At 37.9% G+C, this 121896-nt stretch overlaps 6 protein-coding genes and 1 long non-coding RNA gene across 8 annotated transcripts; 2 read left to right on the forward strand and 5 right to left on the reverse strand.

Moving 5' to 3' along the window:
* Positions 1-17948: 17948 nt before the first annotated feature.
* Positions 17949-19574, forward strand: LOC117338794. 2 transcript variants are annotated; one of them, XM_033900142.1, is made up of 3 exons: positions 17949-18071; positions 18537-18702; positions 18994-19574. In XM_033900142.1, exons 1-3 carry the CDS (start codon positions 18003-18005, stop codon positions 19380-19382), a joined length of 624 nt encoding a protein of 207 aa, XP_033756033.1. In that variant the 5' UTR covers positions 17949-18002; the 3' UTR covers positions 19383-19574. The 2 variants fall into 2 exon arrangements, with proteins under 2 accessions (XP_033756033.1, XP_033756032.1); XM_033900141.1 differs by lacking the exon at positions 17949-18071 and having other exon boundaries at positions 18165-18702.
* A 258-nt stretch (positions 19575-19832) lies between these two features.
* LOC117338795 lies at positions 19833-21503 on the forward strand. The gene is made up of 2 exons (XM_033900143.1): positions 19833-20154; positions 20515-21503. The coding sequence occupies exons 1-2, from the start codon at positions 19866-19868 to the stop codon at positions 20799-20801; spliced, it is 576 nt and encodes a 191-aa protein (XP_033756034.1). The 5' UTR covers positions 19833-19865; the 3' UTR covers positions 20802-21503.
* Positions 21504-33642: 12139 nt separating this feature from the next.
* On the reverse strand, positions 33643-34599 carry LOC117338969. The gene has a single exon (XM_033900333.1). The coding sequence runs from the start codon at positions 34597-34599 to the stop codon at positions 33643-33645; it is 957 nt and encodes a 318-aa protein (XP_033756224.1).
* A 6051-nt stretch (positions 34600-40650) lies between these two features.
* Positions 40651-44673, reverse strand: LOC117338970 (uncharacterized protein K02A2.6-like). The gene has a single exon (XM_033900335.1). The coding sequence runs from the start codon at positions 44671-44673 to the stop codon at positions 40651-40653; it is 4023 nt and encodes a 1340-aa protein (XP_033756226.1).
* Positions 44674-48368: 3695 nt separating this feature from the next.
* LOC117339279 lies at positions 48369-79894 on the reverse strand. Its single transcript, XM_033900787.1, has 9 exons — positions 79727-79894; positions 70341-70399; positions 67770-68055; positions 67464-67553; positions 63193-63231; positions 55482-55508; positions 54985-55102; positions 51224-51378; positions 48369-50519 (listed from the first exon to the last, which is right to left on the reverse strand). Exons 2-9 carry the CDS (start codon positions 70356-70358, stop codon positions 50461-50463), a joined length of 792 nt encoding a protein of 263 aa, XP_033756678.1. The 5' UTR covers positions 70359-70399; positions 79727-79894; the 3' UTR covers positions 48369-50460.
* A 26921-nt stretch (positions 79895-106815) lies between these two features.
* On the reverse strand, positions 106816-108305 carry LOC117339823. The gene is made up of 2 exons (XR_004535326.1): positions 107600-108305; positions 106816-106935 (listed from the first exon to the last, which is right to left on the reverse strand). It is a non-coding gene; the product is annotated as an uncharacterized LOC117339823 (long non-coding RNA).
* Positions 108306-111458: 3153 nt separating this feature from the next.
* LOC117338971 lies at positions 111459-114653 on the reverse strand. The gene is made up of 2 exons (XM_033900336.1): positions 114423-114653; positions 111459-112651 (listed from the first exon to the last, which is right to left on the reverse strand). The coding sequence occupies exons 1-2, from the start codon at positions 114436-114438 to the stop codon at positions 111459-111461; spliced, it is 1209 nt and encodes a 402-aa protein (XP_033756227.1). The 5' UTR covers positions 114439-114653.
* Positions 114654-121896: the final 7243 nt, after the last annotated feature.

Below are 121896 nucleotides of genomic sequence, written 5' to 3' on the forward strand. Positions count from 1 at the left end.
TTGGTGGTTCCGTAGGATTATACCTTTGCTGTTTTTTTGCTGGAGAGTGGTTCTGTATTCTTACCCTTTTCCGTATTTAAGTGGATGCCAGTTTACCCAAAGTTGATCTGTACAGTTTATAATCCGTAGTGATGTTTGAATGGGAATGATATCCGTCTTCTAAGTAATAGTCATATTTCCTGAACCTGACCTGAAGTTGGCCCAGTAATATTTAAATATATGTGTACTAAGGTATTGAATTATTTTGACACAATTCACTATATGTATGTACTCAAAAAATTTCTTTTACGTAATAACCCCATGGAGATCTTACAAATCACGAATCTTTGGTTTGGTTTATTTTGTTTAACGTCCTATTAACATCTAAGGTCATTTAAGGACGGCCTCCCATGCGTGCGACATGTATGCGTGTGGTGAGTATGTTCGTGTTAAGTCTCCTTGTGATAGGCCGGAACTTTTGCCGATTTAAAGTGCTATCTCACCGAAGCATACTGCCGAAGACATCCAGCAGCACACCCCACCCGGTCACATTATACTGACAACGGGCCAACCAGTCGTCCCACTCCAAATATGCTGAGCGCTAAGCAGGAGTAGCAACTACCATTTTTAAAGACTCTGGTATGTTTCGGCTAGGGTACAGAACCCAAAACCTTCCTCACAGCGGCGAACGCTCAACTAAAGGCCAAAAGTGAGGCATTGTCAAGGGAGACATTAGGAAGAAGAAAGTTGTTAAGAAAGAAGAGAAAAGATAAGATCCCAAATTTAGTCGCCTCTTACGATCATGCAATGGGGGCAGCAGGTACAATTCTTACGCCCTACCTGCAGGGCAGAATCACGAATCATTTGGCGCATTAATGGATGGACAGAGAATCACAAAGGCCTCTACCTTACAGTAAGCTTAAAACAACAGGCTAAATGGGTTCTTGGTGATATGCAATTAGCATAGCGATATGATTATTTAATTCTTGTTAAAGCATTGGAAGAAAGGTTTGCTCTATCGATCCAAAATAAAGCAGTGTACCGAAAGCCTTCCTGAGCTGGGACAAGCCATCCGGCGACTAATGAATACAGCTGGTACCTTCTGATGTAAGGGACAGTCTGGCACCAATTATTGTATATTCCGACATGCGGATACGTATCAAACAGCCGAGACCAGTTAAATTGACTGATTTAATCCGTTTAGTAGTTGAATAAAAAGGATGGATACAAACGAGCAGAAATGCATGGGTAAGATGGGCATGCTCATTTCCGTATAGCATTTGCTGAGAGGGAAGATCAAGTCTTTGCTATTAAAAACAATCTGCATAGTATGTTTGAGAGACTTAAAGGGAAGTTAGAATCCTAGCAAAAGGAGAAAAGCGCATTAAAAGGGAAGGCTCAGAAGAATGAAAAGACCAGACATTAGAAAAAGTGTTGTTATAAGTATAAGGAAAAAGATCATATTTGACCAATTTTCAAGAATAAGAATAGCAGGACAGGTGAACATACTTACTCATTCAAACCCTTAGCCAAGCCATTACGAACACGAAGGCAAAGGAGACCAACAGCTGAGATAGGACTTTCATCTGTTGTATGCGCTACAGGTCTTAATATCAAAGTAAGCACCAAGGAGTGGACATGAAGCTACTTGTTGACACTAGATCTTTCATAACTTTGATATCCTGAGCGGAATGTATGATCGGGTTCCTTCTTTCGCATCGGTTGAACAGGATATAATTGCTGCAAATGGGCCGAAATTGGACGTTATTGGAAATGGGGTGATTCCTACTTATTTTAGTTGGAAGGTTGTCAAGAAACGCTCTTTTAAGCAGTAGTAGCAGAAGTAAGTACAGATGGGATCCTAGGACTGGACTTTATGGCACCAAAGAAAAGAGTTCTGGACATCGGACATGGATGTCTCAATACAGATGATCATTGATTCGAAATGAGATATGAAGGATCCCTATATACTATCTTGTCTGAGGAAATAACTTTATCCCTAAAGATTGAAATGGTTATGCAATTTTATACAAACTCTACGGGGAAACATTCAGTGTTTGATCAATTGATAGAGGTATTGATCACGTATCTCATCAAAATGACACAAGCCTCCATGTATGTTTATAAGTTTACATCACCGAGGCAGTACATCGGTAACGCTCGATTCGATTGGTCGAACATTTCACGCGTAAAGGGTTGCGATTTCGAATCTCCGTTAGAGGGCCAGAACTGACGATTATATCTGCCAAGGGTTCATGGAGTGTAACGTATTAAGAAACCTTGGCTAGCGGAGATGGGACATGCCCGGATAATGAGGAAACACGGGTACATGTTACCAAGGATTCTATTAAACCAATTTACGCCGATCGCGTGATAAGGAGGCTAAAATATTTGATGTACTGATACTTTATGTTTCAACAAACTCATAGATACCTTGCTATACTTCACGATCAGGTTCCCAATTACAGCAATAGACCGCATAGAACACCGAGTTGCTTCTCTCCATCTAGCGGGAGCAGATCAAACAAAGTCCGATACCCTCAATACCTAGAACGTGATAAAAAAAGGATCGACAAAATGAGAAGGTCCTCGAATAAATTGAAGACAGGCGATATAGTCAGAATCTCACACGTCAAATGAACCAATGAATTATTCATTGTAGATCGAATATATTTGCGACAAGACATACCGATTTATATATTGAAAGATTTTACAAATGACGAGATATCGGGAAAATGATGTGCAATTTGTGTATGCCGATGTCGAGACAAAATATCGCGTCGATATGTCGACATATACATAAATTATCTTACTGCAAATAACTATACACACACATATATATATAAAGAAATAGCAATACTTACATCAACCACATTAGGTTCACAGAATTCCGAGACACACTTGTACAGCCACCTCGACGCAGACACACGCAGGTAAAAACTAATTCAGTCCAAAACACATGCTCGGATTTCGGATTCCGGATTAATACTAAAATTCCACCAACATATTTACGCATTTATTTTCTTCACTTGATTATCATTATTTTGTTTTTGTAGTACTCTTTTATTGAAAGAGTTGTTGATTGATTTATTTATTATAACTTTATTTGTATATTTACTTGTCCAAACAATTATGTGGAGAGAGAGAGAGACAGAGAGACAAAGAGACAGACAGAGGGAGACAGAGAGAGAGAGAATTACCGAAATGATTACTTTATGAATTATATTTAAAGACATAATATACAAGTAGAATGAATGTGAAAAAAAGGAGAATGAATGACGTGTGCAAGCCCTCCTGTGAGAGGACATATTTGTAATATCAAAATGTTTTGCCTGAATAAAAAGATTTTACTCAAAAAAAAAAGAAAAGAAAAAAAGAACTATATGTGAAAGGTTGGGCTTGCCGTCAAAGTTCTATTCCTGGATACCAGAACAAGACACGATGTAAATAAAAAGGGGTATTCAATCGATCGTCACAAAACTATGGGTACGCGAATGGTACGGAGGTCGACGGACAGAACTCAGTTAAACCCGTATAACGATGCAGGGAGGTTAACATACACCTTTTGAAACCCTTGATATAAGACACACTCTGGACGGTCTCTCTAACAGAACAAACTTTTCATTGTGGAGAGAAGAGGCCTTCTTTGTCAACCTATGTGACGAAAGCATGGAGTGAGGTATAGAGTTACCCATACCGAGATAGAATTGCATTGAAAATGCAGACAACATAATGTCTCCTTACCCTCACGAGATACCCGTTAGGCTTAGTCAGTTTTCAAGACGTTCACATCTATATAAAGGAATCTTGAAACGAACCAGTCTCATTTAACGAAGGAATTTTTGAGGAAACGCCATTTTTATCAATCAAAATTATAAGACTTGAAAGACGGAAAGGTACAGGCAGGTCAATATAGAGGACGTCACAGGGATGGTGGTATAGGTGGCATGTACACTAATAAACCGTACATGATTACGATCAATTACCAACGCACAACGGAACCAAGATTAGAACATGGAGCACCCCCATGCATGCTGTGCTGGTAAAAGCCTAAAAGCCAAAGATGACGTAAACAAACTGCCAACATAACATACCACCTGCCTATATATAAGACAGAACAGGAAAGACAAAGGAACAACATCCTCTGGCAAGAAAAAAAGAAAGAAGCGAAGTTCTGATCATGCATTTCCTTAGAGCCAACGTTAACCAAATTGGATTACCAGCCGCTCTGTCTAACTTTACCGCCCCACCCAATCAAGTCGCCATAGAAAAGGTATACTTTCGACCATTACCTTCTTTCAATACTCCCGACGCACCGATAGAAATATACGTACTCGGATCCCATGACAGGTATATATACTTACACAAGTGTAAGTTCTATGTCAAATGCCGAGTGAAAAAGTGCCGACAACTCTGTTTTAGCCGAGAACGAGAAGCCGGGTATCATCAATTTATCATAAGAGTATGTGGTCACAGATTTATGCTTACATGAATGGAAAATTGGTATCCCTCAACACTAATAACTACCCTTGGAAGGTTGATCTGAAAACCATACTGTCTAGCGGAAATCGCGCCACAAAATCAATGCTCACGTCGCAAATTATCATATTAGACGATTACGACATGGACAATGCTTAACCGATCGTGATGGGATCGAAAGGAAGGTTAAATAAGACATTTACTAACAGCGAGAAAAGTAAGATATTCGATATGAAAGAACCTTTGTAAGAAGAAATCTTGTGTTTCAAGTACCTTCTAATTTGTATCAATTTAAAGTTTAAGATATTTAGGAGTAAAGCTCCATTTGTTTTGATGAGTGACGTTTGTCGCTCATACAAGTTGGAGTTATTGGACGTAGCTTGGGAGACACGAATGCCCTAATTTTTCATATTTTTTACTAATTTAAAATGTTTCACCTTTTTTTTTACCAAATAAGCACTAATTGAGCAAAGCACAGACTATTGTTTCAGAAACAAATCTATCTAACTATGAAATTCAAGCACTTTTTTTGCCATCCAGCCGCATTTTGTGGATCGTACATGTACCTAAAACTTTTGTGATAGGGACCGATATTGTTTTCATTGGCTTAATGTTGTAACAGACACTTATTATAGTATCTCCCCAATGTCTAAAAAAGATGAATACGCACTAATTTTTTCTTTGCTGTTTAAAATTCGGTGATGTGTCAATTTTTTCTGCAATTTTCACTAGTTTAGCTGGCCGATACTAGAAATATAAGACAGTGTCTAAACTTGGAGAAAATGGCTAGTTTTGTTGAAACAGGCACTAACTTTGAGAGATTTGCCTCGGGCTCTTTTATCGCACAGCAACACCAGCACTGCTAGCTGTATACTTCATTACCTGGACAGCACTAATCCCTGACCACCAGGCTCAGTGGCTAGCCCTGGCCTGGGTCCGTGAATTTGTCTTATATAATTACCCAATTGATGGATACAATAGGGAAATATTTTAACATTGTTATAGTTTATTTGTGAAAATTAAAACATATACGTCTAAAGTTAAGTGATTTGAAAAAGACTACCCAAAAAGCTGATAAACATTTCATCAATTAAAGGATTTATTTTGAAAAATGGAGAACAAACTATTATATCAAAACATAAACATATAATCATAGACGTATATATCACAATGTTTTATGTGTTTTTGTGACTAAATGTTATTTTTATCTTTGATAACACAAGAGTTTAGCAGATAACAGCAATTAGCCAGCGACAATGGTACAAGTATATTGATATAATACAATGATGCATCCCACGACAGAAGTGGATATTTTACACTTTTCAAGCATTGTGACACTGTATTTTATTGCAACAGAAACCTGCCCTGCAGGTAGGGCGTAAGACTTGTACCTGCTGCCCCCATCGCTTGATCGTAAGAGGCGACTAAATTTGAGATCTTATCTTTTCTCTTCTTAACTTTCTTCTTCCTAATGTCTCCCCTGACAATGCCTCACTTTTGGCCTTTTGTCGAGCGTTCGCCGCTGTGAGGAAGGCTTTGGGTTCTGTCCCCTAGCCGAGACGTACCAGAGTCTTTAAAAATGGTAGTTGCTGCTCCTGCTTAGCGCTCAGCATACAAGGAGTGGGACGACTGGTTCGCCCGTTGTCAGTATAATGTGACCGGGTGGGGCGTCCTGCTGGGTGTCTTCGGCAGTATGCTTCAGTGAGGTAGCACTATAAATCGGCAAAAGTTCCGGCTTATTACAAGGAGACATAACACGAACATACCGCAGCCTCCCAAAACACATACGCACTCACCACACGCATGCATGTCGCACGCACGGGAGGCCGTCCTTAAGGACCTTCCAAACACCGTTCCGAATGTAGCGTAGATTCGGAGCTCCTCGGACAATGGAGTTACCGTTCCTGATCACAAAAACGCATTTGTGACCGTGATTGAAAATTTGACAGCTCGCCTCGAGAGCAGACGAACCGCCAGGCCAAGAGAAAGCGATAAAAACACAATTTACATTTGTAAAAGGTTCAATAGTTTTAAAATTATATAAGAAAGGAGTATAACCGTCTGCAGCTGACATATATTAAGTCCACTCGTCCGTTACTGTCATTAAAGAAGAGGTGGAATGCGGGACCGAGTCGGAACTGGAAGTAAAACTTGAAGTTGACCGGTAGGCCCTAAGAGTTCTGTGATTTTGTAAACTTCCTTTAGAGTCATTTTACCTAGGATGTACTTTCCGAATGCAGACTTGGTAGTATTCTGCAAACAAAATGCACACACTGGAAGAGGACGAACAACGCACGGAGATTTTGACATAAATTCAGAAGCTGCAATTGGTAAGTTTTTAACACTTCAACATTGTAAAAGCTACAACACCCACTGCATGGTTTTCGTCAGCTGAAAGGCCACATGCAGGCCGTAATAGCGGACGTAATACCTGTTAAATACCTGCATTGGTTATTCGACAAGATTTCGTCTGTGTTTGTGTACTTGCAGTAAGTCCCATCGGGGTGTAGCCCGAGTTTTTCCTACACAAGACATGGTGACAGGGCCGGAGAAAATTAGGGCCAATCGGGGTGTAGTTTACAAGTGTCATACATTGCAACCATTCCTTCCTAAATGTGCGTTTCCCGAGACTTAAAATTTAGTAAACATTTCATTGAAAACATAATATGTAAATAGACTCTCTATTCCGATGGGGATGTTTGATAATCGCCAGGTGTGCCTACTGTTATGTGCGTATGTAGCTTTGCGTGGGCATCTTCAAAGAGGTTCGAGTAATTCAGTGGGGATTTCCCTTCAGTATTAATTTGATCAGGACAGTAAAATTACCACTGTTGTAATCCTTTTTTTATTTTTTTATTATAAAATCTGAGAAAGAAACAGTTTTATTTTTATAAATGTGACAAGCATTTTCAAATGTTTTTATAAGCTTTAATGTTAAAGACTACTCAATCATTAAATAGTTTTGGAAAATTACATCATTTGTTTAAATTACAAAATTACTTTGTAAATTAATCAGTAACTAGTAAATTATTTAAATCAAAAGCTAGTTGGTATTGTGTTAAGTTGCATTATACTACAAAAGTCTACTACATGTATTGTGCAGTGCATTCTGAATTTAGGTACTTTTTATGCAGAATGCATACATTGTACATTACTAACATAAAAAGTATGTATTTCATCCCATCCCAGTAGGAGGATACCCTCATGAATCTGTTAAGTAGCTGCTCCTAAGTATTATATGACTGGTATTGCTATAATTATGGTAAACTGGTTTATGTGTGATATTTATCTTCCTCAAGTCAATGGTTATATTAAATATTTCATATTAATTTTGCTGATGAAATTTCAAATACATTTGTGAAGACTAAAATCACATGGTTGCTGTCAAAGTCAAAAATACCACTGATACACTGAACAATTATGGGAACTTCAGGAAACAAAACACTGCATGAATTTCATTTTAAATAGTATGAAGTAATCACATCAACAAATTGAGTCCTGTGACAAAGAACAGGAAGAATGTTATTGCAGATATAAAAGATTAATTTCATTTGTATGTTCTTTTCACAGGAATGATTCACTGTGGATTGGGCCAGACACGGGGCAGTCAGTTTTTCATGGAATGCAATCTACAACCATTGTAGGCTGGAACATTAACTTATCAAAGAAAAAAACAAGCTGGTACAAATATCTCGTGAATTATTATATTTATGAAGTAGATCTAAATGCAAGGCTGTGAGCTCCAGCTCACTTAAAAAAAAAAATTATCAAATGATTGAGAGAAAAGAATGGAAGAGTAGAGAGAAAAATAAGTCTCTCATAGAACCAATTCATTATTCAATGTTGATCATTAACACTTGTCCAACTCAGGGATCTCTTACTGATATAGATTACACATATTCTCAAGAATAGAATGGATATTTACTGATGAGATGTGTATTGATATCACCTTGGCCTGAATGAAAATTTGACTGTCTCAAGATTGAAGTCCTTATTTTGAAAATATTACCTAGGTACTTTTTTTTCAAAAATTATATATTGAACTACAATAATTTTTATTGGCGAGTTGTTTATTTTTACCATACTGTAATAAGAATAAAAACAGATCTACAATTTGAATTGCTATCTGTTCATAATAAACTGTAGATTCTCATATTTTTTTTATTGAAAGAGATCTAAAGACATATTAATGGAAGTTGTTGCTCCCCTGGGACCAGAGGGGTGATCGAGGCACAATAAGGCACAATAGTTAAATTCTATAAAATCTCCTTAAAAAAGTCCTTAATTACAAAAGGCACAATAAATTTTAATCAAATCTGGTGAGAATAAAATAGAGTAGATCAATGGTTAAAAGGATTGGGCGGTTCCCCAGGGGCTGGAGGCCTAGTGATGTGCCCCAATTGGTTATAAACAAGGAGGTAAACCCTTCAAATCACTGGTGGTTCTATGAATGACAGGATGGATTTCTTCAAATAACTGAAATAAGGTCTGAAACATTATTTAGTGAAGGAAATTCAACGTATATATTATACTATATATATGTATCAATGTATACTACAAAAAGTGTGGGTGGGGGTCGGAAATAAAAAAGAAAATCTTCCAAATAAGTACTTTTGAATTAAAAGATCTTGCTCAAGAAAGCAAGATATTCTACATGAATTTAGGAAATGGCTCTCATGGGGCCTGTTGGCTGGGGTCAAATAGTGAAATTATATGTAGTCAGTATAGTAGCAAATTCTTTATGAACTGTCAAGACTAAGCTTCTTTGTTTAAAGACATTGAGGCAATTGGATCTAATAGAGGAAGTCAAAATTGGTTATTGAATGCTTTTCAAATGAATATACCTTGATTACAATTTATCTATGAAACAAGAATGTTCACTGTTACTTAAAGTTTGTCTGCAATTATATTATTATCAAAAGAAAAGAGATTTTTTACTATTTTTCTATTACCTGGTAACCCATTTCTAAGAATCCTGTCCTGAATATGAAGTGCCAGTGTTTGAAAACAATTTTTTTTTTATGATCCAGGTAAATGGAAAATTCAATGTACTCTCACTACTATGATAATTATAAGATGGAAGGATCCCTGTGATGCTTTATAAAATTTGGGAATGTTATGGCTTGATGTTCACTCTGCCTGGAGGCATGGAATGTTTTGTGTTTTGCATAGCAAAACTTTGTATGAGTTTATGCAATAAAATTAATTGATATGAGTGAATTTGTTTCTTTTGTGATTGTGGACTTAGTTAGACTAGACAAAAGGATACTATTTTGTTTAATTTAGGCCTTCTGAGTATAAATTCAAATATAGTGGTATTTTCATTTAATAGTAATTTGCTAGAGTAAAAACAGAAAACTCTTAACTGTTAATGGATAACCACCAACGTATTCAATATGCACACTTGCATCGCCCATTAGTTGGAGTACATATATATACTAGTATAGATATATAGGTTTAAAAAAATGTATTTTATATTAAAAATAACAATAGCAAAAATTGCGTAAATAGTATAATTTACCAATATTTGATTTAAATGCCCATTAATTTACTACAAGATTACTAGATCTAAAAGCGTTATAATTCGGTCCACCTAATGAGTGTCCTGTGGGGAATGAGTGTCCTGTGAGAGTTTTTTCACGCCCCGCAATTCTTTAAGCGATATTTTCAAATATTTAAAAAAAAAAATTAGAACACTAGCTTCATAGAAATTGAGATGATGTACTGATTTATCACACTGCCGACTACCAATACCAACAATTCTCGTGAAAGATTATTTCCTATGATGGCATATCATATTACAGTAAAGTATTGTCTTATGCATCCAGGACCCATTCTATACGTTTTCAGATTCAAGTAGTATATACAGACCCGTGTACGTTCGCTGTTCCGTCTTAAACGCAAACGCTACGGAAGTGCTACGGAAATGCTACGGTAATGCTACGGAAGTGCCCTGCAGGTAGGGCGTAAGAATTGTACCTGCTGCCCCCATTGCATGGGCAACAGGCGACTAAACTTGGGATCTTATCTTTTCTCTTCTTTCTTACTAACTTTCTTCTTCCTAATGTCTCCCTTGACACTGCCTCACTTTTGGCCTTTAGTTGAGCGTTCGCCCCTGTGAGGAAGGCTTTGGGTTCTGTCCCCTAGCCGGGACATACCAGAGTCTTTAAAAATGGTAGTTGCTGTTCCTGCTTAGCGCTCAGCATATTAGGAGTGGGACGACTGGTTCGCCCCTTGTCAGTATAATGTGACCGGGTGGGGTGTGCTGCTGGGTGTCTTCGGCAGTATGCTTCAGTGAGTTAGCACTTTAAATCGGCAAAAGTTCCGGCCTATCACAAGGAGACTTAACACGAACATACCGCAGCCTCCCAAAACACACATACGCACTCGCCACACTCATGCATGTCGCACGCACGGGAGGCCGTCCTTAAATGACCTTATATGTTAATAGGACGTTAAACAAAATAAACCAAACCAAACTACGGAAATGGTACGGTAATGCTACGGAAATGGTACGGAAATGGTACGGTAATGCTACGGAAATGGTACGGTTGACGCTCACAACTAATCGACCGTTTCTGAATAAATTGTCTGGTTCTTATAAAAAGCGGATCCTAGACGAAGCGAACACGTAGAAACGACAGTGAAATGGTGTCTGATGGAGTGAATGTTGTATCGGGAAGTGGAAGAACGTTTTATCAAACTGTACTACTATAGAAAACCTCAGTATGCGAAAATTTGTACAATTTTTAGAAACCGGAAATATTAGGGTCATATAAGGATCTTTCAAATTTAGGAAAATTTATTATTCTCGGCAACAAAAAACGATAGCATTTAATTTCAAAATAAAATCACTCTCTACACTAGCGCTGCGGTCGCGTATGTGTTGTCTCTGTGTGTCCGAACTTTATTGTTCTGTTTTTATGTATTTATCTATATTTTCACTGCATTTATTCACTGCATTTGTACTGATAAACCGTAAGTTTTAAGTAATAAACTAATTGAATTGAAAAACTTATATCAAAGTGTTAATTTAGGTACAGGTAAACAGATCAAGAAATCTGAACACAGATTGACCAGGCTATGAATAGACCCCCTATAGTGCTAATTGTAAAAAGGAGAAACTGACCAGGTGTGATGATGACTTACACACCTGAGCCCGATGACTCCTAATCAATTGTATATCCATGGCCATCAGGTGAAGTTGATGGTGGTGGGGAGGGGGGATTAGTACCCATGGCAACAAGTTACGGGGACAATTAAGTCAAGTACATGTACATGTCTGGCAAGTCTATATATAACAATCACTGGTATATATTACTGGTGTGTAAGCATTGACGATTTGTTTAAAAGTCTGATGTCTGTCGGATCAGAGGATGCTCTGGCTGGGGAGGGATAAAAACTAAAAACAATACATCAATAATTATATACTTAAGAATATACAATGTACATGTGCAATCAGATACGTGTATATCATACGTCTGCGATGGAGCAGACTCGTGATAATGGATAACACTATGAAAATCTGTATTAATGGACTTGTTTTGTGATCTAACCTTCAGTTGAGTGACAATCAGTTAACCTTTGCACCCTAGGAGAAGTGAGGAGTGCACGAGATTTAATGTACTGAAGTAAACGTATAATTAGTGCACAACTGGTTTTTTTAAAACTTATTATCACAAAGGACATAACCCGGTAATACATTGTTTCAATATATAAAGACTTCAATAGTGTAGAGTGAAGAATCTACTTTTGAAATTAATTTTGATGCTGTTTGCGATCATTTTAATCATTTACATGCTTCTATTACAACACATCAGTTTGTCTCCGAGGCCTAATAATGGCTGACTCAGGTGTACATGTACTTCATGTTAATATTTTGTCAGACAAAATATTAATATTTTAATTTTTTATTGAATGTTAATTTACTGAAGTTTCTTTTACATTGTTATTCTAAACTTAAAATTGTCTTTTACAGTACACGTCATCTATATGATATTATACATTGTATGTTCTGTCGACAGATCTTGAGACATGTACATGTCCAGACTACATGTACATTACATTGAAGCCAAACATCTAGGAAAGGCCTGTTGCCAATGGCCAACTGGGCGCAATATGCAACCCCACAGCCTTGAGGACATGCATCCTATCACACCTTACCTGTAAGATGCTGACCAGTCTAGCTCTTTTGTGTCTGGCACATGGTATACCTGGCCAGGTGACCTGTCCCCAATTAACCCCCCGGGGTCCAATTATGGCACATTCACACTTAGCTAACGTACAGAAAATTACCTGTATTACCTGGCCAACATGTCAAATTTTACACCTGAGTGAGTTTAAACTATAGCAGTAGCCTATTCTTACTTTCATGAAAGAAAATATGAAAATGTCAAGTTGAATATGACTTATAAAATAATGATTCAAATTAATTTATGTAGGCTACTTATCACAACAAATCTTAGATATTCACGGTAAAAACCGAAATTTATTAAGTCTACATATATCATGAAACCATCATCTCAAGAGTTTAAACTACAAATGTATGCTTTTAATAACAGAAGTATTAACACGTGTCTTTAATGACTGTTATTTAAATCTGTGTATATGTGTGAGGGTGTGTGTTATTTTTTTTTTAAAATAACACTTTTAGAAAAGACACCAAAGGAAATATTTTTTGTGCATACCAATAATTATAAAATTCTATCAAACTAGCAGCGGATGTGTTTCTTAATGAAGTAAAGCAACGTTGCCACGAAGAAAAGTTTTTGCTATTCCAACTTTGACGAGGTCTCCAAGAAAGCTGGGTCCACGTCCCGAGACTGGGTACACTGGTGCTCTGCCCACATCGATTGTTTCGGGGGTATGATCGGTGAGAGCTGGGTATTAGTGTAGCAGAAGGCTTTCACAGCAGCTCCAATTTGAGCCAACCTGTTTGCCGTGGGTTGCATCTCGTAATCCGGGGAAAGATGATCCTGGTGGTTGAAACACACCACTTTGGCTTTGGACTCCAGTGAGACGAGAGATAGTACGGGCCCTGTAATATCAATCGGCTGGTCACGCCGAGCCCGGGATATTTAATATCTAGAGGGCGGTGGCTTAGGGTCAATCGCGAGAGAATAACAATTTTCGCACAGATAAAATCGTATTCTTTCTCGAGTATATTACTCTGTGTAACCCTGACACTTCGGCGCTGGAGAGCCGCGCCTCAAGCAGTGTCCCCTTGTTGGGCTCCGAGGAGGGTGGGGTCACGAGTAATGAATCACATAACTACTTAACATGTCTAAAATAAACCCCAAACCCCAAAATGAGAAACTAAACAACACAAACATCACAACTTCCGATACAACTTTCCCTCAGTATCTCCTTATATCAGCGAAGGAGACTGGGGAAAAAATATCCTCGCTATCGCCCATCATCATCCAGAAAACTATCAAAGGATGCCTTGGTACTGCCAAGTCCGTCAAGCCCTTGAGATCGGGAGACCTCCTTGTTGAGGTTTTCCGCAAGCAGCAGGCGGATAATCTCCTGAAATTGTCGGAATTCTCTGGGATCAGTGTCCATGTTAGGGCCCATCAGTCTCTTAACTTCAGCAAGGGGGTAATCAGATGCCCTGCCTTGCAGAACGACACTGACGCAGAGATTCTGCAACATTTCAAATCGGAGAATATCCCGATCTCGGAGGTAAGGCGGATCAAAATAAAACGCCAAACAGTAAGCACAAATACGTTCATCCTCACGTTCGCGGTGCCAAACCTTCCTCCATCGGTAATGGTAGGTTACATGAGATGTAACGTCTCGCCCTACATACCGAATCCTCTACGATGCCGTAACTGCCAGAGATACGGCCATCATGAGGACAGATGCGGGCGAAGGGAGGTTTGTGAACACTGCGGACGAGAGGGCCATAATGACGCTGATAGTTGCGATATCACCGGCAAACGATGTGTTAATTGCAAGGGCAACCATGCAGCCTCATCTCGAGACTGTCTTTCCTGGAAGGAGAGGGAAGTTCTGCGGGTAAAGTATACTCGCAACATTTCCTTCCCTGAGGCCAGGAGAGCGGTCGAGAGTAATGACCCTGCTGCGTTGTCCTATGCATCAATAACAAAATCCAAAACACAACAGCATCAAATTACAGTCAGCGATGCGAAAGTACAAGCTTACTTTGATAAGCCAGCTTTCGGTGCGGAGGTACCACCTTTGATGGACGAAAGGAATGACAAGATTCTTTTCGGTTTGGCATCCCGTTTCAAGTCAGGAAGGGTAGCGTCTAAGACCACCTCAACATCAGTTAGACCTTCCCAGCCTGACGAAACGGCAGTTATGAAGACCAATATGCCAGCACCTCCAGCACATACACCCGCACGCCATATAACACAAACATCGAAGCCGAGGGTCACCCACCACAGACGGACTGTATCACAGCCGTCAGACCTTAATAAGATTGCTGGTAACACCAATAAACGACCAGCAACCACACCACCTCAAGACCAACGAAAACCGAAGGTAAAGCTACACAGATTACCTTCCTTAAACAACACAAAGCCTAGCAAAGGCTCAAATGACCCTATCCATGGTCATAACAGGTACGACGTTCTTGCGGACGACAGTGAGTTTGGTGACAGCAGCAATGCTGTCACCAGACAACCTACACCAAGTAGTCCTGTCAGTCCAAAGAGCGTCCATCACGAACCTGGATAGTGGTCAGCAATACGAACAATTTTATCATACAATGGAACATACGCGGACTAAGGGCAAAGGACTAAATGCACTAACAGCTGGTTTATGCTCCATAGTTTGTCAGAATTTTGTTTCAGAGAAAAGTTTGATTTGTAGAATCTATTCAATAAAGATTGATCTGAAATACATGTTTGTAGTGTCTTTTGTTTGATTTCTTCCACGAAATATTTTTAAAGCATAGTTGTAAATGCAATTAATTATTGCCGATATATGGCCAATCCAGTAGAAAGGGACAACGTCATTTTGCTTTTATATTGCATGTATACACGCTTCAGATGGAAATTATTGCAGCTTTGCAGCACTAACCAAAAATCAAACATACCAATACGAAATTTCAGCTCATTTCCTGTCTAAAGCTGTTTTTTACAAACATTTGTACTGAAATAAGTCTGCAAATAATACTGGTAATGATCAGAGCAGTACTTAAAAGTAAACAAACGCTGGCGGAATTTTTTAACGGCACCAATATGAGTATTGGTTGGTGGTCACATTCACACATGAAAACGAAGTAGAGCGCATGTATGTCCCATCAAAATAAAATTACATAAATAAACATGAATCTTAAGGAAAATATTAACATATATCTTAAGATGGGACATGCATGCGCTCATGTTTAAAAAAAATAAAAGATTAACCAGATTATATCCGTAATAACGCCGTTTTTTAGTTACAACGTCAACGTCATCTTGATGCTACTTATACGTGGATTGGAAATTGTCAAGACAACACTCAAGAACCTATGGATGATAAGATAATTTGAAAAAAAGGTAAGTGAAATTAATCAATTTTGAAAATATTGATTATAAATGTGATCATGATAAATCTTGGGGGGAAATCTTGCTGAAAAACCCGACGGTTACATAAGACTAAGCTTACTGTCCGCGGACAGAACTAACGTTAACGTGCCTAGTTTGGCCTTTATTATATGCCGATAAGTTATAAAATCGGGATTATTGTCCATCATGTTATGAAGAAAATAAACTCTTGTTATCATTTTGAAAACGGGGCAGATGTCTACAATCGATGTTCATTGTTCAAAACAACAAAAACCAACACTGACTGACTTGTTCCGCGGTCGACACAATGACAATGCCGACAAAACATGCTATTTCGATCGCGACATTTCAAGAGATTATTATGGCCCGAGACAGTTCGACCCAACTAGGCTATATAAGTGTGCGGTGATCAAATCGTGTCATGAATGTTTTTTTTATAAAATAATATATAGAATAACAACAGAAATTCTGTCGTGCTCTCCCCGAGGAAATCAAATTCCCTTTTGAACTGTGTCAATGGTCGCGATCGTCTGCCACTCGACCCGCCCCGCCCGTGTTCATGTCACTATCGTCAACAAAATGGCATCCTGCATTATAAATGTTTGTATATTTATGGTCGTCTTTGCTTTTTTTGTTACGTTGCGTTTATGTGAAAAGAAAACCAATTAAAAATAACACCGTAAAAAGTTTTAAATCCCGTTTCTTCAGTGAAAAGAAGTTGACCATGCGTTAAAAATAGAACGTATTACGTCACTCGACGGAATGTAATACACATTAAGTTTTTGTTTATATACATGTTTTGCATTGCAATGAAAATGAAAGCCCCTGTGGCGTAACAGGTAGAAGTCTTGACTTATTAATGGAAGGTCACGTGTTCGAATATCGGAAAATGTTATTTTTATTTATTTTTTTAACTAGATTTTTAATTCTTAGACCATCCAGATCTGGGTATTTTGAGACTGATATATACAAATTATAATATCAATGAACATCTTAAATTCTGTATTTTTTCACTGAATTAACAGTAAGTGAGATTTTAAAATAAATTGTTTATTCCAATTTGCTTTAGATATACAATGTATTATATCTCTCAGCACCTGTAAGCTTCTTTCTTCTCCGTTTTCTTTTTAATTTCAAATGACTATTTCTGTATCCAAGAATTTCAAATATGTGATAGTAGCTTAGATAAAAATAAATTAAGAATGGTATCAATAATAAAGCGAAGCAATAACTATATACAATGTACATGCATCAACGTTGTAGGGAATATCATTTAAGAATTTGATAATCGATATTGGCTTGTACATGTTTTTAATTTTTGTTAAACAGAAGGAAATGAAGGCATATGATTGCATTGTTTGTCGGAAGAGGGTCAACCCAAGGGATAGGCGACCAGTTCCAAAGGCGTCCAAGAAAATAGTATCAAAACTGATATGTCGTCAGGTTACATCAGACGACCAAATATGTTCCAAGTGCCGCTTGAAGGCTTTACGTTCCAAAAAGCAGGCTACCACTTCCTCTGGAGACGATCAAGATAAACAGACCGTAACTGTAAAGGAAACCCTGAAGAGTCCACAGAATATTCAACTCAATATAAAGTCAACACCACGTAACAATAAAAGATGTGTAATCTGTAAAAAGTCAAAAAATCTCACCCGTGTAGGGTCAACTGCCATTTCTCAAGCCTTTATTGATAAAGGCGTCTACATAAACTCCCAAAGTCGTTGCTGCAGGGAACACATGCAAAGGTCGTATTTCACCACAGATGCTCTAACAAAACTCTCAGCAACCAAGAAAAGTGAGTTTTTTTCAAGAACGGATATAACAGCGCTGATGAATGGTATCCGAGATAACGTGAAGGCAAAGGGACATATAGATTTCGACAACCCAGCGGCTCTGTCTACGGAGGAATACTCCAACATCACTGGCTTGTCCAAAGACCAGTTTCATGACTTTGCAGGACAACTGACATCATCCGTAAGGAACAATTCAAACCGCTCCTCCAGAACCTGCTTGGCTATTTTCATGGCAAAGATGAAAACTGGATTACCCAATGCCATCCTAGGGACAATTTTCAACTTGAATACTGCACAGGTATATTATCTATATTTTTCTATAATTTAACGAAAGCTATACCTAGACATTTTATTTCACACTATGATGTCACTATCCCAGCGATATTTTCTTTATGTCTTGAACAGTCAATTGTAGCTACTGCATTGGCCGAGTGGTTAAGGTGTCCCGACACTTTATCACTATAAGATCTCCACCTATGGGTTGTGAGTTCTAAACCCGCATTGGACATTTACCAGGTACTGATAGTAGGTCCTCTATACTGACGGTAGGTCGTCAGGTTTTTTCTATGTATTCCGGTCTTCCTCCACCTCCAAAAACCAGCACGCCCATAAATGACCATGGTTGTTAAAATGAAATGAACCAATTCTTGTCTCTTATATCTAATGCGATGTGAATAATATGACAAACTATTATATAATCTATGAAAACTACAATTTTGGAAGACCTAGTTGTTATTCTAGTGCACATTGGTGGGTTTTTCAGGTTCAGAGAATTATTCCTCGCGTACGACAATGCTTGATGGAAACACTTGTGCCGACACACCTTGGATTTGGCCATTTAGCCCACAACGACTTTATTGAAAAACACACGACGCCAATTGCCAAGGAGCTGTTTACGACAGGAAAAGAAGCCGTCCTTGTACTCGATGGTATGTTTTTCCACGAAACTGTTAGCTTAACACTATAATATATCTGGTACTGAAATTCAAGGATAAATGTTAAATATTAACAACCATAGTATGCGGTCAGTTCACACAGTAGAACTATACATATGTGTAATTGTAAATGTAAGTTCTTCATTTACCATTGAATATGTGTCTGAAAAAAAACCTATTATTCATTTGTAATATGATACATCTGTTTGAAATGAATGATGCGTTAAAATGTAACCGTAAAATTAGTACCATGTCCATATACGTATATTATTTATGTTGTTTTAGGGACATACCTATACATACAAAAGAGTATGGACTACAAATTCCAGAGGATGTCCTACTCACTACATAAGAACAGGCCATTGGTAAAGCCTATGATGGTGGTAGGAACAGATGGATACATCCTGAGTGTACTGGGTCCATACCTGGCTGACTACGGCAACAACGACGCCAGCATCACCAAGCATGTACTGAACCACAACCTTGAAGAGATTCGGACATGGTTGAAGAAAGATGACGTCTTCATTGTTGACCGTGGGTTCAGAGACGCTGTGGAATACTTGGAAAAGATCGGATTGAAGGTAGAAATGCCCGCTTATCTGGCCAAAGGGAAAAAACAACACACTACGGAAGAGTCCAACTTGTCCCGGTTGGTGACAAAGGTAAATTGTTGAAGAATTTGCGATGAATGGCAACTGATAAAGTATTCAGGTTTTAAACACATTTTTTACTGGATACTAACATTTTTAGATAACATTTGTCAACAATACGTGTGTGAAAATGTTGAAATAGCCTTTATCAGTGATTACATAATATGTACCATGTACTTCGTTAATTGTCTGTATACTTAGTCAGTTGTTTGATCTCGCGTTCACCTGATGCCGTGCTGTTTAACATAATTCAAGTTAATCATGCTGCGTTCATCATGACAATTAAACATTGTGCAAAGCATTTAATTGTTAAAAGTACTAGAAAGTAAATAGAACATCTTTATTTCCTTATTTTAGGTACGTTGGGTTGTGGAAAGTGTCAATGGGCGACTGAAGCAATTCCGCCTCTTTGACAAAGTGTTGCCAAATACACTTGTCCCTCATGTTGGAGACCTTGTCAAGATCGTGTGTGCCATTTGCAACCGGTACAAAAAGCCCCTTGCCAGCATGGATCCAGAAACGCAGGCCGTTGCCGTGCAGATGCTCGAGAGAGCAGGAAAGATTAACAGCGTCCAGGTACTGATAGAAGAGAATAGCTTGTTGAACAAGAGGTCGATTTATAAACCGTTGGACGGAACTTCCTCTACAGACCTGGATGACTTTCCTCACCTATCATTAGATGACCTTAGGAATATAACCATGGGTGTTTACCAGGTGAAACAGGCTCCAGCATACACCAAGGAGCACACTGATGATGATGGGGGATATGAACTGATGGCATGCCGTGACTTTCCCGGTAGGTAGTGATTAGACTATCTCTATTACTTATATAAACACTCATGTTTACATCATTACTATATAAAAGCAGCAATATTTGCATGAATGTGAAATATAATTGTGCACGTCGTTGAAAGCCGAACATTCTTGACAATGTAATGCATTGATTACTTTTGAAATCCTTTAATATTTTGCTCCAAGTTTGTCTTCCGATGATCAATGCCCGCGACTGTGACATAGTAAGCATAGTCTTTGACATGCAATATTAAAACAGGGTAACATCTTTGATAATATAAATATTGTGGCCATGGTGGGTTATAATTACTTCAGTCACAAGGAACACGGCAGATATAATTTCAATTTCTTGTTTATTCTGCAGATTTGCTGAGAGTAAAGATACAGTCCAGACACTCCAAAAACGCGATCCACACCCTCTGGATTCAGTACACTTCAGACACTGGGAATATTCGGGGCTGGTACTGTACGTGTAAAGTAGGCGCCAGAGTTGTTGGGTGTTGTGCACATGTTGCCAGTGTCCTTTGGTTTCTTGGCTGGAAACGACATTTGCCAGAGGATCAATTGGGAAAACCTGGACTAGCTTCATCTTGTTTAAATGCTTCGTCTTCGTCAGGAACATTCTCTAGTAACGATCCGTTGGAGGAGTGAAGATTGCACTGTGAATGACTATGATTTATATATTTTCTGAACATACAATGAACTATATTTCTTCTTTATGTTTCCTCATTTTGTTTTTATTATTTGCCAATGAACGATTCACAATCTGACACAATTTAATGCCTAAATGTTTATTTATTAACAGTCTGTTGTCTTTCCTGACTTCAAGGTTTGTTTTAATTCTTATGCAATACTCCATTACAAATGCATTATTTGCACATCATATACATGTAACTGGTTTCTTTTTCAATGTACTGATTTAATCCAACATAGTTCATAAAAATGAGTTGCAAACTCAATTCTTTGCACTTTATACTGATTCCATAATTAATTTTCACGCAAAAATATTAATTTAGCTTGTGGTTGCTAGGGATTTAAAACTGTTGCTATGGAAGAAATGCATGTTTTTGTTGTAAATAACAGTTTTTTCCTGATTACTTACAATACATGTATTACTTTAAGTGTTTATCAGAATTTCATCGTACATTACAAGGCTATGTCAGACAAAATTTTCTCAAAATATAGCAAATATGCATACTATGACTACATGGTTGTTAGGGACCGTTGCTAGGCAACGAAAAAGGCGATCGCCTCAAATCATGCATTTCTGCAAATACTAACACTAGGTCTATGTTGTGTGTGATAATCAATTATATCGGATGTGGAGCCAAAAATAGCCTATAGTGCACTTAGTCCTTTAGAAGAGTTTCAAAATTTATCTAAAGAATTTAGACCTGCCTTATTCTGCCTGCAGGAGGTCATGCTAAAAAACCCAATTACTTTCAGAAATTTCTCGCTCTACAATAGCATCGCAACGGTAGGAAACAGAGGTGGCGCAGCTGTAGCTATCCATAAAAGTATTCCTCACAGAATTATCACGTTAAACACAAATTTACAGGCTGTTGCTGTCTGTGCAACTTTACACAGACAAGTAACTGTCTGTTCAATTTATCTTCCTCCGAGTATTGCTTTCACTTGTGAGCAACTTAATAACCTCGTCTCGCAACTCCCAGCACCATACATAATTCTCGGAGATTTTAATGGGCATAACAGTCTGTGGGGCTCCCCGAACACAGATGAGAGAGGAAGACGTATTGAGGAATGTATAGATAAAAACAACCTGTGTCTTTTTAACAATAATACCCCAACATATCTACATCCTGCTACAGGCTCTCGTACCCACATAGACCTATCATTATGCCATCCATCCATTTTACTCGATTATGACTGGAGGGTAAATGATGATCTATGTGGGAGTGACCACTTCCCTATTTTTCTTCGGAATATTGGGACCCCTCTTGATAAACCACTTCCTCGATGGAATGTGCACAGGGCGGATTGGGGCCAATTTAAACACCTGTGCAACGAGGAGCTTACTGTAGAAAAATTCACTAACCTCGATGACCCAATTAAACCTTCACTGAAACGATAACTTCTATTGCCACAAAAACGATACCAAAGTCCGTCCCAAAACCTACAAAGTTCCTTTTATCTGAAGAATCTTTTATCAATAGATCCGGCCGAAAGGCAGCTCTAAGACGATTCCTGACTTCCCCTACAACTGAAAATTACAATAATTTTAAAATTTGGAGGGCGAAGGCTCGGCGATCTATTATGTCCGACAAAAAGAATAGCTGGAAGGAATACATTTCTAAAATATCTTCAAACACATCATCAAAAAAGATATGGGATCAGATACGAAAAATAAGTGGAAAACGAAAAACGGCTCCAGCATCCCATCTTATCAACAATAGCCAAATTTTCTCTTCTACATCTGAAATTGCTAATGCATTTGCTAAAAATATAGCCCATAACTCATCCGCCAAAAATCACTCCAAAAAATTCCAAACTTTCAAAAAAGACAAAGAAAAGAAACGTCTTAACTTCAAATCATCCAACACAGAGAGTTACAACAAGCCTTTTGATCTCCAGGAGTTGCTTGAATCGCTAAAAAGATCGACCGATTCAGCAGCTGGGCCAGATGAAATTCCGTATCAATTCCTGAAACATTTACCAGAATCATCATCACGATGTCTCTTATATATTTTTAATCAAGTATTCGCTTCCGGTAAGATCCCCGAGTCTTGGAAGGAATCTACAGTTATTCCAATTCCAAAACCTGGTAAGGACACCAATGAACCAAATAATTATCGCCCTATCTCTCTAACAAGCTGCATCTGTAAAACACTTGAACGGATGATAAACAATAGACTAGTTTGGTTCCTTGAATCCAATAATATTTTGAGTCCACTCCAAAGCGGATTCAGAAACCGCAGAGGAACAGTAGACCACCTGGTCGGATTAGAAACCTTTATTCGAGAAGCTTTCGCAAAGAAGGAACATCTTGTTGCTGTGTTCTTTGATCTGGAGAAAGCATACGATACTACATGGCAATATGGTATTATGAAAGACTTGCATGAAATTGGTGTACGTGGGAATCTCCCTAAATTCATTTCAAACTACATATCTGACAGACATTTTAAGGTTCGCGTTGGCTCAACGTATTCTGAAACAGCTAAACAGGAAATGGGAGTCCCTCAGGGTGGGATCCTTTCCGTATCTCTTTTCGGTCTGAAAATCAACAGTATAACTAAATGTCTCGGTAAGTCAACTGAAGGGTCTCTATTTGTTGATGACTTCTTGATCTGCTATAGGTCGAAGAACATGCACACGATAGAACGACAACTTCAACAATGTTTGGGCAAACTACAAACATGGTCAGATGAAAACGGCTTCAAATTTTCCAGATCAAAAACTGTCTGCATGCACTTCTGCCAAAAACGAAAGCCACATAATAATCCCGATCTAACATTAAATGGAAGCAAAATTCCAGTTGTAGAGCAAACCAAATTCCTCGGACTAATTTTCGATTCAAAACTCTCCTTTGTTCCACATATTAAACACCTAAAGGATAAGTGCTCAAAGGCAATGAATATTTTACGCGTACTATCCCACACCGACTGGGGTGCGGACCGTGAAATGCTCTTGCGCCTTTATAGGGCACTTATTCGATCAAAACTCGACTATGGGTCCATCGTTTATGGATCGGCACGGAATTCTTACCTGCAAATGTTGGATCCTATCCATAATCAAGGATTACGTCTAGCACTTGGTGCTTTCCGAACAACACCAGTGCAGAGCCTGTATGTAGAGGCAAATGAACCATCTTTAAATGACAGAAGGAAAAAACTTTCTCTTCAATATGCCGCCCAATTGAAATCCAACCCGAAAAATCCGGCTTTTGACCTTGTTGTCAATCCGCAATACCAAAACATATTTACTCAAAACCAAAAACTCTTACCAACAGTTGGCATTAGAATTTCGAATTTTCTTCATGAACTTAACATAAGCTTAGACAACATAGGCGAATACACCGTATCGGATGTACCGCCATGGCTTGTCGAAACACCTGATATTAACCTTACTCTACACGTGAGGGCAAAATCGAGTGCATTACCCGAAGAACACAAATCCTCCTTTCGGGAATGCATTAAAGATTTTCCCGATCACGTTCAGATCTACACTGATGGCTCAAAAGATGGAGTAAAGGTCTCCGCAGCATGCTATTCCGATCACCATTGCTCTTCAATCCGCTTACCAGATGGTGCCTCTATCTTCTCTGCGGAAGCATGTGCCATCGTTTTGGCACTCGACCATATCGAAGAACAACGCATTAGAAAGGCAATCATTTGTTCCGACTCTCTATCTGTCCTTCAGAATTTACAATCACGAGATCCAAAGAATATACTCATACAAAACCTTGTTTTACGAATATCTCGTATCTTAAAAAAATGCAAAATAATACTATTTTATAGACTTTGATGTCTTTTACGTTACTGTCTTTGACGTTCTATTTATATAACAAAGTTCACATAATCTACTCGTACATATTATTTCACATAATCTATTCGTACATAAATATATTTTACCATTTTTAACCACCTTTTATCATAATGATGTAAATATACGATACGGATGCTTTTAAAAATGACAAATTTTATCCGATTTTAACTTTAAAAATAAAACATGTTAGAATATTGTTTGGCCCTAAATGACCCTAGTTGTCGATGGGCCGTAAAACATAAATAAACAAATAAACAAACTCTAAAAAAAACACATGCTAAAGACTTGGGTGTATGGCTCACTCTGAATCTTAACTTTTTATTACATGTTAGATAAGTGGTTGGTAAGGTCATGTCAATCTACATATTTGGATTTTCAAAATGTTATTCGCTCTCTGTAAATTAGTGCAGTCAGTTAGATTGCTGCTCTGAAATATGGTCACCATATCAAGCAACACTCGTACACCAGATTAAAGTTGTACAGTTTTTTTTTTTTTTTTTTTTAATTTCTGTGTTTTAAATCAAAATTAAACGATAATAGTCTATATTACATGTAAATTTGTAAACAATTCAACTTACCTAGTCTGGTATGTACGCATTAATACATGTATGTTTATTCAAATCTGTGCATAGCCTGCTTGATCGAACTTTTACAGGATAATTTAACCTTTTTAGTTCCACATCTATTTTTGACTAGGTCGAGGACATCAGTTCTATTTCACATGTGTATGCACTTTATATACCGTATTTGCTCTTACTATGTAATTAATTTACTCTTGTTATACTTTATCAGAGACATATATATATATATATATATATCACATATGTGATATATACGTCTCTGATTTTATCAAGTTGTTATCAATTCTGTGATTAGACCTTTGGGTTTTAAAATTGAAATAAATAATGAATAACTCCATAGATCACGATGACATTCTCATTAAAGTTGGAAGTTTTATGAAGCAGCCTTACCTGTAGGCCATAATTATCTCTTATTGTTCTACCTTTCACACCTAGTATCACTTGGTCCACAAAATACCTTACCTTTAGTTAACCCGTGTACAACATGCTGTGTTGTTTGTACCATTGCTGACAATTACAAGTAAGACTAACTACCCTAGTTTACCTGTGTGATACTGTCTGGACCATTTGTACCCTATACATGTAGCCTGACCAGTGCATATTACATGTAACTGTTTTAAAGGTTAGACTATAGCACAGTAAAGGTAATATTGTTTATTTGACACGATCTTCATCTTGGTTTCCATCGTAATGCGTCGACTACTACTAGGATCCGCCATTTTTTATCACACTAAGATCGATGGACCATGTGACTTGACTTGTTTTTTGTAAGAGTGTTGTTTTTTTCTATACAAAGATACAGACAGATTTATAGTCGTATCTATTTAATTCTTTAATTTAATAACTTAATCCCTTATAAAATCATTTGCTGTCGCTACATTTCTTTTTTGACGTTCGGTAAGTATATTTAACTAAATTTCGTTTCGATAAAAAATACACTCAGCAAAATTTTCTACCGAACGGTTATGAGACGGTCTGCGAGTGAAAATAGGTAAACGCAAATGCTACGGTAATGCTACGGTGAGTGGACGCAAACGGTACGGAAATCCTACGGAAATGGTACGGTAATGCTACGGAAGTGCTACGGAAATGGTACGGTAATGCTACGGAACTGCTACGGAAATGGTACGGAAGTGCTACGGTAATGCTACGGAAATGGTACGGAAGTGCTACGGAAACGCTACGCTTAAATCGGAACTGCGAACGTACACGGGTCTGTACAAGGAGATCATTTTCAAGCGCACGGGTTTCTAATCCATCTTTCTGATAACTCCAGTCATGTGGTCGTGATCCATACATTTATTGTCCGTTACACTAGAGACGTGCTATATGTACGTCTCTGGTTACACTTACCTGGCACTTAGCAATGACAACACACATTTAAATTATCCATATTTATGCTAAAGAACCAAATTTACCGACAAAATGAACTAAGATCATATTGCAGTGATGACTTCCGGTTTCCTTCGGTGTTACGAACACACTTGACAGGGCTGTAGTTTTGGCGCCAAAATTCAAATCTATTCTTTTTTTGGTTAAAATCGTAGAATTTAAGACACGATATCTTTGTTATCTGACAGTGAATTTTTTAATAAAAAAATCTTACACTAAAGCATGCTCTTATTATTATTAGGACAGTTTTTAAACAAAATTAAACGACAGAATAACAAATGTACGCGCAATTAATTTTTTTCTAGTTTGGAAATAGGCAATACTGAAGGCTGAATTGAGGTAATTTCAACAACAAAGGGTTGAATAACCGGAGAAAAATGCCTTAACTGAAACAAATTTTAGATTTTATTAAGACAGACCGTTGTTGTGTAGAAATTGAAATGCATTCTAATCTATTTTTCTATATTTTTTGCATTCATATCCTAACATTACCCTAAAGGTTAAAATAACAACTTTTTGGGGGTAGGGGTAGGTTAAGGCACAATATCAGAAAATCTGAACGGTCAAATTTTAAAATAAAAGAATATATGTTTAATGATTCGTATAATGGTTGACTAGGACAAAATTTGAAGAAAATTAAACGATAGATTTTTTTACAATTAATTTCCCAAGTTAACATCCAAATCGAAATTGAAGCCCATTTTTGACCATTTGTAACATCGTTATCGTAAAAATAATGGAGAAAAGAGCTTTTATGAACTAAACTAAGTCCTAACTATCTTAAGAGCAATGCCATCTCTCATTTAAAAGAAAAAAATATAGTGATACACAATAACACATTCTGATTCAGGGACAATTTCTTTCAATATACAAATTATCACTTTGATCCTATTCTATGTCAAGGATGGTTTGTTTGAGACACCGTATCTCCATAACTGGTGATCAAAACTTAAAACAAAATCGCTTTTTAACAGTGTGTATATACTTATTTTAGTTGACAAAATTTAAAGAAAATTAAACGATAGGAAAATTTGCCCTGCAGGTAGGGCGTAAGAATTGTACCTGCTGCCCCCATTGCATGATCGTAAGAGGCGACTTAATTTGGGATCTTATCTTTTCTCTTCTTTCTTGACAACTTTCTTCTTCCTAACGTCTCCCTTGACACTGCCTCACTTTTGGCCTTTAGTTGAGCGTTCGCCCCTGTGAGGAAGGCTTTGGGTTCTGTCCCCTGGCCGAGACATACCAGAGTCTTTAAAAATGGTAGTTGCTGCTTCTGCTTAGCGCTGAGCATACAAGGAGTGGGACGACTGGTTCGCCCGTTGTCAGTATAATGTGACCGGGTGGGGTGTGCTGCTGGGTGTCTTCGGCAGTATGCTTCAGTGAGGTAGCACTATAAATCGGCAAAAGTTCCGGCCTATCACACGGAGACTTAACACGAACATACCGCAGCCTCCCAAAACACACATACGCACTCACCACACGCATGCATGTCGCACGCACGGGAGGCCGTCCTTAAATGACCTTAGATGTTAATAGGACGTTAAACAAAATAAACCAAACCAAACTGTTAATAGGACGTTAAACAAAATAAACCAAACCTAACCAAACACCAGAAACAAAATATGACGGCAAATAGCTTATCTGTCAACATACTTTTAAAGTATAAATAGTAATATAATAGTTAATAGTTATGTTATAATGCAAGTAGTATTTTATCAATAATCGTCGATTACATGGTCAATCAGGTTCAGTTTCATCAAGTCGGATTTATAGTAGACAAATCTAAGACTGGATCCGGAAATATGGTGTTACCGTTAAAATTTTAAAAAGGCCATCTAGTTTAAAACAAAAATTGAAATTAATTCCTTATCGAATATTGAATTTAAATTAAATATGTCGTTTGTTGAAGAAGAACGTTTCTTTGCACACTACATTAGAATAACTGAAAACCAGTTTCAAGTTTACCATGTTTTGACTGATATGTTAATTTGTAATTGGTCGATAGGTGCTTTATAGCAAAACTGCACAGGTAAAGTATTGCTTTTCTTTCCGTGTAGACGATGAGGCCATGGCAGCACACACTTTACATAATATATACACATGCTATCTAATAAACGATTCAGAAATAGTCGACGTTCACGCACCTATGATTAATTCATGTTAGATAGGTAGCATATAACAGTCTTAGCTGTTTTGTTTTTTCATAAAATTTGTGAATATGTTTGTTATTATACAACAATGATCTATAAAATATCACATTCGATTGAAACTATCTTCGTTGTGACACGCTACCGTTATATCAATCACGTAGAAGGGGATGGTAAAAGGTACCAAATGACTATTGTCCCAAGCTTAAGCTACCATTGCAGGCTCCTTTGGTATATAGGGTTGTACAAATTCAAAAGGTTGACCTATGGTAATATTGTCTTATTTCATACCGATGCATCTAAAAATGTTCAGTGTCAAGGTCTTGTCAAATAAATTAGCTTAATCGAGAATGTCAGGTCGTGTTAAACAGCCGGAAATCGTGCAATTAAAAAAAGAATATTTGCATGAGGACGGATTAAAATTCACTTCATGTCACCACATCGATCAGATCAGGCCATTTAAATATGAAACGTTAGCGGTAAATAAGAAAAAAAGTTAGGACGTGTTAAACTTGTTCACCCTGAAGATGAAATATCACATATCTTCAGGGGAAAAAGAAAAAGAAAGGAAAAACCAACACGAGTGCTTAAATTTCAGTTCATGCCATTAGATAACTTGGTCAGATCACTTAACGGTAATCGCTAAAAAAAGCAATTGAAGAGAACGAGATTCAAGGATGTATATAAAGATGTACTTGTCCTAAGTAATTCATCTTTAAGTTCAAATGACCAAGTAGTTGTTAGACAGGATGTAGTTTTCTATGGAGAAATGCCAGATTTTAACACCTGCACGGAGGTAGTTATGCAAGTGTAGATATAAAGGAATTAAAGTAGACCAAGTTGGGATTTCAGTCTAACGAGTCACCAAGGTAGGAGTTTTTAAGGTTTAAGTAGGTCACGAAGGTGTAACAACAGGTGCACAAGTAGTTAATGACGCTGTGAAATGTAGGTCAAGTTACGATATCTTATATCTTGTATAGGATATCTTATCTTATATATAAGATATCTGATATCTTATAAAATATACTAGATATCTTACATAATTTGGTAATATAGTAGATCAACATTACTCCGCGAATAAATGATAACTTGGCTTGCCATATATTTCAGACATAATTTCTACAATAAATAATTCCTTGTCTGCACTGACCACAGCTGGCTCCCCTATTTTAAATTGCTGGAGGGACAGATAGCACGCGGCTTTAGGTCTTTAGTTTATTGGTTTGGTTTGGTTTATTTTGTTTAACGTCCTATTAACAGCTAAGGTCATTTAAGGACAGCCTCCCGTGCGTGCGACATGCATGCGTGTGGCGAGTGCGTATGTGTGTTTTGGAAGGCTGCGGTATGTGTTATATTAGTTCTGTGCCATCTGTGTAAATAACAACACACACACTAAGACTGTGTTCCGCCATCACCGGTACTGTATTCAGAACGCTCTCGTGACCCTGTAGTCGACGTCATACAAATATGTGTACAGTAACTATAGTCTGTTTCATAATACATGTATATACAATAACATTACATCCCCCTTTGTTGGTATTTTTGACAGATATATTACATCCCCCTTTGTATTTTTGACAGATATATTTTCCAATTGTTTATAGATGGTATTATTGTTAAATCACTAATCAAGAACATTTAAATGCAACACTATTCTAAATTGACTAGAAATTATCCAAAGTTTGAACTAGAATGAATGATAAACTATAAAAAGTAAATTTAATTCAGTCTTTTGTATTCAACTATAACTGAACTAACATAGTCACATTCCTCTATCTAAATACATGCACTTGCATTGAGAACCTCAGAATGAAAACGGTTTCACGGCAGGATTTCAAATATGGTATTTAAAGATCTAGTTTTTGAGCTGGTTTAGATATTCTACCAGGCCTAGTCACTGTCACTTTACACGGTTTGGATCCACCATTTGCTTTGCAGGGTTTGGGAGATCCACCATTAGTCTGTATCCTGTGTTGGTCTCCATTAGCTATAGGTTTCTCATCATCCAGTTCCTCATCTTCATCCGAATCGGGGGTGTTACTCTCTGGTTGTTGGATTTGACCCGAGACTTTGGTCAAATGTGCCCGATTCCTCCTATAGAGTGTACCTCTAGAGGTCTCGACAAGGTATGACCTTGGAGTGTCTGATCTTGACCTGACAGTACCTGGAATACAGGTGTCCTGAGTCTTAATCCACACATTGTCACCAAATGAAAGCTCTGGTTGAGTTTGAGCTCTGTGACTTTTGTCATAGTTCTTTTTCTGAACAGTCTTACACTTCATGTCCTTCTTAAACTCCTCGATTCCATTTCCGGTTGGTATAAGAATGGAAGGATGAATAGGGAGGGTAGTTTGCAGTTTTCTCCCCATAAGTAGTTCTGCCGTACTTTTCCCCAGTTCCAACGGAGTGCTCCGATATGAAAGCAATGCTAGATATGGAATCACAGGACTCGTTAAGGAGCCTTTTCACTGTCTGTACGGCTCTTTCAGCCTCCCATTACTTTGAGGGTATCTGGGACTGCTGGTAATATGTTGAAAGCCGTACTCATTGGAAAACTTATGAAATGTCTCCGAAATGTACTGTGACCCATTATCAGATATCAGCTGCTGTGGTATCCCATGTCGGGCAAAAATTGACTTCAAATGATTCACAACAGCATGCGAGGTAGTATTGTCCTCCAATTGTGCAATTTCTATGTATCGAGAGAAATAGTCCACCACAAGTACATATTCCTTTCCGCGCCAGTGAAATAAGTCTGAACTGACCCTTTTGCCAAGGCCTTTCTGGCGTAGGAGTAGAAATCATTGGCTCGGCTTGAGCTTTCCGATGTTTAGCACATTCCTGACAGTCGCGAACCATATCACCGATGTCGCGACTCATGCCAGGCCACCACACTGATTCTTTCGCGCGACGTCTACATTTGACAATTCCCTGATGTCCTTCGTGAATCTTGAACAGTATATCTTTTCGGAGAATGTCTGGAATGACTAGACGACTATTTCGCATTAATAGACCATTTTCAACATTGAGTTCTTCGCGAACTGTCCAATATGGAATAGCGCGCGTTGATAATTTGGCCTTTTCTGGCCATCCGTTCCGACAATATTTCACAAGTTCTACGCAAGTCGCGTCCTTCCCCTGTTCACGTAATATAGTCGTGGTTCTCTCTGATGTGGCAGGTATCTGATCCATGGCATAATTGACATGAGCAGCCACTTCCTCACAAAGTTCCTCGTCAATATTTTCCACATTGTCGATAGGCGCACGCGATAAAGCGTCAGCGATCCGAATAGACGATCCCTGTCCAGGAGTGTACTCCATTTTGTACGAATACCGCATCAATCTCATCCGGAACCTTTGTATACGGGGTGGGAGATCACAGAGAGGTTTGTATCCCAGCAACGCGAGTAACGGCTTGTGGTCCGTTTCTATAATAATGTCCATACCAGTGATCAGGTCACTGAATTTGTCACAGGCCCAGGTTGTCGTGAGGGCTTCTTTTTCCACTTGTGCGTAGTTGGACTCTGTAGGAGTCATTGCGCGCGACGCGTACGCGACCGCTCTCCAGGTTCCACTATCGGCCGACTTTTGAAGTAGTACAGCGCCTAAGCCGTATGACGAAGCATCTGCTGATAGCTTGGTTCCACAGCAGGGTCATATAGCGCTAGTGTAGGAGCGGGGCTAAGTTCGTGTTTCACAGCTAACATTGCTGCTTTCTGGTCGTCACCCCAGTACCAATCATTGTTGAGATTAAGTAGATCTCACAGGGGTTTTGTCAACTCTGCCAACTTTGCCGAAAACTGTCCAAGCTGATTCACCATTCCTAGGAATCGACGAAGTTCAGTTATATTGGTTGGAGTCGGCATGTCCTCCAGTGCCTTGATTCTTTTTGGATCCGGTCTCAATCCGTTTTCATCAATCACATGTCCTAGAAAAGTAACAGTAGACTGAGATATTTGGCATTTCTCTTTATTAAGTGTCAACCAGTTTTGTTCAATCCTTGAAAGTACTGCTTTGAGTCTGCCATCATGTTCTTCCTGTGTGTTAGACCCAAATACTAGTGTATCGTCCATCTGACATATCACACCTTCAAGTCCTTCCAATAGTTCCATCATCTTACGTTGAAAGATTTCTTGGGCGGACGTTATTCCGAACGGTAGACGGTGATATCGGTACCTACCGTATGGAGTGATAAAGGTTGTGAGTAGTGATGATTCCTCACTAAGCGGAATCTGCCAAAAGCCCGAGTTGGCATCTAGTTTTGTGAAGAACTTGGCACCACTAAGCTAACATAATGTCTGGTCAACGGCTGGCATTTGATGAAATTCTCGTTTTACAGCTTCGTTCAACTTGGTATAGTCCGTACAAATGCGTATTTTGCCATTTGGTTTGGGGACAACAACCATCCCAGCACACCAATATGTTGGTTGTTCTACCTGTGAAATCACGCCGAGATTGACCGTGCGTTTTAACTCATATTTCACTCGACCCAGGTATGGCATAGGTATTCGCCTCGGGGCGCTAACTGCGTGTGGCGTAGCATCAGGTTTTAGAGTGATTTCATATGTCCCATCCAGTTTTCCCAGGCCACAAAACAACTGTGATTTTACAGCTATTGATCCGACAATTTTGATCAAATCCAATGCAATTATCGCTGGACTTCCTAGTAAAGGGAATTGAAGGTTTTCAACAACGTACACATCTTGTATCCTCTATGTTTTCCCTTTCATCTTACCATGAATCTTCCCTAACACTTCTAGTCGCTGTTTCCCTGGACCTACAAGTACTTTAGTTGATTTCTCTAATGGGACTTTGATGTACTTGTAAAGTGTCTTTGGTATAACCGTGACATCGGCACCAGTGTCTATTTTAAAGGTGACCTTTCTGTTTTCCAGATAAAGGTTTATAGACCAGTTCATTGAACTCTTTATCTGTAGATACCGATCCTAGAAATGCGTCATCATAGTCGTATTCGTCGGAATCACTTCCTGCGGTGACCTCGTGAATTTTTTTCTTTTCTCGGGACCCGTACTGTAATGGTCTCTTACCGGTGTGTTTACTTCTACAAAATTTTCTGAAGTGTCCGATTCCTTGACAGCTGTAACATTTTGCATCTTTAGCTGGACACTGTGCTAAAGCATGTCGTGCTCTATAGCCACAACGACCACAGTGATCTTGATTATCACTCATGTGTACATTAGGTTTTTGCTTTGTAGGAAATCGTTGTCTCCGGTGTTTATCTTGTTTACTAAGTCTATCAACATTCACAGGTATCTGACTTGGTTCAACGTTACGGACAACCGACTGTTGTTTCTTAACTGCCTCACTCTGACGAGCCTGAGTTAAAGCTTTCTCGAATGCGAGATTCGCGTCTAATTGTATTTTTTCAGACAATCTTATGTTCTTCAACCCGACCACTAACCTGTCTCTGATCATCTCTTCCCTCAATACTCTGTATCCGCAATGTTCCGACAGTGCATGAAGTGAGGTAATGAATGTTTCCACGTGTTCGTCCTCCATTTGTTTACGTTGATTGAATTTTGCACGCTCGAAGAAAACATTACGACGAACGATGAAATAACTATCAAAACGTTCTTTCACTACCTGGTAGGTTTTTGATTTTTCCTCGGACAGTTCAAAGGCACTAAAAATTTCTTCGGCCTCTTGGCCCATTGCATATATCAGGGTATATACTTGTAAAGCCTGGTCTTGTTCCACAAGACTGGAGGCTACCCGGAATCTTTGGAAGCGTTTCTCCCATTTCAGCCATTCTTCTGGCACTTTGAAGTTTAACTTCTCCGGTGGCGTGAACTGATCCAAAGCCATGGTCCGCTTTATCTTGTATTCCCGTATTCTGACACCATGTTATATTAGTTCTGTGCCATCTGTGTAAATAACAACACACACACTAAGACTGTGTTCCGCCATCACCGGTACTGTATTCAGAACGCTCTCGTGACCCTGTGGTCGACGTCATACAAATATGTGTACAGTAACTATAGTCTGTTTCATAATACATGTATATACAATAACATTACAGTATGTTCGTGTTAAGCCTCTTTGTGATAGGCCGGAACTTTTGATGTATAGTGCTACCTAGTAGATAAAGACTGAGCATAGATCTGCCACCAGAATGCCGACAGCCGTAACAAGATTCTTTGCCGACTTTGTGGCGTTCTATCACAACAGAATGTCAACAACAAAAAAGAGAAATGTTCTAACTCCATCAAAGAAGATTCTAAAATCTAGAGAGTCTGACGTGACTTCGCTGTTGGAGAAATAAAAAGATAAAGAAATCTGTTGAGAAGGGTTAAACGCCAATATTTAAGGACACTGGTTGCCATGGCAGAAGGGTGAATACCCTGCGGGCACAGTTTAAGTAACTGTTCCTCAGACTCCTATACTACTCCCACTGACGTCCCAATGACAACGGACACACGGGGAAAAAACCTTCGGAACCAACTCCGATTACTAGTGTAACGAAATCTGGCAAAAGTCTGAAACAGTCGTTAATGAAAACAAATGTTGGAAAAGAGCAACATTAAGCTAGGGTACTCGATCTGTAGAACCCGGCAGTCTAACTGAAAGGCACACTTTTCCCATGATTACTCGGTACGAAGAGTGTAAGATACACTAATTCGTTCAATTCTAGGAATGGAAGACGCCTATAAAGCGGGCTTAAAGCCGACAGTGCAAGTTAAAAAGCATCCAATTGAGATTAATTTTTTTTACATGTACAGATCTCCAAAAATCGTTTCCGAGACATCCCCCAGTTATGGTAGTGTCGTATCTAAGGACGGGCATACATCGCAAAGCGACACATCTCTCCTTTATATATAGTATATATATATATATGCACTGTCAGCTTTAAGAATGTTTGCTTGCTGTAAACTTCTATGAAAAGCATGATTAAAATGTATCAGCGATATTTCTTCTCACTTTCGTGTTGATGACACTTGAATTTGCTGCTCCCTTTGCATGATCGGAAGAGGTGACTGAATTCGGGATCTGTCATTTTCTCTTCTTTCTTAATAACTTTCATCTTCCCAATGCCTCCCTTGAAAATGCCTCACTTTTTGCCTTTAGTTAAGCGTTCGCCCAATTGAGGAAGGCTTTGGGTTCTTTCCCGTGGCCAAGACAAACCAGAGTCTCTAAAAATAGAAGTTGCTAATCCTGCTTAGCGCTCAGCATATTAGGAGTGGGACGACTGATTTGCCCGTTGTCAGTATAACGTTGTCAGTATAATGGGACCTGGTGGGATGTCCTGCTCGGTTTCCGGACTATCACAAAGACTTAAAGGGGCATTCCGTCTCCGAAGGTATAGAGCTGAGAAATGATGACACACCAAAACCGTTGACTATTCATTTAAAACAAGTGTTCGAAAATATCAATAAGTATGAAACAGCCAAAAAATATAACTTTTTCTGTGTAAAACATCCGAAAATCGAGAGGCGATGAAAGTTGTCTTGAATATTCAGAGATTTCATCTTCAGTGGATATTTGCAACACATATTAACATGGTGAGCGGGGTAAGTTGATACTTGGATTTGTGGGAGTTATAGTAAAGTATATATGGATTGCCAGGGTTGGGGAGCCCTGGGATCAACCCCCTGAACAATAGTGTGTCCTCACGCACTCTAGTTTTGCTTTCTGAATATTCCTTAGTTTAACATAGTCAAAACCACTTAAAAGATCTTCCAAATTTATGTCCTCAATATAATCAGAGTGAACAGCATATAGAGATTTGTACAAAAAATTGTACTCCCTCTAGAATTTCTTTCTGATCAGTTATTACTTCACCACTATCTTACTCTATTTTAGTAATGGTTTTATTAATATAATTATATGTTTCTAAATTACAAAAATATTTTGACGGTTTTTCTCCTTCTTCTAGCCAAATTACTTTTGATCTGATCATATGACCCTTCATCATAATCTTTCTGAGGTCTGTTAGCTCATTCTTTTTCTCCTAGATACCCATGAATTACTTTTTTCAAGCATTTCTATATCAGATGTTAACTTTCTTTCTCTATTATCCCTTTCCCTTTTTTTAAATGATGCATGTGATAGTGTTGTTCCCCTGATCTCCATTAACAGTGTTTCCAAAAACAGTTGATCATCAATACATAGTAAAAGTTCTGAATCAGGAATATCAGAGATATCATTATCATAGACTGGTGAAGCATATTGTTGTTTTAACCTGAGTATTGTATCTTTAACTTTTTGTAAATATTCATGGTCATAGAGAAGACTATTTTTAAATTTCCATAGGCCTTTGCCTTTTACAAAGTTATTTAATCTAAGTTCAAATGGTATAATGGAATGGTCTGATCTGTAGCCGACATTAATACTAGTCTTATCAATAATGTTTAATAGGTTTTATGTGCTGAGGAAGAAGTATAATCTTGCTTGCTTAAAAGGTTGTTTTTTTCCTCCATGTATATCGCTTGTAGCTGGGATAGAAATTTCTAAAAGGATCAATCAAATTATTTACTTCTATCATTTTCAATAGGCGTATACGTGCATTAGGGTTATTTATATGTAAATAATTATTTGTATCTATATCAGGGTCTATAGCAAAATTGAAGTCCCCACATATGATGTAACAAGTATTACTGCAACTATTAATTTGTTCATAAATATTAACTAACGTGAATCTATTTTCTCAATGCTAATATCTAGCACTATTACATTACCTTGTGTATCACTCCATTAACTATAAATTTCAAATTCATTATTGTTAAAAAGAATACATACTCTCGAGTTGTATCTAAATGAGTTAAAATAACATTTATAACCACATTGTTCTGTAATTTCTTTTCCTTGGTCTTTTATAAAATAGGTGTCATGTAGACAGATATTATAATCACCATAATGACTTTTTAAGAAATTAAAAACATCAGCCCTTTTCTCTTTTCGATCCAATCCTCTACAGTTTGCAGATGCTATTTTAATGTTTTTCGACATAATTTACAAAAAAAATTAAGAGTTACATTTCCTTTCTGTTGTTCATCAAACCTGTATTGAAAGTTAAAAACTAATGATCTACTGACAAATAAATGTGAAATAACCATATATTTTTTTTAGCTTGCCTTCATCTTCACACACAACAGGAACAAAAAAAACATTTAAGCAGAAATGTCAAATACACAGACATATCTTACATTCACAAAAACTGATATGCACATTATCACGCTTAACATTGAAATATAAAGAATACACATTTACATATATATATAAATAAGGACATTACTTCCAAATCCCGCAAGACTATTTCACGGACAGTAAATATATAATTTGTAGTAAGAAAGACAAAACAAGATAAACCTGTGCAGACAAATGTTCATTATTAGATATACGGGTACCTTAACCATACATATATTTCAGTACACGGTACACATATTGCATTCCATATATAGCCTTGTAAATTAAAGTATTTTACAAATATTTGATTTCAACATATATCTTGATATATATAGTTGAGAGCGAAATTTATTGATCAGGCGCCTATGTTATGGTTTAATGTAACGTATTGTGAATGCATATTTTAAGACAGAAATCATACATGTTGACCTTTATTATTTTGTAATGTCGGAGATGCAATACCTACCAGCCAAAAAAGGTATACATTTTGTATAAGCAAAAATATTGATTCATTTACAATTACTCTTGTGCAAATCCCCCCAAAACATATTACAAATATATTACATATAAAAGATATAGTAGTCTATCTTCGACAAGTAGATATTTTGATTTTGTATGCATACTTTTATCTCCATTCTGTGATACAAATGATCATATCCAGTTCATGTGGTATTTGAGATCCCTCAAATGCAGGTTGATAGCCATCGCTTTTATTTAGGATAACCAATGAAACAAAGAAATGGTGTGATATGATTTATTTTTGGAAAGGCAGTCATCTTTTCTATAACATATTTCATAAGAACAATTGTAAAATTAGAGCAAGACTACTTTAAACTATCAACTTCCCTGCCCAACCCTAATCTCCATTCGACATGGTCATTTAGGTACCCATACTCTTCTTCCTCCTCGACGGCTGTCACTGCCCATCGTTTGCTGATTCTGTGCATCCTGAAATTATGTTTTGAAATCACAACAAAGTCTTGTTCTACATGTCAAAGGAAACTGATCATCATAATTTCCCCCAAAATATGTCATTCGAAAGACGTGATGTAAAGGTTTTGCAAGAACTGATGTAAATATTGTAAACTTTGGTTTGTTTGGTTTGTTTTTGTTTAACGTCCTATTAACAGCCAAGGTCATTTAAGGACGTGCCAGGTTTTGGATGTGGAGGAAAGCCGGAGTACCCGGAGAAAAACCACCGGCCTACGGTCAGTACCTGGCAACTGCCCCACGTAGGTTTCGAACTCGCAACCCAGAGGTAGAGGGCTAGTGATAAAGTGTCGGTACACCTTTACCACTCGGCCACCGCGGACCCCGACATTATAAACTTGTACAATGTATGTGTTGAGTTTGTAAAACAAATTATATATTTTCAAATTTTCTATTTTCAGGTTTGCGACATGACATTCCTAAAAGGCAGGGCTTGTGGACCAGTGTTAAAAACTCCATTGAAAAAGGACAGTGGTAAACATTAATTTGGTTTGGTTTGGTTTATTTTGTTTAACGTCCTATTAACAGCTAAGGTCATTTAAGGACGACCTCCCGTGCGTGCGACATGTATGCGTGTGGTGAGTGCGTATGTGTGCTTTGGGAGGCTGCGGTATGTTCGTGTTAAGTCTCCTTGTGATAGGCCGGAACTTTTGCCGATTTATAGTGCTATCTCATTGAAGCATACTGCCGAAGACACCCAGCAGCACATCCCACCCGGTCACATTATACTGACAACGGGCCAACCAGTTGTCCCACTCCAAATATGCTGAGCGCAAAGCAGGAGTAGCAACTACCATTTTTAAAGACTTTGGTATGTCTCGGCTAGGGGACAGAACCCAAAACCTTCCTCACAGCGGCGAACGCTCAACTAAAGGCCAAAAGTGAGGCATTGTCAAGGGAGACATTAGGAAGAAGAAAGTTTATAAGAAGAGAAAAGATAAGATCCCAAGTTTAGTCGCCTCTTTCGATCATGCAATGGGGGCAGCAGGTACAATTCTTACGTCCTGCCTGCAAGGCAGGTAAACATTAACATACTTAATCATCTATGGGAAATCATTTTGTTCTGTGGTTCCCTTAGATAGCTACCGGATGTGATGTTTTATGCCATTCAGCGTCCCTGAAAACCAAATGATGGGACCCTTCTGCACATTTTCGGCTGGGATTTTCATCATGGAAGTATTTGGCAGAATTTAGAGGATCTAAAGGAAATTAAAGTCTGGGATTTTTATAATGAAAATATGGCCCTTTGTTTTTCAGCGGTAGCTGTATAAAGCGTGTTTCTGTGTTCCATGGTGTGTCTGGTTCTGCAGTCAGTACCCCAGTTCAATGTGCTGTGGTGTGTGTTCCGAGTTCTTGGGACGAAAGACTCGGAGTCTGGTTACAAGTCAACCATTTATTTAGCACATGTTTTACATACCGGTTCTCACATGATATTACTTGACCCAAGCATCATACACTATTACTTTGCTCAAGAACAAGAGTACTTGAGACGAACAATTGAATACATATTAACATCTCCCTTTCTTTTGAGTAAAATGAAATTAACTTTGAGCAAACATTATTTACAAATGCACTGAAACATTATCTAAACTATTAAACACTTTAAATCATAATAAATTGTCAGCATTTTACTTTTAGCCGTGTCCATTCATTAGATGAAAATTGTTCAAAAACTTCCAAACCGAACTAACTATGAAAGTCTTGAATAATAAAACAACACTGATTAAAGAATACTTTTAAATGTCATTCATATGAATAATCATCCAGCATTTTTCTCTTCACCACGCGTCCATAGCGAGTTGTAACTGGATGTCCAGGTAGGGTTTGTTTAGCGAACTTATCTGGAGATTCCCGCACAATCTCCTTATTACTAGATGCGCGATTACGAGGACTGTTTGGAACCGTCTCGACATTGTCGCGGATATCACTATCGAGTTTCCTCGATGTGTCAACAGGAACACTTGGAACTTCAACATCAGGAATGTCGATGGCTGGATAGTCAATCGCGGTACTATGCGCGTATCCTTTTGTGTCGCGTTTCACTATTTGTAAATGTCTACGATTTCTCCGGTACCGTCCATTTGGTGTCGCGACAATGTATGACCGCCGTTCTGGGTTTGCATGTTCCACGCGACCCATTGTGCTCCATGATTTCTGATTGTCCAGCTTGATTCGAACTTCCTCTCCAGGGCTTAGTTCAGGTAGCTCCTTTACAGCATGGTGCTGGTTGTAGCTGTACGCATATTGCTCTTTGTATGCTTTGTCATGATCTCGGACTTTGTCCAAATTCGGCCATCTTGGATTTAGGATTTTCTCCACCACGGGCAGTGTGGTCCTGATTTGTCGTCCCATAATCAACTGGCAAGGACTGACTCCAGTTGATGCAACAGGTGTTGACCTGTAAGCCATCAAAGCTTTGAAAATGTCATTCTGCTTCAAGATTCGTTTCGCTATCTTTACAGCACTTTCTGCTTCCCCATTAGATTGTGGGTAATGTGGGCTAGAAAATGTCTGTTGGAAGTTATAAGAGGCTGCAAATTCACTGAATTCCTTTGAAGCAAACTGTGGTCCATTATCAGACACAAATTCCATTGGCACGCCCCAGTGAGCAAACATGTTCTTTAATTTCCCAATGACATTAGCACTGGAGGTGCTTGGTAAGTAGGCAATTTCTAAATACCTTGAAAAATAGTCCATCACTACCAGGTAAGTTTTATTTTCAAAGTCGCACAAGTCACCCGATACCTTTTCCCATGGGCGTCCTGGCAACGGATTAGTTATCAGCGGCTCTTTCCTTTGCGATGGTTTATGGGTTTGACAGAACTGACAATTCTCGATTTTTTCTTTGATGTCCTTATTGATCCCTGGCCACCATACAGATATTGCAGCGCGTTCGCGAGATTTCGTTATTCCTTGATGTCCCTCATGTATTGTTTCGAGGACCTGAGCTCTCTGACAGTCCGGTATGACTATCCGATCTCTATATAATAGTAGATCATCTAATATTGTGAGTTCACCACGTGCTGCGAAGTAGCCTTCCATGCCCTCCTCGAGACATGTTGCACGCTCTGGCCATCCAGATTTTGTGAAATAAATCGCTTTCTGTGCGAACTTGTCATCCGATATTGCTTGTCTGATGCTAGCTAGCTTCCTATCTGAAATAGGTTGACATGATCTGACAGAGTTGACATACAGTTCTATGTCATCTTCACTTTGAACATGCATCTCTGGTGATGTCATCGGACTACGCGACAGGGTGTCTGGCACAACCAACAATTTCCCTGGGATATGTTCTGCAGTCGCGTTGAATCGACGCAAACGCATTAGTAATCTTTGACATCGAAGTGGTGTCCTGTCCAGGTCCATCTTATTTATGAGTGGCACTAGTGGTTTATGGTCGGTGAGAAGTTTAAAACCAGACAAACCAATGAGATATCTTTCAAATTTCTCACAAGCCCACACTGACGCGAGACACTCCTTCTCTATTTGGGCATATTTTGTTTCCGTAGACGTTAGGGTACGAGAGCAAAAGGCAACAGGTCGTAGCTCCACTCCATCCTGCTGAAATAGGGCCGCCCCAAGACCATAGCTACTGGCATCTGCACTAACTACCATTGACTTAGTCGCATCGTAGAAAGCCAGTACTGGTGTATCAGTCAGCTTTTCTTTCAGGTCGTCAAAAGCTTTTTGCTGCATAGCTGTCCAATTCCACACTTGGTCGGACTTGAGCAAGTCTGTCATAGGCTTCATGATGGTTGAGAGGTCTGGTAGAAATCTCCCCAGGTAATTTATCATCCCGATAATACGACGCAGCTCTGTTATGTCTTTTGGAGGCTCTAAGTCACAAATAGCCTCGATGCGCTTTGGGTTAGGTGATATTCCTTTGTCGCTGATCACGTGACCAAAGTACTCAATTCGTGATTTAGAAAATTCACATTTTTCTTTGTTCAATTTCAGACCGGACTCTTGTATCCTGTCCATAACCTTCCTCAAGCGCTGATCATGTTCCTCTAAAGTTTTACCATAGATTATTGTATCATCAATTATGGCCTCTACTCCATCTAAACCAGACAATAACTCTGCCATTTTCCGTTGGAATATTTCTGGTGCAGATGTTATTCCAAAGGGAACACGTTGAAAACAGAAACGACCGAAAGGTGTTATAAACGTGGTCAGTCTGGAACTATCAGGGTGTAGTGGTATCTGATAAAACCCACTGCTTGCATCCAGTTTTGAGAATACTGTTGCTCCAACCAGTTTGGGCGATATGTCATCGAGTGTTGGTAACATCAGATGTTCGCGTTTGACACCTTCATTTAACTTTTTCAGGTCTACACATATCCTCACATTTCCATTTTTCTTTACAACTGGTACCATGGGGGCACACCAGTCAGTAGGCTCAGTAACTTTTTCAATAATACCATCCTTTTCCATTCTGGCTAGTTCCTTTTCCACATTTTCCAAGATAGGGAATGGTACTCGACGAGCTGTTGTGACACAATATGGTGTGATGTCAGGTTTCATTTTGATTGTTACTGGATCACATTTCACCAGACCTGTAGTACCGAACACTTCACTGTCAATAGTTACCTCATTAAGTCTCATAATAAGGCCCATTTGAACTGCCACATCCCTGCCTAACAGGTTGGTCGCCTCTGTACCGCGGACGACATACACGTCAAATTTGTACTGAATGCCCTTGTATTTTGTAGTGACCTTGAACTTTCCAATAGTTGACAGTTTACCCCCAGGGCTCTGTAGTGTTGAACTGACTTCACTCAGTTTTGGCCTTTCCTGTAGGTGGTTGTATGTAATCTCAGAAATGACACTAATATCTGCGCCCGTATCAATTTTCATGGTAACTGGGGATTGGGCTATGCGCAGTGTTACTGTCCATGGATCACCGTTATCTCGACATGTAATTGATCCCAGAAAGAATGGTTGTTGATCATTATCCGTCTCGTACACCACTTCTCTGACTTGTTTCTGATTACGTTTTGACCGACAACATACTGCAAAATGGTTGTACTTTTTACACTCATTACACCGCTTACCGTTCGCTGGGCACACCTCCTTACCTCCATGAAATCGGTTACATCGCGTACATGCACTTCCGGTTTGCTGGTGTGACTGTTGTCTATATTGCTGCGTAGACTTTTGTTGTTTTGGTCTATGTTGGTTAGGAATTCGTTGTCCCTTAGTATTTGTGTTTCGCTTTACTTCCTCAACCATTTTGTGACCTTGTTCTTTCATTTGGGTTTTCACCAGCTCGGCCTGCCTCGCCGTCTGTAGTGCTATGTCTAGGGTCAAATCTGGCTTCATTTGTAGTTTCTCCGATATAGTTTTGTCAGAAATTCCTATCACAAGCCTATCTCTGATCTGTTCATCTTTGCTAGCAAAATCACAATTCTCTGCAATTTCGTACAGAGCACGCACAAATGCCTCAATAGATTCTCCGGAGTTTTGAGTTCTCATATGAAATCTAGCCCTCTCGTGAATCACGTTGCGTTTTGGTACAAAGTATGCGTCAAATTTCTCGAGAACCGTTTCGTATTTAGCCTCATCTCCTGCGGTGGCAAACGTGAATGATTTGAACACATGTTCGGCTTGTTTACCCATGGCATATATGAGAGCACTTACTTGTACTACCTCATCATCTTTATAGAGTTTTGTTGCCATCCGGTAACGCGCGAAACGCTGTTTCCAATCCGGCCATTCCACTGGAGCGCTGAAATTGAAGTTCTCCGGTGGCGAAAATTTTGCCATGACAGTGGATTCTTCACAGACAACTTGGGTTGTGGATCTTCTGGTGTCGTCTTGCCACACTCTCGTCCACATTAAAACACTTCTGACGCCATGTTCCGAGTTCTTGGGACGAAAGACTCGGAGTCTGGTTACAAGTCAACCATTTATTTAGCACATGTTTTACATACCGGTTCTCACATGATATTACTTGACCCAAGCATCATACACTATTACTTTGCTCAAGAACAAGAGTACTTGAGACGAACCATTGAATACATATTAACAGTGTGTCTGGTTGTTCTGTTGTCACAACCCCGGTTTAGTGTTCTGTATCTGTGTTTTGACCCATTTGTATAAATAATTGCTCTAGTTCTCATATTTTAGATGAAGGCAATAAATAAGGAGGGGTGGGGAGATAGCATTGAGTTATCTCCCTCTGATCTTCAGATTATATCTTTTTTGTTTATATTTCTCAGTAGTAAAATATCTATATTCATTTATAACCAAAAGACATCTCTCTACCTTCAATATTCATCAAGATCTTTAGATTCAAATTTTAAAATCGATTCAATTTTTATGTCCTTTTCTCGTAAGAATCTCCATCTCCGGTACCAATAGAAGACTTGACCTACCAGCCCAGGACTTGCAGCCAGCCATTTTCTATTTTAACATCATACCCTATGGTCCTATGCAGGTAAATTTGAAAATATGTAAGATTCTATAGGAAGCTACCGGATATGATGTTTTATGCCATTCAGCGTCCCTGGACATCAGATGATTGGACCAATCTGCACATTTTCGTCAGGGATTTTAATCATGGAGGTATGTTGGCAGAGTTAAGAGCAGAAATTAGATTCTGGGATTTTTTATAATGAAAATATTGACCCATGTAGAGTGTAATGGGGGGGGGGGGGGGGGGGGGGGGGGGGGCATAGACCATGGTGATACGGAGACATAGTTTGTATTTCAATGATAGCTGTATAGAGCGTGTTTCGGTGTTCCTTGGTGTGTCTGGTTGTTCTGTAGTCAGTATCCGGTTGATCAATGCGTGGTGGTGTGTCTGGTTGTTCTTTTGTCACTAGCCCGGTTCGGTGTTTGCAGATGTGTCTGGTTGTTCTGTTGTCACTACCCCGGTTTAGGGTCCTATGTTTGTTTTTTGACTCATTCATATAAATAATTGCTCTAGTCCTATTCTTTTTACATGATAGCAAGACATATCCTTATTTTTTAACAACATAAAAATATGACGTCGCCTGATTGTCTGGGTTGACGGAAACGTCTCATCCGAGCCAGATTTCGCTTGTTATAGAAACAAAGCTTCAAGTGTTTGCCTATATTCTCATAGATAGTAGTTATATAGAATCTTACACTTGTAGCCATGAAATGTGAAATTCATTAAACTTGTTAAATAAAGGCTCATGGCATATCAAATTATTGAATTAGTTTAATTAAATAAACTCCGTATAAAAGAATGACATTCACAGCCAATCGGCTGGTTTTGCGCCTGAACCAAGTCCCTGAGGAAAATTTGTTTCTTAGGTTTGCTGGTGTTATCCTGAGTAAATAACATAGGAAATTGGTACTTTCTATGTACGAGAATAAAAAGTAGGGTCTTGAGATTTGGAAAATCAAAAATATACACTCCTGCTGAAAATAGAATGACGTAGGTTTCGAGGTGTAAAAAGGAGGGGATTCCAAAGTGCATTGTAAATGTCAGGGTTACTGTCTTTTGAGTACCCGTGTGCTCTTACATGCCATTTAACCTATACAATAATGACATATATCTGATGAAAATAAAACCTTCAAACTTTAATTTGATATAAATTCAATATAATTAAAATTGAGATGGCCATTCTCACTACGTTACATGAACATCTAACAACATCCAACTAGGGATAAGTTTACTGCAATGGCGCAGCGGTGGAAGTTCGAATTGCAGGAACAGCACACTGAAAAAGCTTGCATGATCGTTTCGTAAGGCAGTATCAGTGTAATAGGACCAACAAAGAATTTTAGGACTATAAGGGATCATTTTAAGTGATAAACAGTGCCGGAAAAAATATCAGAAGTTAGTATAAAACAGTCGTCGAAAGGCGGAAAGGTACACAACAACGACATTTTCTCTCAATTTACCCGTCTCTGTGTCTTCTTCGAAGCAAATTGATCACTGCATACCAAAAAATCGACGCTGAAATGACCATTCATATTCACATTACGATATCACAACAGCAAACGCGGAATGGACACAGGATGGTTTTCGAGTCGGTTATTCAAATTTTGTACCAAACGGAGTCCTGTACCAAATGGGGAAGGGTAACGTTATATTTATTAAAAACCTCTGTCTAGATTCAAAATACATCAAGATTCAAATTTTAAAATTGATTCAATTTTCATGTCTTTTTCTCCATCTCCGGTATCAATAGAAGACATGACCTACCATCCCAAGACTTTCAGCAAGTCACTTCCTATTTTAACATCATACCCTATGGTCCTAACAAATCCAAAAAAGTAAATTCGACAAATATATTAGATTCTATAGGGAGCTACCGGTTATGTGTATGCCATTAAGCGTCCCTGGACACCAGATGATCGGACCCATCTGCACATTTTAGACTGGGATTTTTATCCTGGAGGTATTTTGGCAGAATTAAGAGCGGAAATTAGATTCCGGGATTTTTATAATGAAAATATGGACCCATTTAGAGTGTGGATCTGTCTAGATTCAAAATTCATCAATATATCGGGATTTAAATTTTGAAATTAATTCAATTTTCATGTTTTTTTCTCGTAGTAATCTCCGGTACCAATAGAAGACTTGACCTGCCAGCCAAAGACTTGAAGCGAACTACTTTCCATTTTGACATCATACTCTATGATCATATCGAGTCCCAGAAAAGGTACATTTGAAAAATATGTAAGATACTTTATGGACCAAAGACCCAAATCAAAAATAGATTGTGGGTTTTCCCCGTTTGGGCAGATTATTTGATAGGGAGGTGAATTTGGTTTGGTTTGGTTTATTTTGTTTAACGTCCTATTAACAGCTAAGGTCGGTGAATGCAATTTTTTTTCTAGCCTGTTTTTGTCAGGTGGAGTTAATTAAGTGTGTAATGCCAATGTTTACATTCAACAAATCTGGATTTTTGTGCATGTGCCAAAATTTGTCGGAAATATGCAAGTTACATCGTCGATCGACACTGAGAGGATTCCCTAGAAAATGAAATTTCAATCGGGATCTTCCATAAGAAAGTAATTTCTTTATTAATTTGCCGTTTGTTTAAACTGACATTTCCCCCCTCGAATAGTCGCTTTAATATAACCCGGTTAAATTTGAGAAAGAAGCAATTACATTATTCCAAATTACAGTCTTACAAGTACTAGATCATCCTAAATTGTATACCATCAGACTGGAAAAGCCACACCGAAACTGTAAGGAACCAGCCAACTTTAAATGGTTTTAAAATACTATACATATAAAAAAAATCACAATAATATTCCGGTCTGTTTTCAACCACGTACCACGCCATCTCAATATTCTACTTATTAAGTTAAGACACAATTTTTTGCATTAAATACTGATGTTTTTTTGTTTGAATGTCCACTTTATATTAACATAAGACATGATATGTTTATTAAATGCATCGGTAACAGCCATTACATCTTGATACGATTTTACATGGAAGTCTTGAACTTTCATTAGAAAAAAACAAAATTCGTTTTCAAAATGTCCAAATATTTATTCGTGAAAGAGATAGTCTGGAAGGAGAGGTGAGATTTTCTTTTAACTATCCTTATATTCCCTTATATTTTTGCTTGATTTAATGATTTAAGAAGCAATTGAAATTTGTTTTAAACTAATAAAGTACAGAGAAATGTTACATTAAATGCTTGGTCGACACATATGTCGGAACACAAATTGTTAGCAGAGACCAACGACCACAATGATATATAAATTTCACTCGTCAAAAATGAAATGTACGAAAATGTTCATGGAATTATGAAACAGAATTCATCCAAGATCACATTGTAGACTACAAGGGGGCTTATTATACATACTTGCTGGAGTCGATCTTACGTCACATAAAAAACCTTCCTAAACATAATCTAAAATCCACAGGCGCTTGCACGGACTTGAAATGAGATTATCATTATAACATGTACGTATACATCACTGCTTAATATTTTTTAATTTGTGCATCTTGTTGACTAGCAGTATTGGTTGCATTTTTTCAATACATTGCTTTCTTTTTGTCCTTATTTTAGTAAACTGACGAGAACTGGTTAACTTTGTGAAAATAGAATATTTATGCATTTCAAATATGAAAGGCCTAGGCCAACATGTACATGTATGTGACTGTAGAATGGGCACTCTGCCTTCGATTGTTTTTCATGTATAATGTCATGCACAGGACTCACACGTTTAAAGTAAATATATAATAAATAAAAATGTCATCGTTAGCTACGCGAAACCCTTCAGATACCCGAACCATTTTTTCGAACAAAATGCACACGGAGATATCTGGAAAAATGTAATTTCAAAAGTTTTGAAATAAAAAATTTATATGCAAACACCTGTGTCAAAATCAAGAAAAATGTTGATTTAAGGGCGAGACGTAAGTGTTTAACTACACATGATGCGTCAATTAATAATATGAATATTACTAATATAGTCCATCATATGTAGGTATGTGGGATAGGGGAATTTAGAATGTAAAATTGCCCTATCCCGCATACCTAACATATGACAATCTAATTAAAATTTAGATGGCCATTCTCACTACGTTACATGAACATCTAACAACATCCCATAAGGGGTCACGTTCTGATGACCTTTGAAATGTGTGTATTTCACTTTCAGGGCGAATTACCAATTTGATGATGTCATCGAAGCAACCCATTTCGTCACAGCATGCATCTGAAGCAAATTGCTTTGTAGGTAGAAATTACTTGAATGAAGGCTATGCACTTTAGTCATGCAAATTCGGACACATGTAACGTAGTGAGAATGACCATCTATATTTTAATTAGATCGAACATATGGTGGACTATTATTCTTGGGAAATCGATCGAACATGGCAAAACCATATAGAAACTTTATCGTTGACCGACAATAAAACAATTTGCATATTTGGAAAGATGAGAAAAAAGCCGGTATACCATACAACATAAGCTGACTGTCAAGATAGCAACAAATATATATTAATGTTTGTCAGAGGTGATCGGCTTTCCGGAAACTTCCAACTGATGTTTGACATCACGTCATATTCCTCCGCCTATGCTTGCTTGCACAACGAAAACTTTCTAGTCCTCCGCTGTAAAAAATAAATTCTCGACAAACATTAACAATATAACCTATGAGTTTATAGGTCAATGATCAAAAAAAAAAATTTTCTAAAGACATATAGAAAAATGATACCGTGCATTTGTGAAAGTTATCATACATATAAAAAAAAAAAAACAAGGGTTTTCCCAGTGACGTTACACAATTAAAAAGTAGTCCCGAACCTGAAGTCACTCGGTGCACCTATGTGGGATAGAAATATCCCACATAGGTGTTCCACATGAGACAAATATATCTTACATATGAGAATGATAGTGTTAACATTCGACAATTGATAAATCAGATATAATTACAACGAAGGATAATGAAACACATTGCCCCGAAGTCTTGTATTGGAGTCCTTTCTAGAAATTAGATACAATTTGTCGCTATTGTGGATTTGGAATTACTTCTCATCACATTTCATTTATACTGTCAAGAAATTTAGGTTTAAAAGGTGTTTGATGGCGGAAATATGTTGATCTACATTATGTGGTATGCCCTTTCTCCATTACACTGGCTACAGCACTGCCATTGTAAAATGAGCCTGAAATATAAACACAAATGTTTTAGTATAAGTAATGTAAATGCACTTTTGACAATCTAATTGGTTTTTAAAAGGCTGTAAAATAACGGTAGCTAAAAATATAATTCAAGAGAAATAACTGTAAAGATTACACTCTTTAAAATACAATCGATCGATCAAATATTATGACTTTGTATATAACGTACATTAAATCATCATGTTTGAACCTTGAATATGTATTGCCATTAAATAATAAAGCGATATTTAGGGTTTAAACATTAAATCCAACAGCAGGTCTCGATCAATATAATCTAAACAAACATATCTGATGCATGGATTCACGCACCCATTGCATCCGGATGGCATAGTCTAACATGCATACATATATCTTTGTTTTCATTTCCCTTGAAAAGAATCCGGAGCTATGTAACAAAAATCTTTCTTACGATAAAAATGTAGGTGTGAAATAGAACCTACTTGTTGGGATTTCTGAACCGAATGTTGCTTTTTCGGGCGAATGTTATATATACAACAATCTTGCTTTGATGGACATCGGTCTCAATTACCAGTTATGAAAACTTTCATTAGGAGTGATCTAATACCTGAACGATTTCACATTAATTAAACTATTAAAGGGAACAAACTTGTATTTGCCATATACTCCTATCATTGTATTTCGTTGCTCTACATACATAGGGAAAACCTAGATATATTGATGTTCTTACATTGCCGTACATCGATTTGAAGGTACGCCTCCGCTATATTAAATAAAGAGTCTTCAAGTTGAAAGCTTTGAAGTATATCTACCAGCTCCGAGCAATTTGTTTCATTATCACTCTCACTTCTTTCCATAACACATTCCCCAACACTCTCCAAATATCTGCAAGACAAAAATACGAAACAATGGATTTCTTTTAGATGAGGGTTTATTTCATTAACACATTAATCTCAACTTCATTCATTGCCATTGTGTTCACATTACAATTGAGCATTAAAAACCTTTTATCTGTCAGAGTAAAAAAGACACTGCATCCAAAAACATGTCGTCTGTATCCTCATAAGATATAGCTCGTAGGTTGGGCTAGACTTTCCATAATTTTATTCAATATACAAATTTAGCTGGTACGTTTGGTAAGACTGTCTTTAACATCATACACTTTAGCTGGTACGTGAGTTTAGACTGTAGTGTAACCTCATACAATATAGCTGCTATATTGGGTTAGACTGTCTGTACTTTATAGACGCTTATAGCCTTCACAGCTTTTTGTCATTGAACATTGAACAATGTAAATGAACTTGACGTTCCTGGTATTGTATATACTGATATCATCAACATCACTTTTGTGAAAATTATAAATATGTATACATGATAACATCCTTATTTGATGAAAATGACCTTAGCTGTTAATATGACGTTAAACAAATAAAACCGAACCAAACCAAATTGTTAAGAATACAAAAAGAAATGCCCAGATCCAAGGGCCGCAACTTTAGCAGCGATGTTAAAAATATGGCGTTGGCCCTCACATCTTACATTACAACTTATTTCCAGAATTATAGCTATAATTAGAGGTTTGGTTTTATTGGTTTAACGTCCTATTAACAGCTTAGGTCATTTAAGTACGGCCTCCCGTGCGAGCGACATGCATGCCTGTGGTGAGTGCGTATGTGTGTTTTGGGAGGCTGCGGTATGTTCGTGTTAAGTCTCCTTGTGATAGGCCGGAACTTTTGCCGATTTATAGTGCTACCTCACTGGAGCATACTGCCGAAGACACCCAGCAGCACACCCCACCCGGTCACATTATACTGACAACGGGCGAACCAGTCGTCCCACTCCTTTTATGCTGAGCGCTAAGCAGGAATAACAACTACCATTTTTAAAGACTCTGGTATGTCTCGGCCAGGGGGCAGAACCCAAAGCCTTCCTCACAGGGGCGAACGCTCAACTAAAGGCCAAAAGTGAGGCATTGTCAAGGGAGACATTAGGAAGAAGAAAGTTTGTAAGAAAGAAAAGAAAAGATAAGATCCCAAATTCAGTCGCCTCTTACGATCATGCCATGGGGGCAACAGGTAGAATTCTTACGCCCTACCTGCAGGGCAGATAATAATTAGAGGATAATGCGTCTTGTGCAGTTGATCAACCCCAAAGGCACAAGTGTAAGCTTTGCTTTTAAATATTTTAATTAACGGATTTCATATTTCTACGTCCCCTATCTAAATGCATTGCTTTTAAATATTTTAATTAACGGATTTCATATTTCTACGTCCTCTATCTAAATGCCTGCCCTGCAGGTAGGACGTAAGAATTGTACCTGCTGCCCCAATTGCATGATCGTAAGAGGCGACTAAATTTGGGATCTGATCTTTTCTCTTCTTTCTTAACAACATTCTTCTTCCTAATGTATCCCTTGACAATGCCTCACTTTTGGCCTTTAGTTGAGCGTTCGCCCCTTTGAGGAAGGCTTTGGGTTCTGTTCCCTGGCCGAGACATACCAGAGTCTTTAAAAATGGTAGTTGCTACTCCTGCTTAGCGCTCAGCATACTTGGAGTGGGACGACTGGTTCGCCCGTTGTCAGTATAATGTGACCGGATGGGTTGTGCTGCTGGGTGTCTTCGGCAGTATGCTTCAGTGAGGTAGCACTATGAATCGGCAAAAGTTCCGGCCTATCACAAGGAGACTTAAATGACCTTAGCTGTTAATAGGACGTTAAACAAAATAAACCAAACCAAACCAATATCACAATGAGCTTTACACGAACATACCGCAGCCTCCAAAAACACACATACGCACTCACCACACGTATACATGTCGCACGCACGGGAGGCCGTCCTTAAATGACTTTAGCTGTTAATAGGACGTTAAACAAAATAAACCAAACCAAGCCCTTCTAAATGCACACACGTGTTAGTAGCCAGTTTCCTCTGAATTGCAATTAATTCATTGCCAATAAATTTGACCAATGGTTTTTCATAATTTATGCAGGTACATCTCACATGTTATTAAAATGTTGTCTTCAAAGTTATTGAAAAAAATAGTTCTTTTTCATGGATAGGATCAAAGCTACTGAAGTGACTGTTTTTGAATATGAAATATTGTACATGAAAACTTATCAACAAACCGAATGTATATGCTGACACATATGACTAACTAGATAAAAGGTAAACCTCCAGAGTGGTGTCCTATGAACTCGAGACTTACTTTTTTTAAAAAATAAATCTGATTAATTTGAAAAGCAACTAAAAACAATGCATGCATTTTTTCTCATTTGTACCCTTCTCATCCACTCCAACTGATCTTTAACTTACTTTAGCTTAACGTTTTATGTTACATATTATTAATTTTAAAGTCATTGTTTATAGTTCCTATTAAATAAGAATATGATTAGATTTAATACTTTTATCAATACATGATTATTAAGTAGATGTCAGTGTTCAATATGATTTATAACTGTCAACTCCAGAGTCAAGGTCATTTATAAGACTCACCAGCATAAAAAAGGTGTATATTAATGTAACTGCAAGAGCATTAGTATGCCTATGGCAATCACAACATCCCGAATTGGATGATCGGGTAGCTTTGTGATAGTACGTTTGCCTTTGAGCTACATGTAGGTGGTCGGCGTTTGATTCCTCGATTAGACGTGAAAATTTATGGGGTCACCTGCCAAAACACAGGAGGTTTTCTTCAGGTGCTGCTTTTTCCCAGAGTAAAGCCCCTTGCACGCTTTCGTTTTGGCCAACAGGAGTGATTAATATAAATTGATATATCTTGTGAACTGCGGATCACTCTCTACCATTATTGTGAAGTGAATCCCTATATGGTTAACTGAAACTGCCTTATATTTTGTTTTCAATTGATTTTTCTTTCTTGAATTTGTATTCACTTGGCTTTTGCATTTTATCATTAATGGTGAAGTTTAATGTTAATGAAACGAATTACAAAACAACTGTTATAGATCGCATGCTAGTTTCATTATCATTAATAAATCAAATGCATATCATTGATGATAAAGAAAACAATATATTACAGAATATGCAATGAAATTATTATTATTGTGCTTCAGTAGTAATTTGATATAGGAGTTTAAATTGTTTTCATTCATATACTATATTTTACATAATGTTTATTTTAAAATACATGTATCTGAATTCTAATGAATTATATACTAAAATAGGATTTTTTATGACGTTCGCTATCTTGCCATGTCCTCATTTTCTCGCCAATTGACCCGTTAGCTAATCGTTAAGTCGGGAAGCCGTGTGCGCCATTTTCGTTTCTGTTCGTGGACGCATCTGCGAATGCTCGGTATTAATAATCGTTTGATGCGATTATTTTTCCCTCTTCGTTTCGAATTGTATAACTTTTAATAATTGAGAAACACAAGATTCCCATTTATTTTGCTTTTATAGCATAAACTTATTTCAACGACGGAATGCCCCTTTCAAAAAAAGAAAAGAAAAGTATAATGAAAAACAAATGACTTACATGCATTTTTCCTGATTCTCTTCTTCCTCGAAGTAGTCGCTTGCATTAAAGCAACTTTGTACAGCGCTTCTAGTTTCCATTTGACACTTGTCCGTGGCCGTCGGTTCATCATGATAGGCTATTGAACGAATCATTCATGGAGTATCATATATCATTCTCTTTGTACATATACATGTATCACTGTTGTAAACATTTATTGTACATGATCCCGAAAAACACAAAACCCGAAAGTTTACTATCCCACAGCGCAGAATCCCGAAACTGTTTATTTAGGAGGGCATTGATTTTAAGCTTCGTCAAAGCTTCCTTATTACTAAAAGGAAGAATATTGCCAATACATTGTAACAATTATTTTTTTTTCCTAATATGTACATCTTTGATGAAACGGCACCATTACATTACATTATTCTTCCTCTAATGGCAGCGATGTGTTTCTTTGCTTGGTTGATAGGAATATCACTAAAGTTGATTTTAAGGCAGTTAAACGTAATACTTACATTCCTGGCGAAAACGGCTCTCAATCACTTTAAGAAAAAAATTATAGTAAATCACTTATTATTTGTAAATAAAAACAAAATTTCTCATGTCATTTGAAAACGAATGATAGCGATGTCGACAATAACACTGTCCTTTTTTAGGTTATATAATTGACTAATAACCATTGCCAAAACGTCAGGAATAGACAATACTAATGAAAAAAAAAGATAAATAAATAAATAATCTTGTAACAGACAATTTACTCTACAGTAAATTAAACCAGTACTTGCATATCTTTGTCCTTTCCTAAAACACACATACGCACTCGCCACACGCATTCATGTCGCATGCATGGGAGGCCGTCCTTAAATGACCCTAGCTGTTAATAAGACGTTTATAAAATTAAACCAAACAAAATTGTCCTTTAAAAATTCATTATTATTTTCTTCCCGTTCGCAACAGTACTATCGTATCGATACGTCATCAATCCGTTTTTAAGGCATCAAAATAACCTTTACATGGACCTTAGATTGTTTACATCAACGAAACGAGCGAACGGAACGAGTGATTCCTCTCTTTTATAGACAAGTAAATTTGAAAAGAACCACTCGGATTTTCGCTCGAAAAAGCCTGTAAAAATGTCTCAAAAACGGTTTTGGTTTTTTTTTTCGTTAATAAACCACGCAAAAACAGAAAATTTAATCTAGTGGTGTTTAAATATACCTATATCAATGAAAAAATAAATTAGAAGAAATCATTTAGATCTTCTCTGTCGTCTTGATCGTATATTTTAAAGGCACCAGAAGAAGACAAGGATCACACGCTAGTTTACGCTTCGTCGTAACTTATAGTGTGACCCCTTGCTTCAAAAAAGCACCTTGTAGGCAGGATATTTCATTTTCGTTATAAATCATCTACTGAAATCAAATTCTGCAAGAACAAAGTTATAGATAAGGCGGCACAATTAAAAATCTTGAGACAAACGGACATCAACTGTATTTAAAAAAAATAGAAATAAATAAATCTCATTTCTTCTTTGTCTATCATACAACTCATTGCCAAACACAATGCATTCTGGGAAAAAATGTTTAACTGATATCTCCACTTCAAACTAAAAAACAAGTGTCATATATGAAAATAATTGGGTACTTAAATGATGGTAATTAATTTTTCAAACTAATGATATGTAAATTGCTTTTACGTTATATTTACCTATGTCAAATGTTTTATATTCCTTGGACAACACCTCAGATGACTGTTAAGACTGATAAGATTTCCTGGTTTTTACATATGTATTTATATTGTGAGGGGTTATAGAAGGGGTTACTTTAACTGTGGATAGCTTAAATAAATGTATTCGGTTTAAGAGACCCTTTGCAGGTCCTACATTCCAATGCTTTATGAGGCGGATAAAATTTGGCTGTTGACATTTGTTTAAGGACAGTAGATACGTAAGGTGTAGCACATTTTAAATGTAGTAAATGTGAACAGATTTCGAAAACTTTTAAATACAAAACACGTATCAATTGGTAGTCTGTATTGCTATTAATGACAAGTGTTTATGTTGATAAAAGAACCCCATCAATTAACATTTTTATGTTAAGAGGGAATAAATGTTCAGGTCAATGTGACATACTTTTGTATCAATTGCAATAGGACAATAAAAATGATATCTGGGATTTGCAAACTTAGATCGTTGTGACCTACTTTTGGAAAAACAATGAACATTTTTTTCTGGAAATAACAATGGATGCTCAACTTGAATTTTGAAAAATTCGGGCACTGTGACCTACTTTTTTAAAAAACATTACAATACGCCAATGGAAATTGTCATCTTGGTTTGCATAAAATATGCTAAATTTGAAGTTTGTGAAATTAGGTCACTGTGACTAATAATTTAACAAATTGTTGTGAGACCATCAAAATTGACATGGGATGTTGAACATGAAATTTGCAAAATTTTGGTTAATGTTTGTCTGAAAACTGACATTGAACAATGAATATTTATATCTCTATTTCGAATAAACAATAGATTGTCAATTTGATTTTTTATCAAGATGAGGTCACCATGACAATTTTCCCCAAAAAATGTCTTTTAGGAATAGCATCCCTATGAATGTGAGTGTTTTTAAACTAAGGTTGCGGTATGTTAGTATCAACTTTACAATTACTTTATTTCAGCGATCACTTACTGTAATCCCTCAATAGTTTCCAAGATTTTTTTTTATACATATTGATCAATAACGAAAAACGTTTGTACCATTCATTGAGCATTAATTAATTGGACCATCGTGCAACGTGGACATTTGCCTCTCGCTTCATATAATGAATGTTACAATGTTCGACGGGGAAAAATATTTTTCTGCGATAATTTTTCTAAGTGGCACAATATTTACAATACCTCAAAATTAAAAAGTCTCCTTGTCAGAATAATGTGACCCAGTGGGGTGTCCTGCTGGGTGTCTTCGGCAGTATGCTTCAGTGAGATAGCACTATAAATCTTCAAAGGTTCCGGCCTATCACAAGGAGACTTAACACGAACATACCGCAGCCTCCCAAAACACATACACACTCACCACACGCATGCATATCGCGCGCACGAGAGGCCGTCCTTAAATGACCTGAGCTGTTGATAGGACGTTAAGCAAATAAAACCAAATCAAAACAAAAGAAATTTTACACGGCAATTGAATGTCTGTCGGAAAGTGACGACTTTCTAGTTGTCCTATTTGTCCCATGAATCTCACATTTTCACACTTGTAAATTTGTAAACTGTTATTTCATTCAAGGTTTATATATTTGAAAATGCTAAATATTGCTTGTAAAAGCTATTAAGATTTCTGTGTGTTTTAATTGCATTTATTTTATATTTGCACCTGTAGGCCACCATAGAAAGACTGGCAATGCAATATCAACGCACTACGTAAAATAATGTGCCACGTTTACATCCGGTTCAAACAGGGGATAAGTTCCATGTGCGTCGTATATTCGATATATATAGAATCAATGCCATTGTAGTTGTAGGACGTATTAACAGCAATATCTTGTTCTTTGTTTAAATGATGATATGCCTGCAAATATGCGCGTTTTCATTAACTCTCTGCTACTGAATCCTAAGGTGCGCAAGGTTGTGAACCACCGACATTTTAGTCTCTTGAATAAGCAACACATTCTTCGTGACGTGTCTTCAGTTTTTCTGACGTAAAATTGTATCATTCGAAAAGTGATGTAGACCACCTTGATACAGTTGCTATTTTTTCGACGAAAAGCTGATCATTTTAAAAATAAATGTGACAGTTTATCAAAATGTATGTATCACCAGACCATTTGCAAAGAACCAGGCCACACACTTGCTAATTGTTTTTTTTAATCTATTTATGCTTGTTGTAAGAATAAGTATTAGATTGCAGAAAATTGGTAATAAACAAATTAATAGCAAATGAATTAATCAACAATTCATTTAATTAGATCTAAATTTACTAGCGAAATTAGCCAAATTGTGCAACTTCATATTGTTAAGAACATTTTTTTTTTTATCTTTAACGAGTTATGCTGGAATATGAAATTAAAAAAAACATTCGCAGTGCTGCTTTATTAGGTGTAGGGTCTAGATAGCCCAGTTAAGTAGCTATATAGTCCAGCTAATATTCAGATGTCCTTTCAAGAGGTTAAAGGGCATGTCGGGGGGGGGGGGGGCCTTTCTGAATGACATTAAGATCGATCCTGATTTGTTAAATATATTTAATTCAGCTCACTAAGGATATGTATGGTATAACTGAATCAATATAGACACTAAAAAAATATATATGCAAATTTAATATTCTAAGTACTGACAAATCGATGGAAAAAGAGGCATTATAAATGTTATCATATTTATAATTAATCAATATAGATATGTCAGTTAATTTTTGATATTGATATATTTCACAGTGCTGACTCCCAGGATTCCAGGTTTTTATGAGATCACAGGAACCGCATGGTACGATCTACTGGCAGGTTGAGTCGGTATAGGATGGACAGTGCTCCGACCCAAAACAAACACCATTTACACCCATCAACCATAAGGTGTAGATACAAGAAGATCGAGAACGTATGTATAATGTTGGGCTTAATAGAAACGTTTTAAATTTTTGAAAGAATATATAGTAATTATATGTCTTGCTGTATAAATCATAACAGTGAATGTCAAAGAAAACTTTCAGCATATTTATTCAAATCCATTCCGTTTTCAACCAGGAAAATACAAAATGAGGGGACTAGAAATTAGATCAATGTGCCGAAAGGAACTATACTCGTAATGGTTTGATGAATGTGGAATGTAAAAATGTAACATCCCCCTTGTTTTGTTCACTTTGGATGAAAGCTCACATATTACTTACTTTATTCAAAATAATGTACATTTTTAGGTCATCAGATCCAAAGGGTCAGGATGACCTATAGCCATCGTGTTCCGCCCGTCGCCGTGCGCAAGACTTTTTATTTCAAAACACTACTCCTCCTTATCCATTTGGTGGATTATTTCCAAATTTGGTTTTGGTTTTATTTGTTTAAAGTCCTATTAACAGCTAAGGTCATTTAAGGACCGCCTCCCGTGCTTCGATATGCATGCGTGTGGTGAGTGCATATGCGTGCTAAGGTAGGCTATGGTATATTTGGGTTAAGTCTCCTTGTGATAGGCCGGTTTATAGTGCTACCTCACTGAAGCACACTACCGAAGACACCTAGCAGGACACCCCACCCGGTCACATTATACTGACAACGGGCGAACCAGTCGTCCCACTCCTTGTATGCTGAGCGCTAAGCAGGAGCAGCAACTACCATTTTTAAAGACTCTGGTATGTCTAGGCCAGGGGACAGAACTCAAAGCCTTCCTCACAGGGGCGAACGCTAAAGGCCAAAAGTGAGGCAGTGTCGAGGGAGACGTTAGGAACAAGAAAGTTGTTAAGAAGAGAAAAGATAAGATCCCAAATTTAGTCGCCTCTTACGGTCATGCAATGGAGGCAGCAGGTACAATTCTTACGCCCTACCTGCAGGGCAGAAGAGTAATTTGGGTCCTTGTCGAACAGATGACCCAAAATTGAAACTTTCTAATGCTCTGTCTAAAAAAATCTCACTCCATGGAATTAAATGCCCCTTTAAAATCAAGAAGGTATAATAAACCCATTTTTTTATTTGCTCATCTGCCAGAAAGGGAAAATGAGCTTATTGCGTGGCGCGGTGTCCGTCGTCAGTCTGGTGCATTCAACGATTCATTGCGTCAAAATATCTTCGTCGCCTATAGACGAATTTTAGAGTATTTTTTTACCCATAAATCAACATTAAATCTCACTGCGCATGTGTTTTTTAGCGACGGAATGAACGGAAATAAAAACAAGTTTACAGACAAAACACTGCACCCCACTAGTCGACCTTGGCCGTTCGTCCGTCCGTCCGGCTTCAATTTTTCCATTTAGACAACTTCTTCCCAATAACAAAGAGGCTCGGAGACCTAATACTGGGCCTGTAGCATGCTGGGATAAAGAGCTACCAAATTTGTTCAAATGAATGAAATTGACCTACATTCAAGGTCACAGGGGTCAAATAGGCCAAATTATTTAAACGACTTATTCTTAATAAGCAAGATGCCCAGGGACTTGCTACTAGGCCTGTAGCATGCTAGGGTGGAGGGCTACTAACTTTGTTCATATAAATGACCTTGATCTATATTCAAGGTTGCAGGAGTCAAATAGGCTGAAATGTTTAAACATCCTCTCAATAACCAAGAGTCCCAGAAAACTGATATTAGGTCTTAAGCATGCTTGGATGAAGAGCTACCAAGTGTTTAAATAAATGACCTTGACCTACTTTCAAGGTCACGGGGGTCAAATAGGCTAAAATCTTTAAATGGCTTCTCAAAAACCAAGAGGCCCAGGGACTTGATATTAGGGCCTGTTGCATGCTTTGGTGAAGGGGTACCAAGTTATTTCCAACTGAATGACATTGACCTTCATTCAAGGTCACATGGGTCAAATAGGCTAAAACTGTTAAACAACTTCTTCTCAATAACCATATAGCATGCTTGGGTGAATGGCTACCAAGTTTGTTCAATTGAATAACCGTGACCTCCTTTTAAGATTACAGGACTGAAGTCTTCAAACAATTTGTCAGCCAAAAACTCCATGTCAATTAGCGTTTTAGGCCCTCTTTCTATTTGATATTCAGTGAAGTACACAATCACCTCAGATGACGGTTAAGGCCCAAGGTCCTCTTGATTTTTTTTTTAGCTTTTCAGCTTTCGAAACGTTAAATATGCTAAACACAATACCTCCGTTGTTTTGTTTCATATATTGATGTTTGTATGTAATTTTTGAACAAGCTAATTTCTAAAGATACATCATAATGATGTAAAACCTGAATTTTGTTGTTTTTTCCATATATGGTAATGATGCGATAACTGTTGCTAAATTTTAATCATAAGTTTGGTTTGGTTTATTTTGTTTAACGTCCTATTAACAGCTAAGGTATTTTTGTAGGAAATATCATAAAAGTATACATGTTTGTAACTAAGAGATATCTATTTTGCTTTCTTGATGTTATTATACGTGTAAAAAAACGACAAATACCAATAATCATAATTTTAAAGGAAAGAATGTTATCTTTGCGACATTTCCCTGTCTGAAAGGTCAAAAAATATGAAAGATTAAATTCATGAAAATGTAGATTTGTTTTGCCCCCAAAAAAACCTGAAAACCTTACAGGAATGTGTTACGGTGAACTAGTACATGCGACTTTATATGTCACAATGAAAACACAGCTGCCGGATGTACATGTATAACATTTTCTGTATTTATAACCATAGAAGTATGACCTACATTAAGTAGTCTGTATGTTGTATAAATACAGTTGTAAACTATTGTTGACTGCCCTGCAGGTAGAGCGTAAGAATTGTACCTGCTGCCCCCATTGCATGATCGTACGAGGCGACTAAATTTGGGATCTTATCTTTTCTCTTCTTTCTGAACAATTTTCTTCTTCCTCATGTCTCCATTGACAATGCCTCACTTTTCTTCAGTTGAGCGTTCGTCGCTGTGATGAAGGCTTTGGGTTCTGTCCCCTGGCCGAGACACACCAGAGTCATTAAAAATGGTAGTTGTTACTCCTGCTTAGCGCTCAGCATATTAGGAGTGGGACGACTGGTTCGCCCGTTGTCAGAATAATGTGACCGGGTGGGGTGTCCTGCTGGGTGTCTTCGGCAGTATGCTTCAGTGAGGTAGCACTATACATCGGCAAAAGTTCCGGCCTATCACAAGGAGACTTAACACGAACATACCGCAGCCTCCCAAAACACACATATGCACTCACCACACGCATGCATGGGAGGCCGTCCTTAAATGACCTTAGCTGTTAATAGGACGTTAAACAAAATAAACCAAACCAAACCAAACTATTGTTGAACAGAAATATCTAGCATATTATTCGCGAGTTTTGAGTGAAATTTAGGACATGTAAACAAATATTTTCTTTAAGCTTTATTAGGAAAGTCGCTTCAACTACATGAACTATTTCCCTGACGCTGTAAATTGATAACAAATATGAGTTGATGTGTCTTTTAATTTCTTTCTACATAAAGAGGAAACAGCAAGGTAACTATATCGGTGTGAACATACACTGCATGTGCATAAAGAAGTGAGGTATTAACCGAGAATGTACATCTATTCAGGTTAAGTTCATGTTTACATACAAAATCTTTACCTTGTCTGGCGTCTTTTTCATTAAGATGGGAATAAAGCACTGAAAGAGAAAACATATTTATTAACAATTGTAGCACCATAATCTGCCAAAAGTATTTTACAGTCTGATTTATAGACTACAATGTGTTGTCTAAAACTGATTATTGACATATCGAAACGGTCAGTCCAACTCGTACTCTATAAGACTGTGTAAAATACACACAAAATGTGTTTGAAAGGATACCCATGCAAAAGAGCAAGGAATCAGACCGGGTGTTTTGGAAGAGTAAGCGTCTTCTGCTTCATCGACCACGCTAGCAATGCAAATCTTGGTCATATGAAGGTAATGTCAAATTTTAAAAAATAGAAATAGGGTGTCGACAACTGAAGCAAGAGGCATATCTACCAATATTTCCAAATCTGATCGTAATGCCAACCTCCAAACTTTCTATTCACAAAAATTCTAAATAAATATAATAACGGAAAAGGAAATTGATGTTTGTTTTCGATAGTTATTACTTTACACGATTCCTCGATGGTGTGTTCATGTTGTTAATATCTCGATTATTTAAGCATTACTGAATACATTTTGATATTTTTTGGTGTCCTATCACAGGTATCCCACGCCGTTTCCTGGTCTAAATCAGTAACATGTGTCGAACCCGAGCATTAGTCGCTGCTCTTACTCTTCGTCAGATTGACTCCAAGGTGTATATTGCCCTTTGAGGGATGCTATTCAACTCGGGAATAAATACCTCCTTAATTGAACGACGTTATATGGGACGTTGACGCTCTTTCTAACCCTCCTGTCTAGCTCGTCCCACAAATGCTCGATTCGGGACATATCTAGTCCAGTCAAAACGAAACGTTGTTTTTGGCCTGAAAGTCATGATAAACCCAAGCAACAGGAGTTTAAGATGAAAGATAAGAGGAAGAACGTGTGGTCTCAAAATTTTGATCCCGGTATTAACAAAATACATGTAGAAAATGGCCACCATAATGACATTTAAGAATAATAATAAATCTATGCATGCGAAAATAAAAGAATAATAACTTATAGATAAACTCGATTAATATTTATTTTTGTGTTACATGCTACAATGTTTCCCTAGTTTCATCAGTTCGAGTTTGTTTCTTGATTTGCGAAACTAAGTAAGGGATGAGCATCATTAACATTATATTATTTGTTAACATAGAGATATATAATTGTTATTAATCTGATTGGTTTAAACTCATAGCTCAATATTATATTATATATTATATCAAGAAAAGAGAAAATCCTATGTTTACGCCAGTTGATCTTTATCACTTTTTCATCGATTTAGTGCCATTAAGACAATTTTACTAACCCACTCACTTGGCAACCGATTTACTTAACATTTCATTGTGGGTTGTTGATAAATGCTTTTTTTTATTCTAGATATGGCGGATGTTAACATCCGCACTTGGGACAAATGCAATGTAACTTACGTGTGGGGAAACCTTACTTTGAATTAATGCTTTGCTATGTTGGTTTTTTTTTAACTTTTCCATAAGTAATATTAAATGTCACTTATGGTGGCCACTGTTCCAGTCGACATAACTCTCTACGTGACAATGCAATAAATGTCGTGTTTAAGCTGTAAACGCCAAGATGGCAGCTCTGACCTTGGGCTTCCCAGGGAGTTAAGAAGACATCGGCTGGTTTCTAAAGACCAAATGACCTAGGATAACAATCTGTGAGCAGTATTGATTGGGCTATATTGCTGTGATATGGCGGTATATAGGAACTCCATTGTGTTATCACCTTTGTTATTCAGGGGGTATCATTTGCGTATGGGTAGAATAAAATCCGGAAATTAAGACCTTACTTAGCACTTGTTCTTGCTGATGATATATTGTGCAAAAACGCAACAAATTACCGCAATGCAAGCACACATAAATCATTTATATATATACAGTAATCCACTCGTGATTCATAATGACAGAATAATTTCTAGATCTTAATGTCTATTCTTATCTTTTTTGTCAAAATTGAGTGACAGCAATTTAACCTATGTTTGAAATTTAAAAAATTCACATAGCTTGCGTATTAATAGCACATTTCAAGGAGCCTGTTTACAGTTTCTAAAGTTAGTACAGTGTATATCATTACACGAAGTGGATGTAGGTTTCAAACAACTAACAGCAATTGATTAAATTCGACACTTTCAAATCTAATTTTGTTGTATTATGCATTGGTGAACAGATTAGGTGGTCAATATTGAGGAAATGTCACGACGGTTTTCATGGCGATTTACCTCATTTACATGAATTGACGATTTCGTCGTGTGTTGTAATTTACACCTTTTATCATATTTGTACAGGTACAATGAAGGAAGGAAGACGGGATAGTGGCGGCATTTATAAAACGTTAATATAATTTATATAGCATTTATATAACATTTATACAAAGTTTATTTAACGTTTATATAACATTTCGATAAAAAGATACAGGTATATACGGTTCTTTTCCATGGTACATTTCATACGAAATGCAAACGGAACATGCTTCGTTCCATTATCACTGTACATCTATTGGGAGACAAAAATAAAGGTACTTCTTTGTGATGATGGGATTGCGAACAATTAAAATCCATGTCGTTCATATGTATCATGAGTGAAGTTATAACGATGATACACAAAGTAAATTGTTGAATTTTCGAATCGATCCGCAATTATAAGACTAAGTAAATTACAAATGATCACATACTGACAAGAACACAATCAGTGAAATTAATCCAGTAGATCAACTTCAAACAATACTGCTTTACTCATTAAGCTAAATAATGGAGCGAGCGTTTTGATAAAAAAAAAACGAAGAAGTTTTGATTGCTCTTTAAATCGGATACTAAATAACTAAAGAGCTATATAAGTGCATTGTTGTGAATTTTACGGAAGTCATTTGCGTTAAACATACGACTAGAATTTAAAGAAAATACACAGAAGATGAAATGAACAGATCCTCAGACTATAAGCATACACATAAGAACGAAATATGCCTCTCTGCTGATATTTTGTTTCAATACGAGGCTGATGATATTGAAGAGCTTATCGGAACAGGTGAAAGAGACCTTTCAAAGTCCTTCAGTTTCACACGAGGGTATATTAATGATGTGTTATAATAAATATCTTTATTGACCATATCGAGTGGATATGCTTGTACAACTTGAAATCAAGAATAACTTGAAGTCAAGGATACCTGCAGACCCTTCAACAACAGTCGTTTCCCTCGACCGATAGGGATAGTATACTAAGCTGTGTAAGCGTGTTTATTTCAATTTGTTAATTCTCAATTCCTAGATAGCAGCATCCCTGAAATCCATACATATACGGTTAATATGTTCAAGTTGTTCCGATATTCAAGGACTTCCTCCCATCATTACGATTTCCGTGACAGATTTCGACTACAGGCGGGGAAATTAACAACAAAAGGTTTCGAGAGATAAAGGCTGAATAGACCATGAAAAGGTTCATGGTCGACATTATGAAAACATTTCGAAATATCATATTGCCGTATACGATATGATATCATACTTGCTTGTTTACTCGCTTCTCGAGGAAATGAGAGCCTATGATGTAACCCTAGATTCGCCGTCTGTGTCAGCGTCTAATCAGCGTTCATTTTTTAATGTTAAGTTTTTGGTGCAAGAGTTGATATGCCTCAGTAAACTCCTCAATAGTTGTAGTGAGGATCTTAAATTTGGTTTTGGTGTTGCTAATGCTAATGGGGGGGGTGTACCATAGCGGTACTCTTGTTGATTAGCCTTGTGCTTTCATTGTCACCACATGAACATGATTTGAGATTGTGACTTATTCTGGCTTTGAACTAGATTTTCATGACGGGAATCGTCGATGAAGCAAAAGACACCTACTCGTCCGGATCGCCTGGTCTATCTGTCGTTGTTGAGGAGTCTCAATGCAAATTGATATCTTTTCATGTCTTTAAATTTTCCCTTGGTTTATTAGATTTAGCGTTGATATTTGTTTTTGGATGAACCGTTACTTTTAATCACTCCGTGAGCAAATACAGAAAAAGTTGGTTTTAAGCATATGTATATGTCGCTATTTTCGATAATAAATCTATTTTGAAAAAAAAAAATGATGGTTCATGTTATTATTTCCGTTAAAACACCCTTTATTGTTTCTAACTTCTATGAAAATCAAAAACTTTGAACCAGCAAAAAAATTCAACAGTACTCATAATAATCATAATATCTGGCATAGCAGGCATTACATGTTCTATTGTTGATATTAATTGCGTTACGATCTTACCAATCAGACCTGAGGCCGATCCCACAAACGTGCATACCAGTGATGTAATGATGATGATATGTGTTCTTTTCGACGTTCCTTTCGTGTCCTCTGTATATTTCAAATGAAATTGTCATAACGGTTAAGATAAATAAATGAATTTCTTCGAAAATGTATAAAATATGACGATATGGTGAATAGCTCCTCAGATAAAAATATTTCTGTAGCAAAGATTAATCACTTTAAGATGGAGGTATTATACCATTTAAATCAATTCTCGTAAACTATATCAACCTTGCAGTTAATTGACGACAACATTGTACAAACCCGTTTTTTTGTCATTTGAACGTTTCCTTTGATGGTTGTCTTTCCTAGCATTTGGTTGATTTTGTTTTGTAGGATTGGTAGGCTTTGTTATAGTTCCGCTACTTGAACTACTAGTGTTTGTTGGTACATATTCCGGTTCTTCGGATTTTATAACAGTTCCCGAGCTGGCAGTGGTTGGTATACTTTCAGGCGTCACTTCAGCTGCATGGGTGGTAGATGTCGTGGCGGAATGTTTGTTTTCATCTATATATTCTACTTTAATTTGATCTGTCATCTCCGCCGAGACCTAAAACACAAATTAATAAAACAAACTTTCAGCATACAAATACAATGAAGAAAAAAGATTGACTAAAATATAGCTCACAAAAAAAAACATGATGTAGCTTCACTTAAAGACCCGGATTCCCACTAAGATCACACATTACAACAACAGAAAACGCGGTTATAGCCAAAACTAACAAAAATCCTCGGATTTTAAAAGCCATCACAACATAACGACAAAAACAGAAACCGCGAGTTTAGCCAAAACTTACAGAAACTCCCAGGATTCTTATAATTGTCCAAACATTACAACAGAAACCTCAGTTTTAGCCAACACTAACAGAAATTCACGGGGTTTCACAAACATCACAACATTATATCCATATGAAACGTGGACAGCTTTCAAGTGGAAACTTGTCAGACACGTACAAATAGCAAATGCATTATACATAAAGTTAAAAACGTTTAGTGTGGTATATGGAGCAACAATAACCGGAAAATAATGTTTAAATACACCAAATGACAAAAGAAACCAACATCAACATGTAACAAACACATATACATGTCAATTATTTTTAAAGGAACAAGCAATTAAAACCAAGAATTGAGGAGACAAAACAGTTTTACGCATAAGAAAAAGTTTTTGTGAAAATGTATTGAAATCCTTGCTGTTCTCCAGTTTAAACAAAAACTTTACGTGTACTTATTTTAGTGGTATCCTAATTTTAGCGTATTTCGCTCTACAGATATTGCGCTTATTCGAGTAGAGCGCTGAAATTTCTTCAATGTGTCATTCTGCATACACGACAAAACTAGCGATACATATAGTACAAAATGATGTAGTATGCAAGTTTAAATATAATGATATGGTCTGTATCAATAAAGTAACTATGATATTGATATTTGAACATTTGGTTATTAATCACATAATCTAAATATTCACTATTCTAATCATTTTAAGCCGTAAAGCGAGGTACGAAAACGTCGTAATTTTTTTCATTTCGATAATTTTTTTCTTTATTTCTAATAGCGATTACATTCGCAGAAAGGTTCCGTTCATTAATCATAACATCGTTTTCAACAGCGTATTTGGCCATCTTAACCTATTTCTCGCTGTCATAATTATCGTACGTCCTTTGTTTTCCTTTGACGCTACTTTCGGGAGTTTTCATTAGTTCCCTATTTGAAGAGAAATCTTTTCTATTTTTCTTAATATTAATATTTTTTCAGGGATATAATAGATTTGAAAAATACGGTGGTAGATCTATCGCCTTTTCAGTCATTGTTAATGACCTTAGCTGTTAATAGGACGCTAAACAAAATCAACCAAACCAAACCAAACGAATTGTTTTTGACTTAAAACCATTTCAAGTGTTCACAGGTATATGGAAATACAGTTTACAAACAAAACAAAAACAAACAAACAAAAAACATAAAAGAAAGAATCAGTTTTGAATGCAATGTAACGCCTAGATTTGGCCAGTTAAAATGGTCATCTCACCTCTATAGTATAGTCCGTTTCAGAATAAACACCATTTCTGTGATAATCTTACATGTACACTCTCGATGTATAGTATACCTGGAAAGCTATAGTGTGTTTCAAGAAAGTGTTACTAATTTGAAAATAATTCTTGCCGTGATTGCGCGAATTCAATATTGCGCTTATAAGTCTTCGTCTCTTCGGAGATAAATGCGATAATCTAAATACACATACAGTGGTATAATCAATATTAATATAAAATATATTAAATTGTACAATTTGTAAAGAGAATGAGTACTTTTGTTCATATTTTTAAAATGTTTATTTTACAACAGGTTATACTGGATTTTGATATAGTTAATTTAACATAATCCGCTGATCGAAAAGTCAGAGAAAACCGACATTAAAACGACGCGTACTTCTAATTTTAAATCGTCAGAACCAGAACAAAATACGAAAAGAGTATAAACAATAACGACAAGGCGCTCCAAAAAAGAACTGTCTTCATCAACGACTCATATGGCACAGGAAAATAATATTTACTCGTCAGATACTAAACATCTCTAGATTTGTGTGGATAAACCAGATCTATTGGCGTAATTAACCTGACAAACAGGCTCTCTGAAGCTACATTGTATTATACAAAAACAATACATTGAACACCCAATAAGTGACAGGAGAGTAAGAAAAGCATACATTTATTCAATCAAAAGATAATACGATTTTTTGTAATTTGTTATAAACTCATAATTATGTGATGTGCATGCTGATAATGTATTTTAGGATAATCAGGAAACACGTGTGTAATCTGTTAAATTAACATGTCTTACCTTTTCTACAGCTGCCATGGCTTCTCAGCGATGTTTCCACTGACAGAACATAAAACCAACTGAAACGCAAGTGACTCATATCATTCAGATCTCATTCAGGTTAAAGCAGTGATGTGACTACAGATGTCAGTATCCTAAAGGTCGTCTGTCAAAATTGAATGTGTTACACTTTTTATATATTGATTCTAGGTCAGCATGAACTATTACGTATCAGAATAATGTTGCATCTCTGGTTTGGTTTGGTTTGGTTTATTTTGTTTAACGTCCTATTCATCTGTTATAAATTTAGTAATAACGTGCTGCAGTTAAGCTATATACATATATCTGGTGTGATGGTAGCTTCATTAATGTCAAGATACATTATTTATATCTTTTATTAGTATATTTGTATAGCGTGTTATAGTTAAGGTATACAAATCTGCTGTGACGGTAGTTTTAATATTGTCAAGATAAAGTCATTCATATATGTTATAACTATAACGTGTTACAGTTAAGTTATAAACATCTGGTATGATGTTAGTTGTGTAATTGCCATATTAAAGTTACATATATCAGGATAATGTAAGCTGTATAACGTGTCACAATAAAGTTAAACATAACTGGTATAATCTTAGTGGTGTAGCGTTTGAAAGTAAAGTTTCTGTTTGTTTTCCTCGACAATGCCAATTACAGTCCTGGTTTCAGGAGACCAGAAACTTGTTCTCTCTCAACCTTATACTTTAACTGTTTGATAAAATTACACATATCTTAGTTCCGACGAATCATGTATTATAATAATGGTATACCAATTTGACATCTGTTTCATCATGTGTTATGATAATTATGTAAAGTAACACTTATCGTATATGGTTTATGTGTTTTAATAGTGTTACACATACATAGGCAAAATGTCTTGTATATTTAACATGAAAAAATATTGACCTGAAATTAACATAGAAATAAGGTCAATTTCACATGAAGAAATCTTCATGTCTATTTGAGGTGAAATTTTCATGTCAATTTCAGGTCAATTAGCTATGAAAAAATCTTCATGTCAAGTTAAGGTAAATTTCAGGTCAAACTGACATGAAAAAATCTGCATATGAATCAAGGTGAAAGTCAGGTAAATTTGACAAAAAAAAAATCTTCATGTGAATTCAGGTAAATTTCCATGTCAGTCATGGCAAGGTATTTGGATTTTAAGGTCATCTGACCCGATGGGTCAGGATGACCTTTAGCCATCGTGCTTCGTCCGTCGTCGTCCGCCGTGCGCCGTCCGTACACTTTTCACATTTCAATCTTCTCAAGTTCCACCAGTGGGATTAAGCTGAAACTTGCCAGAAATGATCCTGAGATGGTTCTGACCATGTGTTGTTATTTTTCGGGTCGGTCCGAAATTTAAGATGGCCGCCATCTTGAAAAACACATTTTAAACTTCTTCTCAAGTTCCACCAGTGCTATTGAGCTGAAACTTGCCTGAAATGTTCCTGAGAGGATCCTGACCAAGTGTTGTTATTTTTTGGATTGGTCTGAAATCCAAGACGGCTGTCATAGCCGCCATCTTGAAAAACACATTTTAAACTTCTTCTCCCGTTCCATTGGTGCCATTTAGCTGGAAATGGGTGAGGATGTCAAGGAAGGCGAGCCAACATAGTGTTGTTATTTTTTCGGCCTCGTAAAAACTTTGACATGGCAGCAATTGCGGCCATTTTGTAACATGATTGCGCAATCATGGTTTTCCTGAACAACACCTATTTCAAACTTCTTCTCAAATTCCACAGGTGGGATTCAGCTCTATCTTACCAGAAATGATCCTGAGATGGTCCTTACCAAGTGTTGTTATTTATCGGGTCGGCCAGAAATCCAAGATGGCAGCCATCTTGAAAAATACATTATAAACTTCTTCTCTAGTTCCACTGGTGCCATTTAGCTGGACATTGGTGAGGATGTTAAGGAAGGAGGGCCAACAAAGTGTTGTTATTTTTCGGCCTCGTAAAATCATTGACTTGGCAGCCATGGCGGCCATTTTGTAACATGATTGTGCAATCATGGTTTTCCTGAGCAATGCCTATTTCAAACTTCTCACATTCCACATGGGATTCAGCTCTAACTTACCAGAAATTAACCTTAGATGGTCCAGACCAAGTGTTGTTTTTTATTGGGTCGGTCAGAAATCCAAGTTGGCCACCATGGCCAACAGTGCCACTATATACTTGCTACAGAGAATACATACTACAATGATATAAGGGTTTTAATTTAGAGTCAGATGACCGTTAAGGCCCCTGGGCCTCTTGTTATCCATTCAACTCAATATCCGTTTGATCAAACTATTTTTAAATACCGCACAAAAATACTATTTAAATTAAGTTATAGATATTCCCTTGTATTGACAAAAAACATGAATGTAATGAAATAAATTGTTAAGAACATTGAATTGTGTTTTGTTGAACTTTTATTGACATCAACCCCAGTGGGTCTTGACATAATTTGAATGAACTGTTAAGCTAAACTTTTCTGAAAAATAGTTGAAATTTATACATTCAATGTTCTGTTCCCCAACCTCCCACCCCCTTTCCCCAATTTATATATATGTATATCAAAAACATACAAAGATAACCACTAAAATTCCCCTTGTTTCATTTTAAGATGGTCAAGGGAATAAAATGTGCAATGTAATTAGATATCAAACTTCGTGTGGTATTGAGTGGAAGTTCAAAAGAAGGTTTTTACTTTTCCTATTTTTGTTTTGTTCCTTGTTTTCTGTATCGGCCTTATTTATAATTTGATGGTGATTAAGTGTGATAACTTGTGCCCAATCTATCAGTTTATGACATGTTTTCACCATGTGTACGGTATCTGGTATGATTTAAGTTGTCTCAAGAGTTTAAAATATCACAAATATATTTGATTACTTCAGTTGTAGTAAATGCTATAAGATTAACACCTTTCTCAGAATCACTAAGTTTATCGCTTGTTAAAAGTTTATACAAAAGATATGAGATTTTTGAACTTTCAAAGCAACTAAGAACTAGATACAGTAGAGCGAAAATGAATTTAACTGGATTATGTACCGCACGTTTACATTACTATATAACTGCCAAGTATTAAAATTTGGAAAATTAATAAGTTAATTTAACGCCTGATCAAAATATATCTGAGATTCTATAAAATATAGCACTTGATAAAGATGTAGACGTCTGCTTTCAATGCACTTAATTTATATGATATATTTTTATACATTATATAATTTTAGTCCGATAAGTAAGAATGCCTATGAATACATTATCGTTTACCGAACGTTATGCCTGACGTATCGGTGACTGAACACTGTCACCTACATTTGACAAGTCTGATCACGTGTGTCAGGTAGCTTCCAAAAGTCTAGACTGGATGGGATATATAGGAGATGTGTTAACTATATAGGACTCACTCAAAGGGAGATTATTTAAGAAATAGTGTTTTTCCTCACGTGTTTTCGATTTTGAATTTTTTTAACGATAATGGAGTGAAATAGAGGTTACACAACGAGTGGTTGTTGGATATGGAATTTATTTCACACGAGTAAGTTATTTTTTAAAAGTTACAAAAGACACGAGCTTTAGCGAGTGTTTTTTGCAACTTTTAAAAAATAACTTACGAGTGTGAAATAAATTCCATATCCAACAATTTCGAGTCGTGTGACCTGTTTCTACCACAATAATATCTGCTTGAATCAAAGGGAAACGTGGCCAAGTATAATTTCGCGTATGCAAATAAAGTGTACCGGTGACGTCCGGGACCCGGTGATGTGACGTCATTAGATTATTGATGACGTCAATAACAATTGCAGCTTGGGTCAAAGTTTAGCGTGTCAGCCAATCGAAATGCGTACAGAGTTTATACCACGTGTGGTATAAACAGATTGTTAATCAACGGCTGTAATGATTAACTGATGGTCTGAGAGTTGAATAACACAGGGTATTGTGGTAGAATGAGAGTTAACCACTTTTGTAATGACTTCCAATACAGGAAGATTGGAATTTTAGAAGAAAACAACAACAAAACGGGAGCTTACCGAAAGTTGATATTTTTTGTTATGATTGCATGCAGTTGTAAGTAGATAAGCAAGACCAATTTACATATTTAAGGATTGTCTTTAGATTAAATATGTTTTATACAACCAAATGTACAGCACAAAATACATGTGGCTGTCTTACGCTTTCAAGTGTATTTGATACATGTGTGAATAGTGTATTTCGTAATACATAGTAAATGTAACAGAAATGTAATGTTCAAGCATCTATAGTACAACGTTTTGATTTATTTTAGTTTAAACAGTGTTTACTCAGGTAAATGGAACATGTACATGTGCAGACATACATACAAAACGGGATATGGAAACAAGTCCAAAAACGAACCTATATATTACCCTAATCAAATGATTAAACCGCTGAAATGAAAAAAAATACATGTAGGAAAACGTTATAAGTAATGGACTTATTTTGAATTGGGTCGTTTATCTCATATACATATTAGGAAATACATTATAGATTATAAATTACTCTTTCAAACTAATATATTATTATAATTGTATCATAAAAACTGAAAATGATTTTTTAAGAATTTACAATTATGTATTGAACTGGTTTGAATGTGTTAATTCTATGTTAAATAGCATTTTTTTGACGTGGTCCGGGTAAACCAATATACGGTAACAAGTTCACATGCTTTACCACTGATTAAACAAAATAAGTGTAACGACTGAACACGTAAATAGGTATAGCTTGCCGTAAGAAATTCATCCAAGTGTCACTTATATAGACGCAGATTGTGTAGACAAACGTGAATTACTCAGCGCTTACTGTGTTTACTGAGTCAGGACGATATGTAAATATAGAAAGCTGTGAACGCATAGTTGTGTGAATTTCATTTTGTCTTAGTGTGTCCAGTTTATCAAGATATTAGAACAAAAACTGTAAAAAAAAAAATACTCTATTGGGAAACATTGTATTTAATATGGTTCAGCTTTATGTACTACAAATGTCAAAGATGGTGAGAGATGTTTAGTAAGTTTACGGTACAAAAACAAATCTCAATAATGAATGAAATAATGTTGTCCATTATCACATTGCATTGATTGCAGTGTCCCATTCATCACATGTCATCACTATGCAGAAGAACTGTAAAGCTCTATGTAATAATGTTTTAATGTGAAATTTGATGTACGCAAATATATTCATGCATATTAATATAATTTTGGCTAAATGAGTTGTGCCTTAAGTGTTTGGGAAATGACAGAAATTGTAATGACATGGCCTCATCAGTTAATTTTCAAATTTGTGAAGAAAAAAAAGATAATCGTTGTCACTGTTGTCTTTTCTAAATTTGAAAATTAGATAACTCGAGTTAGATAAACATGGTAAACAACCGTCACTTAGAGATCTTTTCCCTTTAGAAGTGAACTAGTGCATTGTTAGCTCACCTGGACCAAAGGTCCAAAGGTCCGGTGAGCTTATGTCATGGCGCGGCGTCCGTCGTCCGTCCGTCAACATTTGCTTCAAATCGCTACTAGTCATAAAGTTATGATTGGATTTTTACTAAATTTCGTCAGAAACATCCTTGGGGGAAGGGGAACAGATTTTGCATAAATGGTGACTGACCCCCGAGGGGCCAAAGGGGCGGGGCCCAATAGGGGAAATATAGGTAATTCCTTTAAATCGCTACTACTCATAAAGTTATAAATGGATTTGAACCCAATTTGGTCAGAAACATCCTTGGGGGAAGGGGAACAGATTTTGCATAAATGGTGACTCTGACCCCCGAGGGGCCAGAGAGGCGGGGCCCAATAGGGGAAATAGAGGTCATTCCTTAAAATCGCTACTAGTCATAAAGTTATGAATGGATTTGAACCCAATTTGATCAGAAACATCCTTGGGGGAAGGGGAACAGATTTTGCATAAATGGTGACTCTGACCCCCCGAGGGGCCAGAGAGCGGGGCCCAATAGGGGAAATAGAGGTAATTCCTTAAAACCGCTACTAGTCATAAAGTTATGATTGGATTTTTACTAAATTTGGTAAGAAACATCCTTGGGGGAAGGGAAACAGATTTTGCATAAATGGTGACTCTGACCCCCGAGGGGCCAAAGGGGCGGGGCACAATAGGGGAAATATAGGTAATTCCTTTAACTCGCTACTAGTCATAAAGGTATGAATGGATTTGAACCCAATTTGGTAAGAAACATCCTTTGGGAAAGGGGAACAGATTTTACATAAATGGTGACTCTGACCCCCGAGGGGCCAAAGGGACGGGGCCCAACAGGGGAAATAAATGTAATTCATCTAAATCTCTACTAGTCATAAAGTGATGAATGCATGTTCTAAAAACAAGTCTTGAGGTCTTTCAGACCTTAGAGAGTCTGAATTTCATAAATCTTTAAAGCAGTTGGGATCCCCACACTTTAACCATATATAGCTTTGTTTGAGATTTACAAATAAAATGAATTGAATATGAACATTATTTTGACATTTGGTCTAATCAAACCAGTTGAGCGATACAGGCCCCATGGGCCTCTTGTTTTTCATATACCATAGACTCAGTAGTGAAACTTATCTCTAGTAATAATTTCCAAATTTCAAATGTACATATTCAACTTCACAATCATACAGCAGTATGGGCTTTATAATATTGCCAAACAGATCGTATATACAATGAACTAATTAGTGATGTAGTCGACCTTAGCCTTTTTGATATTGCATATTTTGTTCCATTAAAGGAACCGGTGCGACTGGATGCCGTGTCCAAACAGGTAAAACTGTCCACTAACTTAATCACCTATTTAAATAAGAATAGAGTTATATTATATAAATAATATACAATGTACGTCCTTTACTTAATACTTTGTATTTGTTTGTTCTATATTTATATTTAAATTCCATTGTTTATACTATACTCAATACGTTAAATTTTATTTGCAAGTCACCTGGACAGTCTGGAAAAGTAGTGTATCATCAGCATATAATAAAATGTAAAAGTTTTAACAAACATGTACATCATTCCCTTCAGTTTGTCAAACACTAACTTCCAAGTACAGACTAAGTTAGAAGGGAGATAGGTATTTCTCCTTGTGTAAAACATTTTTACATAGAAAATAAACAGAACATTCATCATTAAGAAATATATTTGAATTAAAGCCTTTTTACGTGTTAACATTACATGCATCAACATTTTCCAATTAATTCCACTCATTACATGTTATTCCACATTCCATAGAGCCATTCTTTATCGAAGTCAACAAACACACAAAATAATTTACCTTTTATCATCTGAGTAAAGTTTATCAAAGAGTAAAGTACACAAATATCAACCTTTCTGAGTATTTCTTTAGAATTTCATTTAACAAACTAGAAAACAAATTTCCCCCAAATAAGTGCCAATCACACGCACTCCATCATATATGGTCATTTACCTATGCATATTACACGGAAGTGTCGAATAACTAAATACTGGCTTGAATTTAGTCTGAGGATTGTATACTTCAGTTAGTACATGAAGATATGAGTGAATGTTATCACAGAAACTAACTGGAGGCGTTGCCAGGTAATAACAACTGATTATTTTCTTCTGAATATAGTAATGTTTGGTTGAGTCATAGCCTAGATAATGAGAAATTGTTTTTGTACTTGTTTATGCAGCTTGATAGAGTTTATGGAATGCTCATAAAAGTACAAATTTCAAGCGACTCTTTCACGCTCCAACATTATTTACCAAACTCTATTTCGGATGTCTATCTATGGTGTATTTTCATATTTCGATTATTGTCTCTACAATAGGCAAATTTTGCAATCACTAATCAAAATTTGTTAGAATTGCATTTCATTTCATGTTTATTTGTCCTCTTTATAATGATTAGAATAAAACAAATATATTAAGAAGTATTACTGGAATCGGTCATTATCTTATACATTAATTTAATAATTAGCTGCCTAAAATAATACGAAACTTTGTAACTGAGGCAAATATCTAAACCTTAGTTTTACATTATGTGTCACGCATCATGGTTTACGTAATTTTCCATAGATTAAGTCGTTTATTTCCTGCTAATGTAAAAAACCGGCTTCTCTTTGTCACGTTGCCTTTCACTTTTTTCATCCATTTTAAATATAATAATTAACTACATGTCCGTGTTTTGTTCCCTACAATTCCGGCGCTTTTCGCAGTTTTTCAGTAAAGTATACAATCAACTGTCCGTCAATTAATTAATAATTTAAAAGCTTGCTAATTAGCATGTATAATTTAGGCTTTAGGTTAATAAAAATTGGAACAATCGTAATTGACATTTTATCAGATTCCATAGATGAACCTCACCTGTTTGTTTGTTTTAAATGGGAATACTAGTACAGGTAAGGCACTTTGCTGGAAAACTGCCCACTTTAACACTACTCACGGTTACACCAGGTCCATTTGTATTGCAGCCCGGGTCGTGTGCAAAGTGCCGGTATAGTACTATACAGTTCTTTTTAAGTTGTTATTGGAGATTTGTTGTTCGTAGAAGGAATGATAAAGGGATTTCTTAGTCTGGGTATTTAATCCATGTATAGTATTATGAATTGATAATATATATGTAAAGTATTATATATACATTATATACTTGTAGAGTTTTATCTATACATTATATAGTATTATATATACATTATATACTTGTAGAGGTGTATCTATACATTATATACTTGTAGAGTTTAATCTATACATTATATACTTGTAGAGTTCTATACATTATATACTTGTAGAGTTTAATCTATACATTATATACTTGTAGAGTTTAATCTATACATTATATACTTGTAGAGTTTAATCTATACATTATATACTTGTAGAGTTTAATCTATACATTATATATATGTAGAACATTATATTTACGGTATAGACATGTAGAGCATTATATACATTGTATACATGTTAAGTATTATATAGACGCTATATATTGTACTTTCTGTGCAATTAAGTTATAACGTATCATGAAATGGCATGGCAACTCCGGTCTGGGAATAAACCCCTTTGAGTGTTTCCGTGTGTGAAAGTTTCTGTGTGCACAACCCTCATATATATAGAGAGAGTACAAGATGTCACGGTCAATGGATATGACATGTATAATTAGACAGAGACACATGTATATGGCATCATCTATACACGGCTAATCTAACAAAAACTGGCCATTGGTCATGTATGTACGTATTCATTTACAGCTTTAAGGAACATTTCGTAATAATGTATTAGAAAAATAATTTATTATACTTCATCGGTTTAACAAAAATTATGCAGACATGAATTACCTGAACTGGGACTTTACTTAACATGGACATAATCATTCATATAAATGTAGGATTTCGTTAAAATAACGTTATGACATTGGCACATATACTAACTTACCAGGGACAGATGATCACACAATCACACAGCTTTTCTCCCGAAGAGTCATGGCTGGAATGATAATGAAAACGTGCTGGGGTATTCAAGATGTTAAGTATGCGCACACATTCACCCGCTCACTCTAACGACCAATCAGAACAGCTCCCTCGCATTCCGATGTGTAACGCCGTATGAGGTGTGGGAACTTACCTGCCATGGTCAGTCAGCCGTAACCCATAAAATTACACATCTTTTAAATAATACAAGGCTATATATATATATGTATATCATCATAACACGTATTTGTTGTGCTTAGTATTAAGAGTTAACGTCCTTACAACAACCAGGGTCATATGAAGATGGGTGTCATGCAAATATCTATAGTGGAAAACAAAGTAAGACAGAGCGGTAAGGAAAGACATATATACGAGACATATATACGATCCAAAGTGTTATAACGATTGTTTTAAGTCTCTTTATTGTCCCCTTAAATAGAAGACGGCGAATAATTTCCCCGATTCTTATCATTACATGTTTCAAAAGTCTTTGAAAAAGAATTTTAAAAAATACGCCGAGAGGTATGTTTCCTTTCGATTTTCTTTTTTTTTTCTCCGACCGATTTCAATCTCTATCATTTTTTTCTCCGATATCACATCTGAACGTTTTAATACTTTTATCGATTGTATTTTTTTTGTCTTAATTATAATTGTAAAAATATTTTGTGTATGTGTTGTATGCTGTTGATACTGTCCTTTCCATAGACAGTATTGTTTCTAACATGTCGACAAATAAAATCAAACCATGGATTCTTGGGAGCTTCTGACTTCTCACACTTATAAACATATAGGGTTTTGTGTCAATTACTTTTAAGCAGCAAGTTAACAGTAACAGTATTACTACAATTATAAACAAGTTCAATTCATATGGATTGATACAATTGTCAATCTTTTCAGGACTATGTTTTACTAACTCATCATCGTTATTAATGAAGTCATCGTGGGTTTTTTTTGTTTTCCATAGTTTATTTTTTTGCGCTATATTCTTGAGTTCGGTATTTTTTTACACAGGTATATTCAACGGAATTTATTGTAGAATAAATGAATTTGGACAATGTTGATAATAAGTAATTACTGTCTAAAAAATCAAATACATGTACATTTTTTGACATGTCTACATAAACATGATGACATAATCAACCACATTCGCCTTTACATGAAAGCTTGCTGATATTTTTATTGCTGCAAATAGACGTTTTGCATAATTCTCCACCGCCAACTTTGATTCAGCAATGGATGTATCGGATGTGGGTCCAGCATCAGCCGTTAGGTATACGTGAAGTTTTCAGCTGTCCGGTTTTGATAAAATACGTAGCTGGCAGGTTTCTTTTGGAATATATATGTATATATATATAATCGATTTCAAGCATGAAATCAATATGCTATTTGTAAAAGTACTTGTTTTTCTTTAAAAAATATATATATATTTAAAAATAACAATACGATCGTGACCTGACAGGCCTACCTAGGTAAACCGGTAAATCTGTGCTGAAACTTAAAGCAATGGAACTTTAGGACTGTGGTCATCATTCATGTTCATTTGACATTAATAAGAATTGATTTGCTCCGTTGTTATATACACTATCAGTTGACCACCTGATTATCAGCACAGTATTTTTTACTACGGTATCAAAATGAATGGAATTTCCTTACCTATTCTGGTAAGATTCCTGATTACCTCATTATCATCAACCTCCTTAATCAGAACATACTGTCATTGCGTTTTCAAATCAGGTTTTTTTATTATCATCCATACTTGCAATCATCATTTAAAAAAAAAAAAAAAAAAAAGAACAAAAAACGCCTCAGTCCTCTTCAATACATAATATGATCCACAGCCTTACACAGCCAGACGTTAATCACATCTGTTTGAGGGGCACAGTATGAAAACATATACGTATTACCTAATGAATATCCTAATGTATGTTGGAAAGTACTTTAAAAAATCATAAAATCATTTTAACAAAAAAAACAAACGATTATAATATACATTGCAATGTATTAACAGAGTGGGTAAACAGGCTGGGAGTGGCCTAATAAAAATAAAAAAAAAAGTGTTTCCTGTTTACAAATAATATTAATACTTGTTTTAATAGAAATGTTTTAATCACACGTTGAAATTTGAGGTTTTTAAAGTAAAACCAATTTTCATGAGGTAATACTTACCATAACTTTAGTATGCATATTCATCACTTACACCCATCTTTGTATCCCCAAAAAACAAGATTCAAAAATCCCGCCCTCCCTACCGTCACGTGACCTGTATCTTAATGATTACGCAACAGAGTGATCTCCCATCCTCAAAAACCTTTATGGAGCCACATGGGCAGCCAGGATAATGAGTTAAGGGGAGGAATAAAAGGGTGGGACTCCATAAAGTTATGGTAAGTATTACCTCATGAAAATTGGTTTTACTTTAAAAACCTCAATTTCATTTCAGTAATAATTACCATAACTTTAGTATGCGAATTCGTCTTACCGTAGTGGAGACTCGAAGCCAGGCAGCCCATAACGACGGCACAGCAACCCAGACGCAACTCCAGGTAGGTAGGGAGATAAATAGGTTCAAGAACCCCCCAATTTTAGCCGACAATGATTAAAAAATGGCAACTACCTCCGCGTATGCAGAGCAGGTGTACCATTGTGATGCCTGATCGCATGATAAATTAAAAAACCCTACAGATTACTGTGGAGGCACAGCCACAGACTGTGCCACCACCACCGGACCAAGAGAGTACAACCCATCTGAATGCGAAGCCAATGACCGGAGATAAAAATCTCTAAAGGTATTCTGCCCACGCCAGAAGGCAGCGGACATGACATCCTGAAAGGAGGAGCCATTGAGAAGAGCCCATGATGTAGCAAGGGCCCTAACCTCATAAGCTCTCACCTTGTAACGAGCCTGAACCTGATCATCAGAATGGTCATAAGCAAACTTGATAACCTGACAGATCCATCTGGAAATGGACTGGGAGGAGATCTCCTGCTGACCCTGCTTGATGGACAAGAAAAGCCGGGATCGAGTACCCCGCCCCCCCTTGGTTTTCTCAAGGTAAAACCTAAGTGCCCGACAGGGACAGAGCAGTTTATCCCGCTCCACAGAACCCATTGAGCCCTGCAAGGAAGGGATCTTGATAGGCTCAGGCAAGAAGCCAGGAACCTGATTCTTAGCCAAAAAGGCAGGATCAGTGAGAAGGGTCACGGCAGAAAAGTTCCTAGCCCAACGGAGGCAAGAGGGGTGAGAGGACAAAGCATGGATCTCACTTCTCCTACGACCAGAAGCCAAGGCGATGAGGAACACCACCTTGAAAGTAAAAAACTTCAAGGTGGCCGACTCCAAAGGCTCATAAGGAGCACGCGTCAGAGAATCGAGCACCAGAGCCAGATTCCATTGAGGAGCCAACTGCCGTATTCTAGGTCTGTCCAACCCAAACCCCCTAATCAGGGCAGATAGAGAAGAGGATGAGCTCACCTCTGATCTACCCTGAAAGGAAAGCACACTGGCTATCGCCGTACGATAACCAGCAATTGTGCCCGGGGCAAGATTGCGATCTCTGAACAACCAAAGCAGAAAATCAGCAATCAGTTGTACAGATGCCTTGACCGGATCAACCTTCCTGCCGACACACCAATCACAGAAAATCTTCCATCTTGATTGGTAGACGGCAGAAGAGGAAGACCTAATCGATCGAGCGATGCGAGCTGACACGTCTCTAGAAAAGCCCGCCTGAGCGAGGCCTCCTGAGATAGCCTCCACGCGTGAAGGTGGAGTATCTCTGGACGAGAGTGCATCGTCCTGGACCGAGGCTGGCGAAGGAGATTCGTTCTGAGTGGGAGAATCAGAGGATCTTCCACCAGAAACGACAAAAGCTCCGGAAACCAAGGCTGCCTCGGCCACAGGGGTGCTATCAGGAGCAGGGAGCAATGATGCTTCCGAAACTTCTGCAACACCCTGCCCACCAAATTGAAGGGGGGGAATGCATAAGCATGCATCCCCTCCCAGTCCAGAGATAGAGCGTCCACGGCCCAAGCCCTCGGATCTGGAACCGGAGAGACAAACGTTGGCAACTGATTGTTCAGGGATGTGGCGAACAGATCTATGTGAGGTCTGTCCCACACCTGACAGACTCCCTCGAAAATCGAAGGATTCAGTTGCCATTCCGTCAACACCGGTTGGCGGCGCCTGGACAGAGTATCCGCCAACACATTCAATCTGCCCGGAAGATGCTTGACAAGGATAGTTAATTGCATCTCCTGGCACAGAAGAAGAACACGGATAGCGAGGGCACACAGGATGTGGGACCTGGTACCCCCCTGCCTCTCCAGATACGCGACAACTGTTGAGTTGTCCGTAGCCACACAAATCACCTTGGATTGCAAGATCCCCCGAAGAGACTGCAATGCCAATAGAACAGACCTCATCTCGAGCACGTTGATGTGCTCGGAGAGCTGTTCCCCAGACCACTCCCCCGACCGGCAATGCTCGTCGAGGTACGCCCCCCAACCCGTCATGGAAGCATCCGTGAACAGGGTCATAGTGGGAACGGGCTTGGACAAAGGAACCCCACGGAGAACGTTGTCCTGAAGGGTCCACCAACGGGCAAACTCCTTGACCGACTGGTCCAGAGGAATCCAAGCTTCCCAGTCCCTTGACGAAGGGACCCAATTGCCAAGAAGGAACATCTGGAGAGGTCTGATGTGAAGTCTCCCCAAGGGGACCACATCTGCCAGGGAGTTGAGAAATCCCAGGAAACTGAGAAACCAACGCACCTGGACCCGAGACCAGCCGATGGAAGTCAGGGCGAGATCCCTGGCTTTCTCGAACTTCTCCATTGGTGGAAGGGCAATGCCCTGAACCGTGTTGAAACGGTTTCCCAGGAAAACGAAATCCTGAGATGGGGTCACCTCCGACTTCTCCCTGGATGGAATGAAACCGACCTTTAGGAAGAGTTTCAGGACCAATCGGGTGTCCTGCAACAAGGATCTCCTCACTAGGTGAAGCATGAGGGAATCGTCGAAATAGATGTGAACATCTATTCCCCGAGAATGCAGGAATCCCACGACCACCTGCAGCAGCTTGGTAAACACCAAAGGTGCAGTCGTGAGCCCGAATGGCATGGCCCGGAACTGAAAGACCTTCCCGTTGCAAGTGAACCGGAGGAACATCCGTGCCGACTTCTTGATGGGGATGTGGAAGTAGGCATCCTTCAAATCTATTGAAGTGGCCCACATTCCATCTCTCACGGAGGCGATTATGCCCCGAGGAGTCTCCATCTTGAAGTGAGGAGAATCTACGTGCCTGTTGAAGGCACTTAGATCTATGATCGGGCGCCACGCCCCGGACTTTTTCCGTACCAGAAACATTCTGGAATAGAAGCCGGGGGTGCACTCCGCCAAAGGTACCTCCTCGACCGCGCCCTTGACAAGCATGGTCCTTACTTCCTCCTGGAGAGCCAAAGCCTTTCCTGGATCCCCGGGAGGAGGAAAAAAGATTGGCCTTGACGCTAACGGCGGATCCCGCAAAAGCTGAATGCCTAGCCCCTCCTTGACCACAGACAAGGCCCAGGCGTCCTCCGTGATCTCCCTCCACTCTGGGAGGAAGGCGGATAGACGTCCCCCCACAGGAAGATCTGGCCGTGGCAGATCGAGCCCTTGCCAAGCAAGAGAGTCGTCTGCCAAGCCTGATCCTAATCCTGCGAGAGACGGACCGGAATCTGAAACGGGAGGACTGCACTCCTCCCGTACAAACTCCTCGTCTGAAAGGACCAAGGAGGGTAGAAGAGAGTCAGGAACTCTTCTTCTTACCCCCAGGAGGGTTCTTCCCTTTCTTACCTTTCCCTTTGTTGCCCTTGAAGGAAGGCTTCGCCTTTGGCTGAGCAAAAGTTTGCGTAGCCGAAGGTTTTGCCTTCTTCTTAGGAGGCGCTGACCCCTGCGCGGTGCGGGCCTTCTCAGCCTGAATCCTCTTCACCAAAAGTGCTGAGGCGACTGAGTCCTCCTTCAAATCCTTCTGAACAGAAGGAAGGGACCCTCCAAAAAGAGTGGACCCAGAGAAGGGGGCAGTCAACAACCGGGAGCGGTAAGGTTCATCGACCGGGCGGTTTTTCAAAACTGAAAAACGCCTAGCCAACAAGACATTGACCAGCAAAGACACCTGCAAGGCTGCCAGAGCTCTCAATGCCCCGTTCAGGGCAGAGGTCATCCTGTCCTGGATGTCGGCCTGTTCTGTCTCGGAAATCCGACCCTCAGGCACATCGGAAACCCTATACAGACAAACTGTCAGAAAGTCTATATATGACAGAATCTGGATGGAAAGACGCAGCAGTCTCTCCATCTTGTGGTGCTCTTTAGATCCAAACACCACCTGATCCACTGACTTACCGGGCCAAGCCGCCAGCTCTCTCGATTCCAGTCTAGCTGGTTGAGAAACAAGCAGGCCATCATGTGTGGCATAGTCAGAGGGATGAACCTCAGACAGGTCACCAACACTGAGCTGCAACCCAGCAAACCCAGGCGTACGGGTTGAAGACGAATTCTTCTCCAGAACCCGTGACTGGGCAGTGGCCAGAGCTGAAGACACAATAGTGCCTTCTGGCAGAGAGCGGTCCGCCTGGGCGGATGCTCTAGGAGCCACCAAGGAACCCAAAAGGGTGGTGGACTCCGGGATAGATGACGCAGAAGGAGGTGGGCAAACCTTCTCCCCGAGAATCCGGGAAACGTTGGCCCTAAGGGCCCGCATACCGGACAAGACGTGCTGGGCCTCAGCCTCAGCAGCCTCAGGGTCACCCTCATCCTGGGAATCCCCACCTAGAGGATCGTCATCAGACGACCCGGACAGACCAGCGTCTATGTCCGAGCACCCAGGAGAGAGATGAACGACATCCTCCTCATCTGCCATACCCGCGTCCTCACAGTCCATAGCCTCCACACTAGCGGGACATGAAGTCTCGACTGCATGGAACGGGCCAGCCATAGGAACCAATTCAGGAGAATCCTGAAGGGGCTCCACAAAACGGCGTTTAGGTGCAGATCGCCTAACAACCGTGGCTGCAGGCTTAGACTTAGAAGTCACAGCCCTGCCCTTGGACCCGGAGACAAACGAGTCCGCACGCGAGGCAGAAGTCCTAAAGGTGCGGCAAACCTTCTTAGGACCGGCCACAGTGGCCCCCGAAGAAGCAGAGCGCTGGAGGGGGTCAGCGGAACTGCCAAAACGTCCCCGTGAGGGGGAGACCAAACCGTGAGGGGGAGACCAAACCCCAAGGGTTCCAAGCAGGAAAAGCCATAGGGTTAAAACCATATCCCTGAGGAAATGGAAAAGGTCCCGCGGGTTGGGAGTGACCCCAGAACTGGTCAAACTGACCCGCCTGAGACTGGGGCTGGCCACCCAGTCCGAAAGACATGGGTGGACCACCACTCCCACCAGGTGGAAACCCGGACATGTGCGGGCTAGGCCCGCAACTGCCGGGATGCTGACGATACCCAAAACCATCCGCAGGCTGGTTTGGGTGGCCCAAGGATGGTTGCCCGCAGGCAACCCTATACCCTGAACCAGAGGGAAACGGCGTCTGGAACCCAGTCGCCTGTCCAGCAAAACACTCCCGTGGGAGAACACCCCCTGGGAAACCCGAACCAGCACACTCCGGGCTGGACCTAATAGGACCAGGGCCGGGTAACTGGCCAGGATGAAAAGCCGGACCAGAATTGATGCAGGAATAAGACAGCTGCGCATCCCTTACCCCAGTGGAAGTGGACAATCCCGCAAGAAAATCCGTAACCCCTGGACCTGAACTCGGAGGAACAGGCCCTGCATCAAAACTGCCCCCATCGACAACACCACCTGGATTGCCGAGATCACTGACCAAACCAGTGACCGGCGGCTGAAATTCCCTACCCAAAGGCAAGCTCGAAAGCTTACGGGAATTGTCAGCCAATTCGACCCTGGGCAGAGTTAAACCAGGGTCGGGATGTCCCTCCCCTACTCCAGGGAGTTCCTGAATGGGAAGGACCACCCTCCAGTCACGAGAAGAACCCGACGACACGGGAGCTCCCGAGATAGGAACAACAGAGTTGACAACCGACTCAGAGCCGGGAGCAACATTCTTAACATGCTTCCCTCTCTTGCCGGAAGATAAAGACGAATCCTTCCTACGGGAAGAAGAGGGTCGCCCAGGTGCTAGAGAAACCCCGTCATGAGGTTCGTCCTGAGTAGTAACGCACGGCAAATCCTCATGACCGGAACGATCAAGGGAACATATCTCATTAGAATCCCGTTCTCCGTAGAGATAGGAACGCTCATGAGACGAACCCCGTCGTAGTCCCGAGCGAGACATACTACCTACTAGCACACGACGTTTGTATTCAAAAAACAACAAACACGTAAAAAACAAACTAAAACATACAACGTACGTAAACAAGAATGAACTTTACATGCAGTGTAAAACAGGAACGATGTCAAAAAAAACAACGAAAAACTGCTACAAACGGCCGAACAAAGACCGGCGATTTACAAACGACAGCGACTGCAAAACAATGGCGGACCACGTGGTACACCGCCCGCACACGTGGAATGTAAACACCGGCCGAAAACGGCACAAAACAAAAATATGTATATACAAAATGTATGTAACTCAACACAAAAGGGGAGATGGGCAAAAAGCAAACAAGCGTTGCCAAAATTTGACCAAATAGTCAAAACAAACAGCTAAATAACAATGTCGGGATATCCACAAACTATGAGCCGTCAGCTATCAGCAAGCGCCATAAAGGAAAGAGGATGGGAGATCACTCTGTTGCGTAATCATTAAGATACAGGTCACGTGACGGTAGGGAGGGCGGGATTTTTGAATCTTGTTTTTTGGGGATACAAAGATGGGTGTAAGTGATGAATATGCATACTAAAGTTATGGTAATTATTACTGAAATGAAATCATATTTTTGTTCAATATTGGTAAATCCTATCATTTTAAGTGTGTTAATTAAAGAGTTTACTCGGAATGAGTTGTAAAAGCACCTCGTTCTGTATACATGTATATCCTGCTTAATAATGATAAGTTCGTTATCAACTCTTTTTATTGGTAGATGATTATCAGAAAGCAAGTAACCCGGCCATTTTTACGCAGGAATGAATGTGTTGTCAAGCTGTGGTGAGCCAATCTAAACTGAAATAATTGGAGCTTTGTGTTTTTTGTAACCTAAAAAGGAATTTTGATTTCGAACTTCTTCTTTTGCGTTATCATTTCCGGGACCTCGTGAAGCGGTCTTCAAGTGTTAGCCAATCAAATATATTAAACCACGCAATTAAAACATATCTAGATAAAGGTCACTGTGTCAACCAATCGAAACACGTTTGGAGTCTTTTCCACGTGTGGTATAAACTGAATGTTATGCAACAGTTGTAATGCTTATTTTATGCCTTGGGAGTTGAATAATACCGATCTAGTGTAGTAGATTGTGAAGCTGTGATATGTCAGAAAGTGAGCCACAATCTGGTATTTAAGTGAGAGCTAATTAAGGGTTTAGAAAGATTCTTTGGGGGTATCTTTTAAAGAATCATTTATGTTAATCATTCTTTTTAATTCTGACTATTTCGTTGTTCATGTTTCACCATGACATTGCATTTGTTACAACACCAGTACTAATAAAGTTGAATGCCAAAAGTGGATAAGCTATATTGATATGTATTTTGTATTTTTTTATTTACATATTAAAAATGATTTAAGCAGAGAAAAAGACCTTATCTACCTGATTTTAATGTAAAAAGACTTTCCACTAGGTTAAGATTATGATAACATGGCCTTGAAATAACTATAAGGTTTACAGATAAAAATAGATTATCAAAATGCAAAGACTGTACAACCTAATATCCACAGGATGATGATTTTTCCCCCATTGCCACATTAACCAATCCGTTAGATCCAAGTTCTATCGCTATCCCAGCATCAGTACATCACTCATGCGGTGGACGACAAGAAGAAGGCAAAGGATGACGTTACCATCAATGCCGTGGAGTCCCTATCACAGGCTAAGGTGGAAACAATGATCGAAAGGATCTATGTCGTTTTACTGACAAGTTCACCAAGACCAAGGAGGACAGGAAGGAAAAGACAACAATTTCTAACAGCCCCTGCTTCTTCTGTAAAAAAAACATGCCTTTCAAGAAGGACTGCGACAACTAACAAGAGGCCCAGGGGCCTTAACGGTCATCTGACTCTAAATTAAAAACCTTATATTATTGTAGTATGTATTCTCTGTAGCAAGTATATAGTGGCACTGTTGGCCATGGTGGCCATCTTGGATTTCTGACCGGCCCAATAAATAACAACACTTGGTAAGGACCATCTCAGGATCATTTCTGGTAAGTTAGAGCTGAATCCCACTGGTGGAAGTTTAAAATAGGCATTGTTCAGGAAAACCATGATTGCACAATCATGTTACAAAGTGGCCGCCATGGCTGCCAAGTCAATTATTTTACGAGGCCAACAAATAACAACACTTTGTTGGCCCTCCTTCCTTAAAATCCTCACCAATTTCCAACTCAATGGCACCAGTGGGACTGGAGAAGAAGTTTAAAATGTGTTTTTCAAGATGGCGGCCATCTTCACTCACCACACTCATACATGTCGCATGCACGGGAGGCCGTCTTTAAATGACCTTAGATGTTAATAGGACGTTAAACAAAATAAACCAAACCAAAATCTTGGATTACGGACCAACCCGGAAAATAACAACACTTGGTCAGGATCATATCAGGATCATTTTAGGCAAGTTTCAGCTGAATAGCACTGGTGGAAATTGAGAAAAAGCATAAAATTTGTTTTTTTCAAGATGGCGGATATGGCGGCCATCTTGGATTTTGGACCGACCCGAAAAATAACAACACTTGGTCAGGACCATCTCAGGATCATTTCAGGCAAGTTTCAGCTCAATTGCACTGGTGGAACATGAGAAGAAGTTTAAAATGTGTTTTCAAAATGGCGGCTATGGCGGCCATCTTGGATTTCGGACCGACCCGAAAAATAACAACACTTGGTCGGGATCATATCAGGATCATTTCAGGCAAGTTTCAGCTCAATAGCACTGGTGGAACTTGAGAAGTTTAAAATGTGTTTTTCAAGATGGCAGCTATGGCGGCCATCTTGGATTACGGACCAACCCGAAAAATAACAACACTTGGTCAGGACCATCTCAGGATCATTTCAGGCAAGTTTCAGCTGAATAGCACTAGTGGAACATGAGAAGAAGTTTAAAATGTGTTTTCAAAATGGCGGCCATCTTGGATTTCGGACCAACCCGAAAAATAACAGCACTTGGTCAGGACCATCTCGGGATCATTTCAGGGAAGTTTCAGCTAAATAGCACTGGTGGAACATGAGAAGAAGTTTAAAATGTGTTTTTCAAGATGGCGGCTATGGCGGCCATCTTGGAAACATGACCGACCCGAAAAATAACAACACTTGGTCAGGACCATCTCAGGATCATTTCAGGCAAGTTTCAGCTCAATAGCACTGGTGGAACATAAGAAGTTTAAAATGTGTTTTCAAAATGGCGGCTATGGCGGCCATCTTGGATTACGGACCGACCCGAAAAATAACAACACTTGGTCAGGACCATCTCAGGATCATTTCAGGCAAGTTTCAGCTCAATCCCACTGGTGGAACTTGAGAAGAAGTTTGAAATGTGAAAAGTTTACGCACGACGCACGACGCACGGCGGACGGCGGACGACGACGGACGAAGCATGATGACTATAGGTCATCCTGACCCTTCGGGTCAGATGACCTAAAAACAAAAGAAAAAAGATGGAAATACAGATAATTCCTCACTAGATTTAAAGACCAATGGTTAAGGTGTGTAGGCCAAACCCCTGAGCAAGTATCGGATGGCCGTTCAAATATAACAGTCTTCAAGACTCAGCTAGAAAAAACATGTTATTCTAGATACTGGGACATTATGTCCAAACATAAATAATGGGACACCCTGTCCAAATAAGGGTAATGGAACACCTTGTATCAATAAGGATGATTGGGCTCTATATCCCAATAAGGATACTCAGTCCCAATTAGGATATTGCGAATATATGTCTCAATAAGGATACTGGGACCCTATGTTCCAATAAGGATATTAGGAATCTATGTCCTAATAATGATTCTGGGACTTTTAGTCCAAAACAGGATACAGTTTCGGATGTGGAGGTACAGGTACTAAAGGTACGTCCAAGATTATCATCCATACAGATAACCGTCTTGGACGTTCCGATCACAGCAAGGATGGACTCTGGAGCAGAGCTATCTATTCCGTCAACAGCGATTTATGATAGACTAGGTAAAAACACGCAAGATCAAGGATGCTATCATGTAAGTTGCAAACCAGGATTCGGCTATGAAGGGCTTCGTTATTAAACAAATCAGCACGAGACTAGGGAATCACTCATTCAAACATTTTTATCGGGTCATAATATTTTGCACCATTGGGAAGCGATTTATGACATGCAGACGGATACACTCATTGTAGAGGATGAACGGATTCCAATCCTGACGAAATGTACGGATGATAAGTTCGTTGTTACAAGAGTCACAACTACCAGGCAATTGTTGTACCTCTTATCTTTGTAGTAAGAGTTCCGGGAAAATGGATTGTTCGCTTAACGAATACTATCTTGAATATTTTAACGACCTTTGTTTATCCGTCCACCGCACAGTACGGAATTCCAATACATATCATGTAGAATGTTTAGTCATCGAAAGCAGCAACTTTAAAGCAGTTAGTTAGTTAGTTAAAATGCTTAACGGCGGCCCATCAACACTATAAAGGTCATTAGGGCCAAAACAAGTGATTAAAAATAAGAGCAAAAAGGGCAGGAGACAAAATGACATAAAACAACGAAACATGTAAAAATGTAGATATATATTGGTACACTCACGATAAGTATAAAATCAAAAAGTGGCTATGGTTAGTCAAACCTTGTGATAAAGACCAATAACTTTCAGATAGTTCAAAATTTTGTGTATACTACCAGACTCGAACAGAGTCTTCAGACTTGCCATGCTGTTGTAAAAACTCTCTCTTGCAAGTTGTAGATAAATGCAATCCAAAATCAAAAGAAAGTGGTTGACTGTAAATGGTTCATTGCACACGATGCACTGGGGCTGGTCCTCACGCTTCAATAAGTAGGAATGCGTTATATATGTATGGCCCATATGGCAAGAAGAACCTCGTCTCGTCGATTGTCTCTGTAGCAAGGAGACCATTCGCCAATATTTCCTTTGATTGAGTATAGTTTATTGTCTACATATTGGTTCCATTCATTTTGCCACTGTGATAATAAAAATTTAGTAACTAACGGCTTAAAATTGGTAAAATGAAGTTTAAAATCAGGTGGTGGAAGTGATAATGCAGCTTTTGCGGTGCGATCTGCTTTTTCATTGCCAGGTATTCCGGTATGTCCAGGAACCCAGCAAAATATGATATGACAATTTAAGGTGAGACTATGCAGTAGAATCTGTATTTTTCGGATAGACATGTCATCTAGATTTCTGTTACTTAGACTCTGTAAGACAGATAGAGAGCCAGAATAGATAATTGCTCTCGTTACATTGTAAGTTTTAATGTGTTCGAGAGTAAGGCAGATAGCATGGGCTTCTGCAGAGAATATCGAAGCGTCATTAGGAAGTCGGCATCCCAAGGCTGCATTTGTCGTAACCATGGCTGCTGCTACCTTATGATCGTTCTTAGAACCATCAGTGTAGAATGATTGGAAGCCACTGTATTTTGACTGTAGGTCTAAGACTGACAAACGAAAGACCATAGAGGTCGTGGAATTTGTCTGTGACTGCCCATTTAAGAGCCAAAAACTCTTAACTTATGAGCCGGATAATTCCGTTCATTGGGTCTCAAGCCGCGACTTGCGTATGCAATCACTTTCTCTACACCATCTTGTTTTTGATAGAGCACAGCACCCAAACCGAGGGCACAATCATCTGTATGGACAATGAATGGTTTCGAGAAATCCGCATAAGCTAGAATAGGGGGATGCACCAGTTTCTCTTTAACAGTGTCAAAAGCTGCCTGCTGAGGCTCATTCCACACCCACTCAGCAGCTTTTTGGGGTTTTGATTAAGATTAAGACTTAGATTTAGCCTTTGATTTCCTTGTCTAATCATGACCCTGTAAGAGTTTGTTGAGGGGTTGTACAACTTTAGAAAAGTCTTTGATGAAGCGTCTATAGTAGCCGCTAAACCCCAGAAACTGGCGCAACTCCTTTACATTCTTTGGCGGAGGCCATTTTTTTTTTGCAACTGACACCTTTTCAGGGTCTGTCGCTATACCTTTTTCTGAGACAACATGTCAAAGATATGTAACTGATGTCTTGAAAAATTCACATTTTGAGGGTTTTAATTTGAGGCCGTGTTTCACTAGTCTGGACTAGTTCAGCATACGGTAGTCTATACAGAATCGTAATGACCCCTCCTTTTTCCGTACTAACACAACAATAGAACTATAAGGACTACTCGATTCTCGTATGACACCCGCATCATGCATCTCTTTGATATGCTGACGGACCTCCTCATACATACCAGGCGGTATTTTGCGATAGGGTTGTTTAAATGGACTATCGTCTATGAGGTCAATGCGATGTTTCACAAGATCGGTACAACCAAAATAAAAAAGACTGGTTGAAAAAGCATTTTTCAAGTTACCCAGAAATTGATGTGCCCTCAACAGTTGCTCGTAAGTAAGGTTATCATAGTCAATTACTATGCCAAGTTCCTCAGGAACAGACATGACATTTTGTTAAGTGTCAGCTGGTAGGTCTGAAGCCAAATTAATCACTTCTTTTACTGGGCTAGCAGTGCAAATAATACTTTTTGGCCTAATAGTAACAGATTTACCCGTTACATTACATACCTTTACTGGAATTTTCACACTTGACACATTGTTGTGAGCCTTAATGACACGAGGGCAAACTGTATATTTCAGATCAGAGTTAATGGTATTCTCAGTAACAAGATTTTATATATCTGGGTCAAGTACCCTTGCTATTCCAGTAATAACCATGGACTCATAAGGAGCCAAAGTGAGTTGTTTCCTGCTCAAGGTTTTCACAGAGTAGGAACAAGTTATACTGGACACAGCGATTTCCCATTCTGATGGTAAAAGGACGTCATCCAAGGCTGATGATTTTACGACACGTATTACATTGGTATCTAACAGTGCTGGACACTGCTGGTTATACTCTGTATCTGGCACAACAAGGAACAACACATCAAAACTAGCAGGAGATAAAAATGATAGCCTGACAGTACATTCAATGTAGCCTAGATAATTCAAGAGTAAGCCATTAGCGACTCTAACCCCAAGGACTTAAGTTCCTGTAACGGAGGTTTTTCTGTTAGACTATTATAAAATGAAACAGATATGGTGGAAATCATTGAACCACTGTCAATAAGACCTTTGGCCTCTTGACCTTGAATAGTAATGAGGGCCTCGTTAGAAGGTCCCCAAAGCTTATCCATTAATTCAGTACTGTGGCCACTCGCCATATGGCCGGCCTCTGTTTGACCACAGGCAGAGATCGCTACTCTTTTGGGTCAGACTTTTGATCTTTCTATGACCTTAGTTACTCTTGTAACCTTTGCCACGACCTCGACCTCTGTAGCCTGATTTTGATCTCTGATCATCTTTATCTTATGTGGTTTTAGTTTTAGTTTGGAAAGTATTTGATTAAATTTGGACTCGAGACTAGATGACATTTTTTCCTCTAGTGCTTTCAACTTTTTGTCCAACTCTTTACTAGGGTCGGTAGTGCACTGTTGGTCAACCTCACAATTGACAGCATGACTTTGACCCGTCCTTTTATTGTCCTGCTTGTCAGTATTACCCTGCCTACCTGCTACGCCAGACTCCGACAGAGAAATTTCCTTATCAACAATGCGTATCTCACGCAAGAGCTCATCAAAGTTCAGTAATGAGTCATGTTTATGTCGTGTCTGACTCTTTAGCCTATCCGAACGCAATGATGTCCAGAACTTATGCCCAAGCATATCATTTCTGGATGACGACTGGAGAGAACCATTGTCAATGGCCGTCTGCAACACTGCCCTGCAGGTAGGGCGTAAGAATTGTACCTGCTGTCCCCATTGCATGATCGTAAGAGGCGACTAAATTTCGGATGTTATCTTTTCTCTTCTTTCTTTACAACTTCTTCTTCCTAATGTCTCCCTTGACACTGCCTCACTTTTAGCCTTTAGTTGAGCGTTCGCCCCTGTGAGGAAGGCCTTGGGTTCTGTCCCCTAGCCGAGACATACCAGAGTCTTTAAAAATGGTAGTTGCTGCTCCTGCTTAGCGCTCAGCAAATTAGGAGTAGGACGACTGGTTCGCCCGTTGTCAGTATAATGTGACCGGGTGGGGTGTGCTACTGGGTGTCTTCGGCAGTATGCTTCAGTAAGGTAGCACAATAAATCGGCAAAAGTTCCGGCTTATCATAAGCAGACTTAACACGTATATACCGCAGCCTCCCAAAACACACATACGCACTCACCTCACGCAGGCATGTCGCGCGCCCGTCCTTAAATGACCTTAGCTGTTAATAGGACGTTAAACCAATTAAACCAAAACCAAACAAAGCATCAGGGCTCGTCGTTAATGAGGAGGCGTACTTAAAGAAGTCTAATGTTTCGCAGGAATAGATTGAGGGAACACATTATACTATTATGGGCAAGGAGGATTCCCAAAGAGTGGCTGTCAAGATCCAAGGCACTCAGTTGCTCGTCCTCTTTGAGAGACACCGTTGTGTCAATGTCGTCCCTCCAGGATTTTGATCTGTCGTTGCTGGATGATACCCTAAGGATGCCGTGGTCCAGGAGAAGGAAGAACCATCCCTTCCGGAGGAGGCTACTGTTCCAACAGCTCTAACTTGATTAGCCAATCAAATGACTACTTCCAGAATCTTGGAAGTGAATTTCATGTGTCCGAATTAACATGACTAGAGTGCATAGCCTACATAACCTGTCATTTTTTTCAAGTCATTTCGTCCTACAAAGCAATAAGCAATATGTACATGCTGTACCTAAATGGTTAATTTGCTGCAGATGCACACTGTGACGAAATGGTTTGCTTCGATGACATCGACAACTTAGCAATTCGCCCTGAAATGAAATACACACATTTCAAAGGTCATCACAACGTAACCCCTTGTGGGATGTTGTTAGATGTTCATGTAACGTGTACGTAGTGAGAATGGCCATCTAAATTTTGATTAGATTGAATTGGTAAAATTCTTGAAAGAGAGCCGGAAGAGGAAACATATGGTATAAAATCATTCATCAATATAAATATAATGAACACTGTTATATCCAATGATTTCACATTCCATATATTACACAATTCATAATATTTATACAAAGTAGCGGAAAGTTAAAAGTAAGTATGTTCGTAAATATAGTCATTATTGATAAGTACATCAGAATATATATCAAATAGGCAGTAAAGCTTGTAAGTATATCCTAGTCTTTATTACGTAAGTGAATTAAATTAAGTTATATTCTAAATGTTCATGGGGACCTGAACATGCTGAGAGAGAGGTAGTGTGACAGATCAGTACAGTGTGACCCAATGCTATTTATTCTATACTTGTAAATATCAGTTTTAACAGCAATTCTTACGTAATTTGTATACATTGATGTTTATACTTCGGCATGCTTGATGTTCAGACCGGAAGTGACGTTTAGGATTATGTCTACACTTGTGGAAGTTAGTTTTAGTATTTTTTCCAATAATACTGCTGTATTTTCAAATTAGTTACATGAATGCTTTACTAATTTTAAAGATATATTTACTGGAAGTATTAGCAACGTAATTTATGAATTATTTATTAATATCGTGCTAATGAGATCTCGGGATTCCGACGGATAAACCGACGGTAGAACAGTAGCACGAGAAAATCGACCGCGTTCCATGATCTCTTCCGACGAGATTCACTTGCAATTGGCTTTTAGCTGTTGACTAGAACAGGTGTGTTTGTTTGTGTATTGTGTATGTGCCATTCACCAGGTAACTTGGTGAATGCCTAGTCGCGATGCGGCTTGTCCTTTGTCTTGTGAATGTTGGGGGTGGTATTAGCGTTAGGGATAATGATAACTTGTGGTATTTTGGGAAATTTTTAGTAGTTATTTAGGGTTAAAGATAAAATTTACTTAGAAATGTTGACCCAGTATATGCATCAACAGTCTGGTTAGATGGGTGGCTATTATTTAACTGTTCACGTAGCTTAGTTTTATAACCGGTCAATAGTTACGGATCTAAAAGTGCTTGACAGTATTAGTTTGAGAGGTTGATTGTTACTAGGTCCAGTATTATATATAGAGTAAGGTAAATGTATGTAATATTCATTATGTTAAACAGTGTAAGCCTAAGTAATACTTTTATAGATTTAGAGTGAGTATGAGTTAGTACTGAAGGTGTTTTTGTGAGGAAGTGATATTAGGGAAGTTGATGGATAATTATACAGCTGTTTCACTTGATAATGTAATTGCTAATTTATGTGTGTAAATCCAGGAATGATAAACTATTAACATAGTTCTCAGTTCGCATCTCATATATATATTTGTAATATTCAGTTAAGCTGAACACAGTAGTAATAGTAACTGGTTCATGTATATACACTTATTTACTGTTTTAGACTCCAATATCTTAGGGGATAATATGATAAAGTTTCTAAAATAAATGCCCATCACATCTCATTCCAACTTAGAAGGGTGAAAGATTGTGCGAGGCAGGAATATTTATGTCATTTATAACTTTGTTTTGGGATGGGTTCCCTACTTAATTACATATTGAACTTCATTTCACTATCCTGGTTTTCCTTTACAATCGAGGTTCTACATGAGAACCATTTGATGATTTAGTGCTGCAGCACTTCTATAGTCATTGTGACAATCTGGTCATCCTATCTGATATTTGATGACAGAACTAGGTCAGGTCAAGGTCAAAGTAATAATTACATGTAGGTCAACTTTAACTACAAGGGCTAATGAGTACCATTTTTTTTTTTTCAAAATCACATCAACTTTATCGAACTTATATTACAACATGGAGCCATAGACCTGATGGGAGACAAATGGAAACTGAGGAACCTGATGTAGAGTTGCTGTTTCTTTATTATTTTATTGGGTATGTTACCCCTATATATATTGTGACAGTCTGCACGCTTTCATATAAAGAGGTCAGGGCCAATTTGGCGTCACACTACTTTGTACATGTCAATTGGCCAAACGGTTCTCAGTCTTTGTACCTATCTTTCTTCTTACGATTTTCTACTATGCTGACATTTTTATTCTATTTAATGACAATTTCACCAGCTTATTATAGGCGTCGGATCCGGATTGCGTGTTCGGGGAAGCACAAAGGGAAATGTCCTTAAATACGATGACCAGAACCTATTGTAATCATAAAGACATCAACGATTTCTGAATACTGCAACTTCTCGTATATATGATTTTTTACACCTCAACAGGAAGCTTTTAAGGCTGAACTGTCATCTCTTAGCCGCTCTCTGCTTTTGTTTATAGATACAATCTATCAAATTAAACTTCATAAACTCCTATGAGTCTATCTTCATTTAAATGCCGTCAAATCGTATCAGTTACACATCAACAATTCATAACTAAACTCAGTAATGAACATCTAAAATAGACCATGAACAAACCCTGCGCGCGCCTCGTCACAATTTTACATCCACGAAAAGCATAGATTTTTTTTATTGAATGCCCATAGATTTCACTGTCAATTCATGATATTTGTTTTACGTAGACTTTGTAAGTCGTAGATGATGTGGTTTTACCGACTATTTATCTGTGCCTTCGTGGCAGTAATCAGTATGATAGACCGCCATTCTTCATAACAAACCAGTTTCCGTATGCGTGCATGCCATAATTCTGACTCCATTTATATGTTCACGTAAAAATTGTTGTCATATGTTTATGTTACGAAAACAAGGAGAGGCTTTAAAAGCCAGTGTTCATACTTGCATGATTTCAATGGTGTCTAATGTTGTCTTTTTTCTTTCTTTTTTTTTTTAAACATCGTTTTATTCAACCTGTATTATATGATCTTGATCTTTTTTTACGAAGATTATATCGCCGGAATCGCATTGAAAAATATACTTTTAATATTAATTTCTATTTACGTCTATTTACAAAGCAGTTTGTGTCAATCATACACAATTTCCGTTGTCTGAAACTTTTTGGGGGGATGGCACGAATGTAGGTGAAATGACATAGATCATGTCTAGACAGAGCGGCAGCTATTTTTACCTGACAGTTACATAGTTATTTGACACAAGTGATATTTATCCTCCACTATTAGTCTGACGAGTTTAGTAAAATATTTCCTGAGACGAATCTGATGGCGATATGACTATTTCCGATTCAATTAATTTCATTCTAACGTGAATATATTATCGTTATCCATCACTCTGTGTTAATATGGATACCTTTGGATAACCATGAATTCAGCCTAAACGACTGGATTTCCTCCGCCCATGTATGAAGAATTTTTTTAATTTTTTTTTGAAAATGATATAATAGTTGTAATGGTCGATGTAATAGCATCAAATGATACCAAATTACGAAATGTTACAAAATTTAAGAAAAAGATATGTCGCTACATGTATTTATATGGTGTTCGCTTTATATGGAAATTGGTTGTATGTGTGTTATGATATGATCAACGCAATGTTGAAAACCGTTTTGTGATCAAATAGGTCGGTTGCCAAGGCAATGGAGGCCTGTACTTAGTCAAATGTTATATGATGCACGGTTTTGCCATAAATTAGTACAAAGTTTTGAGAGATGCTGAAGGCAGTGAAAACAGTTTCCATCAGTGTGGTTGTAATGGTACAACGTTCTATTAACAGCTAAGGTCATTTTAGGACGGCATACATGCATGTGGCGAGTGCGTATGTGTGTATTTTGGGAGGAACGGTACGTTCGTGTTAAGTCTCCTTGTGATAGGCCGGAACTTTTGCCGATTTATAGTGCTACCTCACTGAAGCATACTGCCGAGGACACCAAGCAGCACATCCCACCAGATCACATTATACATCAATGTACTGACAACGGGCGAACCAGTGGTCCCACTCCTAATATGCTGAGCGCTAAGCAGGAACAGCAACTACCAATTTTAAAGACTGGTATGTCTCGGCTAGGGGACAGAACCCAAAGCCTTCATCACAGCGGCGAATGCTCAACTAAAGGCCAAAAGTGAGGCATGGTCAAGGGAGACATTAGGAAGAAGAAAGTTGTTCAGAAGAAGAGAAAAGATAAGATCCCAAATTTAGTCGCCTCTTACGATCATGAAATGGGGGCAGCAGGTACAATTCTAACGCCCTACCTGTAGGGCAGAATCATGAAATAACAGACTCGATTAAAAAAACGCATTTGGCAACAAACAACTATGAACATGAACACCATTTGACTTCAGTGACTTGATTAAAGTACAGCAATGCATTAATTAAGACTATAACGACATCATTTACATCCCTGATATCAATCGCCCGAATAGCAAAAGATTAAGTTGCATGTTAAAAAGAACAGATCAGTTAATTTCTGTATTTATTAATGCAACCAACCAGACAGTATACGTATGTAGGTCCTTATTTAAGCATTGTATGGTATTTATGATCTATTTGAATGTCATAGCCTTCCAAGCAAACACATCTCATAATGTGCGTTCAAATAGAGCATAAATACCATACAAAAACAGTTCAATGCTTATATTTACATTTCTTTTACTTTTTTCATCTTTAAATGCTATAATTCATATTAAAAGGAGGTGGTGCATGGCGGCCCACGGCCGAATCTTATTTTATGCATGATATTATGATAGACTTTTACCAAATACATGTCATTTTAGACACTAAAACGAAAATTGGCAAATGCTGTATGCGCAGCGCCACCTAACATGATTTCTGTAAAAAATGTGTAACCCTCCCGTTTTAAATTAAATATATTTCTTGTACAAAAGTACTTGATAAATTTCATATTGCATTGATAGTCTCATGTGATGTTATATTTTATAAAAACATGTGTGTTTAGCATGAATTTGTATAATAGGAAGTGTAATTACAGCTTTTTTAGCAAAATTTTCAGTTAAAAATTTACCTTCTTGAAAGTTTCTTTTATTTGTTAAGTAGATAAAATGTAATAATCGTTGGAGTACTATCAAATTTTGCTTTTAAAAAACATGTTTGCATATTAATCTTAATACACAACCAAAAAAAATCATCAAAAATTACTGGATAACAAAAGATTTTTGCATACAAAGAAAGGTGATCAAGTAAATTGTATTAAAAAACAAGGGTTAAAAAGGAGCACCCTGTCTGACACAAGCAGTAAAGTCTGATTGTATTGTTATTTTTGTTGGATTTTTAGCATTTGTCTCTATTTTCAGTACTTTCGGTACTTTGATATGTTGTCCAAAATTGGGGGTGTATGCATTTAACAATAATAAAATCTTGGCATATCCAGTAATTCACCAAATAAATTTGTTTCATTAAATGTTTATGAATATCCATAGATTATTTCTAACCTGAAGATTTTGATAGTACTCCATCAATAACTTTGTGGTATTAGACTTTAAATGAAAAGTTAAAAACAATGAATTTCACAAAGAATACATCAAATTAGGCTGAAATTTAATTTAAGTGTCACGGAGCGTGATGATACATATACAAAATTAAACCTTAAACAAATGGGGTGAATTTGTTTCACAAATAGGAAATAAAAATATGTTCTATAATAGTTAGTGGTCAAAACATTAGCTTCTTATGCAGTTTGATGGGGAAATAATGAAATCACCAAAAAAAGAATATATACATTGAGGACTTGAAATTAATTCCTCCCACATAATCGGGGATATTATGCTTTTGACAAAAATATGTTTCCGGGAAAAAAATCGCTGTGGGCTGATTTAGCCCTCCTATGCACCACCTCCTTTATAATTCCCGCCTTATCGACAGTCAGGATTAATTTTTGTGTCAGTCGTTGGAACAGCCGGAACATGGTCGAGTGGTTTTTGGCAAACAAAATAGTACATGCAAAATTTTAAAAAAAAATCAATTTTGTTAATAATTTTATTATCAACCTAATGCGCAAATGGCATATTTTTAGCCCACCATCGTCAGATGGTGGCATGGGCTATTCAAATCGCCCTGCGTCCATGGTCCGTCGTCCGTCCGTCCCTCCGTCCGTAAACAATTCTTGTTATCGCTATTTCTCAGAAAGTACTGAAGGGATCTTTCTCAAATTTCATATGTAGGTTCCCCTTGGTGCCTTGTTATGCACATTGCATTTTGAGACTAATCGGAAAACAACATGGCCGACAGGCAGCCATCTTGGATTTTGACAATTGAACTTTGTTATCGCTGTTTCTAAGAAAGTGCTGAAGGGATCTTTCTCAAATTTGATATGTAGGTTCCTCTTGTTTCCTAGTTATGCATATTGCAATTTGAGACTAATCGGAAAACAACATGGCCGACAGGCAGCCATCTTGAATTTGAAAAATCAAGTTTGTTATCGCTATTTCTCCGAAAGTACTGAAGGGATCTTTCGCAAATTTCATTTGTAGTTTGCCCTTGGCGCTTAGTTATGCACATTGCATTTTGAGACTAATCGGAAAACAACATGGCCGACAGGCAGCCATCTTGGATTTTAACAATTGAAGTTTGTTATCGCTATTTCTCAGAAAGTACTGAAGGGATATTTCTCAAATTTCATATACAAGTTCCCCTTGGTGCCTAGTTATGCATATTCTATTTTGAGACCAATCTGAAAACAACATGGCCGACAGGCAGCCATCTTAAATTTGACAATTGAAGTTTGTTATCGCTATTTCTCCGAAAGTACTGAAGGGATCTTTCTCAAATTTCATATGTAGGTTCCCCTTGGTGCCTTGTTATGCACATTGCATTTTGAGACTGATCGGAAAACAACATGGCCGACAGGCAGCCATCTTGGATTTTGACAATTGAAGTTCGTTATCGCTATTTCTAAGAAAGTGCTGAAGGGATCTTTCTCAAATATCATATGTAGGTTCCTCTTGTTTCCTAGTTATGCATATTGCATTTTGAGACTAATCGGAAAACAACATGGCCGACAGGCAGCCATCTTGGATTTTGACAATTGAAGTTCGTTATCGCTATTTCTAAGAAAGTGCTGAAGGGATCTTTCTCAAATATCATATGTAGGTTCCTCTTGTTTTCCTAGTTATGCATATTGCATTTTGAGACTAATCGGAAAACAACATGGCCGACAGGCAGCCATCTTGGATTTTGACAATTGAAGTTTGTTATCGCTATTTCTCAGAAAGCACTGAAGGGATCTTTCTCAAATTTCATTGGGAGGTTCCTCTTAGCGCTTATTTATGCATATTGCATTTTGAGACCAATCTGAAAACAACATGGCCGATAGGCAGCCATCTTGGATTTTGACAATTGAAGTTTGTTATCGCTATTTCCCAGAAATTGCTGGAAGGATCTTTCTGAAATTTTATTTGTTGGTTGCCCTGGGTCCCTAGTTATGCATATTGGATTTTATGACCAGTCAGAAAACAACATGGCCGACAGGCAGCCATCTTGTATTTTGACAATTGAAGTTTGTTATCGCTATTACTCAGAATGTGTCAAAGGGATCTTCTCAAATTTCATATGTAGGTTCCCCTTGGTGCTAGTTATGCACATTGCATTTTGAGACTAATCGGAAAACAACATGGCCGATAGGAAACCATCTTGGATTTTGACAATTGAAGTCTGTTATCGCTATTTCTCAGACAGCACTGAAGGGATCTTTCTCAAATTTCATTGGGAGGTTGCCCTTGGTTTCTAGTTACGCTTATTCTATTTTGAGACCAATCGGAAAACAACATGGCCGACAGGCAGCCATCTTGGATTTTGACAATTGAAGTTTGTTATCGCTATTTCTAAGAAAGTGCTGAAGGGATCTTTCTCTTTCTCAAATTTCATATGTAGGTTCCCCTTGGTGCCTACATAAATGTAGTTATGTACATTGCATTTTGAGACTAATCGAAAAACATGGCCGACAGGCAGCCATCTTGGATTTTGACAATTGAAGTTTGTTATCGCTATTTCTAAGAGAGTGCTGAAGGGATCATTCTCAAATTTCATATGTAGGTTCCTCTCAGCGCTTATTTATGCATATTGCATTTTGAGACCAATCGGAAAACAACATGGCCGATAGGCAGCCATCTTGGCTTTTGACAATTGAAGTTTGTTATCGCTATTTCTCAGAAATTGCTGAAAGGATCTTTCTCAAATTTCATATGTAGGTTCCCCTTGGTGCTAGTTATGCACATTGCATTTTGAGACTAATCGGAAAACAACATAGCCGACAGACAGCCATCTTGGATTTTGAGAATTGAAGTTTGTTATCGCTATTTTACAGAAGGTACTGAAGGGATCTTTCTCAAATTTCAAATGTAGGTTCCCCTTGGTCCGTGGTATTGCATTTTGGGACCAATCTGAAAACAACAGGGCCGACAGACAGCCATTATTGCTCAATCTTAAATTTTATATATAGGTTCCCCTTGTTTGAATAGTACTTGAGGGCTGTTTCTGAATTTACACAGATTAGTAAGACTTAGAGGAAGGGAAAAGTAGAGAAAATATCAATCTGACATGGAACCTATAAAGATCCTTCAATGGGGGGCGCCAAGATCCCTCTGGGATCTCTTGTTTTATATTTGTTTTATATCAAACCAAATCGCTTGTATTTTGTGAGTAGTTTGGATACAATATACGATATTGCATTGATCACCGTCAAGTTTCTCCACAATTTGTACACATGTATTTTATACTCGATGATACACCGAAACATCAATTAGCAGATTGGCATACTTATGCACCACTAGGGTCGCCTTTGAATATTCCACGAAAAGGTCAACGCGACAGGTCATTTGGCTCAGAAAATACCTTTTGAAGTACTCATTTGTAGATATAGTTAGCAAATAGAGAAATGTTATCAAGGTTTTGAAACGGCGGTAGCGATGCCAGATTTAAATGAAATATGGTAAATGAGATGCAGATGTTGAAGTCGGATGCTTGCTTAAGAACGCTTAGATGCCGACAAAAAACCGTTATAGTAATGTGCTTTTGTACGTATTCTTGTTAAGTGAAGATGAAAGAAAAAATAATCGAGGTCAAATACATTATTTGACCTTATCTTGGTAAGTTGTCATCAGAGGAAGTTATTATTAAGTGTCATGCCTTGTTCACATATCATCCTCTATCATTGGCCGACTTGGTTTGGGAGGCTCGCACGAAAAATAAGTGGGACATCATTTGCATATATATATATTTCAGCAAAGAATCCATATGATTAGACTGTTGATTTAATAGAAGAAGTGATTCATTTGGAACATTAGTTAGTAATAAATCCACACACGCCACTGAGACAATGACAGTTAATCGTCCACGTGTTTTGTTACGAAACGGCAGCACGTGTATTCAGTCTGTTATCTAAGTATGTCAAGACATCGTTTTAATGTAAGAAACTAATTGCTACAATACAACACAAACAAGAGGAAAAGGCGTTGTGACAGACCTATTTGCACTCAGGTATCCGAAGACAGCTTGAAGACCGGATGCGCCCTTCTCAAAATGAATGCGTGACAAAGTGTAACAACTCAATGACACAATATATCTAGTGTAGGAGTACCTAGTGTACTCTAGTTCATGAATAATTTATTAATCCAAGTTAAGTCATGTTGTCTAGCATGTTAGTGCAGAGAACGTTGTATTTATTTCTTAAAGATCAGTGCATTCAATTATGTAGTCAAGACATATCTGACAGAGTCGTGTGTGGTTCATAAATTATGATAGTCTACAGAATGGTCGATTATTTTATGTTTTGTGATATGAATAGCTCGCAGATATAAAGCGTAAACAGAAAAATGGTGATTACCTATATCTAAATTAATATTCATTTATACGCGACTTCGGACATGACAAGCTTGTTGACCAAAGAAGACAAACAACTAAACCCATAGATTGAATTGAAATTGGCCGTTTATTTATTAAACGACAATTGAAACAAACTTGCAATACAAGTTGATATTCATAAAATCAACCATATGAATCGAACTTTGGTCCAAGGTGGGGATACAAAACCTTAAACTAAAAACTTAAGTTACAACAAAATACTCATATGTGTGAAACTTAGATGTAAAGGTGGTTACAAAAATTGACCACATACAATATCCAGAAATTCAATGATATAATCATGTCGACATAAAATGTTTAAAATTGATACAAGTAACATAGTATAACAAAAGGAGGATGCTGGGGAGGAGGCGGGTAGATAAATTCCAACCTTAAAATGATGTAAACACAAACTGACCTTGACTTGTGTCCATTAGTGATGCAGTCTGTTTCAGTGGCTGGGTAGCTACTGTTACCGTGTAATAGGTATATATAGTAAAATCACTGCGCGTGACCTTTCACCTCCATAACCCTGCGCCCTCACTCTGTTATGAAACCCTTTGATAGGGACTATAATAAGCATTTAATGTATGCTACATAATTCAAGATGTATTTTAATTTACTCCTTAGCATGTATAAATGATATTAAAATTGCATTTTAATTGTTTATTATACATGACTTCGGACATGACAAGCTTGTTGACCAAAGAAGACAAACAACTAAACCCATAGATTGAATTGAAATTGGCCGTTTATTTATTAAACGACAATTGAAACAAACTTGCAATACAAGTTGATATTCATAAAATCAACCATATGAATCGAACTTTGGTCCAAGGTGGGGATACAAAACCGCCACAATGGTATCTGATTATCCTAATGATCAGGAACCATAACCCACCCGAAGTCGTGTCCGAATTAATGTATAATATAATAATTCATATGTGATGCATGAGTTATAAAACTGCTGATATACATTTAAAACAGATGCTCAACGCATTACCATAAAGAAAACAGTTACATGTCATACATATATGCATAGTAAAGCTTACGTTGCATCTATAAGAGATCCACAGCAAAAGTGGAATGATATGATGATAAAAGTCTGATATCCAGGCACTTACAAAACGCCTGCATTCCACACACAAAAATTAAGATACAAATAACGTATTTTCAAGCATTTAAACATAAAACAATAAGAGTTTGTGACAAAGAAAAGGTATGGAAACATGGGAATGTTATAAGCACACCAATCCCAAGATATTATCACAAATTAGGACAGTGTTATATTCAACGCCGGAAAACGTTATGAGTAATCAAACTAAAAGGGGTAAACCCCAAACATGTATACACTGAATTGTCCAAATTAGTTTCTCCAATACAAAGAAACACCATGTATTCAGCATCCAGTCGCCCATCCGTAAAATTAAAGATAACTGGTATATATATGTACACGACTAGATCCAGAAACCTCGACCCTATGCCCAGGTTATCTGGATATCAATAACACATCAACGCCGAAAAACGTTATGGGTAATCAAACTCAAAGGGGGTAAACCCCAAACATGTATACATTGAATTGTTCAAATTAGTTTCTCCAATACAAAGAAACACCATGTATTCAGCATCCAGTCGCCCATCCATAAAATTAAAGATAACTGGTATATATATGTACACGACTAGATCCAGAAACCTCGACCCTATGCCCAGGTTATCTGGATATCAATAACACAAATTATTGAAAGACATACAATATTTAAATCAGGTGTACAGATTATTTATGACTTTTAATATACATACATCAATCAAGAAGAAGAATCAACCTCGACCCTATGCCCAGGTTGGTATCCACTTCAACTGATATTATGAGTACTATGAAATGAAAACAATCGCATGTACATTGCCATTCAAATTTAGCAAGAATGCAGTAGGATTTGGTAAGTTATTGACGGAAATTCTGTACCAAGTTTATATAACCTAGAACACATAAAAAATGTACAGTTTGAACAATATAACATAGAAACACATAAAAAATGTACAGATTGAACAGACTCCTAACAACCTCGACCCTATGCCCAGGTTGAGCTAAACTAGTCCAGACCAAACCCAACAGTGAAGTGAATGGATGTCTTAAAGATTGAAATGTTTAGCTACAGCTTGCTGTGAAAGCAACCGTTAGTATAACGGGGTTGGTATGTCATAAAGAGTAGGGAGCCGTATATAGCGTTTGAAAGCCAACGACTTCCACCTGCCCATTTGTTGTATTTCCTCATCTGGAACCCCCGTCGCTGCAGCTGTGCTGGCAGCCCCAATACGGAAACTATGACTGGTATACTGGTTTGGCTGAAAGCCTGCCCATGTCAGGGAGTTTCTGAGACATACACTGAAGTGTTGGTAAGATACTGGGATATTTCCTGGGAATGTGAATAATGGACCTGGTAAGACACCCCTTAATTGAATGTATTGGTACAAAGCTGTGACTGGGCAGGTGGAAAGTTCCTGACTCTTAGCATGAATTGCTAGGGTGACAGGACGAATATTGTAATGACCCTTAAATGACCTAAACGTCAACTCTAGAGTGGAAGGTCTTGAGCCAGCCAAAATGATCTTGGCATCGTCAAATTGTAAGACATGCGAAGTAGATTTGTTTATTGTGATTTCACCTACGCGTAAAAAGGCATGAAATGCTAACAGATACATTGCTTTTAGCATGCATGCTTGATAATGTGACGAAGCTATGTGAGGTAAGGAATGAACTAGTTTGTTCAGTATGTTTGGTGTAATGGGTAGTCGTGTATCTGGACGATAAGAACCCCTCTGAATACTAGTCAATATTTTCTTTACAATGAATGATTGAGTTGGGTCCGGGTGACCGGCTAAGCGGTTGATGTAACCGATAGCTGCTGTATAAGTCGACACTGTAGCTGCTGCCATTTTTTGCTGAGACAAATGCGCAATAAAGTAGACCAAAGTGCCTACTGTAGTGGGCAAGCATGTTTGTAAATGAAAATCCCTGTTTACAAATTGATGTAAGGCCTGGAAAGCACGTCTATACAGTGCTTGTGTTTGAAAGCGATAGCATCCTTCAAAAGGCTCTGAACATGCGTTGTCAGATGGTCAACAGATTGTCCGGTATGGGTGTTGCCTCGTTGTCCATTTGCGGGGCCAATAGCCGAAAACTGTCTACCTGTAAACGAGACAGATGATCAGCTAACACATTTCGTTTCCCCATGATGTGCTCTGCACGAAACATGAAATTTAATTGTAGTGATTTAACCACAAGCTTCCGTACTAATTTCATTATAGTTGAATCTTTGCTGGTATGTGATGTCAACACTGCGACAACTGCCGAGTTATCACAATGAAAAAGTACACACTTATTCTGAAGATAATTCCCCCAAAGCTGGACAGCAAGGACTATAGGAAAAAGTTCTTTAATTGTTATGTGAAAAGACTCAACATCTTTTGACCATTTTCTGAAAAACCACTTTGTTCCCAAAACCGCTCCAAAACCTATTCCACTAGCATCTGTATAGAAATGTAAACGTGCCGATGACTCCCATATATCCGACAGGAACAAGGTGACCCCATTATAAGATTGTATGAAATGTAGCCAAGCTCTGATATCGGCTTTGGCTTCTCTGTTTAGTCTGACGTGGTGATTGGGTTTTGTCAAGCCTCTTGTTAGATCTATCAATCTACGTAAAAATGGACGACCAGGAGTTATCACACTACAAGCAAAATTCAGCAAGCCTATCAACGATTGTAGTTCACGAAGTGTTACTTTTGCTTTTTGCTGAAAACTGGCTAACAGATTGCGTATTTTCACTAGCTTATCGTTAGGTAACCTAGCTTGCATTCGGATACTATCTAGTTCAATCCCAAGGAATGTTATGGTAGTGCATGGTAATACAGTTTTACTATGTTTAATTGGAATACAGACCTGTTTGCACAGATTTAGAAAATTTTCTAAATCTGTCTGACATTTATTTGAGTTTTTGGGAGCAACAAACAGAAAATCATCCAAAACATGGGTAACACCTGCTGTCTGTAATTTATTTTGTAAAACCCAATGCAGAGCTGTACTAAATTCTTCAAACAAACGACATGATACAGAACAACCCATAGGGAGAACCTTGTCATAATAATAATGCTCTCCGACTTTCATTCCTAAAAGATTGTGATCTTGTGGATGAATAGGAATAATGCGAAATGCATTCTCAATATCTGTTTTTGCCATAAGAGCACCCTTCCCAAAATACTTAATCAAGCCAATTGCATCTGAAACGGTTTGATATTTAACTGAAACATCCTCAGGGGCAATACCGTCATTGATCGAAGCACCGTCTGGAAAGGAGAGATGGTGAATTAAACGGAACTCATTTGGCTCTTTTTTAGGGACAAGACCTAATGGGGAAATCTGTAAATTTTCAAAGGGTGCACTGATAAACGGACCAGCAATTCTCCCCATTGATATTTCATGTGAAATTTTTCGGCGGAGCACCTCAATTTTATCTTTTGCAGATTTTAAGTTGACAGATTCCCGATACTGTCTAAGCCCCCGATATTGCAGTTTAAAACCAACTTTGAAACCGTCTTGTAAAAATTGAACTTTACCAAAGTCGTAGCCTCTTAAATATGGAAACAAAATTTCAAATTTGACTGGTGTTGGTAAGTAATTTCCTGATTGTTTGTAATTTATGCTATCTGATTTACGATTTATTTGAGGATTGGGAGGGTGCTGGTTTTGCCCCTGCCCCTTGCGAATCATTCTTTTTACATTGTTGCAAGCTGTGTTGTCCTCCACATTTGGGACATGTGTGTGTGAATTTGCATTGTGCCCCCCGGGAACATGATCCAGTCTTGAGGAAGTCCCAACATTTACCCTTTGGGAATTTGTTGGGTTTGTTACCTGGAAAGGACTGCTGGGCATTCCCTTTCTGAGATGACCTTAAACCTATTCCTAAAGCATGCATATACAACTCATTATTGAGCTCATCCCAAGGCATGACGGAGTTGACCTGTAGCCACTTCCGAAAATTAGTATCGTAAAACATAGCAGCAGCAAATCCCGAGCGTCTGGCTAATGTCTGAATTGTATCAGCATACTTCATGAGATTGACAGTTTTGGATGGGTGAGCCTGAATGTATACCGAAACAAAAACATGAAATGCTTGCACCCATTGTTCAATACTTTTAATTTGAAAGGTTTTTGTGTTGGGGACTAACGAAATATTATCCCCATTCAATTGAATACGGAACTGATCGGGATGCGATGATGTCGATAATAATGATCCGAATTCAATGAATTCGTGACTCATTATTTTTGCTTTTACTTTAGCATCAATATGTACGTCAAGGGGTCGGGAAATGCTGCTGTACGATTTTGGAACACTTGCAATACCTGTCAAGCTATTAACTACATGATTGATGGGCGACTGGATGGAATTGTCATACGTCGATGATCCTGTTTGTGGGCCCGTTGCTGTTTGCAATGCTGATCCAGCTGCCGCTGCTGGTGTTGTTGAAAAGGCAGATCCTACTGCCGCTGCTGGTGCATTAATAGGCAGGTTATCCTGGCCTGCCATCACTGCTATTGGGTCTGTGACTAACCCAGACTGCCTCTGCTGACTTGAGTGGGGCATTGTTTGGTCAGATGATGCATTAGTTGAACCCAAAGTGGGTTGCTGAATAGCGATGCCCTTCGCTATCATCTGAGACAAAAGTTCAGCAGCAATGTCCTTTGTTGATGGAAAATTGGGTGCTGCTACAACAGCTGCCGCAGTAACATTTGCTGCTGTTGTTACGTCAGTGACATTCCTCCCTGACTGGGTATGTGGCCTAGATATAATGCTATGGTTAACCGCCGCCCTTCTGCGAGATCTCCGGATAGGTCCGGTGGAGCCTGAAAATGAAATCGAAGGAACGAACTATGTCCTCAAAAAAATATAAACACATAACCGATGTTTGTGCCACAGGAAATGTTGTTCAACCGAACACAAGGTCCTGCACAACAATTAATATGCACAATATAAAGCAAAAGTTGTTCAACCGGACACAAGGTCCTGCACAACAATTAACTATGCACAATATCAACAATGTTGTTCAACCGGACACAAGTTCCTGCACAACAATTAACTATGCACAATATCAACAAAATGTTGTTCAAGCGGACACAAGGTCCTGCACAACAATTAACTATTCACAATATCAACAACAAGTTGTTCAACCGGACACAAGGTCCTGCACAACAATTCATTATGCACAATATAAACCAAAATGTTGTTCAACCGGACACAAGGTCCTGCACAACATAAACAAATGTTGTTCAACCGGACAGAAAGTCCTGCACAACAATTAATGATGCACAATATAAACAAAAAAGTTGATCAACTAGACACAAGGTACTAAACCGTATGAACTTTGATCATAGTTATTTAAACCTGATAATAATCCAGGGCAGCATATTGTCATCACGTTATTTGATTAGGAGTAATACATTTTCTACTTAAGCTCATGTTACCCAACATTACAAGTTTAAAGCTCGAGTAACATATACAATCTAATGTAGCTTTTGCCATACGACAATGTGTTAATTGTTAACAAGCTAATAATCACTAGTTATATGATAGATATCATTCATAAGTGCACGACAATGTCCTCTGATGTAAAGTGACCACGTTCTTTAATTAGGCCTAATTCTGCACAATTCAACGTAATACCGTTTCCGTGAATGAACTAAACAAATCGGTTAGTAGGATCATGACCTATTTTAACTAGCAAGCCGAGTATAAACCGATATATAATTAATACACTAATCCAAATACAAACAGACTAACAAATGATACCGACTTATTCATAAACATGTCTGCTCTCTTAAGTCAATTCTGAACGGTACAGAAGCGATCTAGTTTCTAATTTAATTTGTACACAAAGAACGGCCCTGGGCGGAAGTAAACAAAATCTCGCACATGCGCGAAATAGACCGTAGTACTACCAACCTTATATGGAAAGGTCACGAGGGTCAGAGTTGCTGCTTTTAGCCAATCGTATGCCCTGCAGGATTGCCCCACGCACAGAGTACTTGAACTTGCGAAGGCCCGCGGGTGAAAGATGTACGCCATCTTTGTTTAAGCAAACAAAGGCTGCGGTCTTCAGACCCTTGTGTCTCCAATAAAAACATCCTTCCGACTGATCACACATTAATTTGATGTTACTGTTAACGAAGTCTACACCTCTGTTATACAAACTAACCGCTATCGATCTTGTCTTAGCACGATAAAAAAGTTGCATTATTCCAACGTGGGTTACACCGAATCCCGCGCGAAGCCACTGTGCTATGGAAAGTAAGTCACTTGCTAAACGATCCTTAATATCCTCGTGATTCACAGAATCCAAATCATTACCACCGATTTGCAACAGTACAACTTTAGGGTGGATTTCAGAAATTGAGGTAGACATAGATGAGATGTCGCGAACCCGACTGCCCCCTTTTCCTACACAATGGACGCGAACCGAGTCAAGGTCGAAACCTAAATTTGACCATGAACCTGTCAAATCATCCCGTAACCTTCTCACAAAGCTATGACACAGAATCAATACATCAACGGAATCCATTGCATAAGAACAAATAGTAGATAAATTCCAACCTTAAAATGATGTAAACACAAACTGACCTTGACTTGTGTCCATTAGTGATGCAGTCTGTTTCAGTGGCTGGGTAGCTACTGTTACCGTGTAATAGGTATATATAGTAAAATCACTGCGCGTGACCTTTCACCTCCATAACCCTGCGCCCTCACTCTGTTATGAAACCCTTTGATAGGGACTATAATAAGCATTTAATATATGCTACATAATTCAAGATGTATTTTAATTTACTCCTTAGCATGTATAAATGATATTAAAATTGCATTGTTTTTTGACATGTTATGATATATAAAAACGATACTAACATAAAAGATAAATTGGCGATGAAATTTTTTGTTCACCAAAATTTCAAACGCTGGTGATGAAGGTAAGTCTTTAAAATATGTAAGGATTAAAAAAGTTTGAACAAACTGGTCAACATTATCCCTGAATTATGTATAAAATATGAGCCTCCATTCCAGGGGCCGAAAATGTGATGTCAACTAGGATAATGGATATACATAATTATTATCCTTATTCGTCTGTAGGTAAAGGATTTTAAGCAATGTTGGTCTGAAGCATCAACAAGAGATATGTAATAGCGAATAATAACAATTTCAGGTATTAACGCAGTGAACAACACGTTATCAATAAATTTTCTTTTTGTTTTGCATTTCTATCGATTTCCCCAATTCTTGTTTCTTCTCTATCTCCAATTTCCTCCACTCGTCCATCCGGAGATACTACCAATGAGCAAACCCAATTCACTAGCAAGTACATTGAACCCCTCCTAACGTTTCTTTAAAACAAATTAGTGCTTTGTAGTATTATCCTCAAAAAGCCCTCTCATGGCACACAGATTACCTTTAAAGGTAAAATATCTTGGGGAAACTGTTTTAAGAGTGATGACTAGCTTGCTTCGGATCACCATTCATAGAGATTGTTATTTTATCTGTTTTACAATAACTACATGTATATTTTTGGAATATGGTACGTTAGTGTGCTGGTCATAGAGCTTATCACATGCTGATGCTGTTGATTTATTCCAACGTCCAGAGTCACATTAAAAGGGGTCTGGTCCATATATCACATCTGTAGTTCGATTAAAGGGCCCCTGGTCCATATACCACATCTGCAGTAGCATGAAAAGGCTTCTGGTCCATAAAACACATCAGCGGTCACAACAACTAACATTTGGTTCATATACCACATCTGTAATCATATCAAAAGGTCCCTGGTCCCCTGATCTGTAATCATATTAACAGGTCCCTGGTCTAATATGCTACATCCTCAGTCACATTCAAATATCCGAAGACCTTCAACATGGTCTTCATCAACCCCTTGAAACCTTGCGTTGTTGATCAAAACCCTGTTAGGACTGTACATCTGTGATCAATGAATCAATTAAATTCTTCAAAGCTGAAAACTTCAAGATTTATGAAAAAAGAAGAACAAAAAAGAAATAAGTAATATCCCCTATTGATATAAATCATTTGCATAATATTTGTTCACACTTTCTGATTGGCTAAAATAGTGTTACGTGATTACCAAAAAAGGTCATATTGAACGGCCTTGCAAAGAAGTTTGGTAAAGATGCTGATTTACTTGGTTTTTCTCAAGTGGATTAGCCATTGTGAGCCATTGTGCAACAGTTAAAGACAGGTTTGAAACATGACAGAGCAATAATTTTGATTATGGTAACTTCAATTTTTTATAAATTTAGTTGAGCGTTCGCCCCTGTGAGGAAGACTTTTGGTTCTGTCCCCTAGCCGAGACATACCAGAGTCTTAAAAAATGGTAGTTGCTACTCCTGCTTAGCGCTCAGCATATTTGGAGTGGGACGACTGGTTCGCCCGTTGTCAGTATAATGTGACCGGGTGGGGTGTGCTGCTGGGTGTCTTCGGCAGTATGCTTCAGTGAGGTAGCACTTTAAATCGGCAAAGGTTCCGGCCTATCACAAGGAGACTTAACACGAACATACCACAGCCTCCCAAAACACACATACGCACTCACCACACGCATGCATGTCGCACGCACGGGAGGCCGTCCTTAAATGACCTTAGCTGTTAATAGGACGTTAAACAAAATAAACCAAACCAAACCTTATAAGTAAGACTATGTAAATAGTGATATTTCCAGTTATTTCTATCGGAAAACAAATATAACAAATTTGCCAAGACGTAGCTAAACGGTCATTCGTCAGGTTGTCTACCATGTAAGCATAAAAACAATGCAAAGCACATTAATGCGAATGTTAAGTCATACGACTATGACGGGGCCCCTGTGACTATATAATGTACAATATACATTTCTCAAGCGCTTCATTGACAGCGTATAGCCACGATATGCCATTATGTGGAAAATAGATTATTCGTAAAGTTGTTTCTGATGATATTGTATCATTTTTGTCTTTTTAGCCCACCATCATTAGATGGTGAGCTATCAAATCGCTCTGCGTCCGTGGTCCATGGTCAGTCCGTCCGTAAACAATTCTTGTTCTCGCTATTTCTCAGAAAGTATTAAAGGTATCATTTCATGTGTTAGTTGCCCTTGGTCCTTTTTTGTGCTTATTGTATTTTGGGACTGATCGGAAAACAACATGGTCGACAGGCGGCCATCTTAGATTTTGACTACCGATCTTTGTTATCGCCATTGCTAGGAAAGTAAAGAAGGGATCTTTCTCATATTTCATATGTAAGTTCCCCTTGGTACCTAATTGTGCATATTGCATTTTATGACCGATCGGAAACAACTTGAACGACAGGCGGCCAGTTTTGATTTTGATTATTGAAGTATGTTATCACTATTCCTCAGAACGTAATAGAGAGATTTTATTCAAATTTTATTGTAAGTTCCCCTAGGTCCCTTGTTTTCGATATGACATTTTGGGACCCATCGGAAAATAATATGGTCGACAGGCGGCCATGTTTGATTTTGACAATTGAAGCTTATTATCACTATTTCTCAGAAAATCATAAAGGGACCTTTCTCATATTTATATGTCAGTTCCCTTTGCCAATAGTCGTTCATGCTGCATAGACCGATCAGAAAACAACATGGCTGACAGGCGGCCATCTTAGATATGGACTATTGCAGGTTGCTCCTACTATATAAAGTTATTAAATGGTTTGAAGGAAGAGTGAAAGAAAAGAAGAGAAAAATCAGTCTTTCATTTGACTGAAATGGATCATTTGATGGTGCCCGCCAAGATCCCTCTGGTGTCTCTTGTTCATTGTAGCATTCAGTCCACATGACTTGTAATCACGTTTATCATTACAGTCTCTTGGAATTCCGTGTTCTTTATGTACTTGAGTGAACTGTACTGTGATATCTTTAATAGCAGTTTGTATACTTATACATATAACATGTTAGTCATCATATCTACATGTACACATGTTAACTAATTTGCCTGTAATTAGATAGACCTAGGTTCTCTAAACAACTTGGATGTTATCTAAACGACGGTTATGTAATACAGGTAGTTCTAATTAATGTGATATTTACATGTATACTTCAGGTCACAAACCCAATGAACATCTAAACAACTTGGATGTTATCTAAACTATGTTCATGTAATACTGGTTTTATCCAATTATCTTTATGTAGTTCTCATTAATGTGATGTTTACATTTTGACTTCAGGTCACAAACCCCATGACCTTATTAAGTCGGTGGAAATATATCTGCCCGGCCGATGCACATTATGATAAAAATGAAAGAATACCATTTTGCTCCAAGCATCGTCACTCCTTCCTGTTCACCGTTCGGATACGTCACTCCTACCCGTATTCATACGGATACAACATATACCTACACCAATAAACAGAGGAACTTCAACTCTACAATTACAACTACATCTTAACAACAACAAAACCCACTAAAATAATTATACTTTAGAAGAACGCGCCACTTAGATGTAAATTCATACATCGAGCGAGAATTTGTGTGTATTATTCCATTAGTAAGTTAATATCACGACACTGCTTAAATTTTCTGAAATATTTATTATAAGACTAATTGACTTTGCTACTGTGAATAAACTCTAAATGACCTTATTATGTCAATAGGACGTACTTCAATACCAAAGCAACGGAAAAAAAATCCTAAAATAGGACAATAAAACAATAACGATAACAATAATAAAGTCGCTTCATTATACTTCATTGTAAAGAATACACCCGAGCTGTTTATTTCATTTTATCACTAAAGAGAGTTAATTCTTAACGTATTTAATACAGTATATCGACCATATTAGTACTGCAGACAACGATATCAATTTGAATGAAACAAAATCTTATTTTGGCGTTCAAACTGTCGTGTAACACTCAAAATAATGCTATCGGCGTCCATATTGCCGTCTACCGTTTATATAAATATACCCAACATGTAGCGTCAACTATCCAATGGGATGCTCAGATTTTGTTCCGAGGAGAATTATCACTGTTACTCATTTAACAGTGAACATATTGAAGTTGTGTCATTTAGCTTAACTCTTTAAGATTGGTTAACTGTGCTGTTCGATAAAACAACTATCTCTGAAATTCACTTGAGAAGCGTATATTGTTTAAGCATTCATTTAAAATTCATATTCATATTCATTTAAGCAATGTATGTTTGTTTTCAATCTGAAACAATTTCCTAAAACGCTCTCTTTCCACAAGTATGACCTGAAGCAGGGAAGATTTTCATTATTAATTGTATGTAGTGTTGACGAGTCACACTTACCACGAACCTTCATTACATGTACAGTGTATATAGGTCGCACGGTATCTTTATTTCGCCAACTCACATGATTCATTATACTCGTCATTAACAACCACATACATAATTAACTCATACCATGCCTTACTTAAACGCAACCCTTACGGGTTACGCTCCAAAGGTCAGCATTGGAAAATACAATTACGCATTTACTGGGAAATCTACATGTAGACAAAATTGTAATTCTACACAGGGTCTATGCGTGCTGTAGTGACGAACATGTTCTACATCATCGGGGACACCACGAAAGTTCAGTTTATGTTCAAAGCCATGATTATGATAACCAATGCATTGAACACGTATAACTTACACAACGAAATATAATAATCCAAAATGACAGAGGATTTGTATATTAAAATATATCTTAATTACTGCAAAAGTGGATATTTTCGCGCGTTGAAATTTTCGCTTAGTCAGGTCCCAAATTGTTCGCGGTGTGGATATTTTCGCGCTGTCAATCATGATGAAAATAAATTTTCGCGCAGATGTGTATTTCCGTAAAGTAAGATTTTTTTTTCATAAATTCCAAAAAAAACCAATACTTTGATCAACAGGTTAATGGGTTGTATGTGTGATCATTGCAGTCCGTCTGTGACATATTTTTTTTTATATATATATGTTACATATTTTAGCGATGCATGTGGACGATATCTGTAATCGTGCTGTATGGCAAACTAATTAAGAAATCATGCGTGCATTGCCAAATACAGTGTTAACTTAGTATTTTGATTATATAATTGCGACTGAACATCTCTTAATTATTGCCAATTAAGATATTACCTGTAAACCTCCTCTCTCACGCTAAGTAGACAGGCCATGCGAGGTGTCGCCCGCAGTAAAGTTGAAAGGATCGGCGGTCCGGTCATACTGAGTGACGGGATAAGCATTCATGTCCAGTCAAAACAATTCACAGGTGTCCCAATTAGCGATGGTTAATTTTGCAGGTATCAAATAAGTTTTGTAGATTAATAAATACGACTGGACAATTTAAAAGCAGACATATTGATGTTCTGACGTAATTATTCTCCAACATATATACCTATTTCTACAGTAGCCCTTTCGTGAACGCAACAGATTACGTTAATTGTATGTAAATTATGTTTTCAATATATTAAACGGGTCATTCATTGCAATAATGTATCAATAGTTTTTGATTCAAATAAAACATATTACCATACAAAGACTACATTTCTATTACAAGTAAGTTGATCTTTTGTGTAACAAATGAAACCTGTGCTGTTTTGGGGCCTATAGCTAAAAAATGGCCGAGCGGCTCCGGGATTAATCTGTACAGTAACGTTAACGTAGTAACGATCACAATTATCGCGAAATAAAGAAAACGTAATGATAAATAAACATTGAATTAGATAGAATACTATCATTTTACAAATTACTTCAATAAGTATATCCACGCATGTCTCTTGACCGACCATGACAATGTTACACATCACGGACGATATAACGCTTGAATGCCGACATATGGTATACAACTAGGAACTTGCGTCTTGGATTTTATGGTATTTAGTTTATTTGGTGGACATATTCGCGTGTCAATATTTCCACGTGTTATTATGTTCGTGTGTCGATAATATTCGCGAATATTTAATGGTCGCGAAATAAGCGAACATTTCCACGCCGCGAATATTTCCACTTTTACAGTATACAATTCTATTTTACAGATGCTGTCCAGGTCAGTTTCATGCACTCACAATTCATTGGCGAGGATAGTCTACTCTACTGCATTGTTTATAGGTGTCTCATGTGGAACTCTTGCATAACTCGTATTTGTTTAGCGCTATATAGATGGTGATAGAGAAACGATATAAACATATACTGCGTCCAATTCAACAAAAGTGTCATTGGAACTAATAATGTCCCACGAAATAACTTAACTTGTAATTCCTGTTTGTGAATTTTGCATTTGATATTAATCAGTAATGACATACATTTGTCAAATATCTTAAAATTGAGAGCTTGAAAGAGAAACAAATGGGGTTTTAACATTTTACATTAATGTATTTGTGTCTGATACTTAGGCTATGACAAACATACCGCAGCCTCCCAAAAACACATACGCACTCACCACATGCATGTCGCACGCACGGGAGGCCGTCCTTAAATGACCTTAGCTGTTAATAAGGACGTTAAACAAAATAAACCAAACCAAACCAAACTTAGGCTATGATCATTGCTTTTTACTACATTTTTCATGTTAGAATTATAACTCTGTCTTGTTGCGGAAGAAACTGACAAGTACATGAGGTCTGACAAGCGTATGACGTATCAGACTGAATATCCCTCATTATATAACAAAAACTTTATTAGAAAAAAGATTATAAGACAAGAAGTTCCGGAAAAGCATACTACCATATGAGATCATTATTTCAACCATAAAACTCCACCATTCTCTTCATCAACCTGCAAAGGTTATGCCAAAGTCAATAGTCAATTACATTCGTTTATCACATGTTGTAGGTTATGCTAAGATTGATTTGACCTATTACCTACTTTTTCATAATTATGTTGTTTGTAAAATTTGACATTTGATTTTTTTTGTCTTTCTTTTTATCTACATTCACTTATCGTCATAATCATTTGGGCAACCTGAAAAATCGACTATTGTCACATTAGACAACGTTCAACGAGAAACTCCAACGACGGAGAACATTCTGTTTTTTCAAGTTTTGAAAATTGAAACAAATGTAAATTTATTTTTTTAATTTCAAAATATTTTATTTACAATACACATATAAAATACAGT

The sequence above is a fragment of the Pecten maximus genome, chromosome 12 (genome assembly GCF_902652985.1).
Source record: "Pecten maximus chromosome 12, xPecMax1.1, whole genome shotgun sequence".
Taxonomy (NCBI): Eukaryota; Metazoa; Mollusca; class Bivalvia; order Pectinida; family Pectinidae; genus Pecten; species Pecten maximus.

What these genes read in the sequence shown, in the direction of transcription:
- LOC117338794 (XM_033900141.1), top strand. Translation starts at nt 18,453, where the DNA reads ATGACAAACTATTATATAATCTATGAAAACTACAATTTTGGAAGACCT. An exon ending in AGCCGTCCTTGTACTCGATG is followed by an intron (nt 18,703 to 18,993) that starts GTATGTTTTTCC and finishes ATGTTGTTTTAG; the next exon opens with GGACATACCTATACATACAA.
- LOC117338795 (XM_033900143.1), top strand. Translation starts at nt 19,866, where the DNA reads ATGGATCCAGAAACGCAGGCCGTTGCCGTGCAGATGCTCGAGAGAGCA. An exon ending in GGCATGCCGTGACTTTCCCG is followed by an intron (nt 20,155 to 20,514) that starts GTAGGTAGTGAT and finishes TTTATTCTGCAG; the next exon opens with ATTTGCTGAGAGTAAAGATA.
- LOC117338969 (XM_033900333.1), bottom strand. Translation starts at nt 34,599, where the DNA reads ATGGCTTTGGATCAGTTCACGCCACCGGAGAAGTTAAACTTCAAAGTG.
- LOC117338970 (XM_033900335.1), bottom strand. Translation starts at nt 44,673, where the DNA reads ATGGCAAAATTTTCGCCACCGGAGAACTTCAATTTCAGCGCTCCAGTG.
- LOC117339279 (XM_033900787.1), bottom strand. An exon ending in TTCAAATGACAAAAAAACGG is followed by an intron (nt 67,554 to 67,769) that starts GTTTGTACAATG and finishes TGAAATATACAG; the next exon opens with AGGACACGAAAGGAACGTCG. An exon ending in ATCGGCCTCAGGTCTGATTG is followed by an intron (nt 63,232 to 67,463) that starts GTAAGATCGTAA and finishes TTTCTCTTTCAG; the next exon opens with TGCTTTATTCCCATCTTAAT.